Source organism: Micromesistius poutassou (genome assembly GCF_964030765.1).
Source record: "Micromesistius poutassou genome assembly, chromosome: 6".
Classification (NCBI taxonomy): Eukaryota; Metazoa; Chordata; class Actinopteri; order Gadiformes; family Gadidae; genus Micromesistius; species Micromesistius poutassou.
Genome location: NC_140276.1, coordinates 8,887,078 through 9,023,617, shown reverse-complemented (window position 1 = coordinate 9,023,617; position 136,540 = coordinate 8,887,078). Strand labels below are relative to the sequence as shown.

The 136,540-nt window shown below is 45.0% G+C and overlaps 1 protein-coding gene and 1 long non-coding RNA gene across 2 annotated transcripts in view; both read left to right on the top strand.

The window, feature by feature from the left end:
• Window positions 1-10,833, top strand: part of rab28 (RAB28, member RAS oncogene family) — a 21,055-nt gene extending 10,222 nt beyond the window's left edge. The window contains 4 exon segments of the mRNA XM_084469010.1: window positions 5,263-5,297; window positions 5,299-5,367; window positions 5,551-5,628; window positions 8,721-10,833. Coding sequence (XP_084325136.1) covers window positions 5,263-5,297; window positions 5,299-5,367; window positions 5,551-5,628; window positions 8,721-8,813 — 275 coding nt within the window. The 3' untranslated portion in view covers window positions 8,814-10,833.
• A 15,387-nt stretch (window positions 10,834-26,220) lies between these two features.
• On the top strand, window positions 26,221-81,868 carry LOC311344659. The gene is made up of 3 exons (XR_014633636.1): window positions 26,221-26,289; window positions 27,067-27,158; window positions 81,779-81,868. It is a non-coding gene; the product is annotated as an uncharacterized lncRNA (long non-coding RNA).
• Window positions 81,869-136,540: the final 54,672 nt, after the last annotated feature.

The window sequence follows — 136,540 nt, the reverse complement described above, 5'->3', positions numbered from 1 at the left end:
TGGCGCTGCATCAGGTCCTGGTGGCGTTGCATCAGGTCCTGGTGGTGGTGGTGCATCTGGTCCTGGTGGTGGTGCATCAGGTCTGGTGGCGCTGCATCAGGTCCTGGTGGTGGTGGTGCATCAGGTCCTGGTGGTGGTGGTGCATCAGGTCCTGGTGGTGCATCAGGTCCTGGTGGTGCATCAGGTCCTGGTGGTGGTGCATCAGGTCCTGGTGGTGGTGCATCAGGTCCTGGTGGTGGTGGTGCATCAGTTCCTGGTGGCACTGCATCAGGTCCTGGTGATGGTGCATCAGGTCCTGGTGGCGCTGCATCAGGTCCTGGTGGCGCTGCATCAGGTCCTGGTGGTGGTGCATCAGGTCCTGGTGGTGGTGCTGTTCCTCCTGGTGTGCAGCACTGCTTCCCTCGCCCATAAAACTCCACTTAGTTTAACAGCGACACGAGAGCAGAGGACACGGCCAGTGAAACCCCGGCCAGCGTCCTGTGTGGTCAGCTCAGAACTGGGCCTTTTGTCTGGCTTTTCACAGCTCCTCTGAGCCCATTAGCCCAGCCAGCGGGGCCCTCCATGTGTTAACACAGCCGCTACAGGAGCCAAGGGCCCCTCCCCCACTGTGGTACATTCCTGCAGAGCAAACGCCACACTACATGCTGTCCAATGGGGCCGTGTGTGTGTGTGTGTGTGTGTGTGTGTGTGTGTGTGTGTGTGTGTGTGTGTGTGTGTGTGTGTGTGTGTGTGTGTGTGTGTGTGTGTGTGTGTGTGTGTGTGTGTGTGTGTGTGTGTGTGTGTGTGTGGAGCAGGGCCCCTGGTGGAGCAGGGGGCCCCTGGTGGAGCGGGGCCCCTGGTGGAGCGGGGCCCGGCTGCAGGCCACTGAGGCAGGGCCAGGGCCACAAAGAGCACTCCGTCTCAGGAGGACCCCCCCCCCCCCCGACCCCAGCCCCCCCCACAGCGGGGCGAGCTGTCGGTTTGCTCGCCATCGACCGGCCTATCGGCACCAAGGATTGATTCCTCGATCCGCAATAGAGGCTTCTAGAACGAGACGTTTGGAAGCAAAAACTCTTTTGGATTTGTTCAAGAAATGTTATCTATGCTGAATGTATGTAATATCTAATGTATGTATGAGTACATAGAAAAAGGGATTGACATTATTTTGGTAGCCAGTAATAGTGATATGGTTGAGGCCACTTGTCACATCAAATTAGACGTCCTGGCTCCCATAAAGTCAACATTGCTGACTGTCAACAATACGTCCACTGTGAGGGGCTAATGAAACACACCGGAGTGGCCTTTAAAGCCAGGGCTACTTCAGGGCTCCTGAATGACTGCACAGTGTCTAGTGGAGGGCTAAGGGTCCACCACGTCGCTGTACATGAGCCCAGAGTCTAGTGGAGGGCTAAGGGTCCACCGCTCTACATGAGACCAGTGTCTAGTGGAGGGTTAAGGGTCCACCGCGTCGCTCTACATGAGCCTAGTGGAGGGCTAAGGGTCCACCGCGTCGCTCTACATGAGCCTAGTGGAGGGCTAAGGGTCCACCGCGTCGCTCTACATGAGCCCAGCCAGCAGACCTGTGCACCTCCAGCCAGTGCAGGCATAGGTTCCTGCACTGGGCTTAAGATGGCGTGTTTGGTGTTGACGTTTACATTGTCCGACTTTGCCTCTGTATGACGACGGGCTCATGTGAAGTTCTCCATAGTGATTAAGTTGTTAAAAGTGTAAAGCCATCTTTTATACCAGAACACTTTTATGGGCTCTTTCCATACCACGTAAAGCAGCTGGATGCTAACGGCTACCTTCTGGAGAATCTAATCATTTAGGTAGCTCGGTTGTGTTACTTTTACTGGCCCCTGTCATGCTTTAAACGGTTCAGCCATCAAAATAATAATTCAAACCGATATTTGTTGGGGTTCTGTTTTGTGTGTTTTATTTGCGTTGTGCTTTATGGATTGTTGTATGGTGACACAAGTCATTAGAGGGGCCAGAGCTTTAAGTTAACATTGCATTCATTTATTTACTTGGTTTCCTATTTTATTATTAATGTAATCAAGTTCAATGCACCCAAGCTCTTCTTCATATTCTCTTGAGATGGACGCATTCTATTCACAACATTTTGGTTGAGGGATTTAACCCTAAACACTAGTGATGAGTTTATGATAGAGTAAGCCAGGTACTGATACGAGGGAAGGAGAAATCTGTGTTGTTAATTATAGTTCATCAATTTAATAATTTCATTAATTTCCAGGCACCGTCATAGTAACCACAGTTTGACATTGAGGAACTTGCATGATGAAGTCATTCTGAAGCTATAAAGTGTCCTGTAATGGGATCGGGGCAGGGAGTCATATTAGGCTAAACCCTATAACTTTCACTGGGCTACGACTTGACCCCTGGGAGGCCCTCGTCCCACACTACCCAGTGTGACCTCCCACACAGCCCAGGGTACTGCACCCAGTTTAAAAATCTATTCTCTCTCAATAAACTGTGTGTAAAAGCAGTGTGAGGGATTTTATAGCAGGGTTAAAACACAATACAGCGATGTGTTTGTTGGGTTGTTAATAAGTGGTGTAATTCACAGGTCTGGTAGAAGGTCTTCCCCTCATATTGCTGGGTGTCGTAGGGTTTGTGTTAGTGTACTCTTATAAACATTTGATTAGGATCGCGGTTCCTCTGGCCGTCTAAACCGTCTGCACCATCACAGAGAGATTCCGGAGTTATTTAACATTTTAAACAAATTAGCGATGGCTTCAGGCTCCAGTAGATATTAATCCCCCAGGCAGTCAGAAGGCACCACAGTGATGGCGGGGCCCGGCGGCGGGGCCCGGCCCCTTTAGATAAACACTTGTGGTGACCGGCATGAGGGAGGGCCATCGCTCACCACGAGTGATGACCCTCTCTGCTATCTCCCGCCACTCGGTGGCCTAAACAGTTTGTTTCGTGTTTTGCGGTCACTTCCTAGGAGCCGTATGGTTTGACAGAAATGGAGGGAAACCAGATCATCCCGGCGAGATGGTTTGGACCTGATAAGTGAGGACCAGGGTACATTAGGGAGAAAAATGGAGCCGTGCGCTAAAACGGTGGGATTAGCCGGTTTGAGGTCCGTTTACAGACAGATGCCACATGATGCTGGCGTGAGAGCAGGGCCTATCTAGCGTTCTTTTACCCTAAGTAGTTGTTCCTAATCCGTGTAAAAACACTAACAGTTCAACTCTGTTTACGCCGGCAGCACCCTGTTTGGTTTATTTACATCCATTTATTCTTTAGTCATTTAGCGCTTTTGACACTTTTTTTTTGTTTTTACAAAAGTGATTTTGCAGCGAATATTAAATATTAAGGAACAGGTAGGTGTTGGGCATTGTACTTCAGCATGCCTATAGGTGGACTGAGTACATCTGGGTTTGAACCCAGGTCTTGAAGCCATGATGGCTGAATAATTCACCACACCTGAAACACACGTGTAACGCAACAGTACAGACGGGTGTAGATCAGCCGCATCACACTCTCTCTCCTGAGCCCCGACTCTCCTGAGCCTCACCTCAACGCTTCCCGCTGGCCCAGCGGCGACTTGTTAGCGTTTGCTAATCTTGAGCGTCACCCTTGATGGATAACCCCTCCCAAGTGTGCAGGATCCAAAGGATTAGCGGTGTTTACCTCTGGTAGCATGCCGGGTACCTCCACACTTAATGACTGAATGAAGAACCCTGCGGCCTGCGGGACAGCTCTGTTTATGCACGGCAGAGACGCCTCTGTCTGCTCTGAGCGCCCAGCGGCTCTGAGTGGACCGTCCTCGACCAGAAAGCTCTGTGTTTAGAAGTCACTTTGGGGGGGGGGGGGGGGGCGGGGGGCTGGGGGGGGGGGGGGGGGGGGGGGGGTTAGTCATTATTCCTCTTTCTAAAATGAGTCAAGTTTTACATTTCTGTCTTTTTTTCGTCTTTACACATTTCATAGGTAATACGACTCACTGGGACGGTCGTAGGGACTGGAGTGCGGCAATGTTTACATTTCTGTCTTTCGCTGCCCTTCCCCCGTCTCCCCTTATTTTCCCTTATGTGTACACACACACACACACACACACACACACACACACACACACACACACACACACACACACACACACACACACACACACACACACACACACACACACACACTCTCTCTCTGAGAAGCATGGGAACAGGCTAGGGGCTGTGACAGCTTGAATAAACCTGACACAAAGAGCAAAAGCTCTGGAGGGAGAGAGGGGAGGAGAGGAGAGGGGGAGAGGAGAGGAGAGGAGAGAGGAGAGGAGAGGGGGAGAGGAGAGGAGAGGAGAGGAGAGGAGAGGGAGAGAGGAGAGGGGTGGAGGAGAGGAGAGGAGGGAGGAGAGGAGAGGAGAGGGGTGGAGGAGAGGAGGGAGGAGAGGAAAGGAGGGAGGAGAGGGGAGGAGAGGAGAGGAGAGGGGAGGAGAGGAGAGGGGAGGGGAGGGGCGAAACGCGAAACGCAACACCGTACAGTAGCCTGCACCTCCTCCGGCTCACACAGACACCTTTGCACCAGATACCGGGCGTGGCAGGCCACACACACACACACACACACACACACACACACACACACACACACACACACACACACACACACACACACACACACACACACACACACACACACACACACACACAAAGGAGAGGAGCTATTGCTTTCAGTGACGAGACCCCTGGGTGACCTCCCCCCCATCGACCTGGGCCTGACCCCTGTCCCTATGGGGCCGGGGTTGGGGGGGGGGGGGGGCACAATGGGGGAGTAAGCGAAGCCGCTGCACCATTGTGCCCCAGCAGTAAATCAGTGCGGCCCTGATGGAGGGCTGTGTGGGGGGGGACCTGTTCACCTGGAAGGCCCGTTTATATTTTCTAATATGTCATGTAGCCGGGGGCTCCTGGGCTCCTGGGCGCTTTGTGTAGGAGCTCTCTTACCACAGCTGGGCTGCTGCTGGTCGGCAGCAGCTGGTGTTGTGAAGCTGCTGCTGTGCTCAGGCTCCAGGCTGAGCCTGAAGAGCCTGGCTGGAATGTGTCTCATCAAGGCTTCATTGTCACTCACACAACGCTGGGCCGCTGGTGAATGACCTGCTCTTTTCAGGACTGGGTGTAGAGGATGGAGAAATCAAATAAATAAGGATTTATTAAGGAGAACCAAAGTCCTACTGCGGGTTAGATGTATGAATGTATCAGCCCAGCCCTGCCTGTGTGTGTCTGTTCACAACGCTGTCGCTCAAAGCCTGTTTCTGCTCCACTCCGCCAGTCGACCTGGAGCACATGAGGACGGTGAAGTCGGACGAAACACCAGCGCTTCTGCCAAGAGAACGGCCTCATCAGTCAGTTCGTATCGGCCAAGACGGGCGACTCGGTAAGAGACGGCAGAAGAGCACTCGTCTGTCAGAAGCGTTGATGAAAGAGTGTGTGTTCACACAGTGATGTGTGTGTGTGTCCCAGTCATGTGTGTGTGTGTGTGTCCCAGTCATGTGTGTGTGTCCACACAGTGATGTGTGTGTGTGTCCACACAGTGATGTGTAGTGCGTGTGTGTCTCAGGTGTTCCTGTGTTTCCAGCGAGTGGCCGCTGAGATCCTGGGAGTGAAGCTCAACAAGGCGGAGCTGGAGCAGTCCCAGGTGGGCCTCCCTCTCTCTGCTCACCATCTGTTCCCCTCTCTCTCTCTCTCTCTCTCTCTCTCTCTCTCTCTCTCTCTCTCTCTCTCTCTCTCTCTCTCTCTCTCTCTCTCTCTCTCTCTCTCTCTCTCTCTCGCTCGCTCGCTCGCTCGCTCGCGCTCTCTCTCTCTCTGACCGTGTTTTCTTTAAATCGACCGCTGTCATAATCACAGTCTTGGGGTTAGTTAATTAGTTAGTTAGTTAGTTCTTGGGGGTTTCACAGGACAACAACAAGGCCTCCAGACGTCAGGGAGTGCCAACGCATCCTGATGGAGAATAGTTGTGGTTCAGGAGTAGTAATAGTTAGTAGTAGTATTAATAGTCATGGTTCAGGAGGGACAAATAACCTTCTTTGATTGTATGAAGCAGAAAAAAGGTGTCATGTGGGACACGAAAACAAAATAAATTAATTTGAATTTCTCAAAGGAAGCCAAAAATACTTCAGACCAGGGGAAAATCACAGACTCTTAAGCCATAAAACAAAGACCCTCTTCTCTTCCTGGGTGGGAAAAACAAAAGTGATTCCAGTTGTATCACCTTTCTCTCTTTAGCCCTCTCCCCCAGTAGCATCACGGGAACATCAATAACGTCACAGAGCCAGGCTCACGTTGGGTCAGCAGGGCGGCGTTCACTGTAGAGAGCCAGGCTCACGTTGGGTCAGCAGGGCGGCGTTCACTGTAGAGAGCCAGGCTCACGTTGGGTCAGCAGGGCGGCGTTCACTGTAGAGAGCGGTCTGCAGAGTAAACACGGCCTTGTTATGTCTGACTCCTGTGATGGCCTACCTGCCACTGACACGACCCATCTGTAGCGCCCCCACGGCCGCGTTAAGCGTGAAGCCGGGGTCAGAGCTAGGCGCTTGTGTTTAGGGTGAGGAGGTTAGGATTCAACCTCTGATTTATAGTCTTTATCTCCCTTCCACCGGCACGGCCTGGACGGGCGGTGTGGGGGTGGTCTCGCAGCGTTCTGCCAAACCAGGCTGTGTTGGCCCTTGGTGGCCGTGAGGGGAGGGCCCCGCTGCAGAAGCATTAATCCTTCCCCTGATACGACCGCTTGGAGCCAAGCTGGCTGGGCACCGGCTGATGAGCCTGAGCTGGAGGGTAGGGGTCAGGACCCCCCGCCCAACCCTCCCACAACCCTGTGAGGGCTGGACCCAACCCTCCCACAACCCTGTGAGGGCTGGACCCATTCTCCAGCCTCCCTCCACTCCCAGGGCTGCTGACACAGCCGGGTTAATGAAGGCCTTGGACTCTGTTCCTCTCCGTCACCTCCTTGATGGCTGCCTCAATAAAGCCAAGTGCTTAAATCTAGGATAATAGGGCGGCTGGCCTGGGCTTACACTGGGCTCACAGTGACTGATACCAGTACGAAGCCACACACACACATATTGTTATACAAATGTGATACAAATGCTGAATTGCTTATGTGTATCAATATGCTTAAAGGTACAAAACAGAGACAGAAGGGTGGTCTGTTGGTGGACCCCCGCCGCTGTTCAGGGAATGAAAGCAGGCCCTGCTTTCACACGAGATGTGTTCACCAGCGAAAGCCGCGTCGACCGATTGTCAGGTTTAGAGGGCTTAAACACGGGGGTCACGACCCCTGACAAGATGCTATCTGCCGGGGAGCCTGCTCCATCATGGTCTCCTGTCGGAGGATCAGATAGCGGATCACTCAGTGGCTTCGACAGCTCGTTAATCAGCCAGCCGCTGGTCCTCAGCTATGTTGTCTGGTTCCACCCCTCTCTCAGCCTGTATGGAGACCTCGTGTGTGTGTGTGTGTGTGTGTGTGTGTGTGTTTGTGTGTGTGTGTGTGTGTGTGTGTGTGAATGCATTTGCACGTGTCTGTTATGTTGTTTTATTTTCACATCTTATGCATGTTACGTGATCAAATTGACATTTCAAATCTTAATTGTCTTTTCTTCCATGTGTTCTGTTGAGTCCTGTGTTCTGTTGGGTCCTGTGTTCTGTTGGGTCCTGTGTTCTGTTGGGTCCTGTGTTCTGTTGAGTCCTGTGTTCTGTTGAGTCCTGTGTTCTGTTGAGTCCTGTGTTCTGTTGGTTCCTGTGTTGTGTTGAGTCCTGTGTTCTGTTGGGTCCTGTGTTCTGTTGAGTCCTGTGTTCTTGAGTCCTGTGTTCTGTTGGGTCCTGTGTTCTGTTGAGTCCTGTGTTCTGTTGGGTCCTGTGTTCTGTTGGGTCCTGTGTTCTGTTGAGTCCTGTGTTCTTGAGTCCTGTGTTCTGTTGAGTCCTGTGTTCTGTTGGGTCCTGTGTTCTGTTGAGTCCTGTGTTCTGTTGAGTCCTGTGTTCTGTTGAGTCCTGTGTTCTGTTGGTTCATGTGTTCTCTTGAGTTCTGTGTTCTGTTGAGTCCTGTGTTCTGTTGAGTCCTGAGTTCTGTTGGGTCCTGTGTTCTTCAGTCCTGTGTTCTTGAGTCCTGTGGTCAGTCTTATTGTCCTAACCCGGCCTTGCCCCCGCTCCCTTCCTCCTCCTCCTCCTCCTCCTGCGTGGCGCTGTCCTTCCCGCCGTCCATCTGTCTGTCATCCTTCTACAAACACTCTCTCCTCTTCGTCCGCTCCGACGGTGTGACCCCGCTCTCAGATGATCGTGAAGGCTGAGCTGGTGAACTACCCGCAGGACGAAGGACCCGTTAGCCAAGACACCGCTCAGCGGAGCAAAATATGCTCCCTTCAGTAGACCAACGTATGTGTCTGGCTGCAGTCGACGAGCCCAGTAGTAACAGTTCCTCTAGTCACCCCAGTTGGACCTTTAGGTTAGAGATGCAATGACACAAGAAACAAGAAATCATGTTTAGGGGTGTTGGCGTTGGAAGCCAGGGCCTCTGCTAGAAGTCAAACATCGAGCCACCCGCCCACTATTCATACATTAAATCCTATCCATTTTTTGGTATAAAAGGCATCATACTCATCAAACTTAACATTTGAATGGTTGATCTTCCACCTCCATGTCTCTCGTAGAAATCACAATTGAATGATGAGACGGAGCGCTTCTCTAGGAGGCGGCTAGGCTCCGTGCTGTACAGCTCTGACTCCTTCTGTTGTGTTGCAGCGTGTGGTGAAGGCCGACATCGTGAACTACAGTCAGGATCCCGTGGCTCGGGCTGCCAACCCCCAGCGAAGCTCCATGTGCGTGGTCCAGTGACGCACACACACACACACACACACACACACACACACACACACACACACACACACACACACACACACACACACACACACACACACACACACGCACACGCACGCACACAAAATTGTACTCATGCTCACCATTCGATGTGGAAGTCAGTATTCGTAGTTTGGGGAGGGGGTCTGGTGGTCACATGACCAAACGGCTTCCTGCTAAGTTGGCCTTGCTGTGTTATTTGTATTTGTGAGAAGAAGCAGCTGAATCCCAGTTCTGTATGTATGAAATCTAGATTTTCTTTTGTAAATTCTAACTGAGTCTTCTGTGTTCCCCAGTTTAAAGTCACAAATGTGTTTTTAGTGTTTATTTTTCTTTAATAATGGCCAATAATATCCTAGCATCGAACCGGTTCCATTGTTGAACAAACTCGACTAATGCCAACTTGTGTTTCGTTGTGTGACTGTTTGACTCTTACTGCAGAGAAAACCTGCCTTCTTGCGATCAAAGACAGGAGCATTTACTGTGCTTTCAAAGTCTTGGATAAACATACGTTGTTCCTTCATACGTGTTGGGTGTTCAGCTCTTCATTGTGTTTAAAAACGACAGTGTATCACAAATGCTATCTGCTAAAACTTCTGCTATTGCCTGCAATTGGGGTGTTCAGATCGGGCTAATCTCACAAATCAGACTTTAGATATTAATCTAAAATTTCTGTCTAAGTGATGAGGCATTCACCCATATTTAAGCTTGCCTGCTATTACACTTTAGATATTAAGTCTGATGGCAGACAAGCTAAAACCTCAGTGAACAGGAAGTTAATGAATGAATGAATGTCTTTCGCTTCTTATCTATTTCGACCAATAATGTTGCTGGAGGCGGGATCTTTAAGCATGTAGTTGCTGATCACAAACTCGGCCAGCAGTAGTTAACTGTAAAAAAAAGGTTTCAAATTGTCACCATGCAGTCTGGCCACTGAAGGAATACACGTGTTAAAATCCCCTTCTGAAAGCTTCTTCCACTACTGGCTCCAATGAATTTACTTTGGAATATGTCAGTAACAAACAAGGCATATCTCAGCCTCCTGCAGGTCCTGGTCTCCAGGCTCTGTAACGTCTCCTCCTCCTCTATAACATAGTAGGACTGCTACCAGATACAGGTTGGACACATACCAAGAGGGGACGGCTTGGGGTTGCATTCACAAGCTGTGTTCAAGAACGAGTGTGTACTTGTGCTTGTATGTTAAACCAGTGGCTTCTACATCCATGGGGCTGCTATATTCAAAGGAAGATAAATATGTGATATGAACTCAAGTAGAGTGAACTTAGTTTTTTCTATTGGCCAGTAGCGGCTTGCGTTAGCAGTGCTGTGGTGTTGGTGTTACTTAAAAGAGAAGTGTTAATTTTGTGACTTTTAGATGACAAAAAATTAAATCCTCACTTTATTTTAAAAACTACAAGACAATACATTCTTCTGCATTTGTTGTTCTTCAGATTGAAATATTAAATCTAAATCAGTGATCATTCTAAAATAATCAATAACTTTCAGATTATTTATATTCATAGTGTTCCTTTCATTTCAAAACAGATATATTTGTGTTTTGCTGATTAAGGTCAACGTGACTCAGTTGAACAGCTAAAAGATGAAATTATTTGTTACAGAGCAGAGGAGTTTGCATTGATGCTATGATTTTTTTAGCAATGCTACTGAAAGACTAGATGGACATATATGCTGTACTGTAAACAATATGAAAGAAAGCCTATACTAGGATACATGGTTTAATGGTGTCTGCCTTATGTTTGATGTTGTTATACCATAATGTACTGTAGCTTCTTTCTTAGCTTTGTTCTGTGGTCTCTTTCTCTCCCTCTCATTGAGTAGCTGCCTCTCTGGTTACCACTCCTCACAGCGGCCTGCTCCTTTTCAAATCAGAATCATGTGAGCTGAAGGTGAAACAATCACAAATGTACACTTTTAAATTGGGTTGTTAAATTGCATTTTATTGAACATGCTTATCTTTGTAAATAAAATCGCCTATGGAATAAAACGCAATGTGTAAGACTGAAGTGACTTGACATTAAAAGTTATGAACTCAACCAACCAGTTCATTAAATAATCGGCTCGGGAATTATGACCGGTAGGGTGAACGCACTCAGTTCAGAGCAGTGTTGTTTAAACAACAAAAACCATTTGAATGCATGCAGATGCTGTCATCACTCAGCCGTTCAGTACAATGTGCACAGGCCTGGGTTTCATGGCCATTTTTCACTCTCTGCTTTATAATGCAAACCGAGGAAGGAGGCCTGGAGCTCTTTGGGATGAGCTGGGAGTGATGGAACCGGGGCTATAACCTATGAGGACATCAGCAGATTAAGGATACCTGTGTTGAAATCCAAGCATTAGAACTGAAACTTGACCAGCACACCTGAGATCCCACCTGTATAGAAGCTAAGCTAAGTCTCCTCCAGCTAATGAGGCCCCAGCCTTTGTTCCCTAAAGCTTCACTGGGACCAGCCCTAAGCCACTCGGACAGATGATACAATATTTCTTTTTATTTATGTTGTAAGCTGTATTTATGAATCACTTCAATGGCTCAGGCTTTTGTTTCCCTCACGAAACTTTAAAGAGGTTCTATGGGTTCCAGTTTAACTGTGGTTTTGTGTTGGTTTTGTGTTGTTTTTTTGCGTCAACGTCATTCAGCACACAAAAAAACCCGCCACGAGATAGCGTAACATAATGAATCCCTCTTTTTAACTGGAATATGTAATATAAGTTGTACCTTTAACAGTTTAGCTGTTGTTTAATGTCTTCGTCTGGCTGTCAAGGCTTCTGTTACCAGGACTTCGCTTTAACGGCGAGCGGAGGAGAGACAACACAGCTGGAGTCGTTCCAACACACATGCATTGTTCCGCTCCAGCGGACGTCTTTGGGATCGTCTCTGCTGTCACCGACGCTGACAGGCGAGGCTTGCCCTTGGCTTTGCGGCTGTTTAGACAGGTGTTTTCACAAAGAAAACAACTGCAGCCCGTTTCCAGCTTAAAAACTCACAAACGAAGAGACACAGGGTGAGAATCTTATTAAAGGGATCATGTCTCGGAAAAAGGACTATATACTGTGAAAGATTGGCAGGAGTTCTTTGGATTCGTGGAGAATTTAATTTGTCTACCTGAGTACTCGATTGTGGCCAAGGGAATCGGTTGGGACACAGACAAGGATATACAAAACAATAACTTGCCACAGAGACACGTTCAATTTATATATTGCATAACATTGTTTTTTTCAATGCAATTTCTTCTAAACTTCTCTCCACCAAAGGAAACTCTGCAGTCACCACTATATATCGTTTTCATTATGCTTTCCATTGTTTTTATAAAAATGATCTTCTGTCCTTCATCCTTGCCAGTGTTTGTCATTGGTTAGGAATGGGTGATGAACTCTTTAAACCACAGTCAGTAAGAGCCGTGTGTGTGTGTGTGCGTGTGTGTGTGTGCGTGTGCGTGTGTGCGTTCTGTGTTTCCTCCTCCGTGCGTCTCTGTATATTGTGTATATATATATATAGTCTTTGTATATCAGTGTGTGTATATAGTGTATATATAGTGTGTATATAGTGTATATATAGTGTATGTATAGTGTGTGTATATATTGTGTATATAGTGTATGTTTAGTGTATGTATAGTGTATATAGCGTATATATAGCGTGTATATAGTGTATATATAGTGTATATAGTGTGTATATAGTGTGTATATAGTGTATGTATAGTGTATGTATAGTGTATATATAGTGTGTATATAGTGTGTATATAGTGTATATATAGTGTATGTATAGTGTATGTATAGTGTATATATAGTGTATATATACACAGGGCCCGCAGAATGGGGCCACGGGGCCCGCAGCATGGGGCCCACAGCACGGGGCCACAGCATGGGGCCCACAGCACAGGGCCCACAGCACGGGGCCCACAGAGGGGAGAGGGGGGAGCTCCGTCAGTCCTGACCCTGGGGCCCACAGCACGGGGCCCCGGGGCCCACAGCACAGGGCCCGCAGCATGGGGCCCACAGCACGGGGCCCACAGCACGGGGCCACAGCACGGGGCCGCAGAGGGGAGAGGGGGGAGCTCCATCAGTCCTATACCCTGGGGCCCACAGCACGGGGCCCCGGGGCCCACAGCACAGGGCCCGCAGCATGGGGCCCACAGCACGGGGCCCACAGCACGGGGCCACAGCACGGGGCCGCAGAGGGGAGAGGGGGGAGCTCCGTCAGTCCTATACCCTGGGGCCCACAGCACGGGGCCCCGGGGCCCGCAGCACGGGGCCCACAGCACGGGGCCCACAGCACGGGGCCCACAGAGGGGGGAGCTCCGTCGGTCCTGACCCGGTCCCGATCCCCTGACTCCTGTTCTCCGTTTCGACCCTCCGGGCCCTGCACAGGAAGTGGAATGACAGCCAGGAAGGAAGGTCGTCTCAGAGGCACAACTAGCGTGGAGTCACTCCACCAGCCCAGTGGTGGTGATGGATTCCGTTCCAAGCTTCTGTTCCTGACGGCTTTCAAGCTAAATTACCATTTGTTTGGTCTTGTGTTCAGGTGGGGTTTATGTGTGTGTGTGTGTGTGTGTGTGTGTGTGTGTGTGTGTGTGTGTGTGTGTGTGTGTGTGTGTGTGTGCGTTCTGTGTTTCCTGTGTTCTGTGTGGGAAGATGTGTTGGGAGGATGTGGAAGCACGTCCAGAGAGGCACCGAGACTCAGGCTGCTGAAAAGCAGGCGATGTATTTTGAGGGGCGAGGATGTGGGCAATCAGAAGGCTCATATTTATAGTCTGTTGGTCTGGAGAGGAGGAAGGCTGCCAGTATAAGCACAGCCTCTCAAAGACGCCCGCGGACACAGACTAAGTCCTCCCTCCATCCATGGATGAATGCTGTTTCTTCATCGACTCCACCAGCAGTAATGGAGAGCCCACTCTGAGGGAAACCGGGGAAAGTCCACACAGAGTTGTTTTTGTTTGATTATTTTATTATTCACCTTAATGAGAGGAAACAAAGACAGAGTAAAGGTCTTTAGGAAACAAATTACCATTCACCAATGGTTTTGTGGTGGTATGTATAACAACATGCAAAGGGATAGTTAAAACAAGGAATGTACAAATTGTAGTTAATACACAAAAATAAAGGTCTATACAGATCACTTTGCTGAGATTAGTTAGGTCCTTCAAACATGTAAATATTAACATTATTTACTCTGACTTGATTGAGATGAAAAATAGTGATGTACAAATGAACAAGAAGAGTCAGTGTCAGCGCTGGCTGGCTAGTGATATACAAAAGACAAAAATGTTTATTTATCACCTCTACTTGGGCAACGCCTGAATGAGGGTATGATAGAAAGTTGTTTTGGACAACAGCTAAGGAGAATGTGTTAGATAAGATGTCCTGGCCCTTAGGAGCAAGGCATTTTTATGGGTTTCTTTCATGAACCGACAATGGAAGTTTCCTCTTACTTGCTACACAGGTGCCGGTGGTTCTCCGGCGCTTGATAGCAGATCTCCAGTGTGACTCAGTGCCAAGGTGATATCATCGTGTGAAATGGAGGCAATTATCCAACACCTGGTGCACTTCACTACCTATCCTCTCCCTGGCCTGTCTCGCATCCCAACAAAGAACTGCTCACTGGGTGGGACCAGAGTTGGGTTTCACCACTTCACTCCGTCGTTTGGAAGATAAATACACTTTAACAGGCTTGATATGTGCCATGAAAATATCACAAGTGGGAAAGATTACGAGATCATTAATCAAATCTGTCCGTCTCCATGTCCGTTTGGCTTTGTGATTCCGCTGGCCCCATTGTCCCTTGGTTTGGATCGAACACCCGATACCAGAGCTTTTCAGTTTGTTTTTTAAAGTGCTATTCATTACCTTCCACTTTAAAAAAGCATTTATCCCGAAACAATGCATTGTGGCCTTTCAAAGGAGTACTTAGAAGAACCTGTGGTGTTTTGAGAAACTGAAACATGCAAAAATAAACTAGGAGATTATATTAGTACTGTTAGTATTTCTAGTTTCTTGAACTAGTCAACTTGGGGAATTTCCCTGAATACATTATACTCCCACAGTAAGATACATCCCATTTGTCACACATTTCACAGGGTAGAGCTATCACTTTGTACTCAGCCTTCTCATGTGGCAATGCTTCCAAGAATACATTTTGTCTAGCTCTTACCCTAACCAAAAAGCAGTGATATTTGAGTCAAATCTATATTTATTAAAGTGTCAATTTTGTCTCCAGAGACATGCTTCTATTTAAACAGAGGGTTTAAAATGTCTCGGTCTGTCCATCTCGTACTGCTGAAAATAACACGTTTAGGCCAATTGATCTTTCCAACAGGTGTTTGGGGAATATTTTGTTAAACTACAGTATATGCCCTGGTGGGTTTAATAATCTTTAACTTAATCTCCCCAGAATTACAAAATAAATTCAATTTTATGAAGACCTCAGCCTCTTGGCATTTTCAACTTTTAATTTCTACTCTATGCTGCAGATAAAACACATATTTGAAGTAGGGATATAATACATTACTCTGTTTAGGAAGTTTAGAACTATTGATTGGCCCCTGCCCTATTTCAGACGCAGGAAGGAAATACGTTCAAATCCCTCTTTCGGACAAACTCAATGGGACTTTTTCCACAAAGCCATTACTCACTAATCAGAAACAGCCTTCTCCTTTGGCTTGTGAGGAGAAATATTCAATGGAAGTGAAGGTGCTGGGAGCGTTGCGCCGATACAAAGCCCTGGTCCGTACGGAGCGAGCAGACGGCCGTGTCCTGAGCCTGGCCGAAGCTGTTCAGGGCTGATTTAAGGCGTGCCCCTGTCGTAGCACAGGCCAACAAAGTGCCCTTGCTTTTATTGGCTGTTTAGTTTACTTTTCGACCAGTGTTGGAAGTCCACTAAAACTTAATAAATAACTTTTAACTGTTTTCTTGCCTTTTAAAAACAGCCTGTGTATAGAGAGAGAGGTCGCAGAACTTGATTTGTACATCATGAACACTTTTCTACCTGCACATGACGTCACTGGTGAGCCGTTGCTAACAGCATCTGCAGTGATCTATTGAGTGGCTTTACCTGAAAGCCCCGACCATTAAAGAGCGTGGCGACAGTGGCTGAGCGCAAGCTACGCCCGCCCTACCTCAGCGAGAGAGAGGGAAAACTGTGAAGAAAAGAATGACAGGAGGAAAAGGAGATGAATAAGAAAAAGAAGAGAAAGAGGGGTTGAGTTCCTGTGTGCCAGTTGTTGTGTGAGGTGGCGCCTGCTGCTAGATTGTTGTGGGGATGCTGGTGGACAGGGAGGTGGGTGCCAGGTTAATTACTGCACTGGAAGGGAAGGCTGCCTTACAGCCAGCGATGGACGCAGCGCTCAGGTTTCTAGTCGTGCTGCTGCATCACCACAGAAGGCAGAAGAGGTCGGACTCCCGGGGAGACCCCAGTGTATTGGGATCGGTGGGGGGGGAGTGGAGGCTTTCAGATGAGAAAACATGCATTGACACCTGCGGTTCCAAACCTTTTTTCGGCCCATGACCTGATTTTTAGCATTATATTTTTGTGCTCGCTGTAGCTTAAAACATGGTTTCAAAATGCACCATTTTACTTTTTTTCTCTAGAAATTCTGCCACATTTTCTTTCCTCATTGTCTTCTTTTTTTTTCTTTTTTACAAAATGCACACATCTGTGCTCACATAAATATGTGTCTTGTGTAACATAATAATCATAATGTATATATATACAACATTTGCACTCTTAAATGGCTGTTTGGTTAATTCCTATGTTAAAGCTTCCACTGTGCCCTGGGGCAACCTGAAATCTTCTCTTTGCTTTCAAAGTAAGAGTCTTAAGTGGGAAACCGTTAATTGATCAGCCCCCTGGGGCTGGCTCTCCCTGTCTCATTAGCTCAATTACAAAAACAAGAAGGCTTGGGTTTACCTATTCGGTATCAGCATGCCATTGAGGAGGTCTTCATGTCTAAAGACCACGATGTGGCCACTGCCTTCTCGCCGTTTATTTTCTTGGACCCTGAACGCAGAGAGGTGTTTTTGGATTTCATTACGGAAAATGGACAGGTGTTTCCCTGCCCTTAACACTAATGAGCCAACTTAAGTGCTTTTAAATTATTAGGCCATTAGAAAGGGGAAATGTACAAAACACTGAGCACACAAAGACATGTGTGTGTACATGAACCTCTAACTTGAACAATATAGAGTTTCTTCTTTTCTTACTCTTTTCCTATGTGTGTGTTGAATGTTTTGTGTGTTTTGTGAACACTAGTCATTCCATTACTGATGAAACACACACAAAAAACCCAGCATTTGGAATATAATTATGTTTTCCCTTGTAAACGTACTGGCCTAGACTGCATTCATGCCATTAACCCCTTTATTAAACCAGTGATTGATGTGCTTAAAATGAATACAAATGGGCAGGCCCGTGTTCCGCATTAAAGCTTTGGTAAAGCAGAGGGCAGATGTTGAAGAAAAATAAATACATTTGCGGTCAACTTAATTTTTGTTGTTTGCCCTTGGTTAAAGCCCTGATTTTGTTTATGAAGGTTTAAAGCCAGAGAGTTTGATCTATATTAATACAAGAAAGCCGTCCACTGTAAAACAAAATGGCATTGCTTAAAGGCAAGTGTTGTAAGTGTAGCCCAATTTTCTTTTGTTCATTTTTTTTTTTTTGTCAAATTTCTGATGTTACTGCTCGCTGAATTTAGCTATATTTTATTTTGTGGTTTGATTTACATAATTTACTAAATAAGTAATTTCACTTGGGGAGGTCTGGGTATTGCTTGAGCTACATAATAAATTATACTTACATAATCAAATATGTGCTGAGGTTAAATACAATAACAAGGTTTAACTTAAGGGTATACTTGAAAGAAGGAACTTGACCTACAATGTTGTAGATATAGTCTTAATATGATGTCTAAATATGGTTTTCAATATGGCAAATATGGCAACATTCTGTTTGATGTTCTGGTCACTTTTATTTTGTCCTTGAGGCCTAAAACAAATTCTGTGTCTGTAAATAGTGTCTGTGTTGAGGTTTAATGTTACAATAGAGTTTGTTAGAACATCTTTGAAAAACTATGACTGAGGAGACAGATGTGAATTTGTATTTATTTATTCAATTGTAAATCATTAAACATAAAGTTACGATTGAGTATTGGGGTAGGAGTAGGTTAGATTAAGTTAGTGTTACGTTATTTGATGAATCAGAATAAATCTTTACTGAAACACAAAAAATGTCTAGTATACTACAAATGTTCCACTTTTATTCTTTATTCTTTATTTCAAGGATAGCCCCTTGAGATGTATCATCTCATTTTCGAGGGGGTCCTACTTGACGCTAATCTGACTGAGCTGAAAGCAAACATATATAAACATTTGAAATGCACCATGGACAGAGAATCTATGGTGGGCACTTTATCTGTGGCATCGCAGTGTCTCAATAATTCACAACAGCCGGGCCCCGCAAAAAAAAAAAAGAGAAACTGTGTCAAGCTCTGGGAAGAAACACACGATCGGAGGTGTAACAAGGGTAAGTGCGAATATGACAAAAGCCTTCTCACCTGACACCATAGCCAACAAACGGCCATCTGTCATCTTCATAAGTGGGCTCTGATGTGTTGCACTTAAGAGCCGCGCTAAATCTTTAATGCTCCACAACCAATTAAGTTGGGCCAATTGTCTTTTGAATTATTGAGTCAAAAATGTAAAAACCTAAATGACTTATTCATATGTGGACGACGGTAGTGTTTCATACTTTGTGGTGGGTGTTTCTCGAAAAGGGAGGGGGGCAGGGGGGACGAGTCGTAAAGTGTAACCTTTGCTTGTTTATTAATTCATCTGTATTGATGAATTGATGAATGTCTCTTTCATAGGTTTAGCGGTTGGTGTGCAGTCGTATCCTTACAAGCATGGCCAACTCGTCGAGTTAGTGACATTTCTGGCCGGGGACAATAGGGACACTCGGGGCCTTCCATAACAGATAATCCCCTGGACGCAAAAGTCACCTGGCTCGGGTGTATGGCCAGAGAATGACAGCTGAAACATAATCGCTGTGATGTACCTCCCGAAAAAAAAAAATCTTCATCTTTTGTTCTTCTTGACAGGACTCGACACTTCCTGCAGCCTTCTTGACAGCTAACGAATATTTTTTCCTACCTGTGTGTTCTGCTGTGTGGAAATTAAACCATGCAACTGGGGATTTGATGACCCGTAATATTAGTTTTAACCAGAGTCATTAATATCCATAGTATCTTGTGACTAATCCCATCTCTGGCACAAAGAAGGGACAGGACGTGGGTATTCTGTAACCATCTACTCATATTAAACATCCTTCCTCTCTTCAAAGAGATTCACACTTTCAGCCACACTATTGTGGGCGGACAGTCAGCATGGTTGAACCATAGTTATTTAAATGCAAGATCAAAAGGTTCATCTTATACATAACAGACTCTGTTCAGGGCAGCAAGAAATAACGGGTAAGGGATAGGATTTAATTGATTCAACTTGATCTTTTCAGTTCTTAAAGTGTGGACATCTTCCATCACATTATGATACGTAAACATATTCCCCTTCATGTTCTCACAGCTGCACCAATGTTCCCAGCCAGAGAGCAGCACCTCTGGAGAGTGCAGTGTCTGACAGTGTCTGATTATGTCCACCGGCAGCAGCCTATCACCTGTGAAAAGGGCTGGCCCACTTGAGGCCTTCCCAGAGCTGTGGGTGAACGACAGCTCTGTGAATATTTGATGAGGGACTTGGGCAATCCAGGGATTGGTCCCTAAGTGTCTGATGTGGAGAACAGCCAAGCCAAGTCCCCAGCTATTGTCCTCCTCCTCGACCACCGCACGCACGCATGCACACACACACACACACACACACACACACATACACACACACACACACACACACACACACACACACACGCACGCACGCACGCACGCACGCACGCAGGCAGGCACACACACACACACACACACACACACACACACACACACACATATGCAAAAACCTTGTCAGGCAATGCTATTCATAGACTTAAGGATCCGGTTGGGCAGTCTGAGAGTTTGAGGATGAAACAATGGAGGCAGGGTAAACAAAAGGTGTGCAGACCTTTTCATCTCATCATCAGGTGAGGTAGCTTCCAGATGGGTTTAAACAAACAAAAGCGCCTCCACAATTCTGATTAATAATACAGTGTTTTACTGTAACGTGCCTTATTATTAACAAGTTGCTATTTTGGAGTAGGAAAGTGATGTTGGGTCACTATCGTCAGTAACTGCTTTGCCATTGTGTAAAGATGAATCACTGAGCTATTTTGTGTGTTTACGCAGTTTAGCCGTTGATAGCTACGCTTATGAATATGATGATGGACCTTTCCACATCGTCTGTTTACCGCTTTTGAAAAGGAAGCAAGAAAAACATTTGTCTGGCAGTGAGGGTTAACGGTGAATACGATTAGCCCCCGTTGAGTCGTGCCGTTATGGGTTGGGGCATGCAGTAATTGAATGTGTGGTATGTGTTACCTCAAAGAACAGCTCATGAGGCATTTTCTGGAGCATTCAGAAGAAACAACCGCTAATTGAAGTGTATTGTACTGAGTGGAGTGTATCTACGCAGTACTCCACTTAGTACAACCCGTTAATTGAAGTGTATTGTACTGAGTGGAGTGTATCTACGCAGTACTCCACTTAGTACAACCCGTTAATTGAAGTGTATTGTACTGAGTGGAGTGTATCTACGCAGTACTCCACTTAGTACAACCCGTTAATTGAAGTGTATTGTACTGAGTGGAGTGTATCTACGCAGTACTCCACTTAGTACAACCCGTTAATTGAAGTGTATTGTACTGAGTGGAGTGTATCTACGCAGTACTCCACTTAGTACAACCCGTTAATTGAAGTGTATTGTACCAAGTGGAGTGTATCTACACCAGGGTTTCTCAACGGGGGCGGCAGCGCCCCCTGGGGGGCGTTCGTAGAACCTAGGGGGGCGCTGGGAACGAACACGGGAGCGTCACAACTTCGCTTGTGTAGCGGTCATTATTTTGAACTTTTTAAACTTTCATGGTTTTCAAATATTTTCGGTGCAAAAATAGTATAACTGAAATAAAGAGCCTATCTTCATATGGGTTTCTAACCCCTCTATCGTCTTATCTACTTTTTACTTTATGCTCAGTGCCGTCATGATCGCCATAGTAACGCCGATAAACAAATCCACCTCATCGCAGCAGCGTGGTGCTTCAGAAACTGTTTCGCCCTCCCCTGACTTCCCCTGTATGGTTTGCGGGACATGCAAAGCAAGCGGTGGATGGGGCATTACGCTAAGCAACATGAATCTCATCCATATTACATAGTAAGGCAACATAAGACGTGAATAAAGCTAACGCCGCTTAGCATGCTAATTGTAAACAATAGAACGTGCGCATTACGTGTAGACCACCGCACCGTCGCTCATTACGTCTGCGAACCGATAAACACTTTCATAAAGTACGCACACCAACCGTCACATACGCATTTAACACTGATGTTACAGGCGCTTAACTTGTATAGTAACAAACTACTTTAATTACTATTTGGCCGCAAACTTAAACGTGCTACTCTCAGAACGAAGCGGATGAAGGCTGCACATGCGCAGCGTTGCTAGGCAACGTCACATAAACAAAGGGAGTCTTTCGTGCACACATTGAACCCAAGTTTGCGGGTTAACGGTTCAATAACCAATAAAAATGTACACAAACACTGATACGTATTTAACTTCAATAGCTCAATAATAAAACCTTTTAATAAAACTCTGAATACACATTTTCTTGTCCAGAAGAAACCAAAACTTTTTTTTAAAAAACAAAAGTTTTTTATTCAAGCAATGTAGCACGAGTTGGAGTGGAGTTGGTAATGGATATAGCCTACCCACGGGTGTCGCAATTAAAAAAAAAAAAAAAAATTAACTATAATAATGGGGGGTGGGGGGGGGGGGGGGGGCGCCAGAGGATCAGGGTAAGGTAAGGGGGGCGTTTGCTCAAAAAAGGTTGAGAAACACTGATCTACACAGTACTCCACTTAATTATGAAACCATTACATGTTGCAGCGCTCTGTGACGAGAATAAAGCAGGATCAGCAAACTGATGTCAGCTCCTTGATGTTTGGGTCCTGAGTTTGACATTCAGCGTTGTAATGGTCCTACCAAACCTGTGAAGAGCTCGGCACCATGTGTACACAGTTGTTCCACCCTCACTGTCATGCAATGCTATTTGCACAGGTGTACATTTCAATGATGTAGTAAAAACGGTACTTGAGCACAGGTCAGGTGTGATCATCCCCTGCTTGTCTGTCCACCATTAAACAATCAAACAAACAATCAATACAACTATTATCCTTTAACCCTAGACGTATTGGCCCCGGAGGTAGACCTTATAGAAAAAAACATGATTGATTTATCAAAATGCTTCATAATGTTCTATTATCTTAATGCAATGGGTTTGACCAGGTAGTAAACCTACCCTAACCCTAACCCTAACAGCAGAACGAACGTGTCTGCATGAAGCCAAACGGCTGCAGCATGAGATTAGAGGCTGAAGGCCTTAGAGCAGGCAGCTCCTCTGGGCTGAGCCCCACACACTGCCCCTCTGGGGGGACGCTGCATGGCTCAACTGGAACCTTGTTGGATTAAAGGAATGAATAACACAAACAAACAAGCCAGCCTATGTTTACCGATGCAGCATTCGTCTTTATCCAGACCGGGAAATTGTCAACAAGGAAATGCTGTATTTTGCATTAACAGAGGGACAATATGTGGTACAATATTGATGGCTACCGCTGTGCTAATGCAGGGTTAATACGCGGCAGTAGGGCTGGGAGGGAGTTGCAGTATATTGTATCTCATATCCTGCAGGTGTCCCTCCCTGGCTCACGTGAAGCTGTGGGGTTCAGCTCAGAGCTTAGAGGTGAGCCTCCTTCATGCCATCGTTGGCAGCATTCCCATGTGAATCAACAACGGCCAGACCGCTGCTCTCCTTTTTATGACTGTCAGGCCGTCAATGAGGGATCTTTTTTGTGTGTTGGCAGGTTGGAAAGAAACATTGAAACTGATCCTCTTCTCGCTCCCCCTACGATTTCTTCTTCTGGTGTCTTAATCCAAAGACTGCCCCTAACCAGGCCCACCTGGCGTATGGTCTACACACACACACTCCACGTACAGGCACGCACACACAGACACACAAATTCTTCTTGCGCATTATCTGAGGATGTGCTCCTCTGCTTTATGTATGCCATTTACTCAGCCTACATAACATGTACTGTCTATCATGACAATATCTACAGGACCACTGGCTCAGTACATTAACTCGCAGATGACCCGTGTGTCATTATATGTGGAGCGCTGCCAATAATGACTTTTGCTTTCAGCATGTATGTAGGGATACTCACTCGGGATGCAGGTTTCGGTGCAGTTTGTACATTTCAACACTGAACCTCCACAAAGCGCTGGCCCTTCACCAGCATATTCTTGGCTTACTAAATTGGCATCGATCATATCGTATCATTTTCACAAGAGCTTTTCTAACAAGGACTGCAACCGATACTGATCACCGGTGACATGGGAACCAATGAATGGTCATATGCAGACCACACGCACAGCGATGCATAAATCTGTATTTTGTCCACAAGGCCACATTAAAGTGTTGTCATCGTTCCCCAGGAAAACCTTCCACTTCTTCACAGGGGCCGCGGGAGCGGAGACGTTGCCTCTTCCTCCGCCGCGCCGGAGCAACACCACCCGGACAACACAAACAGCGGCCGCGGATCACGCCTCCAGCCGTTGACACATCTGCTGGGCGGCCTGTTTATTTAAACCTCTCTGCCGGGGCCCGCCGGGGCCAGACGGAGCCTCGTCGGGGGCCTCCCAAGCTTGTTTGAGAATCCATTCACACCTGGGCATTAAATTACTGACACTAATGTTACTAGTAATGTTTGGACCGGCTCCCACACATCTGAACCTGCAGAGGCCGACTGGGAGTTTGGAGAATGGCTCAAAGGGGGAAGAGAGGTCCGTGAAGGACTCATTCAGACCTTTTGGTGTGATGTGCACCAAATTGACAACGTGTTATTTCTGGTTGAGATTTCTCTTGTGCTGAAAGTGTCGGCTTGTGTCTCCTGGATATTAAAGGAATCTCCATGTGAGGTTAGGTTGGTAACGAGGACTAGAGCCTGAGATAAGAGGCCTGTTGAAGAGGTCTCCAGTCGGTCCCTGTGGACTGACGGCAGGAGACACTGCCCCTCAGGGGAGCCCACACATTGTTCAACTGTTAACTGGTTGCTAAGGACTCGTCTGTGGCTTTTGAACTTGAGAGGTTTGCAGGCATGAACACCTGTGCAGGTGCCCCCGCCTCACCCCTGCCCCCCGCCCTGATACCTTTCACCTTGACTCCCTCTGAAGCACTCAGCGACAGGCCCGCAAGAACAGAGCCCAGCGTCAGGACATGCACGCATCTGAGAGACGTCTCCGGGCTGTCAGCGGGGTCAGGGGTCAGCCAGAGGGGGGTGTCAGGTGTTAAGTGGAGCACACAGGCCTTGTTAACTGCTTACCTGGTGGGAACACAAAGAGTCTAGATTCACCACGGAGCAGAGAAGAGCAGGAGGAGGGTGGGAGGGTGAGCTGTTGTTTTGGACAAGAGGACAAACAAGGAAATGGAGCGAATGGTGATCAGTCACTAAAGGATCTAATTCTGCACTAATCCGCCCTGCTGTTGGTACTAATACAATTCAGGACAATAAAGGGAAATAAAAAGGAGGCTCATGGGTGCAGATCCCAGAGAGGTGTGTCCCCTCGGACTTCTGAGGGACACAACTTCTGAGTTGTCCCCCCCCCAATATATATGTTTTCTAAATATATGTAATGGAAAACATATATTTAATAGGAGCCGACTCCACTTTTAAAAAAATGACACATAAACGCAACACTTTTAAATGGTTCTGTTCCCCCCATCCTGCAGTGAAACCGCTACAAATACGATCTGCGTTACATCTCCTATTTTCAAAGAATGAATGGTGCTGCATTTGTGAATGTGTGGCTCTGCAAAACAGGTCAATATATAGTGATAGCCTAAAGCCTGAATCATTCGTATATATATATATTTTGTATATATATATACGTTTCTAATAATTGTGTATCTGTTAAAGTAGATCATTTAATAGAGCCTACATATTATCCCCTACAGAAAATACTAAAATATGGGTTAGGGTTAGAGGGTTAGAGGGTTAGGGTTAGGGTTAGAGTAGGCCTAGGCTATACAACATCGAATGATTACCTAACAGTTTCTTTAACTGTTGGCATGATGGATATGGCATAATGAAATAAAAACATATAACGTTAGGTTTGTTTTTAATTAACGCAATAAAGGGTGACTATTAATATATTTCAGCCACGAGGCATTCACTCTCCAGTTTCATAATCCCTTAACACAATATACCTCGATCCGGGCCAGTTGAAATCACAAAGGATTACATTTAAAGGTTAAACGAGGCATCATTGTCCCGATCCACGGCATCGATGACATGCGATCGTCAGGGTAAACAATCTGATCCAATTTAATTAACGCTGCTTGCCACGGGCCGATAGTGATAGCGCCATTCCCTTTATTGCGACGCAGAGGAGCACGGTGCGGCTGATGGAAAGGATTATTTGCGTAGTAATGTGTGTGTTTCCCTAAGCCCGGCGACAAGGTCAGACAACGCTAATGAACCTCCGGAGTGATGGAGGGACGGGCTCCTCTTCACTGGGGCGAAGGTGCGACCCGTTGGGTGAGGTATTGAATGGAGGTGGCAGCTCTCCGTTAAGCTGTCCTATCATTTATGGATGAGCCATCACAATATCTATTGTCCCGCAGGAGCAGCCTGGAAATGAGAAGGCAGCACTTGAGTGTCCCAAGTGAGAAGATGGCACTTGAAGCCAGCTCCGAGGCGCCGCATGGCCGCCTGGCCGTGAAACTCCTCACGCCCCGAGGGAAGCACGGAAAGGGCAGAAACATCCTCCTACGTTACAGGGAGGGTGTTTCAGTAGCCCACTGAACGTTGACCAGATAGAACAACCAATTTGTAAAACAAATATTTTTTTAGACCACGTAGTTCGGCCCTGTTTGAGGGAATGTGTTCACGGTCAAGGTGATTGTCACTGTATTCTTGCACAAATTGACAAAATAAACATTTGGAAAGAAGGCACGTGGGTGGTGCAACATACGTGTGTGTGTGTGTGTGTGTGTGTGTGTGTGTGTGTGTGTGTGTGTGTGTGTGTGTGTGTGTGTGTGTGTGTGTGTGTGTGTTTAGAGTTGCTATTTAGACAGAAGAAGGTGTAGCCGTGGCCATTTTAATTTTGGGAAAATAGTTAGCGCCATGAAAATATGTGGGGCAGCAAAGGGGTGATTAATTCATAGTTAAAAAAGTCAAAGCCTACATTTGACAAGGTAAGCGATACGTTATGAAACATACGAGAGCCTATTTAAATAGTAATCGGTAACGGGGCCTCTTTCAGAGAGGATGAACCTATATAAAGACGCCTGTATCACGGTCCAGCCGGGTTGGTGTGTGCGCTAAACCATCATATGGTTCACATCGGACCGCCGGCTCCCCTGCTCTCACTAAACGTTACCAAGCGTCTGATCTCCGCCCGGCAGCCTGGGCTAAGTGAGCGGCCATTGTTTGTGTGATTGTGGCCCAGCTCTTTAAGTTCTTCCAACCAGGAAATGTTTAAACGGGCTAATTATCGGTATTCCCTGCAGTGCGTGGCTCTGGCGAGCCTGCCTGTGGTTTTCGCTGTGGTCTGACAGGAGTCGTGCCCTCTGGGGTCCTTTGTATCAATTATGGGGCCTTTCACAGTCAAACCATTCTGGTAACATTACACAAGCGCAATCCAAGCTTTGCCCTTTAGTGCTTTACATCTCCTGCTGGCCCTTGAAATCAGTCTGAATCAGTATAGGTGTGTCTAAATAATGAGCCGGGATTTGAACTAGGATTTTCCAAGCTGTGTGGACCGAATGAGAACAATTACTTCCTCGACAATCAAAGACGTTCGTACTGGGTCGAGAGGCTCCAGTACCGAACGAGGGATGCCTTTTAGCCAGAAACTAGAACGTCTGCTCCTCCTGCAGACCCAGTGATGGGACCTTTGGTTGTATTGAAACGATCCTCCGTAACGCATGCACACATTTGTTCACGCTTCGTTTTCTTCACTGTTATTACAGCGCCCCCTGGTTGTAGGCCACCGGTCCTGTTAAGACGCATCCACCAAGACGGAGGAGAGCTTCGACTCCAATTCAAAGGTGAAGCAGCTGCCGTGAGTACATTGATGCTAGAAGGACTTCTAATTCTTCATACATAGGCCTCAATTGAAATGGTATACGTGCGTGAAGACCTACCATATAATTTATTTTTGCAATAGTATGTGTTTCACACGCCTAATGGGGACACTTCTAAAAACTGAATTTGCTTTCCATCATGGAATAATTTTATATTAAAAGTATTTTACCATATATTTAAATATGTTGTAAAAACGTATGCTCCAGCTACCAATTTATTTAGTAAAATGTGAATAATCTACAATCTCAATTTAGTATTTAAATGGCAAAATATGAATTTTATTGTAATTTCTGAGAATTGTGTAGCAGCGTTGCACTTGTTGTTCAATTTTTCAAGTTTGTCCATGTGTAGAAAAAAAAAGGTCCAAGCTCAATTATGTAAAATGCAAGATAAACACAAAACGCAGACATGTGTCGCCCTATTTACCAATCTTCATTAATAGCCGTCTCCGTTTGAGGGAGAGGCTTAAGAAGAAAAACACTCTTGCGACCGCGGTGACGGAATTACGCTGTCACCGGAGCGTCGGCCTAAAGCCCGCAGGCCGCTGCCGCTGTTGGGGTTCAGAGTACCGCCGTTCAATTACTAGTGAACAGACGGGCCTCTATTAGCCGGGTGCGTTTCATGGTGGAAGGCCGAGGTCGCGACCCCTCCCCTGTTCCCCGACAGGTGCTGGTTAGACGTGACTCTGAAACAGTTCAACTAAACATGGAGATTATGTCCCGTACTCAAACACACCTGTGTCCACGTCAGCTCTCACTTGACTTGGTCTGGTGACGTACACACACGCACACACACACACGCATGCACGCACGCGCACACACACGCGCACACACACACACACACACACACACACACACACACACACACACACACACACACACACACACACACACACACACACACACACACACACACACACACACACACACACACACACACACACACACACACAATGATATACACCCACACGTGCATACTGGAGTGGAAATTCAAGCTGACAGTCAACATGACAAATAAATATATTTCTCTGTCTTTTTGTTTTAAGATATTAAGGTAATTTCTATAATTGTTTGTAACAAGTCCACTTTTCCTAAATCCCATCTGTGTCCTTGACAACAGGGTCATAGTTGAGACCCCACTTGGCAGCTGTGCCAGATGGTGAAACGAACAAGAAGTGAAAGAAAAATAGAGAGAGAGAGAGAGTGAGAGGTGTTAGAGATAGAGAAAGAGAGAGAGGTGTTAGAGATAGAGAAAGAGAGAGAGAGTGCAACTATGTCACTTTCAATTGGAGAATTTGAGTTATTTTTGTAAGATGGCCCTCTTCTATCTGTGTGTGTGTGTGTCTGTGTCTGTGTCTGTGTGTGTGTGTGTGCGTGTGTTTGGGAGGACCGAAGAGGTTGGAAAATGCGGCTACCTGTTAAGGGGAAGTTTTAACTAATTGTGCCAAGCCCTTTACAAATCCTGGGGTGTTAGAGAGGAGGCTGACAAACACACGACAATAAGCAAAGCAACTGTCGGGGCTTTGTGAGGCCCCAGAGTCTGGAGCAGACACTCTGATAAAGAGAGCGATGAAAGCGTTAAGCTGCTCACAGCGCGCCTGCTGAAACCAGGATGTAATCTCTTTCTGTCAATTCTTTCTTCCGCAGATTAGGTTCACCAGAAATACACATGATCAGAAGATGCATTATTTCTAGGTATAATTAGAGGTTAGAGTTATAATTACAGGTAGTAGTATTAGAAGTTGTTTTTTATATATATATAAGAAAATATTGAATTACAATTTGCTGCCAATAAATAAGCACTGATAACTTCACATAAAATCATGAAATTGATAAATACCTTACTAATGAAGTTTGTTTAGTGGATGGCGTTCTGTTTCATGTTATGTTTTCACCATGGAACAAACCCTCCTATTACCCCAACATCTCAGTCCATACATTCATGTTGTATTACTTTGGGTCGGGCTTTTGGAACACGGGCGCCCTGTGAGAAAGCACTTGGGGGAACAAGAATGGGAACGACGATAATGGTGTAAGTAGGTGTCAAGAAATATTCCATAAATAAACACGAGCGCGGCTAACTGGAAACATTCCACATGCACAGCGGGCCGACCCGGCCCCTTAACAACAACACCATGCCGTCCCTGGCAACCCCCCCTCAGACCAGGCAGCCCATAATATTACCCCGTTTCTCCACGGTGACAAAGCACTTGAAAGGTAACATTATAGGGCCATGTTTCTGGAGATAGAGCAGACTGCGCGGCGAGTCGTAGGCAGAGACGTTCTTGCGACCCACTCTGTCTCTCAGCCGTAATCAGCCCCGGCGCTGGGCTGCCCTGGGTCTCATCTCAGGAAGGGCAAACCGTAACCAGTGGGGGGGGGCTCCAGGCTGCATGCGTCCCAATAGAAGCATGAAAAATCAGCGTGGACTGAGGACGTGGTGGCCTCCTCGTGGGGATTGCCCAGTACCCCCCCCCCCCCCCCCCCCCGCCTCCCCGCCTTCTTTCCCCGCTGCCTGACTGTAACTGAATGGAAAGTGTGGGCCGGGTCATTGTGCGCTTCATAATGAGATATGCATTGTAATCCTGTTTTGTTTCACCAGCGTCTGGACGCGCCGACTGCCTGTATTCCATTCACTGGGATCGTAATGAGGGGGCAATTGTTTTAGAGCGGGGGGTTCTTGTGACTGTGCTGCCTCGTAGGTCTTATACACACACACACACACGGGCATGCACGCACGCATGCACGCACGCACATGCGCTCCCGTGAACACACACACGCCTCGGTGCGTCACAGTCAATCACAGAGGTGAGCGTCCTCCCGGGGCCACCTGGCCAAAGGGCCCTCCATTCATCCAGCGGCCGGCTCCTATTATGAGTGTTGTTAACACAAGGCCAGAGGCACGCGGCTGGCAGTGCTTAAACAGAACGGCCCCCAACCTCAGAACAGGACAAGCTGGCAGCTGCCCGGCTTTGATACGCGGGCTGGATGAGGCCTATTTGATCGTTTCATTAGAACATTTGGTGGAGGTGTCAAAGAGGTTGCCTGTGTGTGCGCACGGAGCTATTAGGGTTAATTATAGCTGCCAGAGTGAGAACTGGGCCCACTCTGTACACGGCGCTCAGAGTGGGCTTAGGACGGAGCCACTGAGGGAGAGAGACACAGAAATTGCCATTCATAACACTTAATGGCTTATGAATTAAGTTTTCCTTCTAATTATTCATAATAGCACACGCGAGCAGCCACGACCCCACATGTCCACCGGCATTGACATGTTTGGTCGAGGGGGAACCTGATACCGCTGGGTCTTCACAATCCAGTTGACTTGTTCGCAGGGAAGTAGTATTTAAGGTGGGGGAAATACACACAGGTACATAAATCTAGATTTAGCCCTTTCTCACGTCCTGAGCTGGTGGAGCGGGAGGCCGCTAAAGACTGAAATCATCTCGTGTTTCATCAAATCACATTAGAGATTACCCAACATTTTCGGTTGTGATTTTATCGTATTCTTCAGTCTTTCTGCAACCACAGAGGATTATTAGTCAGGGCCATACCAGTGTTTCGACTGTCAATTTTTAAAAATTGCCTGTATGACGTATGCACACTTCTTTATTTTCCGGAAACACTTATAGATTAGATGTAATGGACGTGCCGGGAAATGTGCAGCCGGGAAGAATGTCAACCACATGTTCAAAAATAAATAGGCCTGTGAGAATTGAAACGAGTCCCCGTAAGGTTAATCAAACCTAATGTCTTCATGCTTTCCTCCGCTTCGGTTCGCCAGACTTTCTCCCTGTCATCTTATTATTTGAGCTTTCTTCTGGGCAACGGTAATCCAGCCATAACTAGGCCCTGCCACGTCAAATTAGCGGGAAAACCAATGTTTAGCAATGTCAAATTGAGTTTTTCTCACCTTTTTTCTGTCTTTTTTTGTGAACACAAAGATTTCCACAGCAGAGAAATAAAGAGAGAAAGTAAGCTCATTAGGAAAAACGAAACGCTGAAGAGGCAGCTTTTGGGGAACCCATTACCCATAATGCCGTTGTGCTCAGGCTGTGTTTCTGCGGTAGGCAGAGACATTCTGTTCAGGGCCGGTCATTTCATACTGTATTCTAATTAATTTACTGGTCTGAAGAAATAGAACGGAGGTTAAGGAAAGATCTCAAGTATTTTCCTCTCACTCTCCATATGCACTCGGGGTGTGTGTGTGTGTGTGTGTGGGGGGGGGGGGGGAACTCCCTGAAGCCCCCCTCTGTTCTTCTAATGTACTCCTCCGTCGACAGCAAGTAGAGAAACATCTTAACCCTCCGAAACACACACACACACACACACAACCACGCACGCAGACAGACAGACAGACAGACAGACAGACAGACAGACAGACAGACAGACAGACAGACAGACAGACAGACAGACAGACAGACAGACAGACAGACAGACAGACAGACAGACAGACAGACAGACAGACAGACAGACAGACAGACAGACAGACAGACAGACAGACAGACAGACAGACAGACAGACAGACAGACACACACATATACAGACACACACACACTGGCGTTGCCCCCTCTGGCCCAGCGATCCTTAGTGAGGCTGTTCAGATGGTCAATGGCTCCGTCTCTTGCAGGCCAGAGAATGGCCTCCTATCAGTGAAATCAAAGGCCATCACACAGCGCACTAGTCATGAAGGATTTCTGCGGCTGTGGGAAGTATGCAACACAGGCCGCAGCCCCAAAGTCTCTGTTTATTCAGTGAAAGTGCTCTGTAATTTATTTAAAATAATCTATTTTAACAAATAAAGAGGTCATTGAGTGAGCCCATTGCTTAAAGAGTGGAGCTAGCGGACAGCCAGAGGGCTCCAGGCCTCCTCGCACCAACACAACCACCTCAAGGCACGGATGGACTCGACCCTCGACCAACCTGGACCACCAGGTGTATGCTCTCTCTAGTTCACTGATTCCCTCTCTCTGCTCCTGGATATAAGGGCGTTTTTTTTGTGTCGCTAATTGGTACAGATATTTTTGATTCTGTTCCAAGAGGATTTGTTTGAAGAGGGTATGAGCTCTCTGCCTTGTGGATGAGTGGGAGGGAGCAGGAGGGGGCGGTGGGGGTGGGGGTGGAGTAGGAAGAGGTGGTGGGGTGGGGGTGGAGTAGGAGGAGGTGGTGGGGTGGCGGTGGAGTAGGTGGTGGCGGGGGTGTTGGCGGAGGTGGAGTAGGAGGAGGTGTTGGGGTGGTGGTGGAGTAGGTGGTGGCGGGGGTGGAGTAGGAGGTGGTGGTGGTGGGGGTGGAGTAGGAGATGGTGGTGGGGGTGGAATAGGAGGAGGTGGTGGTGGGGGTGGAGTAGGAGGTGGTGGCGGGGGTGGAGTAGGAGGTGGTGGTGGTGGAGGTGGAGTAGGAGGTGGTGGTGGGGGTGGAATAGGAGGAGGTGGTGGTGGGGGTGGAGTAGGAGGTGGTGGCGGGGGTGGAGTAGGAGGTGGTGGTGGGGGTGGAATAGGAGGAGGTGGGGGTGGAGTAGGAGGTGGTGGTGGGGGTGGAGTAGGAGGTGGTGGTGGGTGTAGGTGGAGTAAATAAAAGGAATGGGATTACAAGGACACCCTCTCAGCCATTCGGAGGTTTTTTGGAAAGGGACCGAGGGTTTTTCCTGCATTCCAGCGCAGCTCCCCACTTGCTCTCTCTCCGTGGTGGTCACCAGGAGGCTCAGGTGCGCTGTGTCCACATGGCAGCGTCCGTCTGTCCTCCGGACTGCGCCGGCCACGCAGCACGCCCGCTGCCCATCAAAGGGACGCAGAGGGGCGGCGCTGAGAGGCCCAGTCACACACGCAGCCAGGGCACTCTGCTGGACCTGGGTTTGTTTTGGGTCTGTTTGTTGGTTCACCAGTCTTCATCCGCCTGGCAGAGAGGCAACCCCCCCCCCCCATACCTACAGAAGGCAAGTTGTTGATAGTAGGTAACAGAACTTAAGACATGTTTTAATGTTGGCCGATCATAATCAGCATCGTTTTCAGTGCTCCAACCCACAATGTCTCTGAGGTTGTTTATAATACTTTTGAAAGCTTAACCTTTGGGTGTTGCTTGTAAGTATATTTGGTTCCAGTCCTCAGTGAGTCCGTGTGTGAGGTTCACTAAGTGGCTCAGCTCACACACTGAAGGGGAATAAAGAAGACCAAACGGTGCTCCAGAAACACGCCTGGCGTCTGGGCCCACGGCCGCTAGTGAGGTGGAGCGCCTTTTCTCTCCCCGCCAAAGAAAACTTGGTTTAGCGTAACCGCTATTTCCTTAAGTCCCAGAAAATGTAATTGAGATAAAGAGAATGGGAGACACTGCTCAAGATGTCACTCCAACACCAATCATCTTAAACTTATCTTAACCTAATCTTCCACTAAGTGTCTTTTCTGTTTCAAACATTAACGATCACCCCCGCGGCGTGGCGGCAGGGCCGATAGAGGATCCTGCCCGCGTTCACCATTCTCTGATCTCGACTGATAATGTCTGGCGTGTTTCGCTACCGCGCGGTGAATAGCTTTCTGTGTGGGCTCCACGCTGTGGTTAAGGTCAGCGTGGTGGGTTGGGCTGATGGATTACTTTACTAATGATTTTGGCCTGAAAGTGTGGCAGCTCTGGGGCAGTCAGGTTTCATACGGTGTTCTGGATTGGCTGGGGTCATGTGTGGAGCGCCACTTCCACGGCCAAAACGCTGCACTGTTGATTATTTAATGTTCTGGTTTTACAAACGGGCCTTAATTTGAAAAGCAAAGAAACAAGAAATCCAAACGGCTCCGCTAATTTTAAAAACCTAGGTCTTATATATTTTTTTTACGCATATCTTTTTTCCTCTTTTCCGTTAAAGCTGCCTCCAGGATAAATGGTGGCTCCGCTTCTTCCACGCTCATAAAAAATAATATTCAGATTTCAGATGTTTGCGCACACTTTGCAAGATGATGCCCTTCTTATGATTGAGCCCACCCAGACTGCTGCGTTTGTTTGTGTGCATGAGTGTGCATGTGTGTGCGTTTGGAGGTGGGGGGCAGGGGGGAGGTGGGGGGCAGGGGGCTCCACCTTGTGTCCACACGTCAGCCGGTCGGCGGCTCCGTAGGGGAGAGACACGGCTCTGTCCTGGGGTCAGCACTTATGTTCTCCAGCTGAGAAAGCAAGGCTCTCCAGCAGAAGAACACAGGAGAGGGCAACACAGCAGCCTTTGTGTTCCTGAAGAAGAGACGAGCAGGCACAAGACAACCCAACAGTTGTCAATCAGAAGACACATTCTTTTAGTTTTAAGGTTTCCTTTTCCATTTAAGTACATTTGAAGTCTTTTTCAGTTTTGTTTTTAGTCAATGAGCAGATGCTTTAATTTAAGCTGAATCTTGCATACAAGCTGCATTGTGGACATCGCTGATTGAAGCGAGTACCGTCTGAGTCTAACTAAAGCCCTGTGGTGCATCAGATCGTTGTTCCTTCACCCCGATGCCCATTCAGTGCATTAGTTTCGAGGCGTGGCGTGATGTCAGCTCATTAACCCGGTGGTACACATCAGCCAATGACGTACGTGCTCGTACCTAGAGGGGACGGACGGCCCGGTCGGGGGCCAATTCGTCTTCCTTTGAACCCGTAATCGAGTTACAGACTAAGAGCAAGAAACACTAAGACGATAGCGAGCCTGGAAGAGATAAAAGAAGAGAGGGAGGGGAGGGGAGGGGGACATGTGTTGAGACCCGTGTCCCTCTCATCTGAATCAGGCTCATGGGGCTGCGTGCTTCATCTGGGGTTGGGTGTCTCTAAGTGGCTAATGCCTGCGGTGGGCGGGCGGTCACTGGGGACAAGAGAGGTCAGTGTTTAGGGTGGAGCGTGTGGAGAAGGTGCCAGGATCTTCCTGTCATTCACGGTTCACTTAGCTGACCTTTGCCCTCGCTCTCTCTTCTCAGTGTCACACACACACACACACACAAACACACACACCCCCGCCAAGGCATAACACGACCACCCCTCCACCAGGAGAGCTGAGCTCTGCAGACGTGTGTTTCCTGATGGAAGTGGAGCTTCTACAGACACACAGGGAGGAACATACCCAACAGAGAAACTCCTGATTCTGATTGGTTGTGAATTACTTTTTCCGGAATTATTTTCATCATTCGGCTGAATCAAATGAAACACCCAATGGCAGTTAACAAAAAAAAGGAAAACGTATGCAGCTCGTGGTATTTTCCTTCTGCAGTGTGGGGGCTCAGTTGTTGTCAGGACAGACGCGTCACATTAACCAGTCCAGGTACAAACCAGAGGTTAAAGCAACGTCCAAAGTGGAAACAATTGGGCGGTTTGCTCTGCACTGATCCTAACCAGAAGGCCCCATTGGTCACAGGAAGAGAGCGTCAGCTGCCACTCAGGGCTGCCCCGCCTCCCAGTCCCACTCTCTCCTCAACGCTCTCTCCCCATTGGACAATGGTTCCCTGGGAAACAATAGAAAGAAAGTCAACATAAGAAAATGATATGATATGATATGGCCATCCTCTTCCGTCACTCCTTAATCATTCAAGTATGTGCATATGAACTGCCACACACGCGCACGCACGCACGCACGCATGCACGCAGGCACGCGCGCACACACACACACGCACACGCACACACACACGTGCGCACGTTGGCCAACCATCTGTTGATAATTGTTGCCCAGTCTCAGCAGAGGGCTTGTGATATTTAATATTTCCTCACCACTTGAACAAATAAGCTGTAATAACTGAAGGGTACTTGACCACAGGAGGAGAGGAGATACACAGCATGAAAGGAGTGGTGTACACTTTGGGCCAAGCTGTGTTGTTCAACTCTCCATAGAATTGTAACCTCTTCTTGGAAAGCCACTGCCTCCTTTAACCGCCCCGCCCTCAAAACCACGAGAACTTACACAGCAAACAAACTGCATAAATCATCACTTAAAAGACCATATAAATAGTTGTGCATACACACAAACAGCACTACACAAACACACACACACACACACACACACACACACACACACACACACACACACACACACACACACACACACACACACACACACACACACACACACACACACACACACACACACACACACACACACGGTTGATGCGCTTTGGAAGTGTTGCAGAGCTGCAAGGCATCAAGGGACATTCACAAAACACTCATTAACGTCCTCTACAAAGCTGCCTTTGTGACACGCCAGACCCTTAACCACTCTCAGCTACCCCACACACACACACACACACACACACACACACACACACACACACACACACACACACACACACACACACACACACACACACACACACACACACACACACACACACTCTCTGTGTACCCATAAGCGTCACGTTGTTAGTTTGATTTAGTTTTTTAGTTTGTTTTCTTTGGTGATTTGTTTCTTTCTGCCATTAGGTGGACGCAAGTCTAACAATGCTATGAGCACACACCTTCTCTGGGCTTGATGTGTGTTAGGTGGTTAGGGTTAGGGTTAGGTTAGGTGGGATAGAGTTAGGTGTTAGGTGTTATAGGTGTTATATGTGTTAGGTGGTTAGGTAGGGTTAGGTTAGGTGTTAGGTTAGGTGATATGATATGTGTTAGGTGGTTAGGGTTAGGGTTAGGTTAGGGTTAGGGTTAGGTGTGTTAGGTGTTATATGTGTGGGGTTCATGAGGAGGTCTTCATGGTGTGGTGCATAATATCGAGAAGAGCGATGCAGTTGAGAAATGTGTTCAGGAAGTCCACCCCAGGAGTTGGAGTCAACTATCTGGAGTTGCTAATTAACGAGATGAATCAGTGGCACGGTGCATGCCCGGGGCTACCAACAGGACACAACTTTGATTTTCTGAACCTGGAACTTTCCGCGCTGGCTCCTCAGAGGCTGGCTAAGTGTTTTGAGGTCTGTAGGTGTAGAAGTATCGGGCGGTATTTCGGTATATGTCTTGAGAGCATGAGATCTCCCTGGATCACTGGCTTCCATGGCTGCACATTGAATCAATGGATTATTTGATGTGGCTCAGTCTGGTGAGGGCGGCCTCTCTTTGAATGTGGATGGACTACAGATTAGGGCTGGAGGGCGATTGCATTTCAATATGCAGGCAAATTCAGTGTTGGATGCTTCTGCTTACTTAGACTAGCACTAATACCTGTCAAAAGTGTAAATATAAGCCTAGTTGTAGTTTTGCTTAACTGGCTAACTTATGAAAAGGTAAATATGAACGATGATCAATGTTGACAATATGGACAATTCAAACATGAGTTTGAAGAGTTCTTACGTTGAAGGGTCCACTTCCCTTTCGAGATTACTATTGAGAAAGTTTTCAATATCAGCAATACTGTTCACTACAATACATACATTTTCTTCTCATCTCCACAACACGATTCTTACAAAGTCTCCCTTTGACTACGATGCATCCAGTCTGTTAGCAAACAAGCTCTCAGTGAATCTCTTCTGCTCTTCTACTACCAAACGACTTCACTGCCAGGCTGCTCTGCCCCTCCCTCCAGGCTGCTCTGCCCCTCCCTCCAGGCTGCTCTGCCCCTCCCTCCAGGCTGCTCTGCCCCTCCCTCCAGGCTACTCTGCCCCTCCCTCCAGGCTGCTCTGCCCCTCCCTCCAGGCTGCTCTGCCCCTCCCTCCAGGCTCTGCCAGGCCGGCGGGTTGCATCAGCTGGTGGCTGACTGGTGGCTGACTGGTGGCTGACTGGGAGCTGACTGGGGGCTGACTGGGGGCTGACTGGGAGCTGACTGGTGGCTGACTGGGGGCTGACTGGGAGCTGACTGGTGGCTGACTGGTGGCTGACTGGGAGCTGACTGGTGGCTGACTGGGAGCTGCAGCAGATGAGGGGGGCACGCGGGGGTCAGCGTCCCGCTGGGGGTCCCCTGACTGTGTCCCTGCTGTGGACCACCAGGGCGACGGGAGGATGGAATGACAGGGCTGCATTCTCCCCCCCCCCCCCCCCCGAGGGAGCAGGGGTGGGACGGGGCGGTGGGGGGGTTGTTTTGGGGGAGGGCCGGCTGCGTGTCGCTGTATCTCTGCGCAGTGCCGTAGGGCCGAGGCGTGCGGAGATGTCTTCACTCGTTTTACTGATTCAATATGGCCACTGTGCACTGGCTGAGGGTCCTCATAAAGACGGGCTTGTTAACGCAGGAGAGGGGGGGCGGGGGACGCCTCCATGATGGATGATGGAGCAGCCAGTTTACAGGAGGGGGAAACTTCTCATTACCAGGAGGGTCCGTGCCCCTCCATCCCAGGGGGGTCCCACCAGGCCTGGTCCCCACAGGTCTGGTCCCACAGGCCTGGTGGGACCAGACCTGGTCTCGTGAAAAGAAATGGTGGGAGAGTCCATCCCTAGGGGGTGGACTCTCTCTCTCTTTCTCTCTCTCTCTCTGTCTCTCTCTCTCTCTGTCTCTCTCTCTCTCTGTCTCTCTCTCTCTCTCTCTCTTGGCCCTGGCTGCTCTTACTCATAGTTCCCCGTTCATCATGGCTTAATGTACTTGTAATGGCACGGACCCAGAGGGTGGGGGGGTGGGGGGGGTGGGGGGGTTGGTGGTGATGCTGGAGGGAATTGGACTGTCTGCATATATCTCTGTTGGTTCTAAACCCATTCTGTCACATTCATACTTCCTGCGGGGTCAGGAGGTCCTCCTGCGCCGTCAGGGTGTCACCCACCGGGCGGCAGCGGGTCACAACTCAACGTTCACCGGTGAGAGTTGGAGGAGGGGCTCCGAGTTGGTTTGAATCAGAGCCTCTCTAGTAGCGGGGGGGTGTACGGTAACTCCCCTTTGGGGGGGGGGCGGGGGGGCCTTCAGTTATTGAAGTCAACGCTGGAGGACGTGATGTTGAACGGTTCTCTGTGTGATGACAACGCGGCTCAATGCTGCTGCTGGGAACCGAACAAACAACTCAACAACCTTCAGTTTCACCCTCAGGCTTCATGCAGGCCTTCTTTAAATGGACTCCCCCACCCCCCCCCCCCCATCCCCCTCCCCCCCCCCCCCCCCCCGGCCCCCCCCGCCCCTCCCACGCCCCCCCACCCCTCCGCCAGTTATATATAAACTGTGACTTCAGTGTGTTTTCCTGTGAGTTGTTTCTGTGGTCCACACAAAGGTTTGCTTCAGTGCGTGTCACTGGCTTCTCCCCATGTTTCATCTCATTGTGTCGGCTGATCCGTTGGAGCTGTCATGGTTTAAAGATTGTCGTTTTGGTTTGCTCATACTAGCATATTAGCATTAGCACCAAGGCTGTTCCTCAGTGCTGCTAAAGGCTACAGGTCGGATGGTTCCCAAAGGGTCGTTTAGCACAAGTAGCTTCATATAGGTTCTGCTCGGAACCCCCCCGACTGCTCCGGAGGTCACGTCGAGTCACTGTGAGGTTTATACCTTACAGCACATATTGACATTCAAAGTTATGTTTCCGAAACTTTGGCTATTCACATTTCACATTTTTGAAAAAAGACAAACGTCCGCCTCACTGAGTCTGGTCGTGTCTTGGGTGAAATGAAAACACGGGGGACATTTACAGTAATGTTTTCTTCTCTTCGATGCTGAGTGAGCGCACTGTCGACGTGAAAATGAACTTAGGGGCTTTCGGAAAAAAAGAGAAATGGTGAGTGTGAGAAAGAGAGCTTTTGATGGAATGAAATGCACCCAGCTGGGAGTCGGACCCGGGACGCGTGAAGTATAAATAAACGTAGATAAATAAGCATCTCTGGCCAGCTTCTTAACACACCACTCGCTGAACGGTAGATTTCTATCAGGTATTAGAATTCCACAGATATTGAGATATAACACTATCATAATAAGAAATTATGGACCGGAAACTACATTTTTTGGTTGGTTGGAACGTTATTTATTCATCAAGTCGTCACCTCTATCGAACTTTGACAACCAAAGTAACAGAATAACAAGTACAGGTGATAAAATGTGTAAAAATATATATTTTTTAAAAACAATCAAACTTTTAAGTAAATATAAGCAATGTGTAAAAGGTTCTTTATTAATCCCTGACAGGTATTTCACACACATCTATCACTCTGTGATCGTATCACTGACTTGCTCTTGGACTACAGAGGTTTGAAAAAACCTTCTTCCTGCTTAAGTTCCTATTAAGTAATAGCCTCATTATGCTCCCAGGTGTCTTGGTTGACATAAAGTGTTTCATAATTAATCATGTTTATGTTTACATTGCATTCTAATTAGACACTAACTCATGTATGTATACACACAGGAACAGATTCTGCCTGGTCACAGCAGCGAGGCAGAGGCCTGTTGCTATTGGCGATCTGGGATATGGAGAAACGCTCGACCATCGCGAGCGTTAAGATGTTTTCTTTTTCTGCGCAGTCAATCATGAACTCTGACATACAAAAATAGACCGGGACACTTAGCAAAGAAAACGTCATTTATAACGCACTTTACTGCATATATTAGACAACATTTAAGAAACCCTTTTTGAATGTCGTGGGGCCTGCTTCAAGAGGCACTTGAGGGGAATGTTTTCTTTAATTAATGGAATGGAAATGGCCATTAAAAATTAACACTTGCAATTATCTCTGAAAACAGTGGGCAGCTCCTGTGGTGAGCTCTGGCCGCGCGGAGAGGAGCTCTCTAAACGGTGAACTACCTGCTGAAGAAACGCTCCAGTCTGTTGAAGGGTGTTAAGAGCCCTGGTGAGGGAGAGCGCTGGGAGAGCTTATTTTCCTTTTTTCCCCTCGTTTGGTTCACCCGTTACTGGCCGCCTTTTAAGAGTGATAGAACACAGGTTTCCTCTCCCATTCATACGCTGTGAGCTTTGGATGCTGGCTACAAGGTGAAATATTTGTGTGGGAACATCATCACGGCTCAGATGTATTGGTGATGGCAACGGGGCATAAGGGCTTCCCTATGGTGCCACCAGATGAGAGGCTCCCGTTTCTTCCCTTTTTTTCTGTGGCTGGCGCCGGAGGCCCCGGTGGAACTACGGGTCGAAGGCATGGTCTGGCTCATGGTCTGGCTCATGGTCTGGCTCATGGTCTGCCTCATGGTCAGGCTGACAGTGACCATGCTCGGATAATGGTTTTTTGTTTCCCTGACAGCTCCAGCGAGGGGAATTCTACCATGAGCCACCGATGGGTGCGATGATGGCACGTGTGTGTGTGTGTGTGTGTGTGTGTGTGTGTGTGTGTGTGTGTGTGTGTGTGTGTGTGTGTGTGTGTGTGTGTGTGTGTGTGTGTGTGTGTGTGTGTGTGTGTGTGTGTGTGAGAAGTGGAAAACATTCTTGCCACTCTCAGATTTCATAATTCTCAGTAAACTGTTTGACAGGACGGTCAACTCATGACTTACAGTGATTTTCACACATTGTCGCCAACAGGGAAAGTTTTCTCATGATCACAGGCAGTGTGGTGAGTCGTTAGAGGACTGAAGAGGCCGTTAATATGAGATACTGAAAGCTCCAACATCATTGATTGCAGAGCCGACTTTATTTAAACATAATGATGTTGTCCCGTGGATCTAGGATCATTCACTCTCTCACCTCCTTCACCACAAGGTGAATCTTCACCACAAGGTGAATTATCTCGCTCCAAAAAAAAACCTCACCTCCTCCATCAGCTTGGAAATGATTTATGCCACTGATTGACGTTGCGTTGTGGAGTTATGCGATGTAGATGAATCCACCAAATCCGTTTGTATCTGGTTTTCATTTCATTTCATTTTCTGAGTATTCATTAGATTCCCTTTTCTTTGTTGCATCAAGACATGCCCAACCGACCAGGCCCCTATGGTCATAGTTTTAATCAGGGGGAAATAAGTACAGATAAAGAGTATATTGAGGCAGCGTTTCGTAGGAGGGAGGTATTCCGTGGATGTCAGCGAGGCCTTCCACATGACACGGATTGCCTGGTCCCTAACTCCTCTGCCGACCATTTAGCCCTCTTCCTTTGTCTGTATTTGTATTTCACTAAATACACGGTTTGACGTTTTACTAACCAACCTCATGTTTTCCCCGTTTGAGTTTCCACCGCGTTTGAAGATGAAACAGCTTTTTGAAAAGCCTTGTCATGTTGTATTTGTTTAAGGGTAACGCTGTGATCAAGCACGGAACGCCAAATCCTCACCATTAAAGCCGATCATTATTGGATGGTCTGCTCTACCCCCTGAAACGTATGAAAAGCAGCCAGGCTTAATGAAACACAAAGCCTGCTCTAGTATAGCGTGATATACGTACTGCGTGAATAGCATTCACAATCATTTTCCATAGAATAGGCCGCTGCTGTCTCTTGACGTTACCCCTGGCCTGCACGCAGCACAAAGGCATTTATTGGGAATTGGACTCTCTTGATGCACTGTGGAAAAGTCACCCTGCATGGGCCGGGCCCACAGGAAGTGAGGCGTAAGTGTAACAGGAAGAGGTGATGGTGGGCGGTGCGATGTGTAAATCAAGCTGCTTTTATGAGGGAGGCCACCCGCGTAGATGAAGTGTCTTGTTGTGAGAGGGAGCAGCGCAGCGCTGCACATGTCATAACATTGACACCTAGGGGGGGGTCAGCGGGGAGCCAGGGGCCAGAAACCATCCTCCGCCCCAGGCTCCCAAGGGCCCTCTTGGGCTGAAAGACCACGACTCACCGACCCTCTGGAGCTCTGTGTGTGTGTGTGTGTGTGTGTGTGTGTGTGTGTGTGTGTGTGTGTGTGTGTGTGTGTGTGTGTGTGTGTGTGTGTGTGTGTGTGTGTGTGTGTGTGTGTGTGTGTGTGTGTGTGTGTGTGTGACACACACACACACACACACACCCGTCAGTTACTTTGTCTCTCAGAGCGCTGCTCCCGTCCTCCAAAACACAATAAACACAGGGCGGGGGGGGGGGGGGGGGCCTGTTGGCAGGTCTCCGTAGAACAACCGGCGACCTCAGGAGTCTCCCCGCGGCCAAGTGCTGCCCAGGGGCCCCTCGGAGCGGGCCCTCGGAGCGGGCCCTCAGAGCGGGCCCAGGGGCCCCTCGGAGCGGGCCCTCGGAGCGGGCCCTCGGAGCTGGCTCAGGGGCCCCTCGGGGCGGGCCCTCGGAGCGGCATACAACCCCCAACCCCCCCATACAGGAGGGGTTGGGGGGGGTTGTGTTGAGGGGGGGGGGGTAGCCGGGGGGGGGGGGGGGGGGGGGGGGCGGCTGGCGTACTTGAATTCCACTCAGCTCTGTTGCTATGTGTTGAATGACCTCATGGTCACATCAATGGCGTGTGCGCGGCGAGGGGCGCGCACACGCACACGCGCTGTTTGTGTGGAAACAGTCTGTCACATTTCATTAGCAGACCTTTTAGCCCCGCTGTGTATAGCACACACACACACACACACACACACACACACACACACACACACACACACATACACACACACACAGACGCATGTTTGCACACACACACACGCACACACACCTTCGGCCATTGAGGCACACTTTATTAATTGACCTTTTGGCGGCGGGGTCGTCTGGCCGTCTTTTGTTCTGGCGGCCGTTGGCGTGGCGACAGGGTGAGTTAGTGGTGTTGTTGCGGCTCTCGCTGAACGCCCTCCAGAAGGTTTCACAGGAAGCCTGTGTTTACCCGCCGCGTGACGGGAGCCCAAAGAGATGGCGGACATAATGGGGTTTATTTACGTTCACACTCAGTTCCACGGCGTCTCCGCCCCCACTAACTAGGGGGACACGCGTTCTTACGGGGCGACGTCATGGCGCCGCTAACAGAAGGGTCCATCATGAGGGAGAGACGCAGCGGGCCGCGGGACGCCGGAGGTCATAGGCCCGCATTGTTCCTCCAGCGGTGGTAACATCAACAGGTCTACTGCTCAGGTCAACGGGATGAAGTCCAATAAAGGGTTAAAGTAAGAGCTTCTTTCTGCTGCACAAATGACTCGTGTGGTGATTGTGGTTGAATTGTTGTAAGGTGGAAAGGTTTTTAAGATTGTGGTATTCTCTATATACTGCTTTTGTAAATCGAGCCCCTATATACGGGAATTTATATTTATTTTAAAAATCAAGAATAAAGAAAAATGTTGAGTTAAATATATAAAATATTAAATATAGTATAGGCACAATTGTGCAAACACCATGGGATCACCAAGCTTTTCTTTAAAAAAAAATTAAAAAACATCTGGCTGATTTATTTTCTAATATAGTAAAAATTATTTTTTTCAGAATCAACCGCATTCTACTGAGTTAAGAAATGTAATTTTTAACATTTAATTCTAAGAAAAACAAATATATAAACACATCAAAAATATAATTATTTATACATGTGGTTTTTAATGCATTTTATAATTGTTTTACTATTAATTACTACTAAATTATCTATGTGATTATTAGTAGATTCATATAAGAATAAGATTATATTTGAATATATTTATTTATACTTGACCTACATTTACAAAATATTTTTGATAACTTACTCATAATAATAATAATAACAATTGGGATATTTCATAATAATTGTTATCTTTCAGCCTTTATAGTATAATAAAATACATTCAAGGTGTATGTGTGTGTATTCAAAAGCCAAAACAGTTGCCATAATATTCTGGCCAAAATACCAGACTCGTCATTCCATGGAGTTTCTACGTAGCTTGAACTGGATCTGCATAGACCAGCAGTATGTGAATCGAATCAACCAGTAAATGTAGTATTCACAGTTACTGTATATTTACGCAGACCTGTTGACTTTGGCGTTTTCACGATGATAATTTATGACACTGCTGCTGTCAATCTGCCATCACCTGCCTCATTAAAGGTCCCTAAATTGTGAGTATATTTTTGAGATGGTATGAAATGCTTGTTACAAGTTAGGGCCTATTCATGGGGTCTATCTTTTACGCTGTTGACTGGATGTTTAGGTAAGAATCAACATGTCTCGGTACAAGTTCTGTGGATTTATATAGCTGGGAGCGTCTCCATAGCAACCCCGTTGGCCACATTACAAAAGTATGGTGTCTCAGGAGGAGCATTCATTTATAACACGGTGTGGAGTCCTATCTGCTTAGTTCAACACCAGTGAATTAATAGATACATTCAAGCTTGACTTATGTATGACTAGTGTAGGCAAAATTACAAGCCACAATAAATGATGATACAATTATAAACAAATATTATAAATAGCATTGGTTATTGGTGATGTTACAGTGGGCATCCCTGAATGGTATTAAATGTCACGTGTTCTCTAAAGCCGTCCTGTATTCCATCATCTTTATTTTAAATGATTGTATGTCTTGCATTTTGAAAGCTCTTTACTTTAAATTGCAAACAACTAATTGTCACCAACCGCGTAGCGTATGTTGGATCCACCTCTGCCTTGTAGCAGGCAGACCAAACAGGGTCAGTGTGTGTCCTGGACGGCCGGGGAGCAGAGAGGCAGATCGGAGCGACTGAAGGTTTCATTCTATCTACGGTTGATCCTCGCGCTGAAGTGCTCTCCAAAGTAAGCGTGCTGCATAAGCTGAAAACCAGAAACGCTAAACCCTCTAGTGACCACTTGGAGAGCACACACACACACACACACACACACACACACACACACACACACACACACACACACACACACACACACACACACACACACACACACACACACACACACACACACACACACACACAAACTCTGCCATCTTTGCCCTCAAATGAAGACTTTTTGTATGGATTATGTGTGTGTATGTGTGTGTATGTGGATTATGTGTGTGTGAACACAGAGCTGCTTTTTATTTCGCTGGACTTTTCGGTTGCATGTTTGAAAGCTTCGGGTTTCTCCCTGGGAAGTCGGCTCGACATTATTAAAACAGATGCAACATTTCTGTGTGTTAGACGGAAAGTGTCATAAATGTTTATTTTTTAAGTGCCAGACCTTGCAAACACACAAATTAAGAGTTTTAGAGGGTGGCTGATCTCGGTGTCAAATAAAACTGACATGTATAAGGATACAATAAATCTCTCTATCTCAACCAATGGCCAATGAACAGGAAAAAATGAACAAAAAATCTTAGATTAATGTTAGAAAAGAAACTACGTGCACTACGGCAACTTTAAATAAAATACAATTAAATGAAAAATCATCATTGTATGTAACTGTATCGCGCTTACACCAATTTAAACACACAGGGACAGTGTGTGTGTTTCTGTGTGTGTGCCTGTCTGTGTGTGTGTGCGTGTCTGTGTGTGCGTGTGTCTCTGTGTGTGTGCGTGTCTGTGTGTGTGCGTGTCGGTGTGTGTGCGCTGCAGTGTGTTTCCCAGCATGTGTAAGGGTTCAGGACAGCCCCCCCCCCCAAACATCTGGTGAATATTAGGGAGAACAGCTGGGCGCACCTGGGACATGGTCCCCCACTGCACCCGCTGGCTCTGTGGGTAACGGCAGCCTCACACTGCAACCCACCAGTGTCCTGCCCTAAGGCACGCTGGGGGCCCCAGGCCCCTAGGCCCCCAGGCCCCTAAGGCCGGGGGCCCCCAGGCCCCAGGGCCCCTAGGCCCCCAGGCCCCCAGGCCCCAGGACCCTAGGCCCCCAGGCCCCTAGGGGCACAGGACCACAGGCCCCTAGGCCCCAGGCCCCTAATTCCACGGGCCCCCAGGCCCCCGGGCCCCAGGCCCCAGGCCCCTAAGGCCACGGGCCCCCAGGCCCCTAAGGCCACGGGCCCCCAGGCCCCCGGGCCCCTATGGCCACAGGCCCCAAGGCTACAGGCCCCCAGGCCCCCAGGCCATGGGCCCCTAGGCCCCCAGGCCCCCAGGCCCCGGGCCCCTAGACCCCAAGGCCCCCAGGCCCCCGGGCCCCCAGGCCCCTAAGGCCACAGGCCTCTCTCTCTCTCTCTCTCTCTCTCTCTCTCTCTCTCTCTCTCTCTCTCTCTCTCTCTCTCTCTCTCTCTCTCTCTCTCTCTCTCTCTCTCTCTCTCTCTCTCTCTCTCTCTCTCTCTGTGTACTCTGTCTATACTCTTTCTCTCTCTATACATTGTTAAATACTGACCCTCCATCTGTCTCTCTCTGTCTGTCTATCCTTTATCTCTCTTCCCCTATCTATGTCTATACTCTCTCTCTCTCCTTGTCTGTCTGTACTCTCTCTCTCTCTCTCTCTCTCTTGCTGTCTGTCTGTCTGTACTCTCTCTCTTGCTGTCTGTCTGTCTGTACTCTCTCTCTCGCTGTCTGTCTGTCTGTACTCTCTCTCGTTGTCTGTCTGTACTCTCTCTCTCTCGCTGTCTGTCTGTCTGTACTCTCGCTCTCTCTCTCTCTCTCTGTCTGTGCTCTCTTCCTCTCTCTCTCTCTCCCTCCCTCTGGGTCTCTGCCTGTCTGTCTGTACTCTCTCTCTCTCTCCCTGTCTGTCTGTACTCTCTCTCGCTGTCTGTCTGTCTGTACTCTCTCTCTCTCTCTCCCTGTCTGTCTGTACTCTCTCTCTCTCTCCCTGTCTGTCTGTACTCTCTCTCTTTCCCTGTCTGTCTGTGTACTCTCTCTCGCTGGCTGTCTGTCTGTACTCTCTCTCTCTCTGTCTGTTTGTGCTCTCACTCTCTCTCTCTCTCCCTGTCTGTCTGTACTCTCTCTCTCTCTCTCTCTGTCTGTGCTCTCTTCCTCTCTCTCTCTCCCTCCCTCTGGGTCTCTGCCTGTCTGTCTGTACTCTCTCTCTCGCTCCCTGTCTGTCTGTCTGTACTCTCTCTCTCTCTCTGTCTGTGCTCTCTTCCTCTCTCTCTCTCACTGTCTGTCTGTACTCTCTCTCTCTCCCTGTCTGTCTGTGCTCTCTGTCTCTCTCTCTCTCTCTCCCTGTCTGTCTGTCTGTACTCTCTCTCTCTCTCTCTCTCTCTTGCTGTCTGTCTGTCTGTACTCTCTCTCTTGCTGTCTGTCTGTCTGTACTCTCTCTCTCGCTGTCTGTCTGTCTGTACTCTCTCTCGTTGTCTGTCTGTACTCTCTCTCTCTCGCTGTCTGTCTGTCTGTACTCTCTCTCCCTGTCTGTCTGTACTCTCTCTCTCTCTCTCTGTCTGTGCTCTCTTCCTCTCTCTCTCTCCCTCCCTCTGGGTCTCTGCCTGTCTGTCTGTACTCTCTCTCTCGCTCCCTGTCTGTCTGTCTGTACTCTCTCTCTCTCTCTGTCTGTGCTCGCTCTCTCTCTCTCCCTGTCTGTCTGTACTCTCTCTCTCTCTCTCTCTGGTCTGTGCTCTCTTCCTCTCTCTCTCTCACTGTCTGTCTGTACTCTCTCTCTCTCTCCCTGTCTGTCTGTGCTCTCTGTCTCTCTCTCTCTCTCTCCCTGTCTGTCTGTCTGTACTCTCTCTCTCTCTCTCCCTGTCTGTGCTCTCTTCCTCTCTCTCTCGCTCTCTCTCTCTCTCTCTCTCTCTCTCTGTCTGTGCTCTGTTCCTCTCTCTCTCTCTCCCTCCCTCTGGGTCTCTCTCCCTGTCTGTCTGTACTCTCTCTCTCCCTGTCTGTGCTCTCTTCCTCTCTCTCTCTCCCCCTCCCTCTGGGTCTCTGCCTGGGAACATGGTGGGTGGTAGAGGGTGATTTCATCTAGATAATATGTTACATTGTGTGTCTGCTTGTTGTTTAAATGAATTTGGGCTTTACGTGGTGGTCAATCAAACCCATTCCCTCGTGACTCTCCTCTCTTAACGCTGGAAAAAAAAAGGAAAAAAAGGGGGAGAAGGAAAGAGAGACATTTGAAAAAAGCTGTCCGTTGTACAAGCAGAGGTCACTCTCTTCTTTAGGACGTCGTAGCACTCGGCTCCACAATGGATTTTAGTCAACAATGAACTGGTAAAAAAATGTGATGATCTCTGGTAAGAAATATGCCACTGTAATTCAACTATTCTAGAGACCCAACATAAATACCTCACTGTGCATATACGCTCACATGTGAATTAATGCTCACAGTGCCATTTTTTTTCTTTTTTTCTTTTAAATTTTTTTGCATTCTGAGTGTTTTTATGGAGTCTGTTTTTATGAGGTTGTGATTAGTGTTTAGGGAGGGAGACCTGCAGATAGTCTGTAAACTCCTAAACAGAGAGGGCCCTGCCCTCTAGTGGAGGACTTTGTCTCATGCATCAGCACTGAGTCAATCCCATGGTCCGCCATTTCATAAACCTGTCACACCGGAGAAAAACATCACATGCGTTTGAATTAATACAAATATTTGCATTGATTTGCAAGAAATAAATTAAATATTTTAAATTCATAACTACATTGTTTCTCAAGTGTTTCTCACTTATTTTCGTTTTACCATATAGGCCTAGCGTTGTTGAGTGTGGCTGGGTGGAAGCCTGAATTCAGGGTTCATAGAAGCATAGGTTGCTTTGGTGATTAATCGATTGTCTTACATGTGAATTCAAATAATATTATGCTCTTACCAAACTGCTCCTCATATTTCCACTTCTTCTATTAGCCTACTTATTGTACTGCTGCTATCACTAGCCTAGTGCTAGACTTCGACTAATACTACTACTAGGCTGCTACTACTTCTACTACGACTCCTGAGTAGGTCTACTGCTCTACGTACCAATAATAAAGTAAAATAATCATATAAAATACAGACATGTCTTCGGGTGAACCAAAACAATCTCCTTGTATAATTGTAGCGGGTGGATCTTTTTACGGCGCTAGTGGTCACACAGGGCCCAGCTGGCTCCTGTCGGCGTGGTGGGGGTCCTGTAGTCACGCTGATGCTGCTGACCCGTACATCCTGCGCTGGCGTTAACGGCCCATGTGGTCGGCCCTGTCACACATTCCTCCACCTCCAGCCTCTGGTTTCACCATGTCCTGTACCCGTCCGTAGACGCTCTCCCCTCCCCGTTTATACACTGTGTGTGTGTGTGTGTGTGTGTGTGTGTGTGTGTGTGTGTGTGTGTGTGTGTGTGTGTGTGTGTGTGTGTGTGTGTGTGTGTGTGTGTGTGTGTGTGTGTGTGTGTGTGTGTGTGTGTGTGTGTTAGACGGGTAGAAAGTTATGTTCATTGCTTTTACAAAGAATTTCAACTTAACCAAAATTTCCCTGAATATACGCTCACACACGCACACACCCCCCCCCCTCACACACACACACACACACACACACACACACACACACACACACACACACACACACAGGTTGATGGATTTTACCCATCAAAAATATTTGTTTAATTCTACAAATTATATTTATGCATATTTGCTTCTTTCAATAAAATAAAACATTAGCAAACCTAACATTAGGTTTCCATTGAATTTATCTTGATAAGTTAATTGACTTGAACTCATTTCTACACACAGTATTCTATCTTTATGGATCTGCGTGCGTATAGGGATAAGAATGTAGAAGTACTCTTACTAGCAAGCGTCCGTCTTCACGTGTTTCCCAGCAGGTTGATTCGCTCTCACCGTACAACCCTTCAAAGAGCGCTCTGCCAGACTCTGGCGTTGACAAATCCCCTTTTCTCCCAGAGATGACACAAACACAACAGTTCAACGGTTTCCACAGCCATGTGTTGGGGCTGTCTGGGGAGGGAACGCTCTGAAATGGAGCATTATATGACTTTAAAATGGCTTTAAGTGGCAGCAGCCTCAGGTGACCAGAGCCAGGGTCCCCAGTGACCCCTAAAGCAACAGACCCTGGGCCCCTCTGGAGCGGCTCGCTGTTTAAAGACCAGAAAGGTTTCGGGTAGGTTGTGATTATTGTGCTTTAAGTTCAGACTACTTTTATTTAATTGTTCTGATTTAAAAGGAGATTCTTCTCTTAGATTTTTCAAATGGCTTATAAATATTACAAAAAGAAACATATGTTGTATATTTCGTATGCATGTTATTAAATTTCAACCGCTGGTTAGGATGTTTTCTTTTTCTTTAATTCAACCTTTATTTTATAATTATTAGAATTGTTATAAACAAGTTGCCAGCCTGCCACCTTCTTTTAGATGTTGAAGTCTGCAGTGAAACGTGAACGACGTGTTACTCTGTAACTCACGCTCTGGTCCTGCTGTTTTATTCACATCCCTCGAAAAAACATGTCGACCGTTTCAGAGGACGTGTGGGGAGGATGAAGGATACGACTATGAAATGGAAAATACCTAATGACTGAATTAATCATTATAAGATGAAGGGGAAAAAAAGGTTCTAGGCTAAACTTTATTCGGTCCGAAATATTTTTCTGGATGGGATTATAGGTTTAAAAGACGCTTGAGGATTAATGGAAGTGCAGACGTTTATTCCTCCTGCTGCATCGTGGTGAAACAGTGGAGCTGTCAGTGGCTCGCAGCTCACACTGAGCGCATTCTTTTATTTTACTAAACTTTACTGCGTGTGCGGACAGCCTCAAGTCTGGTTACAGTTTAAAAAATAATAAATGGTAGCAGTATAAGTGATCGTAATCTTTAATGATTGTTTGTGTGTAATTGTTTTCCTTGAATGAAACTACTATTCAAAGTAGGCCTTTCAAAATAAATGATAGTTGCCTATCATTATTTTTGTGTGTTCATGTGTGTGTGTGTGTGTGTGTGTGTGTGTGTGCTTGTGCTTGCATTGGGGCAAGGGTCAACCAAATACTTGGGCCCAGAGTTGTTACCCAACTTATAGGCAGATTTTACTTTTTACTCAAGAAGGTTTTTATTGTACCTAAAAACAGACACTAAGGTACAGTCTCGGTGAGAACCAGACTACTTAGCAAAAATTGCTCAAGCTAAAAATGCTTTTTCTTTTGGACATAACACACACACACACTCGACAAACTGCTGTGTGTGTGTGTGTGTGTGTGTGTGTGTGTGTGTGTGTGTGTGTGTGTGTGTGTGTGTGTGTGTGTGTGTGTGTGTGTGTGTGTGTGTGTGTGTGTGTGTGTGTTTCTCTCCTGGCTCTGATGCGCAGGTCTCGGTCGCTAGTCGGAACTTGTTTCAGCATATCTGAGGACAACACAGCCACCTCCAAACCCCATCGCCAAAATCTCTCCAAATGACTCAAATGACTCTGTTTCTTCACAGATATCGTAAGAGTTTAGAAGGACATTTCCCCTTAAGCGTCTGTTGCTTCATTTGGCCTACTCCCCTTGTGTGGAGGCCACCAGCTCCCTGCCAATCACAGCAGTTGATGGAAAACATCCCAGCTTATTAACAATGAAATGAATCTCTTGTAAAACCTCTGTCACCCTGAGTCTGACCGGCTGTGTAACTCATATCTCATAGCGCCTGTGTAACTCATATCTCATAGCGCCTGTGTAACTCATATCTCATAGCGCCTGTATAACTCATATCTCATAGCGCCTGTGTAACTCATATCTCATAGCGCCTGTGTAACTCATATCTCATAGTGCCTGTGTAACTCATATCTCATAGCGCCTGTGTAACTCATATCTCATAGCGCCTGTGTAACTCATATCTCATAGCGCCTGTATAACTCATATCTCATAGTGCCTGTAGAACTCATATCTCATAGCGCCTGTGTAACTCATATCTCATAGCGCCTGTGTAACTCATATCTCATAGCGCCTGTGTAACTCATATCTCATAGCGCCTGTGTAACTCATATCTCATAGAGCCTGTGTAACTCATATCTCACATCGCTCTCGCCTCTCCCTCGCCCTCTCCTCGCTCTCCTAGACAGATATCTTTAATTGGTTTGTATTCTGACCTAAAGCGAGGCCATTATATCTATATTTAACAGTGGAGCGGCTCTCTCCTCGGAGAAGCTTATTTTTTCAGGTGCTGGCTCTCGAGCGAACGGTCAGCCGCAGCCTTGGAGACGCTCGGCCAGTTCTCCTCTGGTCCGCAGCAGCGGCGGCGGCGGTGGTGGTGGTGGTGGAGGTGGTGGTGCGGGGGGGGGGTGCTGGTGACGGATGGCAGATAACGACCCGGGAATATAAATCACTCCATGGTCCGCCGGCGTGGCGGAGCAGAGCCCGGGCGAGTTGACGTGGTTGAAGTGGGGAGCTATGGCTGATGGATATCTTTAGGAGCTCGTGGATCACTTGCTCATGGTGGTGCATTAGCGTTAACACCTATGAGGTCATAAAAATCGACGGAGTCTTATTTCAGGTTTACTATTTTTTCCGATAACACGGCTTACTGTAGCGTGGTAGCGTGGTAGGCCATATAGGAATATCTAGGATTAGTATTCCGTCCACATTGGAGTGACAACCAAACATGGAGTCGTTGAAACTGTTTCCTTCAGGCCCCGTTCAACAAGTTCAACACATGGTTGCCTGATTATAATGGCAACCCAAATGCAGGCTCTCCTGTTTGTGTGTATGTCATGATAACACAATCCTTATATGTTATTTCAGCGTAAACCACCAGGCTACTCTTGCGGTCCACTTTGAGTTATTTAAATACCAAGCAAATCATCTTACAGGAATAAATAAATGTATAATAAATATTAATACTGTGTTTATCTTTAATCCAGGACCAATGATACTTCTTCTCTCTCTTAATTTCACACTCTGTCTCTCTCTCTCTCTCTGTCTTGCTCTCTGTCTCTCTGTCTCTCTCTCTCTCGCTCTCTCTTGCTCTCTCTCTCTCTCGCTCTCTCTCTCTCTCTCTCTCTCTCTCTCTCTCTCTCTCTCTCTCTCTCTCTCTCTCTCTCTCTCTCCCTCTCTTGCTCTCTCTGCCAGCTTCCTCTGAACCCACATGAATTCAAAACGCATAGCAAAAGCTCTTCTGAACAAACCAACAAACCCAGAGGAGGTGGTTTGTCACCCAGGGGGGTGGAGAGAGATGAGGTAAAAGCATCACCGGAGGTGATCAGCATTAGCGGAGGTGATCGGAGCGGTGGAGGTGTGAGAGTGTGGAAGTGATCGTGTCACGGAGGTGACGACATGGCAGAGGTAGGAGGAGTGATGGAGGTGAGGTGGATGTCGGTGAGCAGGGTGGTGCAAGTGAGCAGAGACAGGGAAGTGATAGTGTGACGGGAGTTGAGAGTGGTGGAGGTGAGCGAATGACGGAGGTGACATCATGGCAGACTGACGGAGGTGACATCATGGCAGAGTTAGGCAGAGTGACGGAGGTGACATCATGGCAGAGTGATGGAGGTGACATCATGGCAGAGTTAGGCAGAGTGACGGAGGTGACATCACGGCAGAGTTAGGCAGAGTGATGGAGGTGACATCATGGCAGAGTGACGGAGGTGACATCATGGCAGAGTTAGGCAGAGTGACGGAGGTGACATCATGGCAGAGTGATGGAGGTGACATCATGGCAGAGTTAGGCAGAGTGACGGAGGTGACATCACGGCAGAGTTAGGCAGAGTGATGGAGGTGACATCATGGCAGAGTTAGGCAGAGTGACGGAGGTGACATCATGGCAGAGTGACGGAGGTGACATCATGGCAGAGTTAGGCAGAGTGACGGAGGTGACATCATGGCAGAGTGACGGAGGTGACATCATGGCAGAGTTAGGCAGAGTGACGGAGGTGACATCATGGCAGAGTGACAGAGGTGACATCATGGCAGAGTGACAGAGGTGACATCACGGCAGAGTGACGGAGGTGACATGGCAGAGTTAGGCAGAGTGACAGAGGTGACATCATGGCAGAGTTAGGCAGAGTGATGGAGGTGACATGGCAGAGTGACGGAGGTGACATCATGGCAGAGTAAGGCAGAGTGACGGAGGTGACATCATGGCAGAGTGATGGAGGTGACATCATGGCAGAGTTAGGCAGAGTGACGGAGGTGACATCATGGCAGAGTGACGGAGGTGACATCATGGCAGAGTTAGGCAGAGTGACGGAGGTGACATCATGGCAGAGTGACGGAGCTGACATCATGGCAGAGTGACGGAGGTGACATCACGGCAGAGTGACGGAGGTGACATGGCAGAGTTAGGCAGAGTGACGGAGGTGACATCATGGCAGAGTTAGGCAGAGTGATGGAGGTGACATGGCAGAGTGACGGAGGTGACATCATGGCAGAGTTAGGCAGAGTGACGGAGGTGACATCATGGCAGAGTGACGGAGGTGACATCATGGCAGAGTGATGGAGGTGACATCATGGCACTCGGACGGCCATCATCCGCTGCCTGGACGCAGCTCTACTCATCTCCACTCACCTCACTACCATGATGTCAGACACACCACGTTTGAAAAGAAACCCATTTGGGTTCACTGCCACTTTTCCACTCCCAACGTAAATACCTGAATTAGGTTGTGAAAAAGGAAAGAAATGATAAAAAAGCCTATCATATTTCCAGTAAGAAGAGATGTTTTGCATGGCAACACACAGACACACACACACACACACACACACACACACACACACACACACACACACACACACACACACACACACACACACACACACACACACACACACACATGCACACCCACTGGAAGGAAGCCCTAGACGACAGAAGCACTGGAGAGAGATGGGCGTGAGTGTATATGAAACATTCTCAAATCCATCTGCGTAGATTACAATGTGCAAATATTAGGAACTTAGAAAACGTAATACAACAACATGAGCTGGATTCAGTGGTAGGAGGTTTGGGCCTGGGGAGAAATACATCTCTAATGTCTGTCTGCTGACGGATGGACACAGGATACAAGGACAGCAGGACTCAGCAAAGGATGGATCTGACAGATTGTGAAAAGAGAGGGGGGAACTGGAGGAATGACAAAACTGTCAGAGAGAGGAGAGAGTGAGAGAGAGCGAGTGAGGGAAGAGAGCCAAGAAGACATAAAGGATAGTCAAACAGTGAGGGAAGAGAAGAAAAGGTGATGAGATGAACAAAAAAAGGAGAGGGAGAGGAGCGTCTGAAGGGTTCGGCCTCGAGTGGGAAGACGAAGAGATGACAAAGGAGACACCAGAGAAGAAGAAGACGACGACGATGGAGACGACGTAGACAGAGGGGCTGGGCGTGAAGAGGAGGAAGAGGAGCTGCTGCCTGGGGAGCCTGTTTGTACAGCTGAGAGTGAGCTGAAGAAGCCCAGGCCCCTCTCTCACACTCCATTAGGCTCTGGGCTCCACGCAGCGCTGCACTCAACACATAAACAGCCCCCTGGAAGCCCCCGTCCTCCGGGAGGCATGGCAGCGTAGGGGGCTCGCCCGCCGCGCTCCAACAACAACATTCACTTGAAGCACAATGCCTCCCCATCGCCGGGAGGGGCCCTGTGGAGGCCAGGGCGGGCCCCTGTGGAGGCCAGGGCGGGCCCCTGTGGAGGCCAGGGCGGCTGGAAACAGAGGGCTTTGGCAGGAGACCAGCGGACTCATTTGTGCAGGCTTCTCTTGGGGCCTTCCTTCAGCTGAGGTCGGGGTGTGGAGTGGTGAGGCTGGAGCAGTCATGTGGTGTGATGGCGCTTCCCGTGGACTTTGCCCGATCGCTCACTTTTTATTTTAGAGGAGGTTACCCGGGTACGTTTGGCTCCGGAATAGTCTTCAAATATTTATAGGGCTGCATGCAATGAAATGAAATGAAATGAAATGAAGAGTAATGTAGAGCATCCAGAAGTAGCAAGAGTGTGGACTGTTCTGGATAGTGTGTGTGTATATATATATATAGTATATAGTGTATAGTATATAGTCAGATCAGGTCCAAGGTGAACCCTCATAACAACTATTTCCTTCAAGATATCACTACTTGATTAACGAAAAGATTAAGGAGGGTAGAATGTCTAACTACAGTATGGTACATAGTTAATTCGTCTTTCCCACACACATGCTAAGCACTACATTTTTTTTCCGATAAGATGCTTAACAGGTAATTTATTCCTAATGGGGGTTTGAGGGATTGATGCTCTTTTAAGAACGCATCAATACAAAGCTCCCAGGATTCTGTCTATCAATCCAGGCCTCCCGGAGCGCCAGACCCCCAGACCACCATATGCTGCTAGTGGTCCAGCAGTGAGCTCAGATACTGTCATTAATGGCAGAAAGGGGTCAGATGTTGCCCGTTGAAGATGAGCAGAGTTTGAACCCTATATGAACCCGGGTGCTACTGGGTAATTATATTAAGCCGGTCAAGTCTTGACCTCCTGGATGCCCAGCAAAAGCTTCCACTCCCCCCCCCCCCCCATCTTCCCCCAGATGGACTCTCCCGCTCCAGGGTCAAGTGATTGTAGGGGGGGACCAGATCACTTCGGGGCCGGTGCGGGGAGAGACTAAACACGCGCCGCGGGGAATGTCATTGTTTTGGAGATCTTCAGGCTCTCTCTATGTACTCAGCTGCTCGGGGCTGCTGTGGACAGACCTCAGGTCCACGTTCCACGCCGTTGAGGACCGGCCGCCGGCCCTCGCCGTACCTCACACGACGGTGCAGAGACGCGGGGCGCTAGCGATTGATACGGGAAATGTATTTATTGTTCTTTACAGATATTATGTCGGCCCTTCCAATGCTAGTTGACTTTGAGCTGGGTCGAGGGCTCATTTACAGCCTACAGCCTACTGTGTTTAAACAAGAGGGATGGATGTTGTAGGGGTTTGTAAAACTACAAATACAACATGAAACAGCATTCGTCTTCAATGGAATGAAATATAAGTAAAGCACGTTCTAGTTTTTTTGATAGACTAGATGCAGCGTGTGAATGGAGCAAGAGGAGCTTATATCAAATATCAAACATGTCCAAGAAGTGCTTTCTCCAACCGGCGTATCATATGTGACCCCATTAGCCACTGACCTCCGCTCAATCTCCAACCACATGTCAAAAGCAGCCAGATCTATCAGGGGCCCCCAGTGAATAAGGGCCCCGTATCTATCAGGGGCCCCCAGTGAATAAGGGCCCCGTATCCCCCCAGGTCTACAGTACAGTGGGAGCTGCAGCCCGCCTCACCGGCAGGGTGGAGCACGGCCCCGCGTAGCACCTCGGCTACGTAGCTTGATGAATACTGCACTTTGCTAATACGTACGTGCTCAAGATGCGACCAGGGCTAGTCAGGGCTGGTCCAGCGAGGGGGTCCAGAGGGGGGGTCCATGGTGGAGTAGTGAGCCGCGCTCCAATGGGTCCAGCAGGAAGCTCTGAAGGCTTCTGTTTGAAGAAAGCCGCCTCAAGATGGCTGCCGCCATTGACGGAAACAGGAGGGTGTATTGATTGAAAGTACTCTGGGATGAACACACACACACACACACACACAGTGCTACACCTTGATTGAAAGCACTCTATGATACACTCACACAACACACAAACACACACACACACAGACACACACTGCTCCACCCCCACACACAACCAAGAGGGCGTGCACACCAGGGCTCTGAGCCAGGGATGGGGTGAGCTGTTCACCCTGACAGGAAGACTGAGTTAACACGGTCACCGGAGTGTGACAGCCAAAGAGAAAGACTGCTTCCCAGGGGGGTTAAATGTACACTCTGTGTTCTGAGGGAGAGAGGGAGGGAGAGAGGGAGGGGGAGGGAGGGAGAGAGGGAGAGAGGGGGAGGAAGGGAGAGAGGGAGAGAGGGAGAGGGGGAGAGGGGGGAGGGGACCACACAGAAAGAATGGCCGTTTTCCATTGCACTGCCCAATGATTAGGCGAGACGTTGTATATTTTTGCAGCGATTCATAAAGACACAAGCTGCAATGGGAGCGCAGAAAGACAATAGAACGGAAGAATTGTGAAGGGGGGGAAGATGTCTGCTTTATTCTGTTGTCAAAGGGGTTAGGAAACGAGTAACCTTCTAGGCTAGGGTTGGTGTTTATTTAACTCAACTGAACTAAACTGGCATGGTTGTTAATGAAGTTTCCTTTGTTAAACCACATTGAAAAAGTCTTCAATCATAAATCTGTGATCAACTTGGAGTCTGATGCGTTTGAAAGCTCAGGTCATAATTTCCGCCTTCTTACTTGGAATTTTTTTATAAAATGGCACGTCAACAAGGGAGTTCCTAGTCGCAAACTAGGGTATTATTTCCCACATTGTATGCGGCCAGAAAAATATAAATAAATAAGGTTGTTTGGGTACATTTTTAGCATTTTTGATTTTCAACTTGGTATCCTTTCAGAACCACGGCATACCATTACAGGCGTTGGTTAAACCCATGCAATGTTAATGTTGTTATTACTAGTTAGTCAGCGCAGCAAAGTTTAGCGTGAGCATCCATGTTTTGCCGACATGGTAACTTGAGATGCATTCCCACTTCTGACTCCACACCTCCGACCGTGATTACGATGGGATAATAAAAAAAATAACATTCTATGTCATTACCGAACCTCTTTTGCTTGAGCTCAATGGAAAGCATCATGAGGTCAAGGAAAGATGTTAATGATAATTCATAAGGACTTAACGTGTGTTCACAAAAATAATTAAGGCGTGGCCCGAAAACATACAAAATCAATGAAAATACGCGAATAAAGGCAAATTTTCCGCTGTAGAAACCTGCGGCGTGAATTGATGAATGGCACGGCGCTAAATGTTTGAACTTTTTCCGTGAATTTCACTGGATGCTTTGTGTTGTGACACCCTATCAGCTTTCACTCCCTGAAGTCCAGATTGAACTGAAAAATGGAGGAGAAAGTAATTAAGCTGTGTGCACCTCCGGATGATATTATGAACATATATATGTATATATATGAACCCCCAATGGCAGCGTTGGATCTCCAACATCTCTGGTACTTCCACAACAAATAAAGACTCAAAATGGTGGTTATCTCAGCCAAGGTTGAGAATGAATTTATGCAAATAGTGCAATAGATAGTTGTTTCTATATTGTGTTTAATTGAATGGAAACGCCGGAATCACAACCGTGTTAGCATCCACAGGATAAAGCCATAAAGGTGAGCTAGCTGAAAAAAAATACTTTCTAAAAGTCCTGGAGAGATTATGTTTCCTATTTTTCGGTAGTGATGAAAGTGTTGTGAGAGAGAGAATGCACCCGTATGAGTCCACGCCTTTCAGTCTTTGGATTAATGAGCCGTGTTGGTAAAAGTGTGCTTTGAGGCGTGGAGCATAAATAAGGCCTTTAAGTAGGCTGCTACAAAGAGAGATTTACTGTCAATGCATTACAACTCAAGTAGCACCCAAGAATGTCTGACAGGGAACTATGCAGCCGTGTCTGGGCTGGATGCTCTCCGAGGTGGAATACAACCACCGGCTGTAACCGCCGTCCCGTTTGAATGTTTGCAGAAGTTGGCCTCGGTCAACGTTAAAATACAGCACATTTTGTAATTTTGGAATCGAGCAAAGTCATTTTGCTTTGAGCAAAGTTTACCATTGCACTTAGTTTGGATGCTAATGAACCCATAAACCATAACCAACTTCTCTTTTAATGATAAATGATAAAGACCATGGGACACAGTATTCAATGGCAATTTTTTATTCCCAGCATTTTTTTTCCGTTGTCAGCATCTTGACAAAGGACACTACGCTTTCCAACAGCTGCTAGTTTCTGTTGCTTAACAGGACAGGTAGCTGCTGCTTACAAACCACCCCAGCCTGCCGTATGCCCCGCTCTGAGCTCCTGCTCAGTCAACCTCCTCCTACCACCCCAGCCTGCCGTACACCCCCCGCTCTGAGCTCCTGCTCCGTCGACCCCCTCCTACCACCCCAGCCTGCCGTACCCCCCGCTCTGAGCTCCTGCTCCGTCGACCTCCTCCTACCACGAACACAAAGATGACCGGACACTCCCAAACGTAATCCCCAGGGGGCGATACCGACACATGCTTCAGATTCCTACTTGGACCCCAGGAGTGGGAGTAAGAAAACACACCCAAACTAAATAGCTTAGGGTTAGGGTGAGGGTTAGGCTTAATAGAGCATCAGGAGCTCATTCTAAACAACCCTTAACAGTGGGGGTAGCTGGAGCACAAGTGTTGCAGATGTTCGTTAAAGTCGCTCAGCAGCTGGCCATCTAAACACTGGCCAGCTGTGGGAGGGGGGGGACTTACTGAAAGATGCCACAGAGGACAGCAGTCAACACACCTGATCCGTGAACTTAGGGAGCAGAACTGCATCATGGATAACGTACATACCACCCACCTGCTGGATACCACACACAGGCATGGCTGTTTGTCTGTGTGGCGGGGAGCATTGAAACGCTGGCATCGTGAAGCCGCCCCGTGCAGAACAGATGGGGGCCATGGGACGGCCCTGCAGCCCTCTAGTCCACAGGTGGTGAACTACCACACAACCTGTCCTAGTGAACAGCAGCACACAGAGCTAGTGCTTTAACGCGCTGCTGTTTGGATCTCTGTTATGTTTGTGGCGGGTTGGGGGAGGACCACAGCTCAGATTACAGAGCTGATCATGTAGGAGGAACATACCGGCACTATTTACACTAAGGGGGTTGGGAAGGCCTCCTGGAGCAGGCTGAATCACCTGTATCTGACTCACTGCCAGTCACTTTGACTACAAGCATTCCATCATGAAAAACTGTCGGCCGTCATGAAAAAGTGTTGTTTTTTATCGTTTCCCTGTACTATACAGGATTTCCCTTTATAGTATGGTGGATCACTCTCATTTTTATTTAAAAATAGATGATATCAAGACATTAGGGCACCATAAGCAGCAGCTAGGTTTGTATGAAGTGTTCACTAAACGTACACTCAAAGTGTAACGTGTTTGGAGCCCTGCCTGATGAACGTGTTGAGTGAAACAATGTTTTGACTAAGATGAATACGACCTCCATACACACAGGAGTTGATGGGTGATCTCAATGCCCCACATAGCTTTGTTTTAGTGAGGTGTTAAAACCTTTTAAAAGGTTGTTAAAAGATGTAAGTTAAGGCACTGTGGGTAAGTGAGCTATTCTCAGTATTGAAAGTATAGGATGCAGAGGGAGAGAAAGAGAGTATGTATATAAGAGAGTGAGAGATAGTGGGAGTGTTTTAACATTCAGATGCCAAGCAGCCAGACTGCAGTAGTTGGCGCTTCGGGCTGAGAGCGGGGCGTGATAAGCGCAGAAGTGATGGAGTTCACCGAGATGAGCCACAGATCAGCTTCTGCTGCTATGAATTAACAGACAATGTCGGGGGAAACACGTTTTCTCTTTCCTAAGTGGAACGCTTACGTGTGCACCGCCGGCCATGGAAAGTCTCCCACAACTCCTTAACACAACAAGTATTTTCTTTCACATCATGTGACCTCAAGCCCTTGTGGGCCCGAGGTCCAGTGCGAGTCCAGTCCTCCAGTCCACGCTGAATGGTTTTATGTTGTCAAAGTCTTGTGTGGTCAGGAGTTATTTGTGTTTCTGGAGCTCCATGGCTGAAAGGTTTTTTATGAGTCAGAGCGTGTCTTGCAGTCTGATATTAAACATTGGACGGTGGGTGGCGCGCTAATGATCAGTCTTTTAGGAAAAATAAAAATCTCAGAAATATGAAAAAAGAAGTGCATCTGGAGCTGACTCAGCACAGTGCGGTGTCGGCGACGAAACAACGTCACAATCCATTAGGCGTGGATGTAAGGGCGTTCAAATCAAATCAGGGAAATCAAATCAACTCCTTGTTCTTTTTTATAACCCTTTTTATTTTAGGGAAACTTTAATTCCGCGCCAGCAACTTTAATCAAAGCCCCACGGGACATGTTACCAATAAATAGACATGTTTTTTAAAATGGATTCATCAACCACGATATGATTGTAATTTGTGAATATCAGTTTAAAAAAAATACACAATAAAAGCTGACTCACTTGCATCGATTGCATCAACATGAAGTTACAGGGGACAGAATCTGGATCGGATGATGTCATCAGCCGTAACTTATGATGATGTCACAGAAGTGACATGGCCAATTTTTGGTCTGATCAAGACTCAGGTGAAAGTTCAGTGTATAGCATGCTTCAAGCATCAGAAAATACACTGACATATATTTGTGCTTTACTGATAAAAAATCTTGGTCCTGATATACAAGACGTTTTATATTTCAATACACAATCACTCTAATTATCAAGCTCCAGTATTGTGCTTTAACACAATGTGAATTGTGGAGGGTGGAGGGTTACAAAATTATATTGACATTATTGTCACAAAAACCCACACTATGTATTCCAATTATTATTCACTCTAGCACAACATTACCACAAGATGGAGCAAGAGTACTCCTATTCAAAGGATTGGCGGTTTCAGATTTTCAAACACACAACTTGAGAAGTGAGCGCTGGTGGATTAACGACTCAAAATAACATAACCTGAAGCTTGTGAAGGGGAAGAAAGGGAAGAAAACAAGACAATAAGTGGACAGGGTTTACACAATAACAAAACTAGTGAACCCAACCGGGCAGACTCTGACAGTGAGGTGTTTATGTTATTAGATGCAAAATAATTTAAGTAGGAACCTAACACAAATTTACATACAAATTGGGTTTGAGATTTGAATAATTGAACAATTTTATATATATATTTTCGACTCAATTCAATGTTTTTCCTTTACGGTAGAATACATTATTTCATTAAGTTCTGGAGAGATACCCTTCACTGAATCACACACTCATTCACTCACACACACACACACACACACACACACACACCCTGTTTCCCAAGAAAATAGATGTGATCCAGACATTGCTGTAAGCCTGCGAGGTGCAGATTGAGATAAAGCTTTTAAGAAATGTTCCTGAGAGAGAGAGAGAGAGAGAGAGAGAGAGAGAGAGAGAGAGAGAGAGAGAGAGAGAGAGAGAGAGAGAGAGAGAGAGAGAGAGAGAGAGAGAGAGAGAGAGAGAGAGAGAGAGAGAGAGAGAGAGAGAGAGAGAGAGAGAGAGAGAGAGAGAGAGAGAGAGAGAGAGAGAATGGGTGGTAGGGTTTGGAAAAGAGTAATAATTCTAGTAATAACTAACTATGTTAAGATTAACTTCTTTGGGGCCAAATTTTAAGGTCTATGGTTCTTTGTTGTTTATATTTGTAAACCAACCCTTCCTTATTATGAGATTTCATTTTCTTTCCATTGAAGACTACACTGCTAGTCCCTGTGAGCCCCTCAGGGCGGGGCAGGGCATTAGGCACCAGACATTATGGGTCTCTCTGTGTAATCGAATAAACAGACGGGAGATGCTGTGTGAGACCAGTGACTCTTGCAGTGCGTATCCCCTGGTATGGAAATGTTTACTTTTGTTTCAGTAAAGGTGGAGCTCCTTCCAGACTTTTTGCTTTTAATAGTCAATGGCACCACTTTGGTGGGGTTGATAGAATTAAAGTCAGATTAAGTCACATATCCTGTGCAAATCACGTCTGCAGGTCACATGAAAATGTGATTATCTTTCATAATGGAATTCCGTTTTATAACGCAATTAAAAAAATTGAATTATAGTTGTGTTCATTTATTAAGTAAAAAAACATTTGCTGGTTTAAAGGTCAGTGAGAAGGTGAAAATCCCTTCTCACTGTCTCCCCTCACTTCATACTGAATGTGGTACATGTACTTCTCACTGTCTCTCCCCTCACTTCATACTGAATGTGGTACATGTACTTCTCACTGTCTCTCCCCTCACTTCATACTGAATGTGGTACATGTACTTCTCACTGTCTCTCCCCTCACTTCATACTGAATGTGGTACATGTACTTCTCACTGTCTCCCCTCACTTCATACTGAATGTGGTACATGTACTTCTCACTGTCTCTCCCCTCACTTCATACTGAATGTGGTACATGTACTTCCGTAGCAGTAGGGGGCAGAAGGTTATTCCAGCCTTGGCCAGGGAATGTTCCCCTTGTTGATGGTCTGGCCCAATCAGTCCACCTGGGACTGATTGGGCCTATTTAAGTGGTGCTGGCTTGACGAGAGGCCAGTACTAGAGCGCATGGCATGCATGGCATGCATGGCATGCATGGCATGCATGGCATGCATGGCATGCATGGCATGCATGGCATGCATGGCATGGCATGCTAATAGTCTTTTCTTTTTGGAACATTCCTTTATTTTGCAACCAATGGATTTATTGTTGTTTATTTATTTTTGGACTGTTTTGGAGTAAATAAAACTTGTTTTTGGCCCACCCTCTCCAATCCGGTCGTCCATATCCTGAATCCGTGGGGCGACCACGCCGGTCCTCCCAGGTCCAAAAGGAGCCCTCTCATTCATCATTTAGCTCATCATCATCACTTTGAGCGCTGGTATTGAGTGATAAGAAACTGTATTTATTGGATTATTGCCACACACTCCTACCGGTGACAGGATCTGATATAAACACACACTCTCTTTCTCAACATCTTCCTCCTTCCAATCAGGCAGACTTGATCTGAAACCCTGCAGGGTGTTTGACGCAGTCGGTACCTGCGTTTCCCACCGTACAGTGACGTTCAGGTCCACATCTTCTCATCTCTTGCAACCACGCAGAAACTCAATGAGGTAACCGCAGCAGAGTTGATGTACTGGATGTGTTGTTTTGATAGGTTCTGTCTTCTATCTCCGAAGGGGAGTATGTTTCCAGAGAATGTTTTCATGCAACAACCGTTGGAGCCCACATTGGATTGAGATAAGGGTTATTGATCGCCTGACCGGTGTGAGGACAGCTGTGAGGGTGAGGAGCCAACAGGGCCCATAAAAAGAATGAATAGAGTTATGAAACCGAATGGAAAGGTTAAGAAGATAAATTTATGTTTTCAGGAGAAGATGATGATGTTTTACTTGAATACTGACTTGAATTCATTTGAAGGGTATTTTGACTTGATTTGACGGTGAATTTGCCCATTTGTTTCGTTTTCTTGAATCTGTAATCCGATAGTTAGCTACCCCAAAATGGCAAAGAAATCAGAACATTCTCGTCTTGATTACACAGTGTCATCAGTCATCAGATGAGTGTCAATTCTAATTAGTTTTTCTGTTAATTACAATGACTGGAATAAACAGCTTAATGGGGATTTATCCTTGAAGTATCACATTTTTAACAATAGCATTTTATACATCAGCATTAGAAACAAGGAATGTGTGTGTGGGTGCGGTCAACCAATGAGAGAGTGACCCTATAGACCTTCTCTCCTTCCTGCAGAGGGGGCAAAACCCAACACACACACACACACACACACACACACACACACACACACACACACACACACACACACACACACACACACACACACACACACACACACACACACACTATAAATCACACATTGATTGAGATTCACAAAGTCGAGATTCACAAAGTCGATTCAGTAGATCAGTTTATCGGTCATAAACACCTTAACTGGTGTCAATTATTATGCCCCACAACCAAGAATAAACCATCTCATATTGATCTGTCCGTCCTCTCCAATTAAACCTCACAAATATTCAACCTACCTATGACATTTATCTACTGTACACAATCTATGTTCAAGTAAAACTCTTGGATCCTGAGGGAGCAGGCCCCTTGTGTCATCATCATACAAAGCCCATTATTGGAACCCAACTCGAAGTCGCACCGCCATCTTGATGCACCGAACTCCAGCTTGACCCTCGGCTGTCAGGGAGAGATTTTAATATCAAATATATGTACAATATATGTACAAAATCAAATCTATATCTACCCCCACTGTAGCGGTGGGGGCGTGCCACGCATTGGATGACCGACGCACACTAGGGGCTGAGTCACATGACCTTCTGCTGTCACATGACCTTCTGCTGTCACATGACCTTCTGCTGTGGGAACAGACACACTCATTCATCTCCTCACCCTGAGACTCTGTCTCACTCTGCACCAGATGCTGTCTGGCTTCAGCTCTTTTAACTCCAGATAAAAATATTTAATTAATAATGAATGAAGAAAAATAAACTGATACATATTGTGGCTTTTATGTTTATGTTTGTTTGTGGCAGTAGAGCAGCTCTGTGTGTGTGTCTCTATAAAAGGGATAAATATTAATAGCTATTTACTTGTGTGTTACTCTGAAAAGGTCTGCAGAGTCCGTTATTCTGTTTATTCGGTTATTCTGTTTATTTTATTATTATTTAATACTAGAGTTTCAACCTCTAGTTGTAATTAAACCCATAGCTATAAAGTGGAAACCCCAGTCGATAATGTAACAAATTTCTGAGCGCATAATATAATAAAATTTTGCCTATAATGTTACAACGTATAACATTTTGGTTCACCTATTACGTAATGAAGCCAGCATAATAATTTTCTCCTTACGATAGGAAGCAAGCATAATCATTTTATACTTATAGGCCATTTTCATTTTTTGCAGAATTTGTATATCAGGAGATTCGACTCTGAGGGTGATTCACACTTGATGCTTTATATGCAGACATCAATGTCGTTTAGACATCAGTAGAATCCACGGGGGGTTTAGGGGGGTGGGCTTGCAAGGGGCGGGATATGACATGGGGTCTAAGTCCGCAAGAGGAGGGATAAGTGTGGCCGCTGTCACTGTAGTTTGTTTTGATAAGACCATAAACAAAATGGAGGCAGAACGAGCAGAACTCATCGCGATCATCTTTGTTGTTGCTAAATGTTGCTAAAATGATGCATCATATATTCCGTTGCATCCACAAAATCCGAAGCATCGATCGATGAAAGATTGGAGCACGAGTTAGAGACAAATAGAAGAAACAACGAAGAAGAAGGGCGTCGCGGACGACTGCATTACCAGAGAAAGAGAGCGTATTTTTTTTCTTCATTTCACATATAACAAACACTCAACGACAAATGTAGTTGATTTCTGTGTTTAACTGAGAAAACAGGGAGTGGAAGGACGGGACCCTATAATGTTCAGCTGACTGTTGTCAGTAATAATAATAAAAAAAACATTTTCTATATGCGTGCAGCTTTGAACTCATGTATTGTAATTTTTTGTATGATGTGTACCAGGGCCGGCGCTAGCCATTTGGGTGCCCTAAGCACAAATGCATTGTGGTGCCCCCCCGAAAATCATCAATCAAACATCAATTCAGTAATTGTCAATACGTTTCTCTTTATTTCCAAAATAACTTCTCAACAGTTTTGCAAAATGTAATGTGCAAATAAAGAGAAATTAAAATATTGATAAAAGACTACACTAATTTTGCATTAACAATAGCACCAAACATTAACATAAGTCCTGAACTAGTAGTTGATGGTTGTTGGTCAGGGCTGGGTGCTGTTGCAGAGTCTGCAGAGATTGGTGGTTGATGATGTGTGCTTGAACTGCTGGTGGATGGTTGATCATCTAAATCTTCCTCCTGGTCTTGAGGAACTCCTTGCACATATCTAAACATTGACCCTGCATTCAGAAATACAAGAAAAAATACTCAGGGATTGTACACTGAAATACAGTTTTGCACCTTGACTCAAAAACAATATTACATATTAATTACAGGTTTATGTAAGCCAATGTGTAAATCACTGATGCATGACAACATTTAAAACTATTTTACCTTTAAGACAATGATTGATGGCTCACAATCTAAAAAAAATCTACATAATTTGAAAACTATGAATGTGAAGGGAGGGGATCTACATAACTAAGATTTCTTTATTTTCTTTCAAATTGTAGTTTCACCTGCAGATGTTGCCCTGCAGATGCAAGGTTTCTCAGAATTCATGTTACCAGGAGCCATTCTCCATTCATCAACTCATTACTTTAAAGTGTCATCTGTAGCATTACTTTTTCCACTACAGTACACAATTGCATACTCGTTGGTTCACAGTACACATGCATAACGTCATAACGTAGGCTACATAACAAACGCCAAATAAGCGTCCTGAAATGCAGTAGACCTATATAAGTAAACTTGGCTAATACTTGGCTGACGACTTCTGATGGCTAAAATAATATAGGAGCTAACGTTAGTTTGTTGACGTTAACGGTAACGTTAACATTACCTGGCATGAGCATAGACATTCATACAAGGACTAAATTACAGAATTAGCCATTTTTATTTAAAACATTGTCTTACCTGCCATCGACGTGCATGCATCATCTCGCTGTCTCTTCTTTTTTCTCTTATCCGCCCCTGACTCTTGATGCCTTTTCGAGGCCATGTCCAAACACAGGTGTCTGCCAAACTTGAGAATGATCTAATCGAACATACCACTGGGATGTGGGGGAGGGGGGCACCAAGGGGGGAGAGAGAGGGCCGCACAGGAGACGCATCTTTTTCTCGAGCAAATGTTACTTTTGTATTGCTATTAACACGTTTTACACATGTTCATTTTAAATATATCGCGTTATTATGATTATTATTATGATGATGATTTTATCTTTTGGAGTTCACCATGAATGACTCTTAAAAGCAGTGCCAACATTTAAATATTTTTTAACCATTCAGCACACAAAAGGCAACAGGTTGATTATCGTTTAGGGGGCCACTCAATGACATGCAGAAGCATCATCAACACGCCCACTCAAGTGGTGTGAGGAATACCCACTTTCAACTCCTCATTCACATAAGGTAATTTGCATTTCCTACAGAGAAAATACGACCTCAGGGTTGCTATTATTCAGAAGATTTTCAGGGTACAAATGTCAGGATATGTTGTTCACACATACAGCCCATCAGGAGAATATCAGGACTTACACATATGTGTGAAAGCAGCTAGTGTGTGAGCATTTGATTAAATTAGTCAATTTATGGGTTACAGGGGTAATTGTTCAATGGAAAGTGTAGTATACTATGGATGCAAATCAATTATTCAATAGCTTTTACTTTTATTCAGGGATCAAAGTGCATTGACATTTAAAAAATGCATGGCAACTGCTATTAGTTGGAAATAATAACAAACAGCTGAAAATTGTGTTCATTTACAGAAGCACCTTAGTGAAATAAACTAAACTAAACAGTCACACGTAGCATACACACAAAACATTAGAAAATACAACAGCTGAGACAGTCGGCAGGGGGGAGGGGGATATCAATATCACAAGACATTTCTGGAGGCTCAAAGAGGAGAGTAATATTAAGTTTGAGCAACAAAGTGTAAAGACATTTCTGGAGGCTCAAGGAGGAGAGTAATATTAAGTTTGAGCAACAAAGTGTAGTCTTGTGGTGACTATAGACATAATGGACCTGTCGCTGAGTCACGCCCCCCGTCGTTACCATGACGAACTCAGACAAACAAACCAGACTCCATAACAAAAACATATGGACAAATGTCAGCTGACAGTATATCAAAGCAGAAGTTTTGGGTGAAAAATAATTTAATTTCTTCCAGGATCAATCGAAAGGGACTACATTACACTATGGAGGGGTATGTTCAAAACTTTAAAATACATACAGAAGGTAAGAAGCTTAAGTTCAGTTGGTATTCTGACCTGCCGCACAGTCTGATCCACATAACACTATTTCTTGTCCCGTTGTGGCTTGGGAAAAGAGATGAAATATACCGCATTCTGCAGCCTCTCGGGATACCGACTGTCTGTGTTACATGTACCCCAAGCACATCGTTTGACACAAACAACATAAATCCACCATTAAATTGTTCTATTATGCCTCCTCCCTGTTGTTGTGAGTATAGTTGAGGCTGGAACGTCATTGGCTCACCTGCGTTCTAAGGGCGGAGCTTAGTGACAGGTCAGTTCACCATAATGTGTTATTGACCTGTTCTCGTTCTGTGTTATAGGGACGCTGTCTCTTTAAGATCATGTGACTATGATGCTTGAATCTAACGGTCGGCGCGATGTTTGAACGTTTTTTTTATGATAAAATGAACGACCTGCGGTTGCGTTGTCGACGTGAGTTATTGTCTCTTCACTTCTTTTATCTCAATACAGTCTATAGCAGAACGTCTTACCTGAGAGTTTATTGACGGCGGGGCCGTTAAAACAGACTGAAGTGGGGGGGGGATATCAATATCAAGACATTGTGGGATGTGGGATAAGATCTTGCCGTTGTCTTTCAACGTCTGCGCGTGTGTGCAGTGTGTGTCTTCACGTGCTTGTGTGTGTGTGTGTGTGTGTGTGTGTGTGTGTGTGTGTGTGTGTGTGTGTGTGTGTGTGTGTGTGTGTGTGTGTGTGTGTGTGTGTGTGTGTGTGTGTGTGTGTGTGTGTGTGTGTGCGGTGTATGCACACGTCAGCACATGCGCACTGACCAACTGTCCCAGTAACTTGTCCGACAGGCCTGCTATTATATTAGTACGATTATTGAGGTCTAGAAATATCTTTTGCTACTGTATGTCCACATCCACAAAATGATGAATATACTTTAATAGCAATGAACAATGAGGACAGCTTGGCCCCCTGTCTCCTGAATCCTAACCTGTACCGAGCTGGTATCGTTCGTTAACACAACGCTACACACACACTTTGACCCCTTGGTATCGTTCGTTAACACAACGCTACAAACACCCTTTTTGACGGGCGCACACAGAGACGAGGAGGGACTCAGTTGTAGACTCTGCTCAAGTCAACACCCAACTCCTTAGTAGCAGGTGACCTTTACCAGTTAACCACACAACTCCTCACAACTCACTGTGTCCTCACAAGACCCGGCTGTTGATCCTCTCCTCTTATCTGTCAGCTGCAGGACGCTGCGTTATTCGGCCCAGCAGGAACCTGGTTTAGCATTGTCTTGAACAAATTGGATTATTTACAAGGCAGGAGCGGAGCGAGTACTTGTGTGTGTGTGTGTGTGTGTGTGTGTGTGTGTGTGTGTGTGTGCGTGTGCGTGCTCCCTTTCCAGTGAATGTGAGTCTGTATTGTCTGTGCCAGTTTGTGTGGGGATGTTAATGTGTGTGCTTGCCTTTGTGTTTGCTGTGTGTACATTTGACCTGTGTGTCTCTGTGTGTAGATGACGTCTCGGTCTGCCTTTGTTTGACATCACTGTGTCTTCTAGGATGTGACACGCTGTCCAGCCATCCCCTACACCCCCTCAGCTCCAACCTCACCCTCTCACCTCCCCTACACCCCCTCAGCTCCAACCTCACCCTCTCACCTCCCCTACACCCCCTCAGCTCCAACCTCACCCTCTCACCTCCCCTCACACCTCTTCAACTCCAACCTCACCCTCTCACCTCTTCAACTCCACCCTCACCCCCCAGATCCCCTTAGCATTACCATCACTCCCCTCACCCCTCAGCTCCACCATTACCCTCTCATCTCACCCCTCAGCTCCACCATTACCCTCTCATCTCACCCCTCAGCTCCACCATTACCCTCTCATCTCACCCCTCAGCTCCACTTCTGTGTTCCTCCAAAACCTTCTTTTAAACTCAGTCTTGGTCTTGCTTTTAGGCCTTCCGTTGCCCTCATTACTGTGCTGCCATAACAGAACGGAGGACGTATTCACAGTGGGAAGGTTTGCATCGGTGATTCAAACTAAGCTAATTCCAGCCTTCCTTCAGAGCTGTTGAAGCTGTGGTTAGTGCGAGTTCATCCCTGTAGCGTCGGAATAACAGAAGAAAACCAAATGGTTTTCTTCTTTTTGTACTTTTTGTTTTAGTCTAGTGTACAGTTATGGTGAGCTGACAGAGGCTTGAATAGAAGACAATAACATGTTTTTCCAGAACCATCCGTCAATGCGTTCCCTTTGTTTTCAGTGTATTTCTGCCTCGACACTTCATTCTGAGGCACTTAGAAGAAGTGTGGGATAACGGTTAATTACTTTGTGGAGAAGCAACTTTTTCATAGACACTCATGTGACTACTGAGGCGTTCTTCCACAGTGACGGACCACTTGAAGCCAATCATACCCACTTACACTAAAACGCTGCAATTTGCACGCGTGATACTCACCTTGTCATGTTGGGGGAAAACGTTGGGATTCGAGGGTGTGTGTTGGCATGTGAGATGATGAGGTTTACCGCTGGGAGGAGCAGGTAGGGAGTGTGGTGCATAGGAACCAGGGAGAAGGGAAGGAGACAGGAGGGGAGTTTGAGAGGAAGTTGATGGATAGTCCGAGTTGCTACAGTAGAAAGGTTTGATTAATCGGTGTCCACTCGGCAAATACACACCAGCTGTGAGGGGAGATAAGTACCAATACAAAAAGCAAATTAATGCCTGTACAGTTATAATTAACCCTGAACACACACACACACACACACACACACACACACACACACACACACACACACACACACACACACACACACACACACACACACACACGTACAGATTCCACTCTTAAACCACCCTTCCTCTGCCATCATACTTCCTCTGCCAAGACCCACCGCCCACACACACACACACACACACACACACACACACACACACACACACACACACACACACACACACACACACACACACACACACACACACACACACACAAGAACAGAGCAGAGTGTCCGTGGAGCTGAGTCTCTCCTCTAGCTGCAGGATTGAGGATCTTTTTCTGGTTGGCTGAGCTGTTTGCAGAGATGTACTAGCAAATTACCGGCTGGAGTCATTTGAGAAAGTGGAGCCTATTGTGGAAAAGGCTGACAGCGCCACCGCTGCCAAAGACACCCAGACGTCTTAGCACAGATCCATGGACTGGAAATCGCTCATTTCGCGGTAAAATAAGAAGAAAACAAAAGACTTTCTGGGGTCTAAACTTTAAGCTGTTGTTTTGTGTGCTTACATCAGTTGTGATTAGCCTCGATTTTTGTTTGGTTTTGACATTTTGCGATTCAGTAATCCAACTCCAGTTGGAAGAGTTGTACAGTGCGTCTCGAGGATAAAGAGGAAGATGAAGAGGAGTAGGAAAGGTGACATAGCAGAAATGATTGTGCATTCTAAGAAGTACAGATATTCAACAGAAAGAAATTAATGAATAAAAGAAAAGCATTCCGCCTTTTGAAACCATAAATTCATTCTTCATACTGATCATCACTGTTTATACTATACCTCATGCCTGCCACCCCCCAGCCAGTTAAACTGCTCTTTAATAATCTTCAGGGTACCCGTATTCCACTCGGTCCTGATTATGCTGATGACACGCAAATCTATGTATCTCTATCACCAAATGACTATCAGCCCATAGATCTGTTGTGCCAGTGCATTGAGCAAGTCAAAGACTGGATGGGCCAAAATTTCCTTCAACTAAATGAGGACAAAACCGAGATAATTGTATTTGGTGCCCAACACCAAGTTACCCAACACCTTTACTCTCTGTCCCTGAAAACCTCAATCAAAGCCAGAAATCTAGGGGTTATCATGGATTCAGATTTACATTTTGACAGTCACATCAAATCAGTTACAAAATCTGCTTATTATCACCTTAAAAACATAGCAAGACTTAGAGGGCTCATGTCTACCGAAGACTTACAAACACTTGTACATGCCTTTATCACTAGCAAGCTTGATTACTGCAATGGTCTCCTTACAGGTCTCCCAAAAAAAACTCTAAGGCAACTACAGCTTGTTCAGAATGCTGCTGCTAGAGTTCTAACAAAGACCAAAAAATGTGAACATATTACACCAATTCTTAAATCATTACATTGGCTGTATGTCAGAGAATTGATTTTAAAATCATGTTGCTAACCTATAAATCCCTACATGGGGATTTATAGGGTTTTATAGGGTTTAGGGCCAAAATATTTAACTGATATGCTTCCATTACATAAGCCTTCTAGACCACTAAGATCCTCTGAGACCAATCTGTTAATTATCCCCAGAGTCAACATGAAACATGGGGAAGCAGGATTTAGTTACTATGCAACAAATAGCTGGAATAAACTCCCTGAGGATTTAAGACTTGCCCCAACTCTGACAGCATTTAAAACAAGACTGAAGACTTTTATGTTTGCTTTAGCTTTCTGCTAAATCTTAAATCTACAATGCTTCTATTTTTTATTTTATTAGTAACTTTGCCTTTATTTTCTCACTTTCTAAAATGCATTTTTATTAACTCTGCCTTTCTAAAATGTTTTTTTAAACTTTTAAAATTTTCTATCTATTTTACTTTTTACTTATCTATTATTTTATTTTATTGTATGACAATGTTTATATGTGAAGCACTTTGAGTCTGCCTTGTGTATGAAAAGTGCTATATAAATAAAGTTGCCTTGCCTTGCCTTGATTGGATACATTTTCCTCATTGTTTGATTGTCCCAAGGATTTATGGGCTTCTCACTGTTGACCTTTCTTCTGCTGTTTGCATGCATAGCTTTACACGCCTCCAAAGGACATTCTAGTGGACACACGCTCATACCCTCATGGACACACCCCTCACCATGTTGGGCACGCCCCTCCTTCAAGTGGACACGCCCCTTCCTCTGGTGGACACGCCCCCTGCTCGAGGACACGCCCCTAGAGTGTAGCCTAATGCTACATCGTAGTATTCATGTCCCTATTTGCCCTAGTCGATTTCACTGATCTCATACTACTAAATGAATCGCTGAGAGAATATATGTTTGCTGCTCTGAGTACCGAAATACCAGGCTAATATAAACAAAATGCATGAAAAATAAAATCATAAGGTTCAAGATATAACAGGCACACTCCCATCGGATCCAATATGGAAACATCCCACAAACCACAACTAAGCCATATTAAGATTATGAAAACATTTTGGCGTTCTGCAGGAAGGAAACATGAATTAATAAATGTTGCTCACAGTTCTCAGGGTTTCCAACAGCTGTCTCAATAGGCTCCACTGAAGTCCACTGAGGGCCCCATGTATCGCTGTACAAAATAAAATAGATGGCAGCAACGATGTAGCCTTCTGTTCATGTCAGCATTTTCATTCAATTTGAGAGATAATATAGCTTTTAGACAAATATAATACATTCATATAATATACCGTAATTAATGGAATAGGCCTACATCTATGAGATCCAACCAGAGTGTCTGTTGTGTCTGACTACCAGGGCCTCTGTAGGGGGGTCAGGGCTTAGCCTCTGTAGGGGGGTCAGGGCTTAGCCCGGCCTCTGTAGGGGGGTCAGGGCTTAGTCTCTGTAGGGGGGTCAGGGCTTAGCCCGGGCCTCTGTAGGGGGGTCAGGGCTTAGCCTCTGTAGGGGGGTCAGGGCTTAGTCTCTGTAGGGGGGTCAGGGCTTAGTCTCTGTAGGGGGGTCAGGGCTTAGTCTCTGTAGGGGGGTCAGGGCTTAGCTCAGGCCTCTGTAGGGGGGTCAGGGCTTAGCCCAGGCCTCTGTAGGGGGGTCAGGGCTTAGCCCGGCCTCTGTAGGAGGGTCAGGGCTTAGCTCAGGCCCCTGTAGGGGGGTCAGGGCTTAGCCTCTGTAGGGGGGTCAGGGCTTAGCTCAGGCCTCTGTAGGGGGGTCAGGGCTTAGCCCAGGCCTCTGTAGGGGGGTCAGGGCTTAGCTCAGGCCTCTGTAGGAGGGTCAGGGCTTAGCCTCTGTAGGGGGGTCAGGGCTTAGCTCAGGCCTCTGTAGGGGGGTCAGGGCTTAGCCCAGGCCTCTGTAGGGGGGTCAGGGCTTAGCCCGGCCTCTGTAGGGGGGTCAGGGCTTAGCTCAGGCCTCTGTAGGGGGGTCAGGGCTTATCCTCCCCGGTTTGGTTGATGATAAACAAGCTATATTTTCATGCTGTTTAATGTGATTCAGCACCTTATTCACATTCCATGTCTTTCTAATTGATTTATTTAGTTATTTACTTTCAAAATTAATTACGAATTGTGAAGCAAAAAATATGAATACTTGTTAGTTATTGGTATTCAGTAGAAGCAGAATACCTAACTGCTATCATCAAACTTTTATTGACATGCTACATTTGTTCACACACACACACACACACACACACACACACACACTCTTATGTTGACACATTTAAACTGAAATCTCTTCCTCTCCGACTCTCTTTCTCACGCTCTCTCTCACTCACTCACACACACAATGAACTATACACACAAACCATACTTTTGAATTATTGATCAACTATATCATATTAATCTTTTTTGCGTGGTCGGAATAACGGATGAATAGATCTGGGGCCGTTTTGTGTTTGTTTGTGTTGAGATCCGGGGCTTTTAATAAAACGCTCAAGGCTTTAGCCTCTTGTGCCCTGGCCTAACGACGCCCATGCTGACGATGTATTCACACATCATTTATCCTGAATCAATGACAAAACGGCAAAAGGCAGTTTTTGTCAGCAAAAATACTCAGACAGAATTATCTGCACCAGTACTTGTGGGTGTGTGCCTGTTGTGTTTTGTGTTTTTTGTGTACACTATTATCCTTTAAGCACCCAAATATATAGTTAAGTTGACAATAAGCACTCGATGTAAAGCAGGGAGCGGGAGGCAGACTCAGTGGTCCAGGACCCTGTGGGAGACCACCTGACGCCCCACGGGGCAGCATCTCTCTTTAGCTTCAACCTTCTGGCTTTTCAGTTAAAAGGCAAAATGTAGGTACATTTTTGATTTAGATTCATATTGTGTCCTTGTACAAAGAATATATCAGGTATTTCTGTGTTTAACTGCCAGCAAGTGCTATAAATAGCAAACTGATGAAGTTATATAAGGGTGCAGTGCACATTGCACACTGCAAATATAAGAGGAATAACCTAGTCAGGCAGACCTGACACAAAGCAGCATGGGGTTGTCATCAAATGTCAACATGTTTGACACAAGGTTGTCAATCAGGGAGCGTAGAGTCTATACGTCAATTTGCTTCATACTTTCCCCACACCTTGATTAGTTGGCGGTGCCAAACTGCTAGACATTGTAGACTTGGACTGCAGATTATCCCATTCATTCCCCACTGAAGATCCCTTTATTACGGGCGTTATGTACAGTAAACACTGAAGATCACTTTATTACGTTATGTACAGTAAACACTGAAGATCCCTTTATTACGGCGTTATGTACAGTAAACACTGAAGATCACTTTATTACGGGCGTTATGTACAGTAAACACTGAAGATCACTTTATTACGGGCGTTATGTACAGTAAACACTGAAGATCACTTTATTACGGGCGTTATGTACAGTAAACACTGAAGATCACTTTATTACGGGCGTTATGTACAGTAAACACTGAAGATCACTTTATTACGTTATGTACAGTAAACACTGAAGATCACTTTATTATGGGCGTTATGTACAGTAAACACTGAAGATCACTTTATTACGTGCGTTATGTACAGTAAACTCAGCTTGTTCAGAGACGTGCAGTTGCGGAGCGTCAGCTCATCAAGGATTTAAAAATTGGTTCTGCATATAAAAAGGTTCTGTAAGAGCTATACTTACACAATCTAAGAGCTATAATTTGAGTGTAATTTGTTGTAATGACCAAGCCATCCGTCAGCTATATTAGTGGGTGGAATGTGAGAATATCTGTTTCGTGCTGTATGAGACAATTAAGCTTTGAATCAAATCAAGAAAGACTTTAACAAAGAGAAATTGAGCCAGATATAGGCGATGATACAGAAGAGCTTACCTCTTTCTTGGAAGCACTTCCCCCTCCACAAAACCTTTTATTTTCTGGTTTATTCTGGCGGCGCTGGAGGCAGTGGAGTGATTGTTAAGGGAGCTCTCTTGTGCTTCATAGTAACCCCCATCCCTGACCTTTACCGGGCCTCCTCCCTCACTGTGCCTTTCTTCACAGACGCCCGGCCTCCCACGTGCTGCACAGACACACACCTGGCTGACATGTGTCACGTCTGACCAGTCCTCCCTTGTGGGGGACATGATGGCAGCCACGTGTGGAGGATGGCGCCTCTTTTCATTTGGTATTAAACCATTAGTATGAAACCCTCCCTCCCTCTAACCCGCTCTGATGTCTTTCACCCAACAGGAGGGTCGTATTCACACATGAACTCCAGATGAACTCCGGAGAATCAGCTCCCAAGATGATCAGGAGTTTCTCTTAGATAGATAGATAGATAGTCCTTTATTAATCTCTCTTAGATAGATAGATAGATAGTCCTTTATTAATCTCTCTTAGATAGATAGATAGATAGATAGTCCTTTATTAATCCCCCTTAGGAGAAATTCACCAGTGACCAGAAGTACAGTGGGAAAAGAGAGTGCAAATACAAGAGTATATATACAAATAAATGTACCAATTTTAAATAAACTATAATAAAAAACTATTACAATAGGATAAACATACTATATACATGTAACTGTCTGTTTGTAGGTGACTTGTGCATTAACAATGACACACCGGGAGATAAGCTGTAGCAGACTTGTTCACACATGTCGGGGATACTGTATACTGTATACTGCATACTGTATACTGTATACTCTGTATACTGTATACTGTATACTGCATACTGCATACTCTGTATACTGTATACTGTACACTCTGTATACTATAGGCGAGGGTCTGCGCCTGGGCAGGGCGGAACGCAAGTATGAAGCGCTAGGCGCAGTGTTTTGTTTAGGACGCTGAAGATGGCTGGTGAGGCTTTCAGCTCCTTTCCCTTCGAGCCTTCTTGCGGTGACGTCAGTACTGCTTTTGTTAAGACCTATTTGCAATATCAACAGAAGTGTGGAAAAGAAACAAAATACAGGCAAGAAGAGGAAAGTAGGAAGCAGCTACACTGATGGTCAGCAACGCCCACGCGCTCCTTGTTGATTCTCAGACGCTTCTCCTTTCCGCTAGGGGCCTGCTAGGTTTAAAGGGGGGATTCCCATTCATTTTTTCACACAACCAGATAATATACAGAGAAGTTCAGACTTTCGGTGCATATGTGAAAGGCGTATTACTTGTGTATTTCCCTCCCCCTTCACCTAGGACGGGGGGGGGGGGGGGGTAGCAGTTGGAGTGTGATCAGGTACACACCCTATTATGTCCTGAAAATCAGAACAAGTGTGCAAGAGGAAAGTGTGTTCATGTACAAGAGGATGCAACACACAATCCATGTGGGCTTGTTTATTCGACCGGCTTCCCGGCAGGCAGTGTGTAGTGTGTGTGTAGTGTGTGGCGCAGCAGTGCTAAGAGGAGTTATTTGGGAAGGGGTTGGAAAGAGTCAAGCCTTATAACAGCACTGTGGAGCTCAAGTGGAGAGATGTCCCTTTGTTTGTTTAAAGGGCAGCAGAATCGATGGCCCTGCTTTTTTGAGGCATGACTCTGACCCCTCCGGGTGGCACCCATATCAATCATCTGCTGGGGCTCCTCCTCCTCCTCCTCCTCCTCCTCCTCCTCTTCCTCCGCCTGGCTGCTCTTCCACATTCGTCTCCTCTGGTGTCCTCAGTCGGGCGCCGGCAGGCTGTCTGTTCCGTGGCGATCGGAGCTCATCCGCAGCCCCCTGCCGTTGGCCAATCACAGCGGACCAGCGGGCGATGTGATCTATTGTTGAGAGATTACTGTGGAAATATAGATTATATATAAATAAATATATAAATTATATATAAATATATAAATATAGATTCTGGAGAGCAGAGAGAGATGCATAAAAATCCTGACTTTGGGAGAGAAGCATGAGATTGGTAGCTTTTGATGATGATCCAATGTGCTGACTGCTGACTGTGCTAAATATATTCGATCAAGTTACATTCAAATTAAGATATGCTTATTTGTAATTTGGATTTAATTAATCCCATATGGGGGATTAGGATAATTCTCTTACTTATGTACTTGGCCGTGGTACTCTACCAGAGAAATTGATGATCCAATTGCCAGTTACCAGAGTGACTGATGTTTCAGATGCATCCACTTTGGGGAACGTCTTTGAAAATCTTGGATTTGGGTGGATAAAAAATGCATGCACAGAAATATGCATTTTCAAATGTATTCATGGTAAGGTACGCTTGACTTCTTATGAGATGGAATGCTTTAGAATAAAATTTTAGAGCAAAGCTTTTTACATGGATAAGAACCATTGATAAGAACCATGTGCGTGGGTCAGCATGGTGAAGTGCACACCGCTTCCCTGGGTTCTCTACAGATTTTTCATTAGGCGATTGTCAAGATGAAACTTAGGGAAGTTTCAGTTTGAGTTATTAATCGGTTATTAATCAGGACATAGCAAGGGTATTGGAAATTCATTTACATCTAATTTGAGGCTACTAAGAACAAAGTAATCTTCTACTAATATCCCCAAACCTTCTCACCTGTCTTTGGGATTTGGGAGGAGAGAGAAGCCTTCTGAATATTCATTGAGGTAAAAAGGTACTTTCAAGGATTCTTCTCTAGGAGTCGATGTAAAGTTGAGTGCTTCTTCATTGCAGTAACACATACCTCTCTGTCTGATGGACTTGATGGATGGGCTGTGGTTAATCTATATGTAGGACAAATGCGATTATGATTCTACATTGTGAGCACGGGGCCATTTTCCAGAGACACCTCTGTGTTTGTCTGAAAGAGAGCAATTATTGCTGTCATTAAGTGATGAGTCATCACGACCAGAGGGGTAGGAGCTCGGCCGATGAGCAGGTTGTCTGGCAACTGGAAAGTTGCTTGTTTGATCCCAGGCTGCTGAGCCTGCCACCTAACCCTCTCTGTAACAGTGTGCTGGTGGTTCCCATGCATGGTTCACACTATCAGTGTACAAATGGGTCTATGGGTGAATGTGTAATTCCTAAATGCTTTGAGCAGCCACAGGTTACAAAGGTAGGATATAAATGCAGTCCATCTACCTCACCAGTCGAGGTTTGTGGGGGACTTAGACTGCCAATGCTTCAATTGAACTTGAATTCCCATTAGATATCCTCTTGAAGACACCCCCCATTTACACTCAATTTAGCCTTGTTTAGCCACACATATGACACTGTTTCATTATTTGTCACGATCGAATAATGGTACCACCACTTGTACCACTCTGTCTCTCCTCAATCCCTTTTATAAACCTTACACATGGAGGGATTAGATTAGACTAGATTACTCCGGAGTCTAAAGTCCCAGCCGAAAGGTTCTGGGTTCCACTAAGTTGCTTTGGATAAAAACAACAAAATAAGTTTTTGTAAAGGTGTAACTCTCCGGCTCCACAATAACCCGTTGAAACCACACTAGATATGGTTCCCTCAGAGCGAACATAACTACTGGAGGCCGTTATAAACACCTCTGTGTTCTACGGTTTTCCTTCTCCATTCTCCAGTGTAATGCGTCTTTTTTCTGTATTTTTCTCTGCAGTCTGCACAGCCCACAGATTGTGATGGCAGCGATATATCCGGGAGGAATCCTGGGCCTGACAGATGACATGATGGATATGGAACATAAGGGGACGGAGAAATGAGGTGAGCAGAAACATTTACAATATATCATTAAAAAATGCACTCTGAACACTCACTCATGACGCACAATCAGATGTGAAATGTACAAGTGAGACTTGGTACACCAGGCTTAAGGGACGTCGTGTTTAATGTGACCAGGGGTTGGAGGACAAAAAGGAGGTAAATGATAGGAGTGTGTGTGTGTTTATAATTCTCAGTGTGCACAAACCCTGTGAGGGTTTGCTTCTGAGACAATGATTTAATACCGGTTGAGGGTCATTATCGAGGTTCTGAAGTGGTTCGGTATTAAAGCAGGAAATTAAGTCCTGGAGTTAGCGCACTGCGTCTCTCCTCAACTCCCTGTGGGGCTGTCATGGAGTGACGACCGCACCAAGTCAGAGGAGACCAGAGGAGGGACCTAAGCTAGCTCATGCTCTCTGCCCAAAGCTATAAATACTGTGAATAAGCTATGACATCATTAGACATTTAGTAAGCAGAAGGAAGCTAAAGTACAAATGAGACAAAGGCGAGGAGTCAGGAGACACTCCTGTCTCTTCGTCCCTCTGCTATCTTCCCTGAAGCAGCAGTAGCTTTCCCATGTGTTTTATATGTTTTACCAACTGTTCTGCAAATCTCCACTCATGACCGCCTGAGGTCATGAGTGGAGATTTGCATGTGGTAAAGCGTTTAAGGGTTTCACTAAGGTTACATTTAAATACCGTTGCTGAACGCTGCAGCGGTTTCTCAAAGGAGGGTCAGTGTACCCACCTCAGGGACACAAAGGGAAATGTTTAGCCGTTGGTCACATGTTGTCGTCAGGCGACTCTGAAAAGTGGGTCGGACATCATTTGTTCCCAGATGTCCACTGTCAGTGCCACGAGATTCAGGTCATTCTCCCTAACAAAATTGTTTCTTTGACATAATGACCTGGACTTATATGTCTAAGTTCTTAGAAGACCCACCAACACATTTGTAAAAGAAAAAGAGAACACACAAACAAAAAATTAATGCTGAATATTTTGCAAGCTTGAATTACTTTCAATATGGAAAGTTGGTATTATATAGGGGCTTCTTCAAGGGTAAAACCATAAGCCCAACTTATCATTACACCGAAGAGCTAGGGCTTCACTAAAGTAAGACATGTGCAATTACCGTCTCACACTATCAAGGTTCCTCCCTCTGTAACTCTGGCATTGATTTAAACGGATTGCTCTTCCTACATGAATAACAAATGAAATACGAAAGATGAAAGATGATGTGATAGCAGACAGGAATTGTAATCCGTGTTACCATTTTAAATATGTCTTGTCAACTTCAATGGATTTGAGCCTTGTGTGTTTTTGTGTTGTGGTGAGAAGCTGTTGGCAGCGATGAATAGCCTCGCTAACATGAGACGTCTTTACCACAAGGTATGGGGAATGAATGACGATATTTCCCTTCCCTCTTCTCTTTTCCTGGACTTTTTGGTTGTTAGTGGCTGGTCAAATGACGACAGAATGAGTGTGCAAACTAAGTGCATTTCACTGTCTACTATCCATTTAGTCATATCCACACAGACAGACAGACAGTCAGACCCCTTTGTCACTAAACTAGTCAACCCTGTGTAGTTTTAAACACGAACACACATAAGATACAGTATAGTTTCCATAGACGTTTCCTTGGGGTGAGAGCTAGTTACCATAGATTCTGCAGGGTTGTCGTTACTCCATACAACATTATCATCTGAGTGGCTGTTCCCTCATCCCCCGCCCTGCTGCTCAAGCGTTCATGATCTATGATCGCCCCCAGGAGCCAGAAGGTGCTGAGTTGGGTTAGTTTGAATCGGCTTCCATCGTGTTTACCTGCAGCGTGCATCGACAGGGCGGCCCTCCTCCCTGGCTCCTGCTTCATGTTGTAGTGTTTATGGTTTTCCCAGCCCTGATGGGGAGACCTAAACTTGCTCTACGGCTCTACCTTGTGCTCTTAAATGTCTCCGACCGACACAATCATTTGGACATAACAATGCAGCCAAGCATGAGGTCGGCTGTTTGGGATCGATAGCGTTTGTAACATGTTTAAGTCGCTGCTTGAGTGGAATTGATTTCCAATGTGTTTGTGTGTGTGTGTGGCCGTGTGTGTGTGTGTGTGTGTGTGGCCGTGTGTGTGTGTGTGTGTGTGTGTGTGGCCGTGTGTGTGTGTGGCCATGTGTGTGTGTGTGGCCATGTGTGTGTGTGTGGCCATGTGTGTGTGTGTGTGTAAGAGAATCCATATCTCCATTCCCCCCTCCCTGTTTTTGTCCCTGCTCATTTGTCGAGGTGCTGCTCAATCAACGGAGACTTCCACTTCGTTAGTTCGGTTGATCCTAAAGGGATATGTGTGCTATACATGACCGGGAACGTCACACAGGGGTCTGTGTACTCATCAACGCATCAACAACACGCTGCTCGCTGCAAAGTCCTTCCACAAGCTTCGTTGTCCTGCCGGTTTCTTTGAGTTCACTGGCATGAAGGAGGTGATTGACACAACGACATATCGATAGTTCTCAGCGCCTGTCTGCTCGTATCAATACAGGAAACGGTAAGGGAGGTAACGTCAATAGATGTACAGTAGGGGTCATATGTTATTTACATCGCTTTGTAATATCAGTGCCTGAGTGGAACATTGTTCCTTTATTGGGTCTTAAGCACAGATTAAACTTATCATTTGAAGATGTGGTAACGGCACTCAAAACAGTGCTGTCTTTTCTGGAACCAAACAATTCATTTGGGGGGGGGTGGGGGGGACAAAAGTCTGTCTTTTTATCTCTGAAGTTCATTGCCAAATCTGTTTTATGTTGAAAAACAAGTGCTGCATGAAGCACTTGTCTTTTGTTCCCCCTGTTGTAAAATAACAGGAGGCTTCGTCTTCAACCTTCACTAAGGTAAATACCATTTGATGGTTCGGTGCTTTGGCAGAACAGTGCATCTGACCAATGTCATGCACAGTAAGGTTTTGACGCTTTATATAAAAAGGTAATCCAGAATATGGGCCACTCCCTAAAAATCTTTTATTCTTTTGCGCTAAAAGTTGTTCATATTTTCTCAGGTCTTTAAAGAAGAGTAGCTCGGCATCTTAACATGGGCAGAACTGGGCCACATCACAGCATGGGGCTCTGCGTGGGTTTAGGATCTGTCAGACGAAAGATCTTTGTGGCACATGGTCCACGTACACCACCTTCACCGACGACCAGCCCTCACGGTTCACAAAACACTGGAGGCTTTGTCACTACCACGTACGTCATTTGACTGAATCCCAGGGGCTGAGTTCAAACTATTAAAACATCATAGAGAGTTTGAACAGCAGTTCTTCAGTATAGCAACAGAAACTCTTCATCAAATCCTTGGGTGGAAATACTGCGCACTCCGCATAAGATCCAGATCAATTACTTTTCCTGAAGAAAAAAAAAGAAATGCATGGTGTCGTTATATATATATATTATAATTGACTTGATATGTATTGTCTGGTGCCAAGTGTGCCACAGCCTCTCCCCACATGAGACGACCCAGAGCAGTGTTCTCCCCCTCTTCTGCTTCTACTGCATGTCATCAAACTTTAAATAATATACTCTTCAAACCCTGAATGGGTTCTACTTCTGTGTTCGGTCCGGGTCAAACCGAGTCTATATATTGTCTCTGTGGACAAGCTGTCATGGCTAATTTCCCTGACTGAAGCTGATGATCTAAATCCTGGCGTCTTGAATTCCTTGTATGTGTGAGCATACTTGGCCAAAGAAGCTGATTTACATTTACATTTACATGGTATTGAATGTTTTAAATGGCACAGAGACCATGGCCATCGGGGGGGGGCGGGTTCTGTGCTTTATTGGACCATTGTCAATGTCAGCGCTCCAGAAAGTTCCACGGAGCATCTTTATGCAGGCCTCCATTTGTTTTTTTCCCACGGGATTTTTAAAAATACAATTACCCATGGCAATCTCAGACTGTCGCATTCATCAAATGCAATTGTGCAGGCATTTATTCAAGTACTCGCTCTTAGATTCCATCTCCGAAAGGTCAAAGAGGGGTATTTTCTGTGAGGCTCTTTAGTTCTCACAAGGTTTTTGTTCGTGCTTTCATTAATGATTAGAGCACAAAAATCCTGTCCTGAGACAGAGGGCAAAGCAAAGGTCACATTTCCATTTGAGAAACTTGAACCTTTTGTTCCAACGGGTCGGAGGCTGGGTTTGCCTCAAGGTTATCGTTTCAATCTGAAATCTTTTGAAATCAAATAAAAATAACTAAAAGCCTCACAGTAAGTATAAAAACAGGATATAGAATGGAGGAAATGGCCACAAAATCTGCATTGCTACCACCAACAGACATTCAAATTCCTTTAAAATTTGTAAAATCATTTGTAAAATGCCCAAATCCTGACACCTGAAAACATTATTCTCAAGCCACAAATCCCTGTGTATCTTTTTCAGTTATTTGTCTCTGTGGTTGGAAGATCTTGAGGAAGAGTGGCACGTTAGCAATGACACATTCCCAAATGCAATGATTTACTGCTTCTGTCATTTCAGTTAGCGTTTAACAGCCCTACGCTTTACTTCCCATAAATCCTGCTGTTCCAAAAATTGAATTCATCAACTCGTCTTAAGTTCTTTCATAGCTTTCAATACAACTACTGTCTGTTATCTGTGTTCCACTGCTCTCTGTTGTGGTTTGCAAGGAAAATTGTTTCCTCTTCTCTTGGTTAGCTGCAGCCCTGCAGTGTAAACACAGAATGCCGGTTATTTCCTTTCTTATTCTCTCTGTTAACCCTCTATTTAGTCATTTAGCAGACACTTTTACCCAAAGCATCACACAGACTTTTTCACACAGAGGTGTCATTAAGGAGCAGGTATAGGGGGAAGGCAATTGCATGCTTATGGCGGCCTACAGGTGGACAAATTACCTTTTTGTTTTGCCTACCTTTGCACTATTCAGAATTATTTTGCACTATTTAGAATTTATTTATTGTAAATATTACTTATTTTATTTAATTGTACTACTTATTGCACCGTGGGCCAGAGACAACAATTTAGATTCCTTTATTTGTCTTGAACATATTTTGGAATGGACAATAAAGCTGACTTTGAACTTTGAACATTGGGGCTGGAACCGTGGGTCTATCTCCCTGGGGTCAACCCCCAGAGCCACTAGATTATCCTGGTTGTTGAGCTGCTCAGTGAGTGCAGGGCAGCCTGCTGAGCAGAACAAGGCCCACTCAGCAGCTCAGAGCCCCAGCTCGCCCTGCAGCAGGATAACAGGGTTCACTCTGAGGTTCCCTGGCTGGAATAAAACAACCTTTCTACAGTTCATATACTTCAACACTTACCCCTCGACTTTCTGCATTCACAACCACCAACGTTTACAGCACTACAAACGACTACGCTAAAAATAGTCACAACAAAACCTTGGTTCAGAAGCTTATGTTATATGTTTTAAATACAATTTTTAATTCAAGAAGGAAAAACCTGCGTTAACATTTCAAATGCGAGTGTTTTCTATATTATTCAAACAACTTGACTAAGGAGGGAATAGTCATTTTCAACGCCCCAGGGCTTTTCATTTCCTATGGTGGACCATATGGCTACCTCTCAACCCCCTTTTTTTATTACATCTAACTTATTATATCTAACTTTTTCCTCTGCTTGCGGCACTTTGAACAAGTTGACGGCTACTATTTTACTGCCTATTATAATGACCATGGCCACTGCAGTCTCGAGAGACAGAAACCAAAAAATATACACTGCTATCTATCCTTCCTCCCTGCGCCTGGTCTCCAGGCTCCCCATTGGTCCACCGCTCCTACAGAACTCTCAGGGCTTTCATGGTCTCAACCTGAATGATCCGACTATTAGCACAACATTATTAAACGTTATTTTTCTTGCACACCGCTAAATGCCATTACACAAAAGAGACGGCCCGCTTGCCGTTTTGCGGCAGATAGATAATGACATTGATGGACGCTTCATTTTTATTGTATTCATAGTGCGATTGCTGCTTCCCCCTGAAGGCAGCCCTGGTTCCTGGGTTGAAGAGATGCTGGCGTAGTGCAGTCAACCCCATTAGCTGCTTTAGGTGAGGAGGTCCTCTTCCCTGCACACAGAAACCAGGGAAAAGACCAGGCCAATTTAGTCTGATGATGTCTTTGATAACCCCATACTTCTATTACAATTCTTCTATTTCATAATTTTTATGACAATGCCAACACAGGGACCTGTGTCAGCTCTTTAGCTTATCAACTCTTCAACTTCAAACATTCATTACAACTAAACCAATCAGTAAAAAGCACTCGCTATTATCTTTATGTTTAGTAATTATAAACATAGACTTTTGTTGTACATAACATACAAATGACTTTGTTATTATTAAGCTAAGGAGGTACCAGTGAACACTACGTGTTCTATGCCAGAGGTGTCCTTGTGCAAGGCACTAGACACAGAACAGATCCAGCCCAGAAATGGATGTTTGGGGGCAGCAGGTTCATGGTCCACTTTACATTTGGTAGTGCTGGGAATGCACAGCAGAGCCCTAGAACCTCTGTTCACCCTTTGTTTAATGGCTGTGGGGCTGCTGAAAGGTTTATACTTCAAGACACGCACCCTCAAACATATTGGTGTAAACAAGCGCGGGCAAAGTGTCATTTTTCTGTCTCATGTCAGCAACACATTATACTCTAGTTTCTGCATTTCTGGAGAAATTCTAACAATGAAGCAGAACAGCAGAAGTATAATGAGCCCTAAAAATAGATTAATATAAAAATAGAGTGAGGCAGAATGTCGACCTTCAAGGTGGCACACTGTGAACACTGATTCGTCAGTGGCTCAGTAGGGAAGGCCAACCAAGAAACGGGTTGTTGGCTCGATTCTCTCTTGATCAAGACCCACTATGATCCCTCCCTGGTGCGGATGAGCGGATGGGAGTCATTGACTGGGTAAGTGAATGTAAGGCGTGACTGTTAAGGTTCTTTAAGTTAAGCTTTAGAAGCTGGAGGAAATGGCTCTTCCTGTGTGTATAAATCGTCTTAGTACGAAAGAGCCTGTAAGTGAAAAGGCCCATGTTGTCATCCCTATTAAAGCCCATTATAGCAACATTGGAAAAGAAAAAAAGAGAAATGTCAAGTGAAACCTGTTCTCCCATACGGAGGTAAAGCAGGAGTCCAACTCACAATAACAGGAGCAGCCAGAGGCGAGCTGCAGTCAGGAGAACGCCGCTAACTAATGACCGTCAGCACACTGCTCTGCCACGTTCCAGAAGTGTGTTGGTTTTTATTCCATTTCATGTGTCATACGAGAGGAACCGGAATGCGGTGGAGTGTATTTTTTGTCGGACAGGGAAATCATCCAGCAAATGTTACATGACCTCCGTACTTAAACCTCAATGAGGGTTGAAATGGCATCAAGACCAGAGACATTTTTGTGTAGTGAACTAAATGAACTACATAAAAAAGCTGAGAAGTTAGCTACACAGCCAGATGGTTTCTCCAAGTGTGGTCTCATTCTAGTCCACTGACCGCTGAATATGGTGAGGGTTAGTATATATTGATTAAATGCAGCCCCTTATTCAGGAGGAATGTTCAGCCTGAATCACACACACACACGCACACACAAACACACACACACACACACACACACACGCACTCTCCATGGATGATATGCATCCTTCAGTCGAGTGTAGCCGCACTACTTGCACTTGGTTCTATGAACATCTTTACTGTACCGACGGCGATATATTGTTTCACTTCTTATGACAAATGTACTTATTGTAAGTTGCTTTGGATAAAAGTGTCTGCTAAATGCCCTAAATGTAAATGTAGCCGAGATTTGCTCCACTGCCTGGACCCTTGCTGAGACTGACTTTGCATTTCTTTTTTTAAACAATAACAGAAAGTCCAGGATTACATCTGCTCTGTTGTGGTGGGAGAAGCATGATGGCACCCAGTGCGAACAGCACTGGCTCATCCCTGACTTCATCAGATGTACATGAACGATGTCATCGTTGTGGAATCAAATTCATCTTTTATCCTTCAGAAGCATGCATTGGTGTCATAGTTGGTAATGCAGATTAGGGTGAAAAAGAAGGACCTGTTAAGCTTGTGCTGGGTGTTGGTGACAAGGACAGGTTCCTACGTCTTGACACTCAGATTGAATCTATAACCTCTGTTATTATGGGTTACAGTTTACTTACTGAGTACTTCATATCGATGGAGTTAATATAATTCAGCCGTTCTATACTGAGGTCAACAAAGGGTTAAATCGGTATTCTGTCAGTGAAAGATCAGGCAAGGACATTTTGAAAAGGGAGGGTTGATCCATCTCTATATTCTATAACTCTATATCTATATATTCTTATATCTGTTTTATAGGATTATATAGAAACTTGTGTTACACAGGGGAAGGGGAGGGCTGGCCACTGTGACCGCTATTCAAATGGGAAAATAAATCAGGGAAACGTAATGAGGAGCCAAATGAAATAGCAGCAGAATGCGGCACAATTGGTTTAGTTTCAGCCATTGGATCAGAGCGTCTTCCTGGGAAGTGTCTGTGCAGGATAAACCGAGATGCAGTCTGTATGCAAAGCAGCCTCCCAGCATGGCCCTGCACACGCCTCATAAACCATTACATTAGACTGCCGTCACAAAGCACATTAGCATCAGTCTATTCCTGCACACACTGGCCACATTTATCAATCCTCTTTTGTCTCAGCTAAACCTTCCAAACGCCGGCGCTAAACTTGGCCCTGCTTGATGAGGGGGATATTGTGTTAGCCACAGCCAGGCGTGTGTGTGTGCGTGTGTGTGTGTGCACGTGTGTGTGTGCGTGCGTGTGTGTGATTCAATTCTCTCCATCTCTCCACTTTAATGGCATGTGAAGGAAGCCGATTCCAATCCTGTCTCCTCACACCTTGCTGCTACCGAGTGCACTACTGGGTGGAGATGGACTGTGTTAAATATTTCTGGGACGTGTGGATCCATGTGAAGGTCTGCCCTCCAGCTTCATGTCAGACGTTTAACTGGAAAGTGTTAACAAGGAGAGGGAAGGGAAGGGAGGATTTTTCTTCAAATTAAAAGTTGCTTGGAAAAATGTTGATATTCCTTAGATGGAACTAAATACGGTGTCTAAGGTTATCTTTCATGAAAGAAAGAAAATAAAAAACATTAGATTGCCCTTGTGAATATGAATGTCATTAAAGCTAGGATCGGCCATTTGGAGACACCAGCCTTAACCAACGTCTGCATAGCCTTGTGGAAGACTCAATGAGAGCACAGCCAGTATCTTTTCAGGCAGCCAGGTAGGTAGACAGACAGCCAGGTAGGTAGACAGACAGGTAGGTAGGTAGACAGACAGGTAGGTAGGTAGACAGACAGACAGGTAGGTAGACAGACAGGTAGGTAGGTAGACAGACAGGTAGGTAGGTAGACAGACAGGTAGGTAGGTAGACAGACAGGTAGGCCATCCAATCATTTCATTTGGGCTGAATTAAATAATTTTTTTTATCCCCCATATGGCCGATGGCCAGTACACCACTGAAAAAAAATACTGCTATTTTTGAATTGACCCTCTTGATGGCAATGAAATTATTCATTTTTGCCTACTTTGTAAAATATTAGTACAGTTTTATGCTACCATTATATCTGCCCATTATGGCACTAATTGCACTCCTGGAATGAAGGATGCCTCGTTCTGTGTTCTTTTTCAATGTTTCTTTATTGATAATTGAATTAAGTGAGAGGGCTAAGTGGTTAGGGGTGGCCATGTGGCCTGTGAAGCCCTGTGAGCGTGGCTTAAGGTAAAAGTACACTGATGGAGTATCTGAATAACATTAGATTACACTAAATTAATTATACAAAATGTTGAAGAGTTTGCTTAAATGATATGTAGTCTCCGTTAGGCAAAGGGCCTGCATACAAAGCTAACCTTGTGAAAGCAGAGTGTCCGTGGGGTGTGAGGAACTGGTGGTAATGATGAACATTGGAGGGCAGTGACTGTGACAGCGTGTTGAACTATCACCTGGCATGTCTCATTATCTCTGCCCCGCTAATGGAGGGAGAAGACGAATAATGAATCTGACCCCACAGTGACCCAAGCAGCTCTGCCCTCCTGAGGGGGGGGCAGCTTGTCATTCAGAGTATAACCTGCAAGGCCATGCCATGTTGAACTTGCCACGGGTAAAATCCCAGAGATGGGCTCCATCTCCATCCCGTATGTGTCGCGCAAAGTACTGACGAAGTGCGGTGATGACAGGGTGTATTAACACACACATACCGTCATAATGCATAGGGTGGTGATGACAGGGTGTATTAACACACACATACCGTCTTAATGCATAGGGTGGTGATGACAGGGTGTATTAACACACACATACCGTCATAATGCATAGGGTGGTGATGACAGGGTGTATTAACACACACACATACCGTCATAATGCATAGGGTGGTGATGACAGGGTGTATTAACACACACATACTGTCATAATGCATAGGGTGGTGATGACAGGGTGTATTAACACACACATACCGTCATAATGCATAGGGTGGTGATGACAGGGTGTATTAACACACACACATACCGTCATAATGCATAGGGTGGTGATAACAGGGTGTATTAACACACACACATACCGTCATAATGCATAGGGTGGTGATGACAGGGTGTATTAACACACACACACCGTCATAATGCATAGGGTGGTGATGACAGGGTGTATTAACACACACATACTGTCATAATGCATAGGGTGGTGATGACAGGGTGTATTAACACACACATACTGTCATAATGCATAGGGTGGTAATGACAGGGTGTATTAACACACACATACTGTCATAATGCATAGGGTGGTGATGACAGGGTGTATTAACACACACATACCGTCATAATGCATAGGGTGGTGATGACAGGGTGTATTAACACACACACATACTGTCATAATGCATAGGGTGGTGATGACAGGGTGTATTAACATATACATACTGTCATAATGCATAGGGTGGTGATGACAGGGTGTATTAACACACACACATACCGTCATAATACATAGGGGTGCGGGTCTCAAATTAGCCACGTTTGGATAACTGCGATGAGAGCTACTGTGTTGACAGTTCTTAGTTTACTTATTATCCTTATAAAGATAGTGAGGCATAGATACATGCGGGAGGAAGAATAAAGACTTGTCCCAACATCTTTCTGACCCCCCGCGTCAGAGACTCCATTAAAACTCCATTAAAACTGATTGGGAAAAAAGACAGACAGACAGTTCATGTTTTTCCATATGCCTACCAAACCACGGGTGTTGATCGTCACCTTGTGGTTCCACGCCCCTGCCACCAAAACACTGTGCAGCGGAAGGAACTGAAAATGAACTAGCGCCCAAGCATTCTCTGCACCCCAAAGATGCATTTTCTCCCTACAAGACGGAAGCATTTGTTTGTTTGCTAGAGAGCCACCGAGCAAGACAGCCGAGCAACGGTAACCATGGCGAATCAATGCCACCCAGACAGTACTTTCTCAAACTGTTTCATTATTCCATTGACTTGCTTGTTATGATGATTCCTGTACCTTCCAGTCCATTTAGCAGGTGGCGGGAGAGGAAGAGAGAATTCTTTTGACGAGACATAACCTGAAGACATCAGTACAGCTGCATTTCTGTTCTGTAGCGTAGATTGTTCCCCAATGAGCTTGGTTCTCTTCTTGCATGTCACAGGTTCTACAGAATCTAAACAAAGCTATCCTACCCAAAGCCTAAAAGCCTGTTGGTCTTAAATCAACAGCAATGCACAAACAGCCAGAACCATGGTTCTACTTTGGTATGATTGACTCCGTACTTCCTTGTTTACTCTCATCTAGACGGCTCACTTGAAAAAAATCAAGAATTATGAAACAACTTAATATTTCTAACCTTTCCTTTTTTACCCATATGAGTGCTGTATTTAAGGGCAAAGTCAGGCTTCGCCTCCTCAACCTTTTGTCTCGGTCCCTTGGTTCACAGTCTGTTAATGTACGGCTTTTTGGCCTAAACAGTCATCCTCTCCGTTTGAATTGAGAATCTCAATGTCAACACAGCAATACTGCATCAAATGTACACCACCACATCAAAAAACTATCCAGTATGTAAACGTTTGCCATTGATACAAATGACTCAGATATTTTGGTATCCACACTATTTTTTCTATAGTTAGTTTCTAGAGTGGTAAACTCACTTTTTTTGCAGAAAATGCTGTCCAAATGAAATAAACAGCATTGCACACTGCAAATTAGTTGGACCTGTCTCTGAGCTGAAGCAATTTTGTATATTGCTGTTATCTGTGTTTTGTATCCAAACATTTTCATTTTCATTCAGCGGCAATTTCCGCATAGTGCGACCATTGTACTGAGTCCGTCTGTCAAGGAATGTGTGTGTGTGCCATGTTTGGAGCCAAAAGCAATGTGATGCATATAAAGCAGATTTGAATTAGTTGCAATACATTGCTTATATTGGGTGATTGGCACTAAATTAGATTAGATGGTGGTCAATGGTATTTCTATGTTACTGTCAGGGACGTGCGGTCAGGTGAGGCCTCCCCTGTCATAATGAAAAGAAAATAAAAGAAAAAATTACGATAAAATACATTTACTTTTTTTTTTGTATACTTATCTGTACTATAAATGTAATTTATGTAGGATACATACACTTTGACATTGTGAGATGGAAGGCTGATCTCATCAGAGCTCACAAACAGTGAGAAATGAACGTAGAACCCCTAGACAACTTCTCAGCTCAGAAGGATCTGGTGCAGACTGTTCCCGAGGCAACAAAGTGACTCCAGCTGGTGCTTACTCTACCGGCTACAGCAGCGTCTGTTGAAAAGACTCTAAAACTTAACTTATTATAAGTTAACTATAAGGCTACAACAGCGTCTGTTGAAAAGACTCTAAAACTTAACTTACTATAAGTTAACTATAAGGCTACAACAGCGTCTGTAAGGTCGTTCTCTATAGTGAAAAGACTCTAAAACTTAACTTAGTATAAGTTAACTATAAGGCTACAACAGCGTCTGTAAGGTCGTTCTCTATAGTGAAAAGACTCTAAAACTTAACTTAGTATAAGTTAACTATAAGTTAACTTATAGTAACTATAAATAAGATGAGGAGGAGCTTTATTACCAAGTCATTGAGACTTTTGTCCAGAAGGATAGGAGAATGGACTTCATCTACACATAAAGGTAATACCATGCATACACTGCAGTATATCCTTAGATTTGTATTGAATCAGTGTGTTATTAATTAAATACTAATTGTGGAATTGTGATGGCAAATTAAGAACAGACGTCGCAAAATGCGCTTTTTCTCTGAGCCGCTATAAAATTGACGTTCTTCCTTGGCTCAATCTGTACCCCATACTATGTGTGTGTGTGTGTGTGTGTGTGTGTGTGTGTGTGTGTGTGTGTGTGTGTGTGTGTGTGTGTGTGTGTGTGTGTGTGTGTGTGTGTGTGTGTGTGTGTGTGTGTGTGTGTGTGTGTGTCAATAATGTTAAACAAAAACACAACCGGTAGTCAATGTGAAAGTTGCCAACTGAATGGTGAATTTAAGCTGCTCTATTGGGTTCATTTTATTTGTAAATCTGACTCCGATCAGTGCCTCACCGTCCCCAAACCTCAGCGCATGTTCCTGTTACTGTATCTGTTGGTGTTGGTGACTGTCTGTCAAAAATATGCATGCAGGTGTGTGACATTATTTGCAGGGGGTTTCTGGCATTACCTTCACCTGAAGCAACAATAAGGGTCAGATCATTCATTATTTCAATATTTTGGTGAGTGAAACAAAGAGGGACAGACTGAGAGAGTATGGTGGGTCATTTTGAACCCAACGGTTATAACATCTATCCAGTGTTTGGGACTCACATTGTAACAAATGCTTGGGAAAGCAGTTTGCTGCCACCAACGCACGACGTTAAGCTTAATCTAGTTCACGGAGATACACAAACGCTGTAGTAATGCTGACTCCTTCTCAACGCCTGCACAGGTTGCTTGCTGTCTTCAGCAGTTTTCTAACTAGGGCACAGCATGAGGATGCTTTAGCCTCACCTGACCTGATCAAGATGACCCTTCGACTGAACTCCAAAAATCGGTGTTTGCACCTCTTAACCATGGAGGACATTCTCAACGGTCGTGAGGAATTGTGAACGGCCTCGTACAGGGAGCTGATGGGAGGAGGAGGAGGAGGGGAGATATGAGTTTGAGCCCAGAGGATGAAGGAGTCGAGTCCTCCTAGCCTCTGATGGTGCTGCTGTGAGCTAGCGATCTCGATGAATACAATTCTGCCTATGTCGTTTTTTTTATTCAGAATATCTTGATAGCTAAATAAAACCCTGCAGCTTATAGGTTTTTAATAGTAACTGTCTTGCTGATGAAACCTTTTTATCGTTTTTTTAATGCTAACGATGGGTTGGTGATACATTCCAGGCTGGATCTGCCCATAAATGTTGGCGTTATCAAACCACCACCACCTAAATAAAATGGAAGTCTAAATCAAAGTTAATATTTATAACGTTTTTATATTAGGTTTTACAATGATCTACGAGGATTCCTGAGAGGAGTGTTTTTGGATATGTGTTAGTCTGTAAGCTATGACTAAACACAGCACGGTGCACAAGGCGTTTTCCAAAATGTGGGCCCTTTCACAAGGAGTTTACAGTTTTGGGAGGCAGAGAACTACATTGAGGGTGTAGCGCTGGCCGATCAATCACCATGTGCCCTCCGGCGTGAGCCCCATCGGTCTCCATTATGCCACAGGCACTGCTCGTTATTCCACTGATGAATACAGAATGGCTGCTGTGAGCCGGACTGCACCAACGCACGTCTGCGCTATACACTCAGAAACAAACAAACATGGGGGAGGAGGTGGTGATCAGACACACACACCCAACGGCTACAGCTAGACTGGGCTCTTATGAAGAGACAGTGCTAGTAGATGAATGCTTGATGGTTTCCCTCAACGTCCGTTTCTTGGGAGGGGCCAATGTTTGTCTGGCATGATGACCACATGGAAAGAATGACCATTGCCTTTCATTTATTTATTTTTTATCCCGAAACTTTCTGGTTTATGCCAAGGCCAGAACTCGAGAGAAATAGTTTGTATAAAAATAACTGTCTCTCCAAACTTTTCTCTATTTACTGAAAGGCTTGTTTGCCTGCTATATTGTGGAGTAGGGTTCAAGGACTCTGAGCAGAAGCAATGTATTGGATGGAATGAAATTACCTGAGATATCTAGACTAAACAGAGTATGCCAAAACAAACTCTAAAACCACATAGCTGACAGTGTGCATTGGTCTTTGCGTTGCTGTTTCTTCATACAAATACATTCTAAATGTTTACAAATGCATAGTAATATAATAGTAGGATCAAAATAGGTTTTATTTACTGGCCTCAATTAGCAACCTAAAATCAAACCTAATCTCACATTCACCCATAAGCGTTCACATAACAACCTCAAACTCTGACAAAGGGCATTGACTGTCTCTCTCTCTCTTGGTCTCACCCTCCGATCTCTCTCTCGCTTGGTCGCTTGCTGGCTTTCTCTCTTGCTCGCCCATTCGATCGATGGAGCACTAGAGTGACGTGCGTGTGTCCTACGGCTAACCAGCTCTACTCAGAGCCCGACAGAGTGAACCCGATTCACTCTGGGTGGAGAGGGGTCCTCAGAGCCCGACAGAGTGACCCGATTCACTCTGGGTGGAGAGGGGTCCTCAGAGCCGACAGAGTGACCCGACTCACTCTGGGTGGAGAGGGGTCCTCGCTGACCCCTCTGTGGACGACGACTTTAGAATAGAATAGAAAGGTGTTACTGTTATTATCCCTAATACAACAAAGTAATGATCATTAAATAAGGATTCCTATTCCTTTTATAACCATAGCGATGTATATAAGGGCAAAGTCAGGCTTGGCCCCCTGAAATCCTTTGGTGTACAGTTGTTGTTTCTGCTCGTGAGTCGTGTTGAGTTTGGTCTTGTGGAGTACCAACGTCTTTTTCGCAGCCAACAGTCATGCCGACCTCAAACAAATATTTCCTCTTCGTTTGAAATGAGAATCTCAGTGTCAACACAGCAATAGCACATCAAATGTTACACTACCACATCAAAATAACCAATCCATTATGTAACAGTAGACAGCCGTGCATTAAAGGCACAGGACATAGAAGGGAAACACCAGAAGAACAAAACAGCCTCAGCAAACAAACAGATATATTTTATTACACCAACATTGATAATTTCCATAAATATTTAAATTCAACTAAACAATATGTTCTTAATCTGCCTATTGTGATGTAGCTCTGTAGATCCTCTCTTTTTCTTGCCTTGAGCATTCAGCCTCCCCCCTCCTCTCAGAACGCTTCTCTTCAATCCTCCTCCCTGCAAATAGTAGGAAGAAACTTACTGAAGCCAATCTCAAACTGATCTACAACGTTCATAAACCATGACTATATTTAGTGTTTGTGTTTGGTGTAAGGAAATAGTGAGGCTCACTGCAATTTCACCAATGCATGTTATGAACTGTTGTCCGTTAGTTTGTAAGTATCCTCTGCCTTCACTTTCGCTATCGATGTATTATCCGTGGAAAATATATTTTTTAGTTACCAAACAGGGTTAGAGAACCGTCCACGTCAACTCCTAGCAAGAAACCTCGAAAGCCTGTTAAAGTCCTTTGTACCTAGCAGCCTCCCCGTAGCACCATCCAGTGACTTACCATCAGACAGGGAAGGAATACTGAATTATTAGAATATCACCTCTTCACTGTTTTCTGGAGCCTGGAATTTAATACCTTTCCATGTCAGAAATAGAGACACAGGTCCTACGAGAAAGGTGACGTTATATAAAGGGTGTTTGGTGTTTGTTGTTTTAAATCAACACTAGGCTATACACTAAAGTACTTTAGCATTCAACAGAAGGTGAAGATATTAGTTTTGATGAGGACTTACATGTTTTGGAGATGGTAAATGATAGTTATCTACTCATCTGAATGCAATGCTTTTGACCTCACAGCTCTACTCTACAAGTGACCAGAGCCGAATGTTAACTACAGCCTTGTTCCTCCGAGCCCTGGTGTCCAAAATTCAACTGAACAAGCTGCACTGTCAGATATTTTTTCAATTTCCATTTAATTCATTTAATGTGGATTCATTAATCGCAAAGCATAAATCGTACATATTTACAAATATTTTTTTCTACAGATATAAATAAACATATTTGTTTAAAAAAATACTTCTGTATTTAATCACTCATAATCTTTACACTATTTGAATAAGCAATGCCTTATAAAGAAGAACTAATTAAAAAATGTACAAAAAGATTACTAACCATTCACTTCTATAGAAATATAGAAGATATGTCTACAGAAGAAGGAGTGGTGTTACTAACAGTATTCTAACAGTGCTGCCCTTTGGCTCTGGGCGTTGGTCTCGTGGCCTGCTGAGGCCGGCCCTCTTCCTCTACCCGCCGGTCTTCCTCTTGTCACACCGCTTGCTCTCCCCCCCCCCCCCCCCCCTTGCCCCCTTGCCTTCACATCCAATGAAGAGCTAGCTATCAGTCTTCCTGCAACATACAGTATTCACATGTCAACTGAAGTACTTACAAACGTCTTGAGACACAGAGAGGACATGATCAGCTGACAATATTTATGTGGCTACATTAGTAATAATAGTAATTTTACTTATTAATGTTGAGTGCCTAAATCTTTTAGCAATATATTTGCTAATTAAATAGTCTTTATTCTGTAAATACTAAGCATTCTTTGTGTGATTCACTATACATCCTATGGTTTATTACAACGCTTTTGTGCTTATGCATTTACAACAACGGTAAGGTAAGACCATGAATATTGCAATGACTTCCGATGCAGGAGGTGTTAAACATAATTAACAAGTCAGGCAGTTGCACCAGCTGTGCGTCATTTCAAACATATTTTTCCAACACATTTATAACAACGTTCAACACACTGACAAACTTTATTTTTAGTACAACTGATTTGACCATGGATAACAGGGCTGGGCTGACTTAGCCCACCATGTACATCTTTAAGACGGGCGGGAAGCCAGCGTACGGTGAACGGCGTCGGGAAGCAGTTGATGTGTTGAGGTGGATGCAGGCCCGGTGGGGCGGTGACATGACGGACGTCACACTGGGCCCACGGACATGAGACCAGAGAGGAGGAGGAGAGAGGGAGAGGTCTCATTGTGTGTTAAATGGATGGCAGCAGCAGGGCCTCCGAACAGTGATGTGGTTGACATGACCCTTTGGGGAACGTGTGAAAGGTCTCACTCCAGAGGCTCTTTGGTCCGGTTGACGCCAGTTGCCACTTTCATAACTTCACAATTTGATTGATGGTTAGATTTTTTGCCTTGACCTTTAAAATCGTAAAAGTTTGAAAAAATGTTTTTAAACTATTACCAAGTTAGACAGCTCCATAGAATACGGTGTATTTGTATGCTAGGATAGAATATGGTTGGGCTGTTTGATGCTTTGCCAAAAGCTTCTTATTTTTAATCTCAATGTCCACAGTCTAACTTTAAGGATGCCTACATGTGGAGGTGCTTCATCTAGACCTGCTTCTTAACGACAAAATACCACGGCATCGTTAAATACTCAGATCCTGATTAGTCAATAATGTTACACAGGTCTGCATTATTTAGCAATAATGGGACACCTCTGCCTTGTAACAGTTCCAAATCAATATGCTAGAAATAACAACACGCAGAATAATGTTTTAACTTGTGAAGTCATTTACACATGAGTGAAAGTAACTCATATCTGATTACCGAAATGCAATGAGTTTGCAGCATTTTATACTGATAAAATTGAAGGCATCAGATGCGCCATCAATGTCTCCACTTTAAACAAAAATGTTGGACTACCACCCTATTCAGGCAAAAGTAACGTGGCAATGACATGCTTTAATGTCATAGACTCTAAAACTCTTGGAACTCTCGTGGAAACTGTGACACAACTGAAGCCATCCACCTGTTGCCTTGATACTTTACCTACCAACCTCTTTAAGAATGTTTTTGACTGCCTAGCAATAGACATATTGCAAATAGTTAACAACTCTCTCCAATCAGGCAATTTCCCAAAAGCCCAGTTATCAAACCCCTTTTAAAAAAGCAAAGCCTAGATGCCTCTATTATTAACAACTACAGACCAATATCAAATCTACCCTTCATAAGTAAAATCATTGAGAAAGTTGTCCTCCAGCAACTTAATGACTTCCTGGCATCAACTGGTTGCTATGACACCTTCCAATCCAGATTTCGACCCCTTCACAGCACAGAGACCGCCCTTATTAAAGTTGTAAACGACATCCGTCTTAACACAGACTCTGGCAAAATCTCAATATTAATGCTACTAGACCTCAGTGCTGCATTCGACACTGTAGACCATACAATACTTTTGGACAGATTAGAAAACTGGGTGGGGCTTTCAGGCACAGTCTTAAATTGGTTTAGGTCCTACCTACAAAATAGGAACTACTTTGTTTCCATTGGCGACTTTGTTTCAGAATCAACAAACGTGACATGTGGAGTCCCACAACGTTCGATCTTAGGACCCTCTCTATTCAACATCTACATGCTCCCACTAGGGCAAATCATGCAAAATAACAATATTGACCATCACTGCTATGCTGATGACACGCACATCTATGCATCGCTATCACCAAATGACTATCAGCCCATATATCTGTTGTGCCAGTGCATTGAGCAAGTCAAAGACTGGATGTGCTGAAATTTCCTATTTCAGCACAATACTAAATGAGGACAAAACCAAGATAATTGTATTTGGTGCTAAAACCGAAAGGCTTAAAGTTACCCAACACCTTCACTCTCTGTCCCTGAAAACCTCAATCAAAGCCAGAAATCTAGGGGTTATCATGGATTCAGAGTTACATTTCGACAGTCACATCAAATCAGTTACAAAATATGCATATTATCACCTTAAAAACGTAGCAAGACTTAGAGGGCTCATGTCTACCGAAGACTTACAAAAACTTGTACATGCCTTTATCGCTAGCAAGCTTGATTACTGCAATGGTCTCCTTACAGGTCTCCCAAAAAAACTCTAAGGCAACTACAGCTTGTTCAGAATGCTGCTGCTAGAGTTCTAACAAAGACCAAAAAATGTGAACATATTACACCAATTCTTAAATCGTTACATTGGCTCCCTGTATGTCAGAGAATTTATTTTAAAATCATGTTGCTAACCTATAAATTCCTACATGGTTTAGGGCCAAAATATTGAACTGATATGCTTCCACTACATAAGCCTTCTAGGCCACTAAGATCCTCTGAGACCAATCTGTTAATTATCCCCACAGTCAACACGAAACATGGGGAAGCAGGATTTAGTTACTATGCAACAAATAGCTGGAATAAACTCCCTGAGGATTTAAGACTTGCCCCAACTCTGACAGACAAACAAGACTGAAGACTTTTATGTTTGCTTTAGCTTTGTGCTAAATCTTAAATCTACAATGCTTCTATCTATTTTTAATTTTATTACTAACTTTGCCTTTATTTTCACTTTCTACTTTCCTCACTTTCTAAAATGCATTTTCTTTTAACTTTGCCTTTCTAAAATGTTTCTAAAATGTTTTTTTAAACTTTGCCTTTATTTTCTATCTATTTTACTTTTTACTTATCTATTATTTTCTTTTATTGTATGACAATGTTTATATGTGAAGCACTTTGAGTCTGCCTTGTGTATGAAAAGTGCTCTATAAATAAAGTTGCCTTGCCTTGCCTACCTGTACCTGAGGTATAAGCAGACTCAACCACTCGGGGTATCGCTGTAACCTACTTTTGGTAAAAGCTGTTGCCTAAATAGTAAACAGTGTTTATCTGGGCTTGTCCCGGGCCGTGTGTGAATACGACGTCACCCCAGACGGGTACTGTCAGCACTCCTTACGGCCTTTGGTGCTAAGCAAAGTTTTTCTTCCTGACAGTCCATTATTTCTTTTCTCCATGACCTGCAGACTTGGAGGCTCCAAAGGATGATTTTCTCTTTCATGTAAAATGCTTGAAGGGGGAAAAAGAGGAGGAAGGACAAACAGGCGACTCGGTGACTTCTCTTTTCTGAGACTTGCTGATGAGGCTGAACCGGGGAGGACATGTCTTAAGGTTCAGGACACAGCAGTCATCAAGGTTGTCCTTCAATAAATCATCTTCAGCCCTCAGCAGAGTTACATCATATTAACACAGGGTTTTATTGGACTTTATGTCGCCATTGTTTTATTACATTGTGATATTTATATGGTAAAACATGACCTTGATGAGTATGTGTAGTCTGAGGGACTTTAGTTCTCCACCCTCTGGATAATGTGTGTCCAGATATTCAGTCTGGCCTTGGGCAGCAACTGATTTCCAAATATGTTCTTAAGTTGTTCAGAGAAGTTACCACATTTTTGGACAGGATCGAGACCTGACTGATCTCAAGGGAGAAAAATTAAGTGAAGTGACACGTTCAAGATGGTCTCAAGAGGCAAGTATTTATTAGAATCCACTTTGATGACAGGGAAGAGAGAGGCAGAACGCCTTTCAAGGGATCTTAGAAAGCATGTCATTGAAAAACATCCTCCTTGTGCTGATTGAATCTGCAGGGTTGAAGGGACTTCAATGAGAGAGAGAGAGAGAGAGAGAGAGAGAGAGAGAGAGAGAGAGAGAGAGAGAGAGAGAGAGAGAGAGAGAGAGAGAGAGAGAGAGAGAGAGAGAGAGAGAGAGAGAGAGAGAGAGAGAGAGAGAGAGAGAGAGAGAGAGAGAGAGAGAAGCAGGGGAAATAGACTCCTCAGGTCTGCATCCAACACAACAATCTGCTCTCAATCACATGGACTACCCCACAGCAGGCCCGGGGTGGCCATCGGGACATTCGGAGGTTACTCGTTGGGCCGGTCCACTTTCAAATGTATTTTGGGCTGCTTGGGTAAAAGAAAAAAATACTTTGACCATTATTTTATGTTCTCCTAAATTAGATGTTCTTAATTCATCTGACATTTAAGCCCCAGCATTGCAGTATATATAATTAAGCAATAGATCACGACAGGCTGTGGAATGTCCTCATTATACCACAGTTAAGGGGCGTTGTCCCCTAAGGGGTCCTTAACTATGGTACAGGCGGTGGAATGTACCACAGTTAAGGGGGTCGCCATCCCTCCGCCTCGCGTCGGGACAGACAACGCCTCTTAACTGTGGTATAATGAGCACATTTCACTGACTGATCTATTGCTTTTATAAAACGGTTACGTAAGTATGGCGAAATGAAAGTCATAGACACCCTCAATTTTGAAAAAGCGAGAAAGTTGGAAAAGCATTTTTTTTAACAAATACAAAAAAGTAGTCCCTCCTGGATGCCTGCAAAGTGTACGGCGGTTGCTATGCAACACACTGTAGCGTCCGTCAGAGAGAAGGCTAGAGACGGTAGCTTGGTTTGCCGGCATTTAGCCTACTATCGAGTTCACTGACCGTGTGCCTATTGCTTTACAACATTTCCACCCTCTCCATCAATCAACAAATTTTTAGGCTTCAGTGAACTATGCTATTGCTTTTATATATAAATAAACAACAGTTCAAGTTAGGCGCAGAGTGATACGGAACTCCGTAAACTGAACGGGCGTCATAGCTGTGTGTATATTCTCATTATACAACAGTTGGGAACCAATCAGATCAGCTTGATTTAAGCCACCCGTTTTATAATATGGATTATAAAACGGGGGGCCTAAATCAAGCGATCTGATTGGTTTCCAACCGTTGTATATTGAGCGTCGTATATTGAGTGTCGTTGATTGTGGAGGGCAAGAAAAGCCAAGGAGGAGCCGAAAAAGCCAGATTTAAAAAAAGAAGGGCACTGGAGGAAGATTCTACGCCACCAAATGTGCCAAAATAAACGACCTGTTTAGAGGATGGACACAAGTTGCAGCCGGTAGAGAGAGGTGGATCTAATGATTAATTTGCAACATAAATCATTTAGCTATTTGTTTTATGTTTGCAATGCCAACCTGAGCATAAAAGCTTAAACCAATTCATCATTATTCTAGTTTATTTTGTTAAGCCATATGACGAATCACAAATATAATTTGTGAAAATGAACACGTAAACTCCAGCGTGATCTGTGTAAGTTAGCCCAAGCAATAAAGTAAGCTGCTGTAGCTTCAGAAGAGATAAGCCAGTCAGACACTAAAGAGGCAAGACTGGACAACATATTTCATGTAAAATATAAAAGACAGAACAAACGTGATAGATAGTCAATTATATCAAGTATAAGATATTGTGTAGCCTCAGAGCAGGAGTCCAGCCGGTCTGACGCTGCTGGTGAACCCGATACATGAAGAAGACAGGACTGAGTTTAAAACATATATTTAAATTATTTGATATAAGATAACCCACACATAGAACTGACATGATGCATTGAAATGATCCCAAATATGTAATGGGTTAACATTTGTTTTATATATAATTGATAGGTAACAGATCCTTGAGGTGGATTTTTCATTTGGCAAACGTTGATCCTATATCCAATTATAAAAAGGGATAATACGAGTTTTGTGCTGTTAATTTGTGAAAATTCTTCCATCACTGGAAAAAAAGTGGTCTGGTCTGGGCCTGAAACTCCCGGGCTGAAGATGGGCCCCCCTCCAGCCTCACAGAATCAACAAATACTAATCTGACAGTCACTGGCTTCCATTTTTAAAATACACATAACATCAAATGATTTGGAATGTTTTGGAATGTTATCCACTTTGTTCTTACCTGTTTTTGATTTTTTCTCAATTTAATTCTTCAGTGAAACGTCCTGGCACTTAATGTACACACTTATCGTATGTTGTACGTACTTGTCCTTAAAAATAGTACTTAGTATTGTGTAGCATCGTATCCTAGCTATCTTTGTTGTATTCAGGGAATGGATTAATCTAACAATTGTGAGTGCTTGGCACTTGGTTCTATGAACTAAGTGGGAATCCCTTATCGTGGCTGTTGTGTATGCAGTGTATGTTGACCTTATCCCTGATAATGATCATTACCCCTATGCCCCAATAATAGTAATGACAACCACACTTTGCATGCGCCAAGTACATAGACTCAGATTAAAGAGGAGCATAGACACAGGTAACTCTCTAAAGCATTCCCTTCTTCAAAGCCCACAACACAAGAGACACCAGCTCACCCGCTTCAGGTTCACTCATCGTGTCTCAATGATGATTTAAGGACACATCTGGTTGTCTTTTTCCTCTTCCTTCAGTCAGGATGTAGCAGCCGGCAGATGGACCCGCCGGCTGGGGAACCCCTGAAGGAAGCGTTCATCTCGATGACACAGAGCACCTGTTCCGTTCCGTCTGAGCTATTGCCTTAGTCTGACTCGAGGAAAGGTTCACCTTAAGCTTCCGGCTCTCTCTACATATACCTGTCCATCCGTGACATTCCGATAGACTTTCCAAAAGTTTGAAAATAACTCCCGGGTAATATGGTATAATGGGGAATTGGACTTGGGAAGCTTGATTGAACGGGTCAGGGTTTGGCTTTGCCTCTCATTTTTCATTAGTATAAACGGACGTTAATGGTCGCCACCATCTGGTGGCCACTCCCTCCCCTTCTATGGGTCAGCTGACCACCCCAGAGGTCACGCCCCCTGATTCCTCCATTCAGCTCCTGAACCCAGAGGGGGGCTCACCTGTGAGTCACACCGGCCCACCTGCTCACCTCCATCTCCCTCAGTGGGGATTCTTGTCCTCCAGGCTCCTCACACGGTTCCCTGACCCCTCCTCTCTCCCGGGGACCAGAGGCAGCCGGGCACTGGGTCGGTGGGCTGATGTCCACATCTGTGGGCCGAGGGAGATGATGCCTCACATCGTCACTGTTTCTGCCCTGTGTGGAGACCTTTGACGGGTCTCCTTCTGATTATCTGCGTAGCTTTTGGTCGAACACCAATTCTCACATTATCGAGTAGGCAAGGCGGGCCAATCCTTGTTCATGGGAATGTTGTAGCAAAACCAGCTGCCTACTTTAATTGAACCCACGAGGGACAAATATAATATTATGAATGGAATTTAATTTAATCCAACGGTTGTTTTTTGAAGCAGTCCGGGGTAAACATTACCCTTATTATCTTATTATCTTATCTTAAGATAATAATTATCTTATTATCTTGAGCATAAAAGCACCGGCATACTTCACATTTTTCTCTACTGTTGGTGCGACGCATCCACTTCCAATGGCTGAGTTCAGCCCACACACACACACACACACACACACACACACACACACACACACACACACACACACATAACCGCCCCACTGGAGAATGTGTCTGTGAAAGACTGAAAGAAAGTGAGGAGATGACGGAGCTCTCTAAGGCGTTGAGGTGTTGAGGTCTCAGGAGTGGATCCTTGAGTTGGATGTGTGACATGCCATTTCCATGTGCAATATCCACACACACACACACACACACACACACACACACACACAAGTATATATCGTTCAATCACATGCCAATCACATGTGGCCAAATTGTTCACGTGGTTTGTGTTATGGGAAATGACTAGGCATGCTAATCAGACCTCAAATGAGCAGATGCAGAAGGAGCACATGTTGTGAGAAAGGCAAGAAGAAGAATTTCAGAAGGTAAGTATATCAGAGTAATTACCGGGTGGCTATCCAGACGGGCTTGCAGAGTAGTTGCCGGATGGCTATCCAGAGTCATCCTCTAGATTTTGCCTTGCTTGCTGATGAGCTTGATGATTTCTTCTCTCTCTCAGTTGTTCGTTAGGATGCGTAGCTCCCGTCAACAATGTTCGGTCCTCCTGTAGACGCTAAGATGAGCCCGCTGGAAAGACGTTTTACTCTGTTGTCCTCTACCCCTAGCACCTTGCCGGGGTCCACAGAGCCCAGCTGGACAGATAGCAATGTTAAAAATGGGGCCCATGTTGGCAAAAAACCTTTTCATAAAAGGTTTACAATTTTGCTTAATTGAAGTGATAGTTGTGATCAGGATTTTTTGCTTATATTGCCAGATTTTTTGTGTAGCTGTAGAAGCACTGGAAAGGGTGGACCCCATAATGGTGGTAGTGTGAGTATGTGTGTGTGTGAGTTTGTGTTAGTTTATGTGTGTCTAACACACACACACAAGCTTGCATGCCTGTGCGTTCATGTGTGTATTTGCGTGTGTATAGTGCCATCTGGAACAGTCACCTGGATATAATGGGTAGTGCTCATGGAAAAGCCATGTGACACATAAAGGTCCAACGGCTTCACATCACACCATTTAGTTGCCGGATGGCTGTCCAGATGATGCTAGGGATGTAGGGACCTCATGTCCTCAACCCCAGAGCAGACACTTCCTCCGGATCCTTCCTTTATTGCTGCCATCATGCGACAGAGAAACAGAAATAATGGGCCAAAAAGAAACAGTTTCAAATGGTTACAATCTGGTCCCTGGTGAGGAAAAGTGAATCACAATCGTTCCTTTGTTCTTACCTTCTCATTCTTTCCTTTGATGTATCAAACGAAAGTGGCGCCATTTGTTCAAGAATAATGCTGTAAACAATATATTGATAACGGGTCTCATGTCCCATGGTTTGAATAGTTTAACATAGACTGGTATTACTGTTATAAATGGTGTTTGTGGAGTTAACATTGTGAATAAGCGAACCTATGGGGTGCTGAAGGTGTCGTTTCCATGTGGCGACCTCCACCTGCACTACAGAGGAATCAATATGAATGGACGCTTTAAAGGCTTCACTCCATCTCCGTCGGAAGATCCTGCATGACGTGATCTTTCATCAACATCACCCGCGGTGCACCAGGGGGGTGTCAGATGCAGTCTGCTCACTCGCCCCCCAACCATCTCTCTCTCTCTCTCTCTCTCTCTCTCTCTCTCTCCTCTTCTCTTTCTCCCAACACCATATCAACCCTCCCTCTCTCCCCCCACCTCCCTTATTCCCTTACTTTCCCTCTATTTCTGCCATCCCCCCCTCTCTCTCTCTCTCTCTCTCTCTCTCTCTCTCTCTCTCTCAGCCGCTGAGCTGTGCCCTTTGCATCTGAACACCAGGTTGGATATCTCTGCACAGCTGCTCCTCTGCCCCAGCTGCAGCGGCGTATCCACGGCGATGGAGCCGGGGTGGGGGGGGTGGAGGGTGTGGGGGAGCAGAGCCTGAACCGTGCAAATAACAAGTCTATTGGTAAAAGGTCCTAATTTACAAAGCGCTTTTATCCAAAGCGCTTTACAGTGTTGACTGACATTCACCCATTCATGCACACATTCATGCACACATTCACACACCGACGACGAGTCGACCACACAGGGCGACAGCCAGCGGGTCAGGAGCAGTCAGGGTGAGGCGTCTCGCTCAGGGACACCTCCACACGTCACACAGCCGACCCGCTCTACCTCCTGAGCTAACGCCGCCCGTCTGTATGAGTCTGAACGATAAAGAAACGACTAAGGTTCTGTAATGAACCACAGATTGTAATGGACGTGGATCAGTCTAACTGCACATAATACCACCACCATCTGACCCATTTCTTTTTATTTTCTGACATCACATCCAAGAGAAACAGCCTTGGTCATCCCCTCGAGGTATTAAACCACAGTACCCCATCACCCCCTGCCCCCACCTTCTCACTCTCCCCTCAGACCACCGTTATTAGAGAGATCTCTGTCAGATTGGATGTGTGTGAAAGCACGGGCCGTAACGTGAGAGCTGAGCGCTCCGGGTGCCCCTCCATGCTTCAGGTCCACAATAGGACTCCTGTTCCACCGCGTTAAAGCTGTGGCCCTGGCCGCCCATATCTCTCGCTTCGCTCCTAAATAATTGAAAGCACTTAGCCTGTGAGTGGTCGAGGTGTGTGTGTGTGTGTGTGTGTGTGTGTGTGTATGTGAGCGATAAAGTGTGTATGTGTGTGCGGTCGTGTGTGTGTGTCTGTGTGTTAGCGGTCTGGTGTGTGTGTAAGCGGTAGAGTGTGTGTGTGAGCGTGTGAGCGGTCTGATGTGTGTGTGTGTGCGTGTGAGCGGTCTGATGTGTGTGTGTGTGTGCGTGTGAGCGGTCTGATGTGTGTGTGTGTGTGTGCGTGTGAGCGGTCTGATGTGTGTGTGTGTGTGTGTGAGCGGTCTGATGTGTGTGTTGGGGGCGCTCCATATATCTGACCTGACACTGATAGGACCGGGGTCGGGGACTGAGGGGAGGAATGAAGGGTCTCCGTGGAGACGGCGATGCTCGCGGAGTGCACCGCGACGTGAAGCAAAGGAGAACTGTGACTCGTATTTATTTCAAAGCGACAGCGTACGTTCTCTGAAACGTCCTGTCGGCCACTGATTTATTGAGGCTGACGCCGAGGCAGAGGATGGCTGGACCTCCCGCTGCGTTGTGCTCATCTGTGACACCACAGTTTACGTTGTTCTCCCCCAGGAATCAATTATTCCCCCACGGAAGCATGCACTAACGCACCGGACCAGATGCACACACACAGATACACCTACGCACAAATGCACACGTTCACAAATTTGAACACACGCACGCACACACACACACACACACACACACACACACACACACACACACACACACACACACACACACACACACACACACACACACACACACACACACACACACACACACACACACACACACACGAGCCAAAGAGCTGGAGACAGGGTTAACATTAAGTTAACCAGTGTTGTGCTGCAGCAGGGGGCAAAGACCACCTTCAGTTCAGCCACTGCCTCATCACCTCAGCAGTCCCTAACAAGCGACAGGGCATCCTGAGGGGTTCAATAAAACGCTAAAGGCACAATCAACATTAAACTAATGAACCATTATGCGGGGCAGGCCATGGTTCTGGCCAAACTCTATGCTCAAAGTCACTGGCTGCAATCCATGATTTCATTTAACGGTTAAATAAGACTATAGAATTACACTGGGTACACATTTAGCTGGATTTGCATCTGAATCAGCAGGTTCCCGGGCTGGAATGTGGTCATGCACTTAGCAATCGGACCCACTTCCCTTGGCCCTGGTGCCACGGCTGTATCGACCCAGCCGGGTGTTTGGGGGCAGAGACACTGCTATTGGTCGTTGTTATAGACCCACAAGAAGTGGCGGTGGTATGAACAGGTGTTTCCGTCTTGTTGTTCTGTCGATTGGCCTGAAGATTAGCCCGAGTGCCAGCGCAGATCAGTGGGTGACCTGAATGTGAGTGTTACGAACGGCCACATCCTGGACCAAGTAACACATAGGCTGAAGACCAAGGGCTGTGTTGGAAAGCAATGTGTTTATTTAAACATTGCTTTGGACATTATTATGGTTATTAAATCAACGAAAGGAAATAGAACAAAACAGAAAGAAAACCCTCACTAAACCTAACTCTGGGGGACCAAACTATCTGTAAGCCGGGTCCTTTAACTACTGCTCTAACCTTAACTAATAACGTGAGAACAACCATCGCCAACCACCAACGCATAAATTAAAGTATAAGCAAGAATGTTCCCACATGGGGAATTGGGGCTTAACAGCAACTTGCAGAACAATAAACTCATCAGACGCTCAGTGCCGGAGTGGCACAGCGTGAGCCTCCTGACACGGAAGTGGGGTGTGTGCGGGATCATCCATCAGACGTCTGGACAGGCGTGTCTCCGACACCACGCCCACAATCAGGCCGCAGCGGGAACAACCAGCCTGTAGGGGAAGAACCAGCCTGTAGGGGAAGAACCAGCCTGTAGGGGAACAACCAGCCTGTAGGGGAACAGAGAGAGCAGAACAACCAGCCTGTAGGGGAACAGAGAGAGCAGAACAACCAGCCTGTAGGGGAACAGAGAGAGCAGAACAACCAGCCTGTAGGGGAACAGAGAGAGCAGAACGGCGCCGCTGCACAAACACAACATTGGCCCCTATAATGACGCCCCCACCCTTAAGTATTTCATTAATACACAGGATCAGATGTTATAATCCCTTGTGCCAAAATCCAAGGAAAACACACATTCAGAGGCCCCTGTCCAAACCAACCTTACAAGCACGCTGGCTACCAAACTACCAACCAAAGGTGAAAAGAAAGAAAAATAAATAAATAAATACAATACAATATACCTATCCTATCCTATGGCTATCACAGCCTAAAAAACAGCAATGCCACCTTCAACAGACCCAGGCTCCGTTTAAGTGCAAGCTCCAGGTAGTGACAATGCCCCCTGACCAGTCCAACCTTATAAGCACATTGGCTACTAAGCTACCAACCAAAGGTGAAAAACACACGGCAACTAGCCCAACTAGCAGCAGTAAATACAGCAGTATGCAGTAAGCAGAATATCATTGGGGTTATCAAGTGGGCACCCTCTTTCACAGATGTTTCGTTAAGTTAGGCCCACGACACCTCCTGAAGGCTTAACAATGAAACCAGCGTCCTGGATTCACCCCCCTCAATGCTGCCACCACATTGCCACATTTAATGCATCTAAACACTCTCTTTCCTGCATCGTACCCCTAGCCCTACCACTAACCCTGACCAAACAAACACGTTAGCACAATAGCACACGTTAGCACACCTAGCTTACCTTAGCTTGGTAACCCCAGGAAGTATGTTTTCTTCTTAACCACAGCCATTCACTTGCTCGTTCTGCTGCCACGGACATGCTACTAACCGCCTGCCTCAGACTTCGTCCACAAATACCCAGTTCAGTCAGCAAGCTAATAGCAGATCTAGCCATGAACCCCCATGCACCGACTTCAATAGGTCTTAGTCGTGTAGACCAGCCTCGCTGTGCTGCCTCTCCAGCCATCTCAGCATACTTCGCTTTCTTAAGCTCATTGGCTACTTCAACTCTGTCTTCCCAAGGAACTGTAAGCTCAATAAAATAAACAATCTTCTCTGAGTCTGACCACAATAGCATATCTGGTCTTAGCCGAGTGCTAACGATGTGTGGAGGCACAACAACCTGCTGAATAAGGTCCGCCTTCAATTCCCAGGCTCCTCCATTACTTAGCTGCCCGACTCTATGCCTGCCTCTAAATGGTCTAGCCTTTTCCCCCTGACGCACAAAGTTAATTTGCCTACCCTCTTTACTAGCGGCTGCTGAATTAGCTTCTCTCCGTTTAACATCAACAGCCTCTGCCAAACATTTCAATACCTGATTATGACGCCACGTATAGCGCCCCTGGGAGAGACTTACCTTGCACCCTGATAGGATATGGCGGAGGCTGCACACACAGGAACATAGTGTGCATGTCTCATCCTCACCAAACCACTGATTTAAGTTCTGGGGAGATGGGAGAACATCATAAGTGGCACCTATCATAAATCTGATCCTGCTAGCCTCCATGCTCCATAGATCTCTCCACTTTATCTTCTTCTTCTCCACTCCCTCCCAATTCACCCACTGCCCTTGTTTAGCCTGCGACACTGCCTTAGTACATCTTACAATCTCCTCCTGTCTATGTACTTCCTCCACTACCATTTTCCTCCTTTCTCCTGCAGAAGCCTTACCCCATGAGGGTTTACCTACGTCCCTCCCTAAGCCCCCCCGCCCATGCTGAACATGGCCCATGATATCCCTATGCCTAAGTGCTGATTGAGCTTGCTGGACCACTTGTTTTGGTTTCCATTTCCTCCCTGCTTTAACTGTGGGTGCAACCCTCCTCACCACTGGGTCCTTGGACTGAGTAAGAGTCATTTCCAGTCTAACCTTAGCACATTTAAATTCTTCTGTCAGATTAGATATGGGCAACTCTACAATGCCCTTCCCATACAAGGCTACGCTGCTTAGGCAGCGTGGGACTCCGAGCCACTTTCTGACAAAAGAGTTGATCATTTTTTCCATCCTTTCTACTTTTGACAGAGGAACTTCATACACTGTCAATGGCCACATTAGCCGGGGCAATAGACCAAATTGCAGACACCACAACTTAAGCTTACCTGGCAGCCCTGACTTGTCTATCTTTGCAATACCTTGTCTAGTTTCCTGCCTCAATCCTTCAACCTGTGCCTTATCACTAAGGCTTGCATCATACCACCTTCCCAGACTCTTCACTGGCTTCTCCAAAACTGTAGGCATCACCTCTTCATTTATAGCAAACTTCTTATCTACTACCTTCCCTTTAATGATTGAGAGACTCCTAGACTTACTTGGCTTCACCTTCATTCTAGCCCATTGCAGATTGCTATTTAACTTATCCAGCAACCTGCTGGTGCACGGAGCAGTTGACGTCATGGTTGTCATGTCGTCCATAAAGGCCCTAATTGGGGGGAGACGTGGCCCTCCCTGCAACTTCTCCCCACCCACTACCCACTTAGAGGCCCTGATAATAACCTCCATCGCCATTGTGAAGGCGAGTGGGGAGATTGTACATCCCGCCATAATTCCTATCTCAAGCTGTTGCCACCCTGTGGTGTACTCTGCCGTATTAAAACAAAGTTGAATATCCAGAAAATAAGCTTTAACTAGGCTTTTAATGCTACCTGGGATTCTAAAGTAATCAAAGGCCTCCCATAACAGACTATGTGGTACTGACCCGAAGGCATTAGCCAAATCCAAAAATACAACATGCAGGTCTCTCCTCTCGCGCTTCGCTAACTGAATTTGGTGCCAAATCATACTGGTATGCTCTAAGCATCCGGAGAAACCAGGGATTCCAGCTTTCTGAACCGTGGTATCAATTAGTCTATTCTTTTCAAGATAACTTGTCAATCTCCGAGCCACAACACTGAAGAAGACCTTCCCTTCAACATTCAGTAGACTAATTGGTCTAAACTGATTAATCTCAACTGAGTCCCTCTCTTTGGGAATAAATATTCCCCCAGCCCTACGCCACGCCTTGGGAATACTCTGCTTTTTCCAAACTATTCCCATTAGCTTCCATAGGAATCTTAAAACATCCGGCGCGCTCTTATATAATCGGTAGGGCACTCCATTGGGTCCCGGGGCTGAAGAGGCCTTTGCATGTTTTATTACTTCTTGTACCTCTTTCCACCTTGGTGGGCTATCGTCACACTGACTACTTAATTCACCAATAGGTGGGATATCAGCGGGAAGCACCATCTCTCTGAACCTCTCCCTGTCTTTGTGCACTTCCTCCAAGTACTCCTCAAGCTTCTGCTTAGGTTCCATGAGACTACCACTCTTCTGCTTATCAAATAATGCCTTAACAAATTTAAATGGATCTTTATAAAATGCTACTCTAGCTTGTGACTTCTTCTTCCTATTTTTCCTAATATTTTCTGCTCTTCTTAGCACTGCCAACCGCTCCCTCACATCTGCCTGTAGACAATCAATACCTTCCTTCTCGTCATCTGTAGCTTTTCTCCACTGCTTCTTAAGCTGCCTCCTCTCCTGGATGAGTCTATCTATCTCTTGCTGGCGCCTAGACTTGACTACCTCATGTTGCCGTTTCGTCCTTTTCTCAACAATCCCAAATCTTTCTTTACCGTAGCTGTAGATAATGTCCCCCATTTTCTCTAACTTGCTTTCAGCAGTCCCTTTAAGCCGTCCCAAAATGCAAACCAGATCGCTGTTAACATCTTCCCAAAACCTACCTTCTGCTGCACCTGGCCACCTGATCCCAGGCCTATGGCCACTCATCTTCTCCCTCTTTGGTTGGCTGGCCTCCCTTTCTGCCTCAGTGCTTGACTCTACCTCCACAACATCAGGGGTGCTGATGTCCTGCGAACTGTGGGTTACTTCCTGTCGCTGGACTTCAACCGACTGACTCAATGCACTTCTTAAGAAGTAGCTATCAATGCGGGTTCCCTGTGTTCCCTCTACCAAGCACTTCATTCTACCTTGATGGATTCTTAGGCCCTTCATAGTAGTAACCTTCTGCCAGCCACACACACACACCTGCAGCTTCTTCTCAGTTAAATTTGAACTAATGGCTTCCACCGACATGCTTTCCTTACTCATAGTCAAATTCGTTCCAGGGTCATTAACCGTGTCCATCACAGGTGAGTCATCTTCCGCCCCTGCTCTCGCTGACTCTAGGGGTATTTTTCCATTATATCGTTTAGTAGCTTGGTAGGGTGTAACCCATAGCTTAATAAAGCCTGGGCTACTGCCACAATGGGCTGCTAACCCATTGCGGCCCCGGCAGGGTCTATTTCCTCCTGTCAGCCGTCTTTCCGTGCTGTCACAAGGTCTTTCCCTAGCTGCCAGCTGCCCTATTCACAGCAGTCACTAGCCTAAGCTAGCTTCAGTATTTCATTAATACACAGGATCAGATGTTATAATCCCTTGTGCCAAAATCCAAGGAAAACACACATTCAGAGGCCCCTGTCCAAACCAACCTTACAAGCACGCTGGCTACCAAACTACCAACCAAAGGTGAAAAGAAAGAAAAATAAATAAATAAATACAATACAATATACCTATCCTATCCTATGGCTATCACAGCCTAAAAAACAGCAATGCCACCTTCAACAGACCCAGGCTCCGTTTAAGTGCAAGCTCCAGGTAGTGACAATGCCCCCTGACCAGTCCAACCTTATAAGCACATTGGCTACTAAGCTACCAACCAAAGGTGAAAAACACACGGCAACTAGCCCAACTAGCAGCAGTAAATACAGCAGTATGCAGTAAGCAGAATATCATTGGGGTTATCAAGTGGGCACCCTCTTTCACAGATGTTTCGTTAAGTTAGGCCCACGACACCTCCTGAAGGCTTAACAATGAAACCAGCGTCCTGGATTCACCCCCCTCAATGCTGCCACCACATTGCCACATTTAATGCATCTAAACACTCTCTTTCCTGCATCGTACCCCTAGCCCTACCACTAACCCTGACCAAACAAACACGTTAGCACAATAGCACACGTTAGCACACCTAGCTTACCTTAGCTTGGTAACCCCAGGAAGTATGTTTTCTTCTTAACCACAGCCATTCACTTGCTCGTTCTGCTGCCACGGACATGCTACTAACCGCCTGCCTCAGACTTCGTCCACAAATACCCAGTTCAGTCAGCAAGCTAATAGCAGATCTAGCCATGAACCCCCGTGCACCGACTTCAATAGGTCTTAGTCGTGTAGACCAGCCTCGCTGTGCTGCCTCTCCAGCCATCTCAGCATACTTCGCTTTCTTAAGCTCATTGGCTACTTCAACTCTGTCTTCCCAAGGAACTGTAAGCTCAATAAAATAAACAATCTTCTCTGAGTCTGACCACAATAGCATATCTGGTCTTAGCCGAGTGCTAACGATGTGTGGAGGCACAACAACCTGCTGAATAAGGTCCGCCTTCAATTCCCAGGCTCCTCCATTACTTAGCTGCCCGACTCTATGCCTGCCTCTAAATGGTCTAGCCTTTTCCCCCTTAAGACAATTAATTGGGGGTTTCATTTTGTAAAATCAATATGAATATTTACAAAAATTCAAATGTACAAGAATACACTTAATGAAAACGAAAAGCAACGGACTACGTTCGGCAATGTCGCAACACGCGACATAACAAACATAGCGATAGAACAAACAAACAAACAAAGATGGTTAACGTGTACGTTTTTTTTTTAACACACCTTAACAAACTTTATTTACACTGATGCAGAAACTACACCGAGACTGGGCATGTGCCTGTCCCCGCTCTCTGACAACGTGACTTCAAGGGCGGCTCCACCGACCGACTGTCTTCACCTCAGGGCTTTGGTTTTTATACCTGGAGTCTGAATGTCTTCAATAGAACAATCGGTTATTTAATCTGTAATAATGTAAGGTAATAACGGAGTAATGTCAATCGTAGCGTATGTATTGAAAAAAAAAGAATAAATATAAATGAAATAAATGAAAAAATATCAATACAATGAATTTAAGAAGTTACAGGCATATATTTTGACATAAAAAATATGGACACAATTCGATAACATATACTTGGTTATTGTGATATAAAAACCCCAAAACTTCTGGAAAAATAGCTAAATTGAATTGGTATCAGACTTTAATTGAATCTTCATTATCAGAAGCCCAAACCAGCCATCAAACTTGTTTTTGTTTCAGCTCGCTGGGATCTGGGCAACTTGAGATACGTAATGGCCTCTTCAAGCATTTGGGAAGGGTTTATTTTATAGGTCCGAAGAGAAAGCCAACATCTGTCGATTTCAAACAACAAACCTATTGCAACTGCCAGTGGACTGGACCAACTGGTGGCTGATTCACCCGGTACTGCAGGGTTTGTTCTGAAATCGGTTGCAATAGCCCATCAATACATGGAGTTGATTATCACACCTGGTCAGGAAGTAGGGCCCCTTTCAGAAAGAAGAGTTGAAGTTTCATTTCATTCATTCTCAGACCCACCAGGAATGCTTGCATGGCGTTAAACTTCTCCCAGTTAAAAATGGTCAACAGCCAGTACCCACTGACTCCCCCTTTGGGGTCATACTAACTAAAAATGATATCCAAAAACTTATCCGGTTTAGCTTTTTGTCAACAAAGGGTCTTCTTTTAGGGGCACCAAAGTCCACGAGAGGGCCTATTTATCCCGTCCTCCCAAGATCAAGATGGGATTTTGATTTGCTTTTGCTTCCATTTTTATTTAATTCTTCATAGCTTGTTTGTTTAGAATTCATCAAAGCCTTCGGCAGGGGCCACCATCTGGGGTCTGTGTTTGTTCCCAAATGTAGTTTTTCTTCTGTTTTTAAATGTCCTGAATAATTATTTTCCTGAGGTCAAATGCTTTATTAGCAGAAAACATTTCTCCTGGCAAAGACGCGCCAATTGTTCAACTCGTAAGAAGTACCAGGTGGACATAATGCACGACGCAGGTGTAGTCCCAGTGCAACTGTGTGTGTGTGTGTGTGTGTGTGTGTGTGTGTGTGTGTGTGTGTGTGTGTGTGTGTGTGTGTGTGTGTGTGTGTGTGTGTGTGTGTGTGTCCACGTTGTGGAGGGCTGAGCTTCATTCAGGGACGGCAGGAACTCAGCTTTTCTCAACAAAGACAGTCATCACACGCGAGTGGCATATGCAATGTAGCATGTAGCATGTAAAGGGGAGGCATGATAGTGGTTAGTATGTAAGTCCAAAAGCTGAATGGTTCTGGGTTTGATTCCCGATGTCTGCAGTCTACCTGTAGGCATCTTTGGGCCAGATGCCCTTAGCCCTACCTGCTCCCTAATGACACGTCTCTGAATTCAATCATAAACACTTCTGCTGGTGAACGTGTGCCGTCAAGAGTATCCAGAAAGGGAGTCTGCTTGGTTAGGATTTGCGTTCCAAGAGTTAAAGTAGACCAGTGAGTTAAAGTAGACCAGTGAGTTAAAGTGTGAGGCGAGTGAGGCGAATAGACATTTTCAATTTCACATTTCCAATGTGTTCTCGAATAGTGGCTTCATTCAAAACGAGTGCCAGTAACAACACAACGTGTTGTCGTTTGTCCTCAAACACACATACAGATATACACACAGATATACCCTTTACACCTGATCCGGACACCTGTGACAGGTTACCCTCCATGTAGATGTTAGTAGAATTGTGCCGCTGCCACAGAGCATAGAATAGTGCCTGTGTTCTGTGTGTTTGTAGACAAACTACAATCTTGTTGTGTTATTACTGGTGTTGAAGCGACTCCTCGGCACACACGGTAAATCTTTAGAAAGTAATTGAAAGTGTATTCCCCTCTGCAGTGCTCAGGAGCAGAGCTAGGCTACTGCTAGTCTGCATTCAATGGGAGCAGCTTCCAAAGCAAGGAAAGCAAACGGTGACCCAGCAAACTCCTGTTCTAGATGCACATTGATTCATTTGGAATTAAAAGTCTTCTGAATCTGGATAGGGCAGGCGATCGCCAATTTATAGATTTGCGTACATCCCTTTAGGGTGTCCAGTAATCAGAATCCCTCAGCTCGCTCTCTCTCTTTTCCTTCTCCTTAACAAATAAATTTGCTGAGTCGCGCTACACATTGACTCACTTTGAAGTTTCATTACTTTGGTGTTAATTGTGATGACACAGTGTACGTTTTCTCTCCTGAGGTAAATTTATTTCATCCCAATTCATAAAATTCATCAAATCATTTTTTAAGCGTCAAAAATGAATGTTGAGTAATTTAAAATAGGGAAATGGTAAACTGTCAATGTGACCATTAGCAGCCACAGGAGGAGTGGCGAGACAGGGAGTGATAAAACGCTTCATCACCTCTTCCCTCTCTCCCTCAACCAGAGGCTTACGAGTGAATCTGCATTGTGCGCCTGATTGCTTTTGTGCCATCATATTCTGTATAAGTTATTTTGTTAAACTCACAACTCGCAATTTGATGACTAATGAAGGAAAACGAATGAACGGAGATGAGGGCACAGCTAGCTTAAGCCGATATACGCCGATATCTATATATATAGAATGATGCAGTATTAGTCCTAAGATACATACTGTGGATAGAATATATGCACTAAAAGGAATAGAAATACACCCCCAACCTCCAGCTAATGTAGAATTGACAAGCAGCCATTAATATTGAACTGAATGTATAAAACCATAACTAGATATGTTGAAGCCAAATTATATGATTTATTGGATATTTTGCGTTTCATTATCAATTTTGAATAGTTTGTTGATGATTTATTATTTAAATGATTGATGAATGAATAACGGCTGGTTGGAGGAAAGGACGGTGCGTAATGCAAACTCCGCCCAGCAATTAAGCTAGCAGGTTCTAATTTAAATCAGCTGTGCCCAGTTGAGTGTGGTTCCCAGGTATGCAGTCGCACTATTTTTAGACTGCAGCAAAGCCAAACTATCTACCAAACTATCGCATCAGCCTGTTCCGTTCCAGTAAGAAATTCAATAAACAACAACCTTCTTCAAATCATAATCAAGTTGTGGTAATTTGGGCGCGTCTATCAGCGTATATACTGGCAACCCAGAAAAGAAAAGTATTGCACTTTTAAGATAAAAGGTTGTTAGCTTAATAAAGTCTGAGATTGTTTGTCATTTAGTCAAGTGAGGTAGACTATTACTACTTACTTTTATTATTACAAATGTTGATAGCTAGCTTATTTTGTTTAAAATATATTGAATATGATTGCCAACACGTAAAGCTTACGTTCCAAAGCATTGGCAAATGAAATAAATATCAGTCCACAGTTTATATTCCACTGCTTCCTAAAGTAAATGAACCACGTTTCCTGTGTTGCAGAGGAAACAAGAAGCACTTAAACCGCCTGGCCTGGTGTCACTAATAGCTGCTTCCTCCTACAGCTTCCTCTCTATGCCTCTAACAGCTTATGCTATGCATCTGTACTGCTAGGTTAAAGATGGGTTTTTCATCAAGTGTCTGTAAAGGTTTCCACACCATCTAGACTTGGTACTGTGGAAGTACACTCTGGAAGCCTCGTCCCCTCAACAGCAGGGCGTGTCCCACATTACCCTGACTGAGGGCTCGTCTGGCTCGCCCGAGACTCCAGCGCCAAGCAACAGCGGAAAAAGGCTGACAGGTCTACGTCCGCACACGCGTCAGACTGTCTCCTCGTTTTTTTAATTAATCCATTTGCCGTCCTTCATTGTGTTTAAAAATAAATCAGCCCACGGGCTCTAAATCACGCTGAGCACTTTCAACCGGGCCTCTTAACGCTCAGCTGGTCGCATGCTGCAGGAGGACTATTCATCTGCCCTGTTTGCACGCGGGAATCGTGTCACTTTGACTGAGGATCTGCATGCATGGGAGCGGAGAGGAGCAGAAGGTCTGCTACTGTTTTAATTGGACACAGCATTGGTGGAACGGCTCTGTGCTCCGTACTCTAATCTGTACTCACTGCTCCCCTGTGGGCTATATGCATAAATATGAATATAGACGTTAAATATAAAACACCTTCATCTACACTCATTAGAACAGAAAAGAACGTTGAGGCTCATCATAGGCCAATTGAAAACAGCTATTTTGATCTTGGCCAATATACATTAAGTCTAATGAAGTGAAGGAGATATGAGGTGTGATGAACCTTTCATCAACTATCTCATGTTGTGATTGATATCGTGCAAAAACATATTGTACTTTAACGCCCAAATGAGTAATTCAATATGATGGACAGACAGACAGACATACACGCACACACAAAATTGCGGGTGTCCACATCCTAAAAAACAGATGGGCTGCAGTTGTCCAGATAATCCGTGTTGCACAACTCGTCGGGTCTGTTATAAAACATCAGTTTGATGGCCAATCTTCCAATGGGATTTCCCAGCGCTGCAGCAGACTCCGTTGTGATTGGCCGGGGTGTGCAGCTCGGTGATTCGAGTGTCCACACCCTCCCACTGACCTACGGCCTGACTGATGACCCCTCCTGCTCCCACTCACTAGACGCCACATGGCCTCAACACACACAGGAACACACGCAGGCACACGCAGGCACACACATACATACATACATACATACATACATACATACACACATCATAGCATATCAACTATAATTTGCAATCCCATGATTAAAGCGGGAGGAATATGCATACAATCCAACAGGGAGACAAGCTGAAGTATGTATGTATGTATGTAAAAAATCAAATAAATGATAAAATATATATACAGGATGAAATGTAATGAATCGTAATGAAAAAACTATCTTTAACTTAGAATGCTTGGCAAATAAAAGTTGGGCAGCTGTTGTCTTAACTGCATGGAGGGCACAGAGAGGAAGCTGTAGGAGGAAGCAGCTATTAGTGAGGTGGACTCCAGGGTGCTTCTCGTTTCCTTTGCAGCACAGGGACATTTCTCAATAGGAGCTCTCGGTTCATTTCATTTAAGGAGCAGTGGAACATAAACCGTGGACATATTTACTTTCGGAGATTAGTTTAACCATGAAAGTTTTATTTGAGAGATTAGTTTTAACAATTTAACGACGGGGTGCAAATATGCAGACCATCACAGTGGTCTGCAAAGAAGTGTTGTTTAAAAGATTTTGAGGTGTCAGATAATCATAGGCCATCATTTAATAAACATTACACTTGGAAATGAAGATCTAAGCTACTGGTTTGAATTGAGCCGCCACTCAATACACACACAGTCTCGGCAGACCCTTTAGCGGTGTCTGAGTTCTATTCGCCCAGGTTCTACTCAATTGTAGTAAAATCCTCGGCCGCACGCAGCTGATAAGAAAAGGGAAGGAAACGCTGATCCGACGGTTGTACCGAACCAACCGCCGTCCTTGAACAGAAAAAGTATTGACGCGTGAGTCCGGATCGATTCGTGCTCCTCGCACAGGGAATATTCCTCCATTGTCTCCCGTTTGCACTGAACATTAGAGCTCCATAAAAAGAAAAGGTGAGGAAGCACAGAACCGTACTCAGGAGTAACGACGGTCTGGTGTTTTAAATTCATTTGTGTTCCGCCTCCGCAGATGAAATGTGTGGGGTGACCTCTGGTGTATTTCTTGTTTTATTTTGTCCATGTCAAGAGCACTAGCACTCTCTGCGCCTGGCCCTTTTCACCTGGCAGAATTTAATGGGCTCGCAATTGACTTGTTTACGGCGGCTGGACGTGGGGGCGTCCAATTCAATTAGCCCCCAAACCCTCCCGTCACCTGCTTCAGCCTTAGTCAAGAGCACACCAGGTGATGCCATTAAGAACCCTTTTACTCTCTCCGTATCTTTCTTTATCTCTCTCTCACTCTCTCTCTCTCTCTCTGTCTCTGTCTCTGTCTCTCTCGCTCTCTCTCTCTCTCACTCTTTCTCTCTCTCTCTCTCTCTCTCTCTCTCTGTCTGTCTGTCTGTCTGTCTGTCTCTCTCACTCTCACTCTCTCTCTCTCGTGCATATAAGATATATTTGATTTCAAAAAGTACCCTTTGACTGTAACAGTACTCTGGCTCCACTCAATGCTGCCGGTCGCCTCAGCAAGGAAACTTCTTCCCTTACAGAAGAAGGCCAAAGGTGTTTCCTTTCAAAGATGGGATGGACGTGTGTGATCCTGCATTAGAGGTTTGAAAACAAAGTGAATGAAAGAACTAGATCTCTTGATTAAAGGGCAATGCTTCAGTCTCTGTTTACCAGAGCGTAGTTTATAGTGTAGACGCCTAGAAAAGATAAACACAATGGGGAACATAGACAGATGTCATTTGATTAAACATGTGGTTTACCAATAATAAATGTGTGTAGCAAATCATATTATAATGACATAATACTTTTTATATGCCTTTAAATGGCATATGCTTAAAGACTGAAAGGGCACTAATGTTTTGACGAATACCGCTCCAGAGGACCCACTTTATCACTGAATACAGTAAGAATAATGCATAGCTTATTATCCTGCACTAAATATTTGGCGGGTCCTGGTGCCAAAAGCAGCTCCCCAGGGGAGGGGGGGCCTGAAGGACTTCAGGACACCCCAGCCAAAAACAGCTTCTCCCCGCTGTTCAACAACACTTCATGTCCAGGAACGGCTTTGGTTTGGGTCTGGTTGAGGTGCTTGTCGTGCGTGAGGAGGGAAAGGAGAGATGGGTGTGAAAATAAAGGGGAAGCCGGGTTCATACACAGGAAAGGTGTTCACGTCTCTGAACTTCCCCTCATGGATACCAGCCAGAATAAATACAGACACTATTAGGGGAGAAGAGTGAAGTATGGAGGGTTTGAGGGCCCACTGAAGTGGAGGTGTTTTTAGTTTGGGTCTGGTTGAGGTGCTTTGGTTTGGGTCTGGTTGAGGTGCTTGTTGTTTTTAGTTTGGGTCTGGTTGAGGTGCTTTGGTTTGGGTCTGGTTGAGGTTGAGGTGTTTTTGCTGTCGACAGGTGGGAAACAGTGCATTGTCTTTTCCATTGTTTCACTGAATCTGCTCTCTGATCTTTATCAGCACCACCAGTTGGAGTGCTAATCTTTTATTTGCCACGACAGAATTAAGATAAAATCTCCCTTGTGTTTTCTGTTTGTTGAAACAACAATGCGCTCCAGCGATGGCGTCTCAACTTGTAAACATGGCGGTTGGTTGTGAGGACGTGTTGTGTTTTGCATCTCTCTACACATAAAAAAAGAAGGATAAATGAGCACTTAAAAGTCTTCAGCGCTTTCCTCAGGATTTTCCCAATCTGTTATTAGCGCAGGACGGCATTATTGCCGAAGAATTTCACTTCAGAAGTAACAACTTTTACTTCTGGAATGTCCTCTGAATTTGTGCCAACCTTGACCTACGATCTCAGCAGATGGGCTTGTGATCGGTTGCTCATCAGTGGCATGCACGCTGCAAGCCCACAACAAAATGGGGGAGAGCAGAGGAAATAAGGAAAGAAGTATATTTGAATGTCCTTGAACAGTTCAATGACTTTGGTTGCGAGTTTTAACGGACGCTTTCCTGATTCATTCTAATGAGCTCATAGAGACATAAGCTAGAGTCCTACAAATCCTTAGGATTTAATTTTATGTAATTTTAAAAGATTCCTGAGAAATACACAGGTGTGATTTATCAACTGCCTGATCCTGGCGGTAAGAGAAGGTAGTGGTTACCGCGTTGACTCCCAGCCGGAAGGAAAGGGCTTGCTCCTTACTAGCACTCTTGAGCAAGATGCCTTAACCCTTCCTTCTCCTCAAAGACCTTATCTAACATAATCCTTTGGATAACTGCTACAATGACTAAAGTGTTAAACAGATGTTACAACATCCTCTCCTTCTGACCTTTTGTTCTCCACTAAACTGCCACGTTCTGAGGCCTCATGCAACCCCGACATCCACCGGTCTGTAACTCGATGAACACCAGCCGGACGGAGGCGTCGAGGTCGCCACAAACTCCACAAGCACAAGTGTGGAACTGGACTAGACTTGTTGGGATGTCATGTGTTTGCCTTGTTTGTGTGTGCGTATGTGTGTGTGTATGTGTATTTAATAGCGCATGTGAGAGATGTTTTGCTGTGACTGTCATTTTCTTTACTTCCTGTGACCCTGAAGTTTGCTCAACATCATCCAACCCATCCAATTGTACCAAGCATGAACTACGTGTTATATGATTATAGCCTTTATATGATGGCAGTATGTCATACCTTTAATTTTCCCTCTATCAATAAAGTCATCAAACAACATGCGATCTTGAGTAAATTGAAATTTGAAGATTATTATTTGTATTCTTCGGCTGGAGATGGGGGTTACATGGCCATGCTTTACCATTCAGCTAGAAACAGTAGTTAGTGTACTCTGTATCTTAAAAAATAAATGCTGTTTCTTTTGTTGATATAAATAGTTTTTCAAACAAAGGGTTGCATTCTCTGAACTTTTATTATATTATATGATATTTCACAGATTTACCATTAAGGTTTTGGCTGTGAAATACAAAGACGTCCCGGTTTGATTGGCGGATCAGGGAAGATGAGCCTATTACCATGTGAATATTTTACATTAGGTTTCCGGTTCAAGTGACGAATCAAACTTAGTCCAAGAGAGATTGTTAGAGAAAGAACGGGTCCAATAACCCTTTCACCTGGTAACTGTGGCCAGACACTCCTCCAGGTACAAGGCTTTAATTAACCTTTGAGAAACAGAAACACATGCAGGTAATGCAGAACACGAGCGGAAAATACCCCAATGGAACATTCCATGAGACAACAGCACTGTTCCCTTCCAGTTGTGTGAGATGCATCCAGAAGTCTGCATGTTGTCTCACCCGCTGAAAGACAAAGTACTTTTGGTCTTGATTTGTTATTTTTGTTTTTTCCGTCCATGGAATTTAAATGAATGAATGCGCACATGGTGTGACGGCCAAGTCAATTTCTTTCTATTTTAGTTTTGTATACTCCGCAGTCGGTACAGTCGGGTGGTTGAGAACCTTTGGTTTAATTGACACAGGTTTGAACAATTCACCATGTATTACCGCTATTTGACGAAAGGTGACCTCAAGAATTCAACGTTGTATACATGGCACTGCCAAACAACGGATGCTGCCTTCAAAAAAATGAGTCTATCATGAAAGATTTCTATTTTAGCTTTCAGAGTACAGACCATTGAAATGCACACCACTGTATGAACTGTAAATGTCAAATATGAAGCTCTTGTTTTGGCATTTGGATCAAATTAAACAATCTTGAGTGCATCAATTGGAATATAATGCTTTCAATTCAAGTTGTGTGCTCTTTAAAGCTTTCATTCTATTTTCAGGCAATTTTTCCTGAATTGGATCGCTATGAAAATACAGTGCAGAGGAAATGCTGGAGCAAGCTCATTGTCCATCACAACCTTTGCTGTTGCCATGACAACAAGTTGGGGAACTGTGAATTGGATTTGATGTACGTCCACATAATTAATAGCTACAGTTTACCATTCCAGTAAATGTATCGCCTGTCATACAGGGTACTATACAGCACATAGTGAGCAAGATTCTTTCTATTATTTATTGCTTTATTTGTTGGGGGTTAGGGGGGAAGGGGGGGGGGGGGGGAAATCAAAGCACCTTCCGAAGCTTCCGAAGATACACCCTGGATACAGCCTGGACACAGCCTGGATACAGCCTGGATACCCCCTGGACACAGCGCTCGGTATTACACGCTACCACGCAGCGGTTATCAACACCTCCGTCTATAAGAGCACACTGCCGTCATCGAGTAGAAAATAAATAATCAGCCAACGTGGAAATGTGAAGCAAAGACGACAGGTGACCCGGGTATCAGCCCCTCAGAGTCTCTGCTGTATCACAGCCTTGAGGGGGGGGCTGACCCCGGGAATCCCTTTGGGGAAATCACGACAACTCAATTGAAATGCATTCTAAATGCTAACTGGGAGGGGAACTGGAGTGCATACTAAACAAACGCCTTGACATTCAGTGGTTTCTACTGGTTCTAGAAGGTTTACCACCTAGCTAATAAGGCCGCTGTAGCTGAATAAGGGCGCACTGTAGCGTTGGCTCATTAGCGTCTGTCCCGTGGCCTGAGCACACCTCTCCGTGTGTACTGAGGCCACGGAGTTGAACTGTACTGGAGTACAGACGGCGTGCTCACACTAGCCAAGCGATCTAGACTCTAGGGGGCAGACGTACCCGGGCCCGGTACAGAGGGCCTAGTGTGTGGGCGTCCTGAGGTCTCTAGAGATGAGGGGGGGTTCTGATGCACTTACCTGGTTGCTTTTTTGGGTGAATTCCTTTGTTTGACATGACAGAGACACGATTCATCTTGAGATCATTAAAAAGACACCTTATTGCACACTAGCTCTATAATCGATAGTTTAAACTATTGAGGAAAAACCGAAAAGATGGGGCAATAGACAACAGTGGGAATGCAGTGTGCAGTTAAACAAACACACATCTGAAAGCAGACATAAGTTATTGGAAGAGAAACGCATACATCAGAATAACAATGAGCAAGAAGCCACAGGCGGAAAAACATGTATTTAGGAAAATGTATTTATTTATCTAGTATGTAACTCGGCACACTAATGAACTAGTGATATTTTCCCCTCAAAGCACAGCTCAGAGACAGAGAGCATCACAGCCACGCGTTTATCATCTCGGATCAGACAGCTATAGTCCTCGTAAGATTGCATTTTGTTTTGCATTTTGATTATTCTTGCAGTTTATCGTAACAATTTCCCGCGGGATAAATAAAGCACCCCGATTCTGAGTGAATATCTAGAGGTCACATTTGCTGCACATTTGAGGCAAGGTCATCAACAGACAAGAGGAAGCACTTGGCATCTCTCTCAGTTCAGTGTTCCAACAGCCCATAATGCTAATCGGCTATTGATGAGTGGATGAGTGTGAACATCACCGTAGCAACAATAGAACTCTCTCTCTCTCTCTCTCTCTCTCTCTCTCTCTCTCTCTCTCTCTCTCTCTCTCTCTCTCTCTCTCTCTCTCTCTCTCTCTCTCTCTCTCTCACCGATCGCCCTTTTCACACGTAGTAATGAATGCCTTTCAGCAGCTGGTAAAGCTGTCATTAAGGCCCACAGGCCGAACAGTGTGAACTGCATCCCATGATGGAGCGCATGTCGAGCTCACAGGGGATCAGCCCCTCGTCCAGAGTTATGAGGGCTGCCGTCCGGAATAGGGAGTGTTCAAACGTGTACAGGTGGACATTCCATCAACATTCGTCTTATGTATTGTTTCTAATTGCAGCAGGACAGTTTAAGGAATAGATAGACGTTATTTTTTGTAATTCAGAAAAAAATCGAAATCTGCATTTGTAACAAATCAAGTTGATGATGGCGGTGATGTAATGATAGGGATGATGGTGATGTAACGATGGGAATGTAATTAGTGAAATGATGATGTAATGATGGTGAAGACGATGGTGCAGGCAATGTCAGTGTAATTACGGTGATAAAGAGCAGGTAATGGTGGTGATGAAGGGCGATGGTATTGATATTGGGACAGCTTGACGAGCTTGATGTTTAAAAAAAGGACGGCCGGGTTGGCAGTGGACAGAGAGAGCTGTCAGTCACGTTCAGTAAAGCCGTTTGACGCCTGCGAGATCAACCGGCAGGAAAAAAAAAACATTGAATCCTACGATGGGACCGCTAAGAGGAGACCACAGAACGAGATGACAGGAGGGAACACACAAAGGAGGGGATTAGGAACGGGATCACACAAAGAATAGAAAGGAAGGAAAAAGGAGACTAAAGGAGAGAGATTTGTTGCTTCTGGAGAACTCAACACTTTGAGGAAAGCCTCGCTTTTGATCGTATTCCACAGATGGTCTGGCCAGGATGATCACACGCCACAGTCTCACTCCGAGAACGTCAAATTCCGACTAGTGGCAAGGGCACTTTAGCGTATTTTACTTTACTTTAGCGACGGGAAAGGTTCCCTTCGGCGTCGTCTGCAGACAGAGAGGGGGTTCAGTTCACTACGATGTAATGCCATCCCCGCGATGTTTGACGTTCAGAATTTTCACAGAGTAATCCCAAGATGCACCTTGAAGGTCTAATGGACAAGATTCTATCTCTTGTCAACTATTTTAGATGAATATCTAGCAACGGCTCATTGCCAATGCGTTTCAATGGAGCATTTGATGATGCTATGTGAGCATCATTTGATATAAAAGATAGCTTTTTTTTTTCCAACATTGTATTTATTAGATTTTAACAATTTTGCACATACAAAGTCTTACACATTAATCAGTAAGTTTATACCATACACTAGTACCAAGGTGTAGGACAAAAAAAAAAATAATAATAATAAATAATAATATCACAAATACAATAACAAGAAAATAAATAAAATAACGTGAGACCCCCCCTCAAGACAGGCGTCCAACAAACAATACCAAAAGTATATAAAATACAAACAATGAGTCTTGTGATATTTCAAATGTTGCAGTCGGGGAATACATGTGATGTTACATTACAGTCTAGTGTTCAACTTATAATCATGTGAGCGTTGCAGAGGGCCATTTATTCATCCCCAGGTTCTTCTATCAGATGTGCTATGTCCTCTCCAGATAACTTATAAACGGACCCCATACGTTATTAAAGAATGACTCCTTGCCCTTGATAATGTATGTATTTTTTTCTAAGGGCAGAGTTGTAGATAACTCACTGATCCATTTATTCAAACTTGGCATGCCCACTTTTTTCCATGACAGAGCAATTATTCTTTTAGCCAACAATATACCAATTTCTAAAAATATGCGGTGTCCTTTCCTAATATTATACTTTTCTGGATATAGGCAGAGTAAGAAAAGTTTGGCATCTAAAGGTATTTGTATTGGAAGAATATCCTGGATACACATCCTCGCAGCCTCCCAAAACTTTTTTACTTCATCACATTGCCAAAGACAATGAAAACGAGTACCCTTTTCCTTCTCACACTTAATACAGATATCAGGAATGTCACTGTTATTAGGGTCCGGGCAGCTAAGCTGCCGGGAACCTATTGTATTCCTAGGAATTCTTTCTTCTTCTTCTTCTTCTTTCTTCTTCCAAGGAAGTCATACTTCCCATGGGTGAAAACTCACCAAACTTTGCACAAAGGTCCAGTCCCATGCCAGATTCACTCAACTCCAAGGACATGTGCCCCCCCCTCCTAGGGGGGGCACAATAAGCGTTTAAATTTAAAAACTTAAAAAATTCCTACCAAACCAACGGTAGATGCTACAGTGTTGAAACTTCACCACAATGTAGCCTCAATACTGCTGAAACTTTTGTCCACTTAAACTCATACAAATTATGAAGTCCATCACTCTGTTTTTTTCAATAACTGTAAAACTTTTAAAATGTATCTCCTCCCACAATCTTTGCTCAATTGTCACCAAACTTGGTACAGAGCATCTCCAGACCGTCCTCAACAAAACTTGTTTCTCGGATTTTTGATTAAGCAAAAATTGATCCTACAGTGCATGAAAACGTATGACTGTAAACAGTACTGTAAACGTATACCATCAAATTCTTGATAAATACATTTTCAATCTTCCTGAAAAAAATTGAGAATATTCTGGAGTCATGGTTGATGAAGTTTGGCAAATATCAGAATTTTATCTCAAAAACTGAATTTTTGAGAACATTTTGAATTCTGCTCTCATGGGAACAACTGCAGCCAATGTGAGAGTGGAATTTTTAAACATCATATTTTCTCTTATGAAGCAAAACACTTATCATTAAAAACAAATCACCAACATTTCCATGCTGTCAAGATGCAATTTATGTATTATCAGATTTTTGTTTAGATGACTGAATTTCTGAAATTTTGACCATTTTTTAAATTTGCCTTTACAACAGCTGTCCGGACACTGACTCCTTGAGTCTATTTGAGAAGACACACACCATGTCTCACTTCCAGATAATTAGCTCACTGAGTTAAGCGCTGGTTTGTGGTGCGAGGGGATGTGGGTTCAAGACCCAGCAAGGGTGATGATGATAATGACACATAAAAATGCCAGAAGTCCTCATAGTGACATCACAGCAAGCCTCCAAATAAAAAATACAATTATAGGTGCTGCGCAGCGATGGGTCGGTTCCGGGCAAAATTTGGCAATTGAGCAACAAACGGGAATAGGAAGACAGGATAGTAATAATCATTATGAGTCTGAAAAGCTGGAAAAGCATAATTGGTCTTTGAAAAAACAGAGTGAAGGAAAAAAAATGTACATAACTTTCTCCAATGTTGGGGCTACAGTTAAATGGAAGTTGTGAAGCTGTCGCATATGGTTGATTTCGTATGAATTTTCAAAGTTTTAAAATTTAGACATTTGCTGTAGCGCCACCATCAGGACTATTGTCTTTTGTGTGCAGAGTTTGGTGAGTTTTCATTCATGATGATTTTCTCAGAAAAAGAAAACAACCTAGGAATACAATTGTGTCCTGGATTCTCTTTTTTTTTTATTCAGAGGTGTGCTGTCTCCATCAAGAAGAATTTATATTTCTAAATGAGGCCATCTGGTATTTTGATGAGGTATCAACTTCATTCTAACTGGGTTTTGAACAACCTGTGGCACCAAGAACCAGCTTCTAAACCACTGTGCTAACTGGCTGGTAAAGATAATTTGTGTGTAGCTTCTTGAATAGACTCAAGGAGTCGCTGTCCAGGTTGCTGTATACAGCAAGTCAAAATATCAGCAATTCTGTTATCAAACAAAAGTCTGACATAAATTGTATCTTGACAGCATGGAAATGTTGGTGATTTGGTTTTAACCATAGCCTAAGTGTTTTGCTTCATGGGAGACTCCAAAATATTCTCAATTTTTCTTAGGAAGATTGAAAATGTATTTAGCAGGAATTGGATAGGCTAGTCTATGTTTACACAATTGTCTTCTGGGGGGGCGATCCCCATTCTGAAGGACTGCCATTCCGACGGTCCGCTAATCCGAAATTTCTGAAGACCTTTACGCAATGTAGAAAGGAGTTGGTAAAAAGTAAAAAGTTTAAGATCAAGTAGAGACTAAAAGAAAAATTTTATGAAAGGTGTCGTCATTTCTGAGAATCGAGCCCTGATCCCCCGCACTAACGGCAGGCACTCTAACCATTACACTACCATGGTAGTCATACACTTACATAGTTCACAGAGTAGGCTAGGCACTACTGTAATCCCTTCGAAGGCATATTATAATGTCTCTTGGCAGACTTTTTTCAGGTTCGGAATGGCACCCCTTTTTCAAAAAATCATTATGGGCTGGCACTCCGAAACAAAACAACAAAATGTTCTGAATTGTGAGTTCGAGACCCAGCAAGGGTGGTGATGATGATGATGATGATGACAGATCAAAATGTCAGATGTCCTCAACATGAAACACATGACAGTTGTACTGATGGTGGCATCACAGCAAGCCTCTAAATTTAAAAATCCAAATAGCTTGGACTGGACCATGTGCGAAGGCTCCTAACATCTTAGACTCATAGTAGATGTTTGACAAATACATATTAGAATTAGAATTAGAATTAGAAAATTAGAATTTTACCTCAAAAACAGATTTTTCTTTTTACTGTGGTTTCAAATCTGCCTGCACGACAGTGAATGGCTTACTCAATTTGTGAAGCCACTGTTGAAATGCCACTTGACAATTAGCTCAGTGCGATAGACAATGGTCTTTGGTTCCAGAGGTTGTGGGTTCAATCCTCAACTGGTGCAAATTGAACATTATAAGGTCAACTGTCCTGTCTTCCTATTCTCCTGTTTGTTGCTCAGAATTTGCCAAAATTAGCACGGACCCGACCCATTGCTGCGCAGCAGCTATAATATTTATTGAGTTTTTCTGAGGTAATGTAGGTTCTCATGAGCCAAATGTACTGCAGTAATTTAAGACGAGTGTTGATTGACTGTGATTGTGCTTTAGTACATGCTCTCTCCCAGTCCTCAATGGTTATGTTGTCATGTAGGTCTTCTCTCCAGGCCTCCAGCCTCTTTACCGATGACTCTGAGGACTCAGCTACTAGAAGGTTATAGATCTTGGAAATTATGCCCCGCCCCAAATTGTCCGTACACATTACCTTTTCTACTTTTGATAAGGGTGGGATAGATAATGATTGGCCCTGTTGTGATCGGATGAAATTCCGCAATTGTAAAAATTTGAAAAAGTGATTACGAGGGGTATTATAGTCAGCAGTTAATTCTTTAAATGATTTCAGATGTTTCGTGACTGGGTTAAATAAATCTCCAATTTTTTGTATTCCATTGTCAGCCCAGAATTTGAATCCTGCATCGGATTTACCTGGAGGGAAAAAATTGTTTCCCCAGATTGGACTAAAGAGTGAGAGAGATATTTTTCCCAAGATTTTTGTTAACTTGTTGTAACACAGTAATCAAGTAATCAGTAATCAATTTTAAGCCTTTTAGCATTATCTGAGTACAGGAAAAGGGGAAGAGGGAGGCTCAGCTGTTGGCTCTCCATCTCCCTCCAAAGAGGGGCTTCCTCTTCTGAAAAGTAAAACATCAGCGTTCTTAACTGTGCCGCCCAATAGTACCAGAGCGGATTGGGGCACTTAAGCCCCCCTCTATCATACGGCAAGAATAGCAGTGACAGTCGCAACCTTGAGCGTCTATTGTTCCATATAAATCGAATGAAAAGTTTCTTTAGGTGAGAGAATAGATTACTCCGTGGTGGCAGTGGTAAATTTTGAAACAAACAGCAATTTTGGCATTACATTCATTTTAAGGACATTTATTTTCCCTATTAACGACATTGGTATAAATTACCATCTATCCATCGACTTTTGGACTTTGTGCATTAAAGGACTGTAATTAACTTCTACAATATTCTCAAGATGGGGTACAATTTGAATGCCCAGGTATGTAAAACAATCAACAACTTTAAATTGAGCAGCTTCCTGAGGTGGGGATTTCCTTTCTAAATGGTTTAACGGCATAGTTGAAGTTTTAGATTTGTTTATCTTATAGCCTGATATGTTTCCAAATGTCTTGATCAAGTCTAACAGAACCAGAATAGATTTTCCCATATTTTTTAGGAAGACAATAATATCATCTGCATATAATGCAAGACGGTGCTCCTGTTCCCCCATCTTAATTCCAGATAAGTTTATGAGTTCTTACTGCAATAGCCAATGGTTCGATTGCTATAATAAATAATAATGGGGAAAGAGGGTCCCCTTGTCTGCATCCTCATTGTATTTTAAAAGGTTTTGAGATATTACTATTAGTCAGTACTTCTGCATATGGATCAGTATAGAGCAACTTTATCCATTTCCCAAAATTCCCTCCCAGGCCAAAGCGATCCAGAATTTCAAAAAGGTAAAGCCACTCAACTCTGTCAAACGCTTTCTCAGCATCTATCGACAGAAAAGCAGTATCTTGCGCCCCCTTTAGGCTGTGGAGAATATTCAAAACCCTTCTGACATTATGGAAGCCTTGTCTGCCATGAATAAAACCACACTGGTCTTTCTCAATTATCGTAGGTATTATTTCTTCAATTCGTCTAGCTAAGATTTTACACAGCACTTTCAAATTGGCATTTAGAAGGCTGATTGGCCTCATATTCTCGCATTTATTATTTGGTTTACCAGCTTTCGGCAGTAGAGTAATCATGGCTCCTCTTAATGAAAATGGCAGGATTCCATTTGAAAACGATTCTTTAAACATTGCCAATAGTGGTGCTTGCAACCTATTTTTGAATTTTTTATAAATTTCTGGCCCTGGTGATTTACCTACTTTAATACTATCAATTGCTATGGACATTTCCTCTAAAGTTATGTCTTGCCCTAATTCAATCCTGTTTACTTCTGATGCCCTGGGTATATGAATTCCATCTAAAAAATTGTCCAATTTAATTTTGTCATGGATTACCTCAGAACTATAAAGCTTCTCATAATATTTCCTGAAGGATTTGTTTATTTCAGTTGGTTCTACAATGTTGTGTCCCTGGTCATTTTGAAGTATAGAAATTAGTCGTTCAGTCTGTAACTGTTTGATACGCCAAGCAAGCAACTTTCCAGATTTTTCCCCCTGATCATAGAATGTTTGTTTTAGGCGAAGCAGACTGGATATTGCTCTTGATGCAGAAATCTCATTATATTTTCTTCTTAGCAGGAGTAGTTTTTGATGAGTTTCAGCAGAGCGTGATTGGTAATATTCATTCTCCAGTACTTTAATTTCGGTTTCCAGTGTCTTTGTCTCCTGGTTTGTCTTCCTAGCTTTAGAACTAATGATTTGGATTATTAGGCCCCTGATGACGTCCTTAAAGGTCTCCCACCTAATGCTGGCTGAAGTTTCTGTTGTATTTTTTTCAAAGTAGAATTTTATCTGTTCATCTAAGAAGGAAACAAAACTGGGGTCGGTCAACCATTTCTGCTTGAAACGCCATCTAGGGGGATCCCTCACTAATTGGAAATCTTGATAAACTATGGAAGTTGGAGCGTGGTCCGAGATTAGAATAGCGTCATAAGAGCAATCTTTAATTATATATTTTAAGCTGGCTGATATCAGAAAAAAAATCAATACGCGAATAAGATTTATGTGTGCTGGAGTAACATGAAAATGTAAAGTCACTAGGATTTGTCTCCCTCCAGATGTCTATCAAATTCATATCCTTCATGAAATGGTGTATTACCCCCCTACTTCAAAGATGAGATTGGTAAATTCCTGAGCTTCTATCCCTGACTGGATCCAGGGTACAATTAAAATCTCCCACTAAGATATAATTGCCAGAAAGATCGGACAAGGAGAGAAACAAGTTCTGAAAAAAATTTGGGTCATCAATATTTGGGGCATAAATATTTGCCAAAATAATTTTTTCCTTAAGAATATTACCCTGAATGATAAGATACTGACCCCCCTTGTCTTTAATGATCTTATTTACCTGTAAAGGAATAGACTAGTGCACCAGGATAATAACTCCTCTTGCTTGGGAAGTAAAGTGGGCTGAATATACACTGCCTCTC